This window comes from Esox lucius, chromosome 15, assembly GCF_011004845.1.
Source record: "Esox lucius isolate fEsoLuc1 chromosome 15, fEsoLuc1.pri, whole genome shotgun sequence".
Lineage (NCBI taxonomy): Eukaryota > Metazoa > Chordata > Actinopteri > Esociformes > Esocidae > Esox > Esox lucius.
Window position 1 is genome coordinate 8,249,591 of NC_047583.1, and position 124,978 is coordinate 8,374,568.

General features: G+C 42.4%; 4 protein-coding genes across 10 annotated transcripts; 2 read left to right on the forward strand and 2 right to left on the reverse strand.

Moving 5' to 3' along the window:
- Positions 1-65,755: 65,755 nt before the first annotated feature.
- Positions 65,756-69,966, reverse strand: ap5s1 (adaptor related protein complex 5 subunit sigma 1). Its single transcript, XM_010879309.4, has 3 exons — positions 69,659-69,966; positions 68,987-69,278; positions 65,756-68,533 (listed from the first exon to the last, which is right to left on the reverse strand). The coding sequence occupies exons 1-3, from the start codon at positions 69,838-69,840 to the stop codon at positions 68,405-68,407; spliced, it is 603 nt and encodes a 200-aa protein (XP_010877611.1). The 5' UTR covers positions 69,841-69,966; the 3' UTR covers positions 65,756-68,404.
- A 6,363-nt stretch (positions 69,967-76,329) lies between these two features.
- On the reverse strand, positions 76,330-83,075 carry cdc25b (cell division cycle 25B). The gene is made up of 10 exons (XM_010879308.5): positions 82,559-83,075; positions 82,103-82,188; positions 81,686-81,737; positions 80,356-80,397; positions 79,910-80,216; positions 79,534-79,749; positions 79,043-79,228; positions 78,732-78,914; positions 77,865-78,209; positions 76,330-77,754 (listed from the first exon to the last, which is right to left on the reverse strand). Exons 1-10 carry the CDS (start codon positions 82,765-82,767, stop codon positions 77,614-77,616), a joined length of 1,767 nt encoding a protein of 588 aa, XP_010877610.2. The 5' UTR covers positions 82,768-83,075; the 3' UTR covers positions 76,330-77,613.
- Positions 83,076-104,816: 21,741 nt separating this feature from the next.
- On the forward strand, positions 104,817-105,829 carry noto (notochord homeobox). Its single transcript, XM_010879401.1, has 3 exons — positions 104,817-105,201; positions 105,311-105,489; positions 105,629-105,829. Exons 1-3 carry the CDS (start codon positions 104,817-104,819, stop codon positions 105,827-105,829), a joined length of 765 nt encoding a protein of 254 aa, XP_010877703.1.
- Positions 105,830-111,495: 5,666 nt separating this feature from the next.
- Positions 111,496-120,259, forward strand: emx1 (empty spiracles homeobox 1). Of its 7 annotated transcripts, none has more exons than XM_010879303.5 (5): positions 111,496-111,570; positions 114,671-114,711; positions 114,837-115,047; positions 116,968-117,152; positions 119,129-120,259. In XM_010879303.5, the coding sequence occupies exons 1-5, from the start codon at positions 111,510-111,512 to the stop codon at positions 119,294-119,296; spliced, it is 666 nt and encodes a 221-aa protein (XP_010877605.1). In that variant the 5' UTR covers positions 111,496-111,509; the 3' UTR covers positions 119,297-120,259. The 7 variants fall into 7 exon arrangements, with proteins under 7 accessions (XP_010877605.1, XP_010877608.1, XP_010877609.1 ...); XM_010879306.5 differs by having other exon boundaries at positions 111,519-111,586; positions 114,671-114,707; XM_010879307.5 differs by having other exon boundaries at positions 111,522-111,570; positions 114,671-114,707.
- The last annotated feature ends 4,719 nt before the right edge of the window (positions 120,260-124,978 follow it).

Consider the following 124,978-nt stretch of genomic DNA (forward strand, 5'->3'; position numbering starts at 1 on the left):
TGTTGGTTATCAGCTTTATCTCACATCTAAAAACATGAGAAAAATAAATAAAAACTTTGATTGGGGTAAAAAAAACATGCATTCTTCATGTTTCACACATTTTGGCAACCATTGTTTTTTTTTTTATGAACAACCAAGTCACTGGGGAACTTTTAACTGGTCTTTGTTTTTCACTGGTGTATAAATATAAGATGACACACACGCCAAGCTCCCTAATTCTGTCACCATCCGAGGAGGTTGCAGGTGATGGAACAAACGGGTATTTGGCTCCAAAAATGGCTTACACGCAACATGACAACCGTAACATGCAACAATGACTGACAAAACACACTAGGGCAATACAAATTTAAATAGGGACAGAATGGGTCATATTCAAGAAAAAAAGCAACATCCAAACCGAACAAAACGGAACCTCACAAATTAATCTGGGAAGTATGGGAAGGTGATCACTGGGTCCTATGGTCACATGAGAACGTTTTGGTTAAAAACACAGAGGTTGTTTTGTTGTAAAAGGGGAGATGGTCATGCATAAATTAAACTCATTACCTTTGTGAAGTTCAGTGGTGGATATTTAACGTCAAGGGTGGTTTTCTTCCAAAGGCTTGGGGAACCTGGTTAGGTTACTGGCATCATGGGCTGTCATGTACCATAAGATTTTAAAGTAGAATCTGTCTGCTTTTTTTCCCGGGTTAAAACTGTGTTGTCGTTCAAACTCCCAGCATGGCAATGATCAAATATACTCTTCCAGGGCACCTTTTTTCAGTTTCAGCTCATCACAGTATTTATTTTCTGTAATGGCCATCCCAGTCCCCTGACATCAACCACATTGTGTACTTGTCAGGTGAGCTGAAGAGGAGAGTCCACAAGCGAGAACCAAAGAATGAAGGCTTGGATGAATGGTCTCAAGTCCCTTATTATGCGTTCTCCCAACTCATCCAACATTACAGGACAAGACTCAGTGCAGTTATCTTTGCACAGGGAGGCTGCATAAAGTATTAAATATAAGGGTTTTGGAAAAATGCAATTAAATTCAATTAAAATATGTATGTGTATTTCTTTCCTATTTTGAGTGTAGAATCAAAGCTTCTTGAATGTTGGCGGATATTGCTCCTAGGTCATCCTGCAGCCAGGTGCCATTACCAACCCAGGTTGACCATCTCTGTTTTACTGAAACACCATGTCAGAAAGAAGAAACAAAACCATCACTCTTTGTTACTGAAACAGCAGACCAGTAAGAAGAAACAACACCATCCCTCTGTGCTACTGTAACACCACCCCAGGAAGAAGAAACAGGACCATATCTACTCACTTCTTACTGGTGACGAAGGGTTTCAACAGAGCTTTCCTCCGTTGCATCAGAAAAGTTAGGGAACCAACTTCTCCTCCGCTTGAAAAGACCACCTGGGTCAACACTTTTAAGCCCTTAAATCACCTCTTCTTCTGACAGTGATGAAGCCGAGAGGAGGGAGACCATCAGTGCTCCTGACTGTCAGCAGAAGGACTGCATGGCAGTTATGTCTGTCCATGTTCCCAGACACATCCATAAAACACATCTCCGTGTGCCACTGTGCTTCAGACCAGCAGGCAATGTTTTCATCAGTGGGGAACAAAACCTGCTTGCTTAGAGAACTTAGAGACAAATTAAGACCCTGTCATCAGATCCCAAACACTGATGAACAGTTACTCAATCTGGTCAAAGTTTACTAGTAGTTTTCTCATATTTACCCATGCCGTGTCAGAGGCCTGGATTCGCCCTTAGTGAAATATGGATGACAACCCTTCACATGGAAGATAACGTTTCTGAGATATGGAGCATTGGTTAATAATGGATCTCTAACCACAGAGATAACTTTGCCAGAAATGTTTTTTCCATGTTCTAATACGAGCTTTAACTATACAACAAAGCTTACCAGAATATTAAAATGTGTGTCCTTATGGAAATGTTGTTATGCTGCATTAATCTTTGTTTAATTTCAACAGATACAGTATGAAAAAAAAAATTGTTGACCTGTAAACTATACCATAACTTATGTCTGTCCTCAGCAGAGTGACAGACATTCAAGTCGGAACAGTATTTGTTCTAGCAGAACAGACTGGGTCCTAGCAGCACCGGTTTTTATGTTCTAGCAGGACAGTTTTCTATCCTCTCAGAGGACGAAGTTTTCATTTCAAAACACATTTTCCTGCAATTCTACACACGTTGACATACTGCACCCACGCTGGTCTTTTGACCACAGAAAAGTCCAATAAACCCTGTGGACATTCCCCCAGACAACACAGATCACTGCAATGTGTATTACAGGGAACAGGTTTAGAGGGCTGTAGTGTCTCTATGGTATCCCCTTCACCACTCCCCTCGGCATCTACCATACCCGTCCCTCACATCTCTCACAGTCCCACTGCCTCTGGCTCAGACTCTGGCTGCTGAATTAATCAGTCAGACAAACAGAGTCGACATTTCCTCAGTGGTTCAAACGTGTATTTATTAATGCTCCTGCGGTACAGAACATTAACTGATGTGACCTATAACTTTTTATAATAAGGACAATTTACATAATAAAACTGAAAATATGTGTCTATTTTTTTTGCCTCCCTTGGTCTCCACCCTCCAGGTCACATATCCCTAGTTAGTCTCCACCCAACAGATCGCGTGTCCCTCCTCAGTCTCCACCCTCCAGGTCACATGACACTCCTCAGTCTCCACCCTCCAGGTAACATGACCCTACTCAGTCGCCACCCGCTGGGTCATATGTCCATCCTCAGTCTCCACCCTCCAGGTCACATGACACTCCTCAGTCTCCACCCTCCAGGTAACATGACCCTACTCAGTCGCCACCCGCTGGGTCATATGTCCATCCTCAGTTTCCACCCTCCATGTCATATGTCACTCCTCAGTCTCCACCCTCCATGTCACATGTCCCACCTCAGTCTCCACCCTCCAGGTCACATGTCTCTCCTCAGTCTCTAAAATAGGCTCTGTGCAACAGCATAGTGACAAACTTCCGCTTTTGTCTATACTTCCACGTAACGCAGGTTTAAGCACAATTAATACCATATAGGACCAGATGTTTACTTCCTATGCCAGTTGTTATTTTTCAGTTTCGTTGTGAAATGAGGTTAGAGTAGTAAAATAAAAGAGGAGACCGGTTTTGGTGCTTTTTTGAGGTATTGGAATTTTAAGCTTCATTCAGGTTAGAAGAGGCTGAACGAAGGTTTGTTTCAATTCACTTGCTATGAGGTCGCGCTAGCGTTCCAGCTCAGCCAGCATTCTTTTGCCGCTTTTGAGGCTAGGGTGAATTTTTATGCGTTCTATTGTCCTGCCTAATACTACACTAAAAAGGAACACGTCGCTAACTAGCTTAGCCGATAGCCGGCCGGCACACCACAGTAAACTACTTACCCTCGTAGATGTGCAGATAACTCGATACGTAGAGTTTGAATCCCTTGTTCCGCTTGCTTGTTGGAACAGGGGACCAGGCATCAACAATTCGATGGACATCACTAATGCTTATTTTAGGCAGGTCTTGGAGACATCTACTGAAAACAGAAATTTTGGGCAACGCAGGTGATCGCCTTAAGTAAACCGGAAACTGATATGCCGACTTCTGGCTAAAGTGGAAGTTCGTCACTACGCTTGTGCACAGAGCCTATTGAAAAAGAAAAGAAAAAAGAAAACCCAGACAAAAAACTAGCCCTTCTTTCATTCAGAGGACACATTCCTTTGCCGAAATGAGACTATAAAACCATATTTGTGCTTGGGTAATCGGTTTAGGGCTTTTTCTTTTTGCCAGCAACTGATTATCACAATAAAATCATTAATCCTCATTCATCATGATTGATAATACAATTGATAAATTATTGATTTATCATTTATTTCATTTATCATTGTAAAACCTGCTCGATGGTGCTCCACCCACCCCGTCACTCCGCCTCACTGTTGTACTAACCGCCGGCCGGTGTCCGATGGCAGCAACGCACCTTTCCACACATCTGATCCCAACTGCCTGTTTTTGTTTTGTGTTTTCTGTATGGATTGTGGTGTTTACATTTTGTTTTCCGTGGCCTGTGTGGTGCCTGAATGCACGAAACTAAAGCTGTAATCTCGTCATTTTGTTTAGTTTCTTTTCCGCTCACAACCCTCGCACCTCACAATCATTGATATTCAAAAATATTTGATTTACTTAATTTATACTGTAAATATATATATGTATATTTGAAGGCATCTTTGTATTAACAGAATTGTGTTACAGGTGCCTAAGACTTTTGCAATAAATATATATTTACATACCAAAGTTTGGACACATTTACTCATTTAAATGTTAATCATAAGTGGTGGTATCCCAAAAAACTGTAAGCAACCTCAGCGTTACCCTTGACCCTGACCTCTCCTTTGATGAACACATGAAATATACACTCACCTAAAGGATTATTAGGAACACCTGTTCAATTTCTCATTAATGCAATTATCTAATCAACCAATCACATGGCAGTTGCTTCAATACATTTAGGGGTGTGGTCCTGGTTAAGACAATCTCCTGAACTCCAAACTGAATGTCAGAATGGGAAAGAAAGGTGATTTAAGCAATTTTGAGCGTGGCATGGTTGTTGGTGCCAGACGGGCCGGTCTGAGTATTTCACAATCTGCTCAGTTACTGGGATTTTCACGCACAACCATTTCTAGGGTTTACAAAGAATGGTGTGAAAAGGGAAAAACATCCAGTATGCGGCAGTCCTGTGGGCGAAAATGCCTTGTTGATGCTAGAGGTCAGAGGAGAATGGGCCGACTGATTCAATTGGACAGTTGAAGACTGGAAGAATGTTGTCTGGTCCGATGAGTCTCGATTTCTGTTGAGACATTCAGATGGTAGAGTCAGAATTTGGCGTAAACAGAATGAGAACATGGATCCATCATGCCTTGTTACCACTGTGCAGGCTGGTGGTGTAATGGTGTGGGGGATGTTTTCTTGGCACACTTTAGGCCCCTTAGTGCCAATTGGGCATCGTTTAAATGCCACGGCCTACCTGAGCATTGTTTCTGACCATGTTCATCCCTTTATGACCACCATGTACCCATCCTCTGATGGCTACTTCCAGCAGGAAAATGCACCATGTCACAAAGCTCGAATCATTACTAAAATTGGTTTCTTGAACATGACAATGAGTTCACTGTACTGAAATGGCCCCCACACTCACCAAATCTCAACCCAATAGAGCATCTTTGGGATGTGGTGGAACGGGAGCTTCGTGACCTGGATGTGCATCCCACAAATCTCCATCAACTGCAAGATGCTATCCTATCAATATGGGCCAACATTTCTAAAGAATGCTATCAGCACCTTATTGAATCAATGCCACGTAGAATTAAGGCAGTTCTGAAGGCGAAAGGGGGTCAAACACAGTATTAGTATGGTGTTCCTAATAATCCTTTAGGTGAGTGTATCTCAAGAGTTGCTTATTTTCATCTTTGAAACATTGCAAAAATCTGAAACTTTTTAGCAAATATTTTTGCAGAAAACCTAATCAATGCTTTTGTTACTTCCAATGAGATTACTGCAATGCTCTTCTCACGGGTTACCCTGATAAATAAATAAATAAACTTCAATTAGTGCTGAACACGAATTCTAGAATACTAACTAGAACAACATTTTTTTTACACATTACTCCAGTACTAGCTTCTTTACACTGGCTGCCTGTTAGGTTTAGGGCTGATTTTAAGGTTATATTGTTAACTTATAAAGAAATACATGGACTTGCTCCTACTTACCTCGATGAAATGATCCAGCCATACATACCTACAGTGGGGAGAAGAATTTGATACACAGCCGATTTTGCAGGTTTTCCTACTTACAAAGCATGTAGAGGTTTGTAATTTTTAACAAAAATCCATGACATCCATGACAAGTATTTGATCACCTACCAAACAATAAGAATTCCGGCTCTCACAGACCTGTTTTTCTTTAAGAAGCTATCCTGTTCTCCACTCATTACCTGTATTAACTGCACCTGTTTGAACTCGTTACCTGTATAAAAGACACCTGTCCACATACTCAATCAAACAGACTCCAACCTGTCCACAATGGCCAAGACCAGAGAGCTGTGTAAGGACATCAGGGAAAAAATTGTAGACCTGCACAAGGCTTGGGTGGACTACAGGAAAATAGGCAAACAGCTTGGTGAGAAGGCAACAACTGTTGGCACAATTATTAGAAATTATTAGTTCAAGATGACGGTCAATCTCCCTCGGTCTGGGGCTCCATGCAAGATCTCACCTCGTGGGGCATCAATGATCATGAGGAAGGTGAGGGATCAGCCCAGAACTACACGGCAGGACCTGCTCAATGACCTGAAGAGAGCTGGGACCACAGTTTCAAAGAAAACCATTAGTAACACATTACGCCATCATGGATTTAAATCCTGCAGCGCACGCAAGGTCCCCCTGCTCAAGCCAGCGCAAGTCCAGGCCGGTCTGAAGTTTGCCAATGACCATCTGGATGATCCAGAGGAGGAATGGGAGAAGGTCAGGTGGTCTGATGAGACAAAAATAGAGCTTTTTGGTCTAAACTCCACTCGCCGTGTTTGGAGGAAGAAGAAGGATGAGTACAACCCCAATTACACCATCCCAACCGTGAAGCATGGAGGTGGAAACATCATTCTTTGGCAATGCTTTTCTGCAAAGGGGACAGGACGACTGCACCGTATTGAGGGGAGGATGAATGGAGCCATGTATCACGAGATCTTGGCCAACAACCTCCTTCCCTCAGTAAGAGCATTGAAGATGGGTCGTGGCTGGGTCTTCCAGTGTGTGCAAACCTGGTCAAGAACAACAGGAAAAGTATGATCTCTGTAATTGCAAACAAAGGTTTCTGTACCAAATATTCCGTTCTGCTTTTCTGATACTGATAAGTGGTAGTATCCACTTATCTGATACTTATGTCAAGCAATAAAATGCTAATTAATTACTTAAATGTGATTTTCAGGATTTTTGTTTTAGATTCCATCACTCACAGTTGAAGAGTACCTATGATAAAATTAGACTTCTACATGCTTTATAAGTGGGAAAACCTGCTTAATCGACGGTGTATCAAATACTTGTTCTCAGCAATGTACATGTAACCTTAGATCGCAAGATGCAGGCCTTCTAATTGTACCTAGAATTTCTAAACAAACAGCCGGAGGCAGGGCCTTCTCTCATAGAGCTCCACTACTGTGAAATGTTCTGCCAACTAAGGTTCGATGTTCAGACTCGATGCAAACTTTCAAGTGTCTACTAAATACTCATCTTTTCAGCATGGTCTATGATTAACTGCAGTCTGGTCCAGTGGTGGGAAGGTGACCGGAAAGGCTTGATACTATCCCTTTGGTTGATGCTTGGCAATGTGGGGGGATTGATTTCCTGCCTCTTGGGCCCTGCCCAGATAGGGCTATAGTGTCACTGCACCCCCCTTTCTCAGCCCCAAGGTCTTACACTGCTATTATATTGTGCCAGGGGAGTAGGGTCAGTTCTCCTTCTTCACTGTAAATCCTTTTAAATCTAAGGAATGCACTCTCTAAATGTTCCTTGTCTTCTGCCTTGTTTAAACTTAGGGGGACAGGAGGTCTTGGCCCACATCTGAGGAGTACCAGGCTTGAAAGATTTGTTGCTGTCCCTGTCCAAAGTACTTCTGGTTGTGTTGTAGATCAAGATGTTAACTGATGAGTTCAGCTGCCACTCTGCTGAACCCCCACCCCCCCAGGTTGTCCCTGTCCTTGTCCATCTGGTCATGCTTCCGACCTGGACTAGGTTTAAATAGACTCTGGACTCAGCCCACATGCATTTATTAATCATTTCAACTTGTACTCTTAAAATGTTCACCCGGCACAGCCAGAAGAGGACTGGTCACCCCTCTGAGCCTGGTTCCTCTCTAGGTTTCTTCCTAAATTTCTGCCTTCTTAGGGAGTTTTCCCTAGCCACTGAAATTCAACACTGTTGTTGTTTGCTCCTTGAGGTTTCAGGCTGGGTGTTTTGTAAAAGCCCTTTGTGACAACTGCTGTTGTAAAAAGGGCTTTATAAATACATTCGATTGATTGATTGAAGTGAATGGTTGTGTCAAAGTGTGTCCAAAGTGTGTCCAAACCTTTGACTGGTACTAAACAAACAGTATATGCAGTACTTGTTGAAAAAGTGTAAGTATTAACTCTGAATTGTATTTATCTTGTCATATCAGTTTTGTTTTACTGATGCTGTGTAAAGAACATTTGGTAGAAAACTGATACTCTGTGCTGCCGCAGTCAGGTGTTTTCTCATCAGCTTTCATCACCTGATTTCAAAGGAAGCAGCAAAACATCTCCCTTGTTTTGTGACAGGTACAAGGAACATCAGAACTCTCAAACCAATCAGTGCAGCTTTGAATGTTGCTAGGTGCAGCTCAGATAGAAATGGCACACATAGGGTTAGGGTGTAGGGGATATGTTGTAGGGTGTAGGTGATAGGGTGTAGAGGAAATGTTGTGGTGAATACGGTGTAGGGGAAATGGTGTAGGGTGTAGGGGATAGGGTGTAGAGGAAATGTTGTGGGGAATACGGTGTAGGGGAAATGGTGTAGGGGATAGGGTGTATGGACAAGGTGTAGGGTGTAGGGGATAGGGTGTAGAGCAGTGGCTCCCAACCATTTTCAGTTACTGTACCCCCAAAAAGAATTTGCACTGCTTGGAGTACCCCTGAAGTACCCCCTCATGTTCATTTCACTAGTAAGTCTATGGTGTCATGAGTGTTTTCAAGTACCCCCTGTGGAAAGGCCAAGTACCCCCAGGGGTCCTAGTACCCCTGGTTGGGAACCACTGGTGTAGAGGATAGGGTGTAGGGACATGGTGTAGGGTTTAGGGGATAGGGTGTAGGGGATAGGGTGTAGGGACATGGTGTAGGGTGTGGAGGATATGGTGTAGGGTGTAAGGGATATGGTATAGGGTGTAGGGGATAGGGTGTAGGGACATGGTGTAGGGTTAGGGTGTAAGGGATAGGGTGTAGGGACATGGTGTAGGGTTTAGGGGATAGGGTGTATGGGATAGGGTGTAGGGTTTAGGGGATAGGGTGTAGGGGATAGGGTGTAGGGAAATGGTGTAGGGTTTAGGGGATAGGGTGTATGGGATAGGGTGTGGGGTTTAGGGGATAGGGTGTAGAGGATATGGTGTAGGGTTTAGGGGATAGGGTGTAGGGACATGGTGTAGGGTTTAGGGGATAGGGTGTAGGTACATGGTGTAGGGGATAGGGTGTAGAGGATATGGTGTAGGGTTTAGGGGATAGGGTGTAGGGACATGGTGTAGGGGATAGGGTGTAGGATAGGGTGTAGAGGATATTGTGTTCATTTGGGTGTAGAGCATAGAGGTTAGGGAATAGAGTTTTGGGGCTGTTATATAGAGCTTAGGATGTAGGGGATAAGGTGACAGGCTTAGAGGATAGGGTGCAGGGGACAAGGTTTTGGGGTTAGGGTGCAGCTGATTAGGTGTAGGAGACAGGATAAAGGGGTTATGAGATAGGGTGTAGGGATTAGGGGATAGGGTATAGATGTTAGGGGGTAGTATGTATGAGATGGGTATAGGGGTTAGGGGATACGTTGTAGGGTGGCATTTACCACATCTATGTTATCATCATTAAAATTATAAAAAATCTATTACCACTAGGAGTCATGGGATATTTGCTATTTTGCAGCTGTCATTCAAACCCATTTCTTTGAAGAGGATTTAGGTGAAAATGTGAGTTTTTATCAGTCCTTTCCTGAAACTTTGAATGCGTCCCTATCGTCTTTATAGAGCACTATTATTTTTTGCAAAGGCTAATGGTTCTGCATGCACTATGTGGGGAATAGGGAGCCATTTGGACCTCAATGCCAGTCAGCTAGGGACCAAACTGCTCATTACAGCCTGAATGTATTATCTAGATTCTGGAGCGGCTGTCTGTCTCCACACCCTGAGATATCATCACTCTGAAGAATAGAGTGAGGTACCAGCTTGGCACTTTAAAGATAATATCTAAGGTACAGACTCCCCTGGTTAGGACAATGTCTGCATGCAGGCATGTTTTATGTATGTCTCTAACCACTTTCTCTAGAATTAGGATGACAACTTTTACACTAAAGAAATTGTATTTGAACTCCATAGATTTGCCTATGCTGTAAATATTCACTAAAATGGCTGAGTATACAGTAAACCCAAACAGCCTTAGTATTCTTAAGTAATAACACCCAAGAGGGAGTGCTATGTGATTAAGGACTGATCTTAATGATACAAAGTTCTTGGGCCGTGAACTAATGGTGAAAGGCCAAACCCCGGACGTGCCTTTTGTCCAACTACAAACTGCCGAGCGATGCGATTTCAACATTGTAGTACTTTTGCATTCATATTCTTTGCATGTTTTCTGAAATACACACGGCTGAAACTAAGTTTTGGTAATTTCGCATCCTGGAACGAAACTACCCATTTCATGAAGTATATCACTCTGTGGAATCTTTGCCACCACAAGCACATACTCTGAGTTTGTGTGTGTGCGCATGTGTGTGTGTGTGTTTATGTGTGTGCGGTGTGTTTGGTTAAGAGTGTGTTTTTGTCGCTGCATGTGTAGCAGCGCAGCAGTGCATGTGTGTTTGCGTTTTTTTTGTGTCTGTTTGTGTGTCTTAACGTGTGACTCTGTGTGTGCGTGTTTTTTTGTGCTTGTGTGTGTGGTAGGCACAGCGCAGCGTGTGATCCCACTGTACTAACGAGAGTTCAGAGGACGTTGTGAATTATGATTTGGAAACATATGTTAATTTCTCTTGGGTTGGTCTACTTAGACAGCAGGGTTTCAAGCGGGGGAGAGAGGGCAAAGTAGGCTGTGGAGAACGGAGGAAAAAAGAGAGGAGCATAGAGAGACTGGGAGAGGAGGAGGGGGAGCACAAAAAGAGGTAGTGTTGAATGACGGGAGAGAGGGAGAGAGAGCGGGAGAGAGGGAGAAGCCATCATACTGCTGGTGAAACATTTCTTTTTATTATTTCACCTTCATCAGGGAGTCACACTGAGATCTATTTTGCATAATTTCAGTTTGGAGACTTTATTCCTGGTGCTGTGTAGTTGTGACAAAGCACATGTGAGCACAACTTTGTACTCCAATTTCAACTTTTTTGGTTAAAATGGGGAATTGTTGAAATCAAGAGCAGGGGTGTGAATATTTCTGGCCGGAACTGTAATCAATAAATGCAAGCAGAAAGAAAACATCCATAAAGAAGTTGTAAAAACATTGTTGCCTAAATGTTGCCTTTATTCATAAACGTTACTAATAACAAGTAAATCAATCAAACAAATTTAGTTTATAAAGCCCCTTTTAAATCAGCAGTTTTACAGATATCCAGCCTGAAATCCCAAAAGAGCAAGCAACCACAGAGATGTCAAGTGATGAAATGTTCAACTGGATTCAAACTTGACTAGTGAAATACATTTCAAATATACTGTCACCACACTGTACCACAAGTACAGGTGCTGGTCATGAAATTAGAATATCATAAAAAAGTTGATTTATTTCAGTAATTCCAGTAAGAAAGTGAAACTTGTATATTAAATTCATTCACTACACACAGACTGATATACACTCACCTAAAGGAATATTAGGAACACCATACTAATATTGTGTTTGACCCCCTTTCGCCTTCAGAACTGCCTTAATTCTACGTGGCATTGATTCAACAAGGTGCTGAAAGCATTCTTTAGAAATGTTGGCCCATATTGATAGGATAGCATCTTGCAGTTGATGGATATTTGTGGGATGCACATCCAGGGCACGATGCTCCCGTTCCACCACATCCCAAAGATGCTCTATTGGGTTGAGATATGGTGACTGTGGGGCCCATGTCAGTACAATGAACTCATTGTCATGTTCAAAAAACCAATTTGAAATGATTCAAGCTTTGTGACATGGTGCATTATCCTGCTGGAAGTAGCCATCAGAGGATGGGTACATGGTGGTCATAAAGAGATGGACATGGTCAGAAACAATGCTCAGGTAGGCCGTGGCATTTAAACGATGCCTAATTGGCACTAAGGGGCCTAAAGTGTGCCAAGAAAACATCCCCCACACCATTACACCATTACACCACCAGCCTGCACAGTGGTAACAAGGCATGATGGATCCATGTTCTTATTCTGTTTACGCCAAATTCTGACTCTACCATCTGAATGTCTCAACAGAAATCGAGACTCATCAGACCAGGCAACATTCTTCCAGTCTTCAACTGTCCAATTTTGGTGAGCTTGTGCAAATTGTAGCCTCTTTTTCCTATTTGTAGTGGAGATGAGTGGTACCCGGTGGGGTCTTCTGCTGTTGTAGCCCATCCGCCTCAAGGATGTGCGTGTTGTGGCTACACAAATGCTTTGCTGCATACCTCGGTTGTAACGAGTGGTTATTTCGGTCAAAGTTGCTCTTCTATCAGCTTGAATCAGTCGGCCCATTCTCCTCTGACCTCTAGCATCAACAAGGCATTTTCGCCCACAGGACTGCCGCATATTGGATGTTTTTCCCTTTTCACACCATTCTTTGTAAACCCTAGAAATTGTTATGCGTGAAAATCCCAGTAACTGGGCAGATTGTGAAATACTCAGACCGGCCCGTCTGGCAACAACAACCATGCCACGCTCAAAATTGCTTAAATCACCTTTTTCTTTCCCATTCTGACATTCAGTTTGGAGTTCAGGAGATTGTCTTGACCAGGACCACACCCCTAAATGCATTGAAGCAACTGCCATGTGATTGGTTGATTAGATATTTGCATTAATGAGAAATTGAACAGGTGTTTCTAATAATCCTTTAGGTGAGTGTATTTCAAATGTTTATTTATTTTAATTGTGATGATTATAACTGACAACTAATGAAAATCCCAAATTCAGTACCTCCGAAAATTTGAATATTACTTAAGACCAATACAAAATATTTTTAGAAATGTTGGCCAACTGAAAAGTATGAACATGAAAAGTATGAGCATGTACAGCATTCAATACTTAGTTGGGGCTCCTTTTAATATCTTCACAATACCCCATAGATTTTCTATAGGGTTAAGGTCAGGCGAGTTTGCTGGCCAATTAAGAACAGGGATACCATGGTCCTTAAACCAGGTACTGGTAGCTTTGGCACTGTGTGCAGGTGCCAAGTCCTGTTGGAAAATGAAATCTGCATCTCCATAAAGTTGGTCAGCAGCAGGAAGCATGAAGTGCTCTAAAACTTCCTGGTAGACGGCTGCGTTGACCTTGGACCTCAGAAAACACAGTGGACCAACACCAGCAGATGACATGGCACCCCAAACCATCATTGACTGTGGAAACGTTACACTGGACTTCAAGCAACGTGGATTTTGTGCCTCTCCTCTCTTCCTCCAGACTCTGGGACCTTGATTTCCAAAGGAAATGCTAAATTTACTTTAATCAAAGAACATGACTCAGCAGCAGTCCAGTAGCTTTTGTCTTTAGCCCAGGCGAGACACTTCTGATGCTGTGTCATGTTCAAGAGTGGCTTGACACAAGCAATGCGACAGCTGAAACCCATATCTTGCATGTGTCTGTGCGTGGTGGTTCTTGAAGCACTGAGTCCAGCTGCAGTCCACTCTTTGTGAATCTCCCCCACATTTTTGAATGGGTTTTGTTTCACAATCCTCTCCAGGGTGCGGTTATCCCTATTGCTTGTACACTTTTTTCTACCCCATCTTTTCCTTCCCTTCGCCTCTCTATTAATGTGCTTGGACACAGAGCTCTGTGAACAGCCAGCCTCTTTAGCTATGACCTTTTGTGTCTTGCCCTCCTTGTGCAAGGTGTCAATGGGCGTCTTTTGGACCATTGTCAAGTCAGCAGTCTTCCCCATGATTGTGTTGCCTACAGAACTAGACTGAGAGACCATTTAAAGGCCTTTGCAGGTGTTTTGGGTTAATTAGCTGATTAGAGTGTGGCACCAGGTGTCTTCAATATTGAACCTTTTCACAATATTCTAATTTTCTGAGATACTGAATTTGGGATTTTCATTAGAGGTCAGTTATAATCATCCAAGTTAAAAGAAATAAACACTTGAAATATATCAGTCTGTGTGTAATGAATGTATACATTATACAAGTTTCACTTTTTGAATGGAATTACTGAAATAAATCAACTTTTTGATGATATTCAAATTTTATGACCAGCACCTGTACTGGCTTCCTGTTGAAGCTCACGTCCACTGTCCGACTTTTGTGCTTGTTTACGGAGCAGCAAGAACAACTGCTTTTGTAGGCAATGCACAAGGCCCAGGCTCTTGGTTCTGCCACGGTTCTGCCACCTAGTTTTCAGGTATCCCAACACTCAGAAGGAACATTTCAAGTCAGCCAAGTCAAAGTTCTTCTCCGTCTTAGCACCCCAATGGGGTGGGCTTTGTGCATTGTTCCATGCCAAAACTTTGGACGTTCAGCGAATAAGAGATCCAGCATGACCTCTGTGTGTTATAGAAGTCTGCTATTAGGGACTGTGGGCTCTTTTTAAACCTTTGTCTTTTGCATTATTATTAGGTGGCCCTAGATCAGGGGTTCCCAAACTTTTTTGTCCGACGACCCCATTTCGATATCAAAAAATTTGTGCGATCCCAACCATGTGAAGAAAAAAATTATATATATATATATTTTTTTTTGAGGCTATGAGAGTCAATTTTAAAACATTCTCCCCCAACCACATTTTCAAATCAGGTGACCACACATGGGGTCACAACCCCTAGTTTGGGAACCTCTGCCCTAGATAGTTGTTTAAAGTTGTTCAGCTTAGGGATGGTGAATGGATCCATCTTAAAGGAGATCATTGGGTTGTTCCAGTGGCTGGACACAATGTTGCAGCTGGGTTGCTCCTGTTTTAAGTCCTTTGTGTTCTTACAGAAGACCTCCTGCTTATTGCTTTGCTATTGTGAGACTCTTTTTAATTGAAGAAGGAAATGTGCAGCAGCATAATGTTTTCCCACCCGCATGTTTAATGGGAAACAGTTGCACCATAAAATAATAGTTCTGTGAATTGAAAGTAAAATAAAACTGGTAAATGAGAAATTAAGCCAAGCAGTCTGAGAAAGTTCCAGAAAGACACACCCTCAGCAAATGGACTAAGAAGACTCTCAAGACCAAAACCATTTCTAGCAATGACTTACCAATTGCATTACCTATTGCATTACCTACTTACCTAGCAATGACTTACCAACTGTTTTCGAATTTACTCTATTTAAACTAATTCAAATTCTACTTTAAGAGTTTACCAACGCCAGATTTTTCATCTGTTGACCTCTTACCCAACTTTACTACACCGGGACTCTTTTTGGACATAATTAACAGAAATACCCCTGAACACCCAAAGCTAAGTATCATTAAAATGCCGTATCACTGTAATTGTTGTACCTACAACATGGAGGAGAAGTATCGTCTCCAGGTAAAGGTAGCAGAGTTGGAGGCTCGGCTTCTGACGCAAATGTCAGGCAAGGATTATGTTAGTGTAGAAATAGAAAAAACTGTGTCTGTGCCACCAGGAAGAAACGATAGTCTTGTTAGCTCCCCGGCACAGGCATGTTCTACTGGTGGCCTTGAAAAACGAAAAAGATTCCATTACCCGCAGTATTAGACTAAAGAATCAGCCGGCGATTGTACATTGTTTACCGGGGGGCTGGGGCAAATCTGGGGCTGGTGCTTGCGAAGTCTAAAACTGGCAAGCATAGAGAGTAGAGATATTGTTATTCACGTTGGCACCAACGACGTTAGGTTTAAACAGTCAGAGGTTGCTTGGAGTCAATGTTTGTCGGACCTGCTCACATAGTAATGGCTGCAATGATGTGTGATTGGACAATGGCCGTTTTGGGGGAGGGGCTGGCGAAAGGTCAATTTGCTGGCTGAAGTAAATCAATCTGTAAATGATCAAATCGAGGATCTAAACTCAACACTGCAAAATACATTAGATATGGTTGCACCACTAAAAACAAAAGAAATACGCAACAAGAAACTTCCTCCCTGGTACACAGACAATACTAGAGCACTTAAGCAAACCTCCAGAAAATTGGAGCGAAAGTGGCGCTCAACCAAAATGGAAATATTCAGACTAGCCTGGATAGACAGTACACTACAATATCGAAAATCACTCACGTCTGCTCGATCAGCTTATTTCTCCAACCTGATTGAGGTGAACAAAAACAATCAAAAATGTATCTTCGATACAGTTGCATAGTTAAAAAAAAAGCAAAGCTCAACAAGTGAAGTTGGTCTTCACTTTAGCTGTAATGAATACATGAACTACTTTGATGAAAAGATCATCATCATTAGAAAACAGATAACTGACTCTTCCTTAAATAGTTATGGTCCTCAAAATCTCAGTTGTCCTGAGAATGTCCTGAACCTCCCTGACCAGGTGTCAATGGGGACACTTGAAATTCTTTATACCGTATCGCTTGACACATTCACTAAATTTGTAATGAGTTCTAAACCCACAAACTTTCAGCTAGACCCGATTCCAACAAAATTACTTAAGGAGCTATTTCCTGTGCTAGGTCAGCCAATGTTGAACATAATAAATTGCTCCCTTTCTTCTGGATGTGTACCAAACTCACAAAAAAGTCAAAGGTATGCTTTGGTGTTCCTCAAGGCTCGGTTTTGGGCCCATTATTGTTCTCACTATATATACTGCCTCTGGGCGATATAATCCAAAATCACAATGTAAATCTTCACTGTTATGCTGATGACACAGAGTTATATATTTCAATGAAGCATGGAGAAGCCCCAAAATTAGCTACTTTGGAAGCATGCGTTTCAGATATTAGGAAGTGGATGACAGAGAACTTCTTGCTCTTAAACTCAAGAAAATCTGAAATGCTCGTTTTAGGACCCAAGAAACAAAGAGTTTTGTTAGCATATCTCACTGTGAACCTTGACGGCTGCATGGTCGTATCCCAAAAAACTGTAAGAAACCTCTGCGTTACCCTTGACCCTGACCTCTCCTTTGATGAACATATAAAATATGTCTCAAAAGTTGCTTATTTTCATCTTCGAAACATTGCAAAATCTGAAACTTTCTATCAAAAATTTATGCAGAAAAACTAACCCATGCTTTTGTTACTTCTAGACTAGATTACTGCAATGCTCTTCTTTCCGGTTACCCTGACAAATCAATAAATAAACTACAATAAGTGCTGCACACGGCTGCTAGAATCCTAACTAGAATAATATTTTTTGAACCCATTACCGGTAACCTACGATCGCACGATGCAGGCCTTTTAATTGTACCTAGAATTCCTAAACAAACAGCCGGAGGCAGGGCCTTTTCTCATAGAGCTCCACTACTGTGGAATGATCTGCCAATTAAGGTTAGAAATGCAAACTCAGTGCAAACTTTCAAGTGTCTACTAAAAACTCATTTCTACAGCACGGTTTATGATTAGGTGTAGCCTGGCCCAGGGGCGTGAAGGTGACCAGAAGGCTTGATAATGTCCAGCCTTGCTGTCTTGCCAGGTGGGCTCTCGTCGCCACTGTGATGCCCTCCCTCCAATGCCTTTCGGGGGAAGAGTCACTGGCTTGTTGTTGTCTCTCTGTTGCGCACTTGAGCAATTGGGCTGTACTCTGCTGGCAATACTCGGCCCTCATTCAGGGTGGTTGCGGTTGGTGGGTGTCCCTTTGGTTGATGCCTGGCAATGTGGGTGGATTGATTTCCTGCCTGTTGAGCCTCGCCCGGGTAGGGCCACAGTGTCGCCGGACCCCCCCCCCGTTTCAGTCCCAAGGTCTTACGCTGCTATGCTATTGTGCTAGGGGATTGGTTTAGTTCTCCTTCTCCACTGTAAATTGTTATTGATATGAGGAATGCATTTTCTGAATTTTCCCAGTCTCCTCCCGTTTTAAACTTTAAGAGGACATGAGGTCCTGGTCCACACCTACGGAGTACCTGGTTTGGGGGGCCCGTTGCTGTCCCTGTCCTTGTCCATCTGGTCATACTTCTGACCTAGTCTAAATTTAAATAGACTCTGGATTTAGCCCACATGCATTTATTAATTATTCCAATTGGCCTCTTAATATTTCACCCGGCACAGCCAGAAGAGGACTGGTCACCCCTCTGAGCCTGGTTCCTCTCTAGGTTTCTTCCTAAATTTCGGCCTTCTTAGAGAGTTTTTCCTAGCCACTGAAATTCAACACTACTGTTGTTTGCTCTTTGGGGTTTAAGGCCAGGTGTTCTGTAAAAGCAGTTTGTGACAACTGCTGTTGTAAAAATGGCTTTATAAATACATTTGATTGATTGATTGACAGCAGCCCGTCTCTCCACGAAAATGTTACAATATAAAATCGCTCTGCTGAGCTCTGCCAGCTCTGTTTCGTAGACCTTATGGTTGGTGATACTTTCAGAGTATACTGCAGCAGGATATATGTTTTGCAGTTGTCATGCTCACATTTTTAATTGATTGGCTGGAGGTAAAAGGCTGAAATTAGCCCTCTGGTTTGACCTTTACGCTAGCTTTTTATCTGCAGGAGGCTTTTCAAACTAACCCTGCTTTCTCCATATCATCCAGCTCTAAGGAAAACATCTCCCTGATAGCACATAATCCACTTTGTCATCCATATGGCAGTCAGATCTTTGCAGTAAGATCATGTTGACATCTTGTTGGGCTTTACAGGCCCTCTTCTGGCTGAAACTATTAAAACACTGGCCTATTTCTTTCCCACCTTGTCAGATAAGCCCTAAAATGACAAAGCTAAAGAAATGTATGTATGCAAAATTACTGAAAATAAATGTTTAATATATAATGTGCATTAGTGTTTAAACCCTTTATTCAGTACTTTGTAAAATATCCTTAAGTAGTGATAAGATCTTTGAGTTATCATGGGTACTATGTGCCTCCATAAGCTTTGCAGAACTGGATTTGGGCAGTTTCTAACATTCTTCCTTGTAGATCCTCTCAAGTTCTGTCAGATTAGATGGGGAGCGTCTGTGAACTGCGATTTTTAGGTCTCCCCACAGATTTACCATGGGGTTGAACACCAAGCTTTGGCTGGGCCACTCGAGGACATCCACGCACTTGTCCCAAAGCCACTCCAGCATTGTCTAGGCTGTGTGCTTTAAGTCCTGTCTCATGCCTTTTCCTCATGAGTGGCTTCCGTCTAGCCACCCAACCACAAATGCCTGATTGATGGCGTGCTGCAGTCCTTCTGACAGGTCCTCCCATTTCCTAAGATAATCTTTAAAGCTCAAATTGAGTGGCCACAAGCTTCTTGGTCATCTACATGACCAAGGCCTTCCTTGGTTACCAAGCTCCCAGCTCTAGGAAGAGTTTGTGGTTCCAAACTATTTATAATCTTTTGATATATATGGCTATATCTCTTAGGTCTTCAGAGAGTTCCTTGCGTTTCATAGCTTGGTTTTTAGTCTGACATGCACTGTGAAAGGTGTGCCTTTCTACATCATGTCCAATCAATTGAATTTGCCACAGAAGGATTCCATCTAAGTTCTAGAGACATCTCGAGGATGATCAAAGAGCGCAGGATACATCAAAGCTGAATTTTGAATGCCATGGTGAAAGGTCTGAAAACTTATGTACGTGAGATATTTCAGTTTTCAATGAATTATCACAGATTCCTAAAAAACTTTGTCATTACAGGGTTTTGTTGAAATGTTGAAATAAAACGGTACCTTTTACCATTGTTCTGCATATTTTCCATGCCACTTTTTTGTATTTCACAGAGCCACACATTGTTATTTATTTAAGATAACAGCCAAAATGTTAAATTAATTTTAACTGAACTACTGTTGACATGAGTCATTGCTTTATTGTTTTATGGTGTTTCTGTTTTTGACGTTTTGAAAGGGTCAGCTATGCTATGACAAGGGCCTGGATGTGGACAGCTTCTTCAACAAGCGTCCTGACTGAATTCAGCCATCTGTTGTGTCTGTATTACTGGCCTATTCTGTCTCTTCCTCCTACACCGTTTTAGAATCATTAGTTCTAAATGTTGTTGTTTTGATGTTTAAGTTGACAGACCTGTTCTAGTCAAGGTATTTTTTTACTGAGATTAACAAGAGCTGATGTCAGATTTGTTTCCTGTACTATTTTTAAAAACGCAAACAGGAGAAATTGTTGTCCATCACTTTCCGAGGAAAGCTGGGGCTGTTGCTACAAACGCGTCCCACAGATCACTGCAATTTAAACTCATTTCGTTGTTTGGTATGTAAAGCAGACACATTGGCGGTGAAAGCGGTGAAAGGACGCATCCTGTTTAATCCTGTCATGGACATTAGTAGTTAGCAGGCTAACTCTAGCTCAGACACAAACGACTTGCTTAACTTCTTCAATATGTATGTAAACATATTGAAATACAGCATGGTTGGCAAAAAGCTCCTTTTGATTAACGGTGCCTACCTCGGCAATGGTAGCTACTAGTACACTAGTATCATCGCTCGGTTCGTAGAATTCCTACCTGCAACATTCAAGAATGTCTTTGAATTTTAATCCATGACAGTGTAGTGTGTTACTAATGGTTTTCTTTGAGACTGTGGTCCCAGCTCTCTTCAGGTAATTGACCAGAACCTTCCTCATGATCATTGATGCCCCACGAGGTGATATCTTGCATGGAGCCCCAGACCGAGGGAGATTGACCGTCATCTTGAACTTCTTTTATTTTCTAAAAATTGCGCCAACAGTTGTTGCATCTCACCAAGCTGCTTGCCTATTGTCCTGCTGCCCATCCCAGCCTTGTGCAGGTCTACAATTTTATGCCTGATGTCCTTACATAGCTCTCTGGTCTTGGCCATTGTGGAGAGGTTGGAGTCTGTTTGATTGAGTGTGTGGACAGGTGTCTGTTATATGGGTAATGAGTTCAAACAGGTGCAGTTAATATAGGTAATGAGTGGAGAACAGGAGGGGTTCTTAAAGAAAAACAAACATGTCTGTGAGAGCTGGAATTCTTACTGGTTGGTCGGTGATCAAATACTTATGTCATGCAATAAAGTGCAACTTAATAATACAAAAATCATACAATGCGATGTTCTGGATTTTTGTTTTAGATTCCGTCTCTCACAGTTGTAGTATACATATGATAAAAATTACAGACCTCTACATGCTTTGTAAGTAGGAAAACCTGCAAAATCGGCAGTGTATCAAATACTTGTTCTCCTCACTGTATATGTTTTCTATATTTTGTTGTTGCAAAATTGATTGTGCTCTGGAAAGATTGTAGTTGTTTTGTCAAAAGGATATTTTTATTGGTGGGGGGGGGGGGGGGTTCTGAGTAAAATCTACAGCAGAACTGGCAAATATTGTTTAAAAGTGTATTGTCTACAAAAAAAAGGGGGGTAATTTGGTTCCATATTTCTCTGATGTATTTACAGAAAGATGTGGCTCAAACCACTTTTCCAGCCTAATTTTAAACGTATATTTGGCTGATCTGATTTTCATTTTTTCTTGTTCTCCTTATGGTGGGATCTATGCCTGCTCTTGGATTTTATCTCTTTGGCAGGGAGGCTACAAGCTTAGATGCCTGTGATTCTTGAGACCTACATTTTCAACCAACTACTAACATGGTGTCAAAAACAAGCCAAGCTAGCTAACTAAATGACAACCTTATTTAGTACCCACTCAGTTGCTTCATTCAGAAAGTAGGTTACACCTCTGAGTTTGCACATCTGTATGCTACACAGTAGTTAAGGTGCCCTAACACCTGCTATGCTAGCCAATGACTATTGACTAATGCAATATATGATCCAGAATGCCACATCCCACGTAAGTACAGAATTTGCCATCTAGACTTGCTGTAAAATGCAGCCAGATAGCAAACTGGCCAACATGACCATCCACATTGCCAATCCATGTTGGCATTTGCTAGCTTACTCTGATCTTTTGTCTTGGCCATCTAGGTTCTAAAATGAAGCTGTAGTTGGACCATGTACATATTTTTAAAAAACATGGCAGGCAAATGCAATCAAGTAGCATGGTACTGCATCGATTAACCAATGGTGTGTTAGGCACCACATTTGTTGATACTCCCACAATATCATATTGAGGGAAAACATAAACAAGGAAATACAGATACTAAAAAGGAAAATAATGTAAGAGACTGGTAAGTGACAGGTTGGTGTCCAGCCCAAGTACTGTTTGTAGTTATGACAAGCACTTGTCTGAATTAGAGAAGGTATCTAAAGATAAAACCCACGTATATCAATCAGAGAATGTTTGAAAGAGACAAGATGGAATCATGCACTTGTTAGATTAATTATTGGAGCAAAACATGTACTTATCTAAATAAGACAGACATTTCACAGAACCCCTGGAGGTGGACACTGACATTTAGAAGTACTTCTTTGGCGTGATTTGAAAACAGAAAGAATATTGCCATGGGGTACGTTATTTGCAGCTCACAGAGGAAAGTATCACACGGACAAGCTGTAAAGAAGGAACATTTTTACAAGTGTCAACTGATACCGACTGCTTAACCCTGATTAACTCTAATCGCTTCAAGGTCACCCTGTAATGGCTGATCCCTGAGTAGGAATATTTCAAAACTACATTTTCCTTCACACCAAGACGTATTTATAGGATTGTATGTCAGACTTTTTGATTTGACAATGCTCTATCTATGGCCACACGCAAACATTGAAAGAATTTAAACCAGCTCCCATACTATATTACTGTCCAAACCTATTAATTAATTAGGGAGGGGTCAACAAGTAGGTTAATACAAATCTTGTCTTAGGTTTACTGTTCACAGCAGGCTAAAACTGCCGGCAAAGCCATGACCTCAATCCAATTGAGAATATGTGGAAAGATTTGAAAATTGCTCTTCGCCAAAAGTCCCCGTTCAACTTGACAGAGCTTGAGCAATTTTGCAAAGAAGAATGGGCAGAAATTGCTGTGTCCAGATGTTCAAAGCTGGTTGAGTCTCATCCAAATAGACTCATGGCTGTAATTTACTACCGAAGGTGCCTTTACCAAATATCTCTTTTCATTTTTTGTGGAAAGGTCCAAGGGGATGAGTACGTTTGAGACCCATTGTAATTTATCATATTTTACCAATGAAATCCTCCACAATCTCCACAAGTGTATGGCTTTCAATGGTCATTTAAGGACTGGGCCACAGTACACTTTTGATGGCCCTTCTGTTGTGCCAGAGAAGCAGTGAGCATTGTGAAAGCCTGTGTGGCCCTCGAAAACCTCTGTACCACAGTAAGCAGTGAGCTGCACACTTTAAATAATTTACAATCTGTTATTTCATCCTTGTGTGGATTTGATCCCTTATCATAGGTTGAACAAGCCGTAGTGCTTGTGGGCTGCAGTGTCGAAGGTCACAGCCTGACGAGCTCTTTAATTTTCCACTTTTGGATGAAAAAAACAGATGAGTTTTAAACTTGAAGATGGCTACTTAACTTTGCAAAGAAATGAACAAAGTAAAAGAACAAGAAAAGTGAAAGCCTGTCCCACTAAGCTAGCTGGTAATGTGGCCTTGGAGATCTACCAGCTTTAAAAAGAAAAAAGAAAGACTGAAAAATTAAAATGTGTGCTGGTAAGCCTCATTCATGTTTTAAATACATACATACATTATGTATATTTACGTGTTGGATCAAAGTATTTTAAAAGCTAGCATCAGCTAACATTGACAGTTGAATTGACAGTTGAAAATCAATCGTTGCCATGGCAACTACATTAAAACCAGGTAAAGAGGTACCCAGCCAATAGCAACAGAAAATTTTAATAAATTACGGAAAATACAATTTTAAGAAACTCTTTTTGTAGGTTACACCACATGTAATGGCAAAACCGTAAAGGATATTCCTTGCCTGATATTCCATACTACCATTAATACATGAAAGGATGCTACAGATGGACACTACAAAGCGTTACCCGAGAGCATTGGTCGTGGAGGCCGCTTAAAAGTTGGCAAAGATGGAAACCTTGATGTGGACAACCTTGTGACCAAAGTAAGCTGCTACACCCAAGGGACGAGATTAATATCAGGAAATGAGGACAGGACCTTGAAAGAGATTTTTCTCTCACCAAAACATCAGGTGAAAAGAGACATACCCTACATCAAGAAACTTTAAAGACAACTACAGCAGAGACAGGAGCTACACCAGACAACTAAAGCAGAGACAGGAGTTACAACAGACATTTACAGCAGAGACAAGAGTTACAACAGGTATCTACAGCAGAGACAGGAGTTACAACAGACATCTACAGTAGAGACAGGAGTTACAACAGACAACTACAGCAGAGACGAGGTACAACAGACATTTACAGCAGAGACAGGAGTTACAACAGACAACTACAGCAGAGACAATAGTTACAACAGACATCAACAGCAGAGACAAGAGTTACAACAGACATCTACAGCAGAGACAGGAGTTACAACAGACAACTACAGCAGAGACAGGAGTTACAACAGACATCTACAGCAGAGACAGGAGTTACAACAGACATCTACAGCAGAGACAGGAGTTATAACAGACATCTACAGCAGAGACAAGAGTTACAACAGACATCTACAGCAGAGACTGGAGTTACAACAGACAACTACAGCAGAGACAGGAGTTACAACAGACATCTACAGCAGAGACAAGAGTTACAACAGACATCTACAGCAGAGACAGGAGTTACAACAGACATCTACAGCAGAGACAGGAGTTACAACAGACAACTACAGCAGAGACAGGAGTTACAACAGACATCTACAGCAGAGACAAGGGTTACAACAGACATCTACAGCAGAGACAAGAGTTACAACAGACATCTACAGCAGAGACAGGAGTTACAACAGACAACTACAGCAGAGACAAGGGTTACAACAGACATCTACAGCAGAGACAAGAGTTACAACAGACATCTACAGCAGAGACAGGAGTTACAACAGACATCTACAGCAGAGACAGGAGTTATAACAGACATCTACAGCAGAGACAAGAGTTACAACAGACATCTACAGCAGAGACTGGAGTTACAACAGACAACTACAGCAGAGACAGGAGTTACAACAGACATCTACAGCAGAGACAAGAGTTACAACAGACAACTACAGCAGAGACAGGAGTTACAACAGACATCTACAGTAGAGACAAGAGTTACAACAGACATCTACAGCAGGTGAAAGAGCACTTCCAGTAGAGTAGCAGGCTGAGTACATCCATCCCCTGCCAACTACACACTCCTTCACCTGCACCCGCTCTTACCTGAGCAGGAACAGTATAAGAGTATTTGCAGAATCACTAAAAGAGGTTGTGGTTGCATGCAACTCTAGCACCCCACACCCACAATCCCGCCAAGACTAGAAACCATAGACCTCCAAGACACAAGCATCAGACTCGAGACAACTCTACTCTTCACCCCTACCCTGCTCATAACCCTTCTGCTGTCTTCCACTCCACTTGTCCCCCTCCTGCTACCCCCCCATCCCATACACCCTGGGGAGTCCCCCCAGCAGTCGTCCTGCCCACCACCACCATCACCACCAGCAGCTAGACTACGCTGCGACTCTGACTAATCCTCCTTCCGCCCTCATCAACATCAGAACTGGGAGAGATTAAGCAGCCTGATGCTTCTTAGCATCTGCAACAGCCTTGTCTAAAACCTCCACTAAGCAAGACAGGATTAGGTAAAAGACTATCTATCTTGCTTGTATTATAACTTGTATTATAACTTAATTTTCTTTATTTTTGGTATTTGTGTATCAAGTGCGTGTTTTTTTGTGTATGTGTATATGAAGGTGTTTATTAACAGCAATAGAAATGGAATAATGAAGATGAATAGGCTCCAGGCTGCTGGTATACTGTAAGTATGAAGCTGCCTTCAGGGCCTCATGTCAGGGGGATTGGAAGGATCAGTCTTCGCCATCTATGGAAACAGAGAGACAAAAGTAGAAAGCAATAAGAGCACAAACAAACAACACGCCTTAGTCTTTAGTATTCTGTCTCCCTCCTGGCATCTAAGCCCCCCCCCTCGTATAGGCGTCCGACTGATCCTCACCTGGGGCAGGTGTGGCCGGGCTGAGCCGACCTCCCAAGAGCATTCCAGATTCTCCCTGCGCACTCTCATTGCGGGTTCTCCATCTGGCCTGGAATATATCTCTCTCTCCCTCTCTCACTGGGAGCAGCGCTCCATCACCTGACGAGGTGGGGGGCTGATAAAGGCAGCACGCCACATTAGGCATACTGCATACACACGTGTGTGTATATACTGGGCCATGAATGCACCCTGTGCTGTATCAATGCCCCAGGGGGGGCGGGGCCACCACCCGGCCAGGGGGCCACAAATTGGGGCCCTTGAAAGCAACCCAGCTGCCGGCCTTTAACGTGGCTAGACTAGGCAAACCCGCTCCCAATGGGATGCCACAGGGAAGCTTGATTAAAGAGAATGTATGTAGCGATGGAGGAGGTGAGTGAATATTCAACATCAGAAAACCAACCACTTTGCTGGGGAGGCGACGGCATAGTCAGTTTCTCTGGGGCAGCTTCCCAGTGGCGTAGAGTGGCCTGGGTTTGGCATAGATGGGCCTGGTGTTGGCGTAAAGGGGCCTGGGGTTGGGGTAGAGGGGCCTGGGGTTGGGGTAGAGGGGCCTGGGGTTGGGGTAGAGGGGCCTGGGCATTGGGAAGAAAGGCCTGGGCGTTTGCGAGAAAGGCTAAAGAACATCTACAGATGGAAATCTCAAAACAGTCTAAATCACAAAATAAGACCAAAACTTCATCGGTGCCCATTGAAGATCTATTGAGCAGAGTTGATCACTCACACCTGTGTCTGTTTTCATATGTTTGAACTAGCCATGCTAACTGCCATGATAAAAATACCAAAATGATTTCACCATACAGAAAATAGTAGATTTCACATGACTAGGTCTCCAAACCTACTGTATCTGGCATATTGGTGTCTTTGATGATGTGTCACTGGTCATAGAGGCAATCCTGCTATGATACAATATCAGTGGGTCACGTTCTCCATGCTTTATCTTATTTGAATCAGTGTTCATATTTTGCCACTATTTCGCTAAGTCTGCAAATCCCTCGAATGCCAGTCTGAATACAATTGCACTGTGGGAGGAGTTACCAGGAGATGGGCCATTACACAAGGAGAGCTGGACAGGGCCGTAGAAGGGCATCAACCCAGCAGCAGGACCGGTATCTTCTCCTTTGTGCTAGGAGGAAGAGGAGGAGCACTGCCAGGGCCCTACAAACTGACCTCCAGTGGGCTACTGGTGTGCATATTTCTGACCAAACTGTCAGAAACAGACTCCATGAGTGAGGCATGAGGGCCCGAAGGATCTGTGCTCACAGCTCAGCACCCTGCAGCTCAATTGGCATTCACCAGAGAACACCAGAATTGGCAGGTTCACCATTGGCGCCCCGTTCTCTTCACAGATGAGAGCAGGTTCATACTGAGCACTGTGACAGACATGAAAGAGTCTGGAGACGCCATGGTGAATGTTATGCTGCCTGCATCCAGCATGACCGGTTTGGCGGTGGGTCAATGTTGGTCTGGGGAGGCATATCCTTGATGGGTCGCACAGTTCCCTGATTGCTGATTGGTACCAGGATGAAATCCTCAGACCCATCATCAGACCATACGCTGGTGCAGTGGGCCCTGGGTTCCTCCTGCTGCAGGACAATGCCCAGCCTCATGTGGCCAGAGTGTGTAGGCAGTTCCTGGATGACGGAGGCATTGATGCCATTGACTGGCCCTCATGTTCCCCAGACCTGAATCCAATTGAGAACCTCTGGGATGTTATGTATCGTGCATCCAATGCCGCCAAGTAGCTCCACAGACTGTCCAGGAGCTCACTGATGCCCTGATCCAGGTCTGGGAAGAGATCCCCCAGGACACCATCCGCCATCTCACCAGGAGCATGCCCAGACATAGTCAGGAGTGCATATAGGCACGTGGGGCCATACACACTACTGAGTCACATTATGAGTTGCCGTGATAAAATTCATACAGTTTGGAACACCCTGTGATTTCAATTGTTTACTTAGATGTTCGGTGTGACTTTGAATCCAACCCTTGGTGATTTTGGTTTCCATTGACCGTTGTCATGTAATTTTGTACTTGACCAACTACACAATGTTGTCACAATACGGTGATGTTTACCATCCCTCCACAAACTCATTCATTGTCTTGTCTCCCATCATCACGCACACCAAGTCCAAATTATGTCACCAGTATTTGTTTAAATGTTTCTCCTCTGCTCCCCTCACCTGTCGGTTATTGTTTCCACATGTCGCACGTCAGTGGTGAGTTTCGTTTCGTTGTGTAACTTCAGCCCCTTTTCTTTCATTCAGTTGGTTTTTGTATTCTGTTTGTTTCGAAAACAAATCCGCCTGTGCCTGGTTCCTCCTCTCCACCACTACAATGTGACAAATGTACAATAAAGATTCTCATCTTTAATATATTTTTTTCATCGAGACCCGATATGTGATTTAAGTGTTCCCATCATTTTTTGGAGCAGTGTATGTGACATGGAATGTTTGTTATGTCTACTAAATTGGCAAATTACCTGCCAGGTGACATAATAATGAAATTGACAAGATTCAAAATGTACTGTATACATACAAATGTGTTTATCCTTTGTGCATTCAGCTAGACAAAACTGACATTCTTTGTAGTCCTGTAAGCAATCAGTGTCAACAAAAAAAGTAGAACAAAAGTGAAATGTGTATGTACTGTATCGATCATTTCCAGGGTAGACTGACATGGTGAAAAACATCTAAACATTTTGACCAGTAGGCCTACAGCTCACACGATGACAAAACGTTTCATTTTGGTGGCATTGACTGAGTTACTGACTCTGTAACAAGGTTTGAAGCATCAATTAAATGTTTTGGATGAGTTACAACATTTTACAGACATGCAATAGAGTGGTGTCCCATAAAACAGTTTTACAGTTTAGAGAATATTAAGACTGTTTCAAAAAATTGGCCAAAACAATTGCGAAAAACGACTCATCAATTCCTCATTACTGGTTTCTTAATTTGTTTAGCAACAGAAAGGTCTTTGTCCTCGTGACAGACACATTGAGAAAGAGAAAAACGCATTCTTCCGTAATCTCCCTCTGTTAGACTAATAACAGGGGCTGTGGTGAGACAGTGCAGTCCACCTATTGCTTCCACTCCATGTACATAGAAGGATCTTCCACTCAGCTCCTCAGTGGCCTTTCAGCAAACAATGTCCTCCATCCTCACTCCTCCATCCTCTGTCCTCACTCCTCTCTGGGCGCCTCAATCAAAGAGAGGCAGTGAGGAGAGTGAACATACATGGACATTCGACGGTTGACCTTCCCCACTTGTAAATCAAGTAAATTAACTTGACATGGGCGGATCACATAATAATGGGTTAAAAATGACATTAGCCGCACTAGCCAATCAGAGACTGGGTCACAGAGGAGAGAGGACGGATGAGTCATCTGGCTTATCAGGTTACCCTTTTTAATAGACTGATTTTACCATGCATTAATCCATTAACTTATCCCTTTATTCATCCAGCAAAATGAATCCATTCATCCATTCTTTCATCCATTCATCCATCCAGTTATTCATCTAGTCATTTGTCCATTCATTCATTTGGGTTCCGCCTGTGCAGAAGACGGTCTCTAGTTGACCCGGACATGCTACTAGAACATTCCTTTAACTATCATCCTGCTGCCTGAGAACGAACAGGGCTCAGGAAATCCCTGATTATTCCCATTAGGTAGCTGTGGCTCAGCCTGAGGAAGGAGCTCCTTACAGGGAGGAACACCCGCACCCCTGCAGGACAAACACATTACAACTGTGTCCACATCCCAAACGGCCCTCTGTTCCACACTGCTTTTGATCATAGCCTAGCGCGCTATGTAGGAAATAGGGTGTAATTTGGCATGCTTTCTGAATGGACAACGGTGCCTTTTCTGCTGCTCCTAACTGTACGGCATGCCTTGTAGGTGCCATAATGAATACAGTACACACACAACCTACAAAGAACACAGCAGGAACCCCTGAAGTTATCTGGCATGGTGAGACCAGGGTTTGAATCATGCTTGCAGATTAGGCTAGTGGGTGTGCTCACTGTGAACAAACGAAACAATAGGAAAGTCTCGATACACAACATACTAAGAAGAGGCAGCACAGTGATTGTTAAGAATTCACTTAAATGTCCGTTTGGTGTCTTGCAGGCAATTGGATAATCAGATTGACGGACAGACAGATAGAGAGATAGACATATTGACTGACACTCGGACTGGTAAACAGAGAGGCAGACAGCCAGCCAGACAGATTGATAGACAGTGAGGCAGACAGTCAGACAGAATGACAGACAGATTGATAGACAGTGAGGCAGACAGTCAGAAAGAATGACAGACAGATTGATAGACAGTGAGGCAGACAGACAGACAGAATGACAGACAGATTGATAGACAGTGAGGCAGACAGTCAGAAAGAATGACAGACAGATTGATAGACAGTGAGGCAGACAGACAGACAGAATGACAGACAGATTGATAGACAGTGAGGCAGACAGTCAGACAGAATGACAGACAGATTGATAGACAGTGAGGCAGACAGTCAGACAGAATGACAGACAGATTGATAGACAGTGAGGCAGACAGTCAGACAGAATGACAGACAGATTGATAGACAGTGAGGCAGACAGACAGACAGATTGATAGACAGTGAGGCAGACAGTCAGTCAGACAGACAGACAGATTGATAAATAGTGAGACAGACAGTCAGACGGACAGACAGGTTGATAGACAGTGAGGCAGACAGTCAGACAGACAGATTGATAGACAGTGAGGCAGAAAGTCAGACAGCCAGACAGACTGGTAGACTGACAGCTCAGCATCACCAGCACTCCCTCTCCAGAGGATAGCAGGGAGACCGAGAAAGGAAACTCTCAGGAGGACGACCCAGAAAAACAGTGCAGCATTCTGAGGCAATCTGCCTCCCAGTGGGGCTCCTGGAACCCCGTCAGGGGAAAGTGATGATGTATTTACTTCCTATTTATATATCCAAAATGTTCTGTGTTCCGTGTTTTTAGCTTGTCCTATTTATAGATCTGATATGTATCTTTATTTCCCATCCTCAGCCAGTCCTATTTATATATCCAGTTTGAGGTTTTATCTATCTGTCTTCAGGGTTAGGGCACCAAACCCTGGCTGCATCTCAGAAAAACAAATTTCTTTAAGGCCCTGGTGAAAAGTAATGCACTACATAGCACATATATATATACACACACACACCAACACACACACATACAAAGACAGGCACATGTAAAGAACTCCATGCTGCTTGCATAGTAAATTCCATATCCTATTGATTTGACATAGTATGCTCCATTTAAAGCTAGAGGACTTCTGGTGTATGAAGGAAAAATGACCACATTCCTCCCTTAATCTACTGTTGTCTGGTACTGTGTCCTGCTAGTTAGACCCAATTACTTTTAAGTACTGTCTTCCCAATAGCCTACTTTAGCTGTGAACTGCTGACTTAACGGTGAACTGATGACAGCATAACTTGCTGCAAGCTGACTGTTGACAGAAAACTAGGTTTAAATAAGAGGTAGGGCAATTTGTCAATGTTTTGGAAATTAGTGCCAGGATTGAATAGGAGTGGTGTCTGTCATCTTGGCCGCCATCGATTAGTGAGAGTACTAAAGCCTCCCCAGTCCTTTGGTGGCAGCTGGAAGCGGCAGTCTTGTGAAGTGGCTGTGCCGTCACCCAAAGCACAGTTGCCACCTAAAGACATATGTGCAGAGTTAATGGGGAAGGGAAGAAGGCCCTCCACTGTGACGATATGTCGGCGTCCAGCACCCGAAACCTGGGCTGACAACCACAAACATCGCTGACTTTTCTTCCTCTGTGAAAAACATGATTGAGTATTATTTCCTGCACACCAACAATGCTGTCTGAATGGCTTTTGACACACGCCATTTTTGCACTGGAGTAACTTACTCATTCTACACGTTCGTCGCCTTGTGAACTTTCTGTGTTTTTTTGTTTTGTCGTCCCTTTTTTCCTCCATTGACACTAACTTAAACTGACCACCCTGTGTCTGAAACTGACCACCCTGTGTCTGAAACTGACCACCCTGTGTCTGAAACTGACCACCCTGTGTCTGAAACTGACCACCCTGTGTCTGGCACGGCCCATTCTGCGACTTACACGACCACCAAGAAAACATTTGCGGAGTATTACACAGTGCAAGCACTATCTCTGTCAAATCCAGGTTCTAATCCCGGCACTTGTCAATCTGACGTGTGGACTACCGTAACTCCCTGTTGGTGAAGCTCCCTGCTTGTCCATCAACCCAGACAACTTACCCGCGGCCCGTCTGATATTTAACCTTCCAAATTCTACCCGTGTCACCCGGCTCCTCCATTCATCCAATTGGCCTTCATTTGAAACGGGCATCCACTACAAGATGGAGCTGACCTCTCAACCCGTCACTACCTTTAGACAATGCTCAAACCCTGCATCCCTACCTGAGACATGTGTTCTGCCACCTTTGGTCTCCTGGCCATCCCACCCCTACGGGAGGGCACCCATCGGTTCTCTTGGACCCCGGGGGTGGAACCAGCTTTCCCTTGAAGCTAGGACAGCAAGAGTCCTTAAAACAAACCCAGCAGCCGTCCTCTCACTCTGTCTTGTGGACGCGAACACTGCGGCTGGGAGGGCAAACGCTGGCACGGACTCAGGCGTTATTAAACTCCTCCGACCGGCCAACGGCATTGTCTGAGCGGAGCCTCATTGTCTGAGCGGAGGCTCATTGTCTGAGCGGAGCCTCATTGTCCCGTTCTTATCCAGGGCTACTTACACCAGTGGGTTTAATCAAAGCCACAGCATGGCGTTTGACGTGACATGCTTTGCCAACGGAGCTGCACAGGATGTGGATGGTAATACTGCAAAGCGTTTTTCCCAGGTTGTATGTGATCAGGCCTGTTTTGTTTGCATTATCCCCAGGTTGTATGTGAACAGGCTTGTTTTCTTTGCATTATCCCCAGGCTGTATGTGATCAGGCCTGTTTTCTTTGCATTATCCCCCGGGTTGTATGTGATCAGGCCTGTTTTGCGGTTAGTGGGGAAGGTGACAGAGCTAAGGTTAACAATCTCATTTTGTACACCATCACCACCATGTGCTTTTTTGTTGTTGTTTTTTTTTCTGTTTTTTGTTCAGTGCAATAGAATAATCCAGTGTGTTCAGGAAGTCTATAATATCTGATCTGGTAAATTATTATGTCGTTTTTTTTTTCTTGGTCTTTTGTTATAGGGCCAAAAGGGTTGAGTAGGTGGTTTATCAGCACATCTCCATTTTGGCTACCCTCTCCTGCTGTCCTGTTCTTCTCCCTCTCTCTATTTCTCTCTCATTCCTCTCACTCTCCCTCATTCTCTCTTCCATTCTTTGCCCTACTCTCTTTTCACATTCTCTCCTCCTTTTTCTTAGCAGCCTTATGATTGTAATAATAAAACCGAGCGGCTTGTCAGGCCACAAACAGCTACATGATGAATGTCCTGCAGGACTGGTGTTTGTTTGTTTTAGGAGCTCAGCGGAATTGAATTTCATGCTCACTTGTTAAGATGGTATTTTCTTGGCCATGTTCTCCTCTTCATCCTCTTCCTGCAACATCTTCTCGTCCTCCTCTTCCAACTCCCTCTCTCCTCATCATTCTATGTATTCCTGTCCCCGTCACCCTGCTTCCTCGTTCTCCCCCTCCCCCTCCTGTTGTTACTCTTCATCCTCCACCAACAAGCCAAGCAGGCCACATTGCTTGAATAAAATGGTTCTGTTATCTGAATGAGAAACACAGAGGAGCGTGGTAGATGATAGTAGCTAAGGGAAAATAATGACTTGTTTCATGTGTGCGGTGAGAGTGTCTGTCTTTACCAAAACTACTCTGCTAGAGCCACACAGCTTAAGGAAATGTTTAATTAGAGAATGTCAACCTGCCCGTGTTTCAGGCTGTTTAGAATAATAATGCGATTTGACGTGTGGGCGTATATGCCGCTATTTCTCTCTTCATTCGGAGCAACTTATAGACAAATAAAAGACATGTAATCAATTGATTCTGAAGAAGTGGGAGAAAATAATTATCTTTAGCTGCTGGAGACATGCTTGTGTTAGGGATGGTGATGCTGTGAGGTGTCTTTTCTCTTAGAGATTAGTTGTCTTCTTTGGAGCAGTGCTATGGGGTGTTGTTTCGTTAGCGGTTCTATGAGGTGTCATTCTGTTAGCAATGCTATCAGTTGTCTTTTCCTTTTCAGTGCTATGATGTGTCATTCTGCTAGTGATGCTTTGAAGTGTATTTCTGTTAGCGACACAATGATGTGTCTTTCTGTTGGCGACACTAAGAGGTGTCTTTGTGTTGGCGACACTATGAGGTGTCTTTCTGTTAGGAAAAAAATTAGGTGTATTTCTGTTAGGAACACAATGAGATGTCTTTCTGTTAGTGATGCTTTGAAATGTCTTTCTATTAGCGATGTTATGAATTTTCCTCCTTTTAATGGTGCTACATGGATTGTAAAGGGATCTTGTATAATGTCTCACTACAGGAGTCCCTCAGGGCTTGGTATTTGGCCCTCTTTAATGTCTCACTACTCGTGTCCCTCAGGACTCGATACTAGGTCCTTTTTAATGTCTTACTACAGGTGTCCCTGAGGGCTTTGTATTAGGTCCTTTTTAATATTTTACTACAGGTGTCCCTGAGGGCTTTGTATTAGGTCCTTTTTAATCTCTTACTACAGGTGTCCCTGAGGGCTTTGTATTAGGTCCTTTTTAATGTCTTACTACAGGTGTCCCTGGGGGCTTTGTATTAGGTCCTTTTTAATCTTTTACTACAGGTGTCCCTGAGGGCTTTGTATTAGGTCCTTTTTAATGTCTTACTACAGGTGTCCCTGAGGGCTTGGTTCTCTATTCTCTTTAATGTTTCATTACTGGTGTTCCCTATAACTTTGTACGGGGTACTATTACGTCTTACCACTGTTCCAAATAATTGAGTTTAACTCCTTTATCTACAGCATGTTTTTTCTCTGCATGGCTACGGGTAATTTCAACTTCCTAGTGGCTGTATTGGGAGGGGTTGCTGTTTGTCTGTCAGATCCATGTGGACTCTGGAGCTGCCTCTGCTTTAGCTAATCCCCGTTAATATAGACTTTGACTAACATTTAATGGAACACACCCCCACTATCTCCTTCCACTCTTATCCTCCTAGCCTTTCTTGCCTTCTCAAACTCCTCTCCTCTCTCCCCTGATCTCCTTTGTCACCCTCCTCTCCTCTCTCCCCTGATCTCCTTTGTCATCTTCCCCTTCTCACTCCCTTGCTTTAACTCTCTCACCCTACTCTCCGCTCTTGCCCACTATCCTCAGATCTCCGTTACCTTTGACCCTCTCAGTGTCTGTTGGTCGATAAAGCCCGGTCCTTCTCAGATGACCAGTTCTGGTTTGCTTTAGTCCCAGTCAGTTTATTTAGAGTGGTCAAACAGAACATGGCCATTAATTCACTGAGGACACACAGAGATGCTCGGCTCTTATTTTGTCTGCAACCCAAATGGAACACTTTTCCTTTTACAGGACAATGGGGCTCTAGTGAAAAGTGTTGCACTGTGCAGAGGATAGGGTACATGTGGGCTGCAAGCACAGGAGAAAAAATTGGTAAATACTGCCAAAGTGTTGATGTATTGAATACTATGTAACAGTTATAACAAGAAGTAGTGCACTATTCAGGGAATATGGTGCCATTTGGGAGTCATTCATTTACTATGTCCATAAAATCGGTTTGAAGAGGGACTGGAGAGCAGAAGGGCTACATCTATCATCCATCAGCCAGCAGCGACAGCGTACAGGAGGCTCTCGAACTCTCTAAAAGCTGCAGTCAGTTATCGTAGGACAGGATCCAACATCCCAGCGTCCCACAAATCAACAGGCGAGGAACGCACACACACACACACGCACACACAAATACGCTCACTCTCATCACTGTCACACACTCACAGACATACTGTAGTGAACAGGCCTGCTCACTGTTAGATAGGGGAGAATCAACCGTTCCTGACAACAGCCTTCAGAGGAGAATGGAGTTCAACTGAGGTGAGGCCCAAAATAGAGACAGGTGTTATAAACGTGGTGTAGAATCTAGAGAGATCATTATAAATATTTAGTTAAGGACCTATTGAGATAGTTATCAACTCTTAGTGTAGAATCTAGAGAGATTGTTATCAATTCTTAGGGTATAATCTAGAGAGATTGTTATGAACTCAGTGTAGAATCTACTGAGATAGTTATCAACTCTTAATGTATAATTTGTTGAGATACTAATCAATTCAATGTATAATCTTTTGAGATACTAATCAACTGTTAGTGTAGAATATTGAGAGATAGTTATCAATTCTTTGGGTAGAATCTATAGGGATAGTTATGTTTGTAATTAACTCAATGCCCAATACAAATACAGTGTTTTATGAACAGGTAGTGTTACTGCAGTAGGTTACTATCTATAGAGATGATTAGTATCAACACCTGTTTTAGAATCTATACAGGCAATAACTCTTATTGTTCATTTAACATATATATTATGACATCTTGATGTAGAATCTTTAAATAAAGTAAGTTGTTCTATAAGCTGTAATAAAATACAATACATACTATAAATACTATAAATACATTAGATAAAGCACAACTTCCTCATGATTACATGGTTTTATTGAAGATAAAAATAAAATTGGCTGCAACTTGACTCTCGATGCTGAGTGCTCCCTCCACTCTTTCAAAACATTAATTTTATCCGTGGAGTGTTGGTGCGCAGATTGAATCTGTTATGATATACATAAATCGCTTTGAAATAGAACCAGAAAAATATTTTGTTTCCTTTAATGAATACTTCTACTGGGGGATAAATATCTCCTTTCAGACTAATTTACTGTGCACAACATTTGATTTTCCGTTATCCTCAATGTCAGACTTGCAAGCTTTCAACCGTAATTTCCATTGCCAACATTGTGCTATGCATGCTGAAAGCAGTTTAGGGGCCCACAGCACTGGATCCCTGTGCATGCACAGAACCTTTTGCATCAGCTCGGCGCAATACACCTCGGGGCGCAGAAAACAGCACACCGCCAGGCTGGCCGAGACCACTGGCATGGAGTGGCACTGCAATCTAAAGGGCACGGACTGAACATGGCCCTGACTCACGAATCTCCACGCATTGGCAGGTTGTGCGCCGACAGCCTTGGTGGTTCAGGTGTAACATAGTAGGTTCAGGTGCAACATAGCAGGTGTAACATAGGGTATATACCCAATGCAGCTTGTCAGCCAAGACCTTCGCCCCCCCCCCCCCCCCCCCCCCCCCCATTGTATTCAGTGAGGAACATGTCTTTAACCACACACACACACACACATACACACAACCAAACATACATGCACACAGCCTCTGATCTCCAAACACAAATGATTTGTCATGCATTCACTTAGCTGCAGCCTTCCTGTTTAGCAGTACCCTCTCCTTCCGAGTGTCATATTGCCCACCAACACACACAAACACATTCACACCGTGCATAATAAAGGATAGGCACAACAGGGCATTATTTATTAAGTAGATGTGGATCTATGATATTAGTATTCACAGTGAATCACGACACATCTCTGTGAAACACAACCAGCTCAATGAGGCTGTGTGTTGGCCTCATTCTCCATGTGGAAGCTGAGCGAACTGCAGCGACAACAGTTTGCATACAAACCCACTTGAGGTATATAAAGAAAGCAATGAGGGAAACCGGAAAAAACATGTCAAATTTTACTTTTGTTTTTAAATGACGAGACTGTGAAAACAGGTTGATGGCTTACTAAACTTAAATAGGGTTTGTGATGAGGGAAAACAGGTGCGGACAACAATCAATGAAAACAGGTGTCTGTGATGAAGTGAGGGAGAGTTGGATTCACATGACAAATATGATCGTGGGAGAGAAGGAGCGGTTGGGGGTTTAGGATAAATTCTTACCTCATAATAATGTTTAAGAGTTTGTTTGTTTTTCTATTAATACCTACGATGTGCCAGCTTAGGTATTTAAAGAAAGCAGTAGTCACAGGTGCTTTCTGTTTTAGCCTCAGAAGGTAATGTTGTCCCATTCCTCTTTGTTTGACAAAGGAACATTCATTGTAGCTGCAGCAAATATCTGCTCAGTCAGAAATGAACAATTATGGGTGATTGGATTGAATTCCTTTCTATAGTACACTTGTATAGTAACTTGTGAATTCCTTATAATTTGATTTGATTTCTTAGGCTCCCATGCTACACAGACTCCATACATTAACACTAGAACTGTCATAGGTGAGTGCCCACTGCAATTTGATTTTGCGATTAAATAAATCTGTCATTTTGAAAGTGGTACTTTTCCTTTCCTGACTTTAACTAAATATTTTATAATGTTCAATTAACACACAGAAAAATCACAAATAGACAAGTATTCAATTTTCACACCTATCACTACCTTAAGGGGCTAAGAGCAATGTCCAGCTTTGAGTTGGTAGCTTTGAGTGGGCGACTCTACATACGCATATTAAGTGTTCTTGTTCTGTTTGTATATTTTGATAAGGTAAAAACAGGCTAACTAGCAATGGCTACCTAGCAATGGCTAACTAGCTACGCAGTCTGGTGGTAGTATACTGTATGTAGCTAACGGGAGTAAGTGTGATGGTAGTATACTGTATGTAGTTAATGCTAGCTAGTGTGATGGAAATATACTGTATGTAGCTAACGCTAGCTAGTATGATGGTAGTATACTGTATGTAGCTAAAGGTAGCTAGTTAGCTAGCAGCTGGTGTTGGTTAGCCAAGAGTTTCATTTAAAGAAATAAGTAGATGGACATAAAATCCTTCAGGTCTAAAAAATGTAAATGTGATTTTATATTCTTTATGTTTTCATACTCTGACTGCATGTGTGGTATAGAGCCAGGGAGAAGCATCCCTTTAAGAGCCATAGCGGCACAATATTTATAACAACCTCTGGTTGTCATGTCATTTGATCCTAGCACTGTCAGGATATCTCCACAAGAGATACGAAACTCACCTACCTGCTCTGTCCCTTCAACATAATGACATTTTAAGTATTTTATTGGGAGGCCTTGCAAACTCCTTATGGGGTTCACAAAAATGAAAACAACAATAGACATCTACACAAACACAGAACTACCACTAGAGGTTTTCTCTAAGTTACATTGGAGCATTGCACAAGCACAGCCAAGAGGCCTATGCAAACTGCTTTATACCAGGAAAACTATTCAATGCGAAGTGGAAGATGATCACTCAAAGTAAGCTGTGTAGAATACCCATGTAGGGTAATACAGGGGTGAGGTCTAGGAACACATTCAAAGCTGCCCACTCTATTGACTCCATGCAATGCCCTATACACCAAGCAGCCCAAGAGTAATTTTCGAATGCCATCTTCCACTTCGCATGGAATCGTTCTTCCGTCAATTTGACGTATAATGTAATGCAGTGGGGTCAATGGAGTGGGCTGCTGGAATCTGTCTGGCTAGACGTGTCGTCGGTAGTGCCCCAAGGAACGACTCAACTCAAGGATTCTAAAGACCCTGTTGAGGATCTCTCAAATGCCGTGTTCCACCTCACTACAGGTTATTCTGTAGCGCATATTCCTCTGGTGGCGCTCAAAAGTATTCACCCCCTCGGGTTCTTCCACATTATTTTGTGTTACAGCATGAAGTCAAAATTGATTTAATTATGGGGGTTTTGCTACTGACCACACAAAAAAGTCCATTAATGTCATAGTGAAAAATGAAATCTGCAAACTAAATTAATTATGAATATGAACTTATAACTATGAACGGGACTTTGCTACCTGTCGATATGAAAACCTTTTAACCCACTTTTTCCCTTCCCAAATCCTATCCAAATCTTTGGCACTGTCACATTGCAGCAACTCTTAAAAGATTCAGGACAAACTGCAATAGATTCAGAGAAGATTTGATCCGCGCCAAGCCATTTAGCTTTGTTGCCACCCTGCTCGTCCAAACAGGAAGTCACTGGTGTGTCTGGTGGTCTGTCTGCCTACATGCCTGTCTGTCTGTCTGCCTGTCTATCTTCCTTTAGCCCTTCATTTGCTGGTAGTCTGATTTCCTTAATGTTAAATGGCAATTTTCAGTCAGCTATTCTCAGCTTTAGTTTACAGTAAATAAAAAATATTTCCTACCATGAACACCTATTACTTCTCAACTAATAACGTTACCCCACACGTTTTTTAAATGGTTAAATCCAGGAGGATTTAGGTAAATGGGATATTTTGCGGATAGTGAGAGGTTTAACAAAGCCTGTTTATTTTACAATCCTCCAACACTACAAGACCTTTTGCTCCTCTTCTCCTCACAACACTACCAGTCCTCCTGCTCCTCCTCTTCACCTCACAACACTATCAGTCCTCGTCTTCATCTCACAACACTACCAGTTCTCCTCTTCACCTCACAACACTACCAGTTCTCCTCTTCACCTCAGAACACTATCAGTTCTCATCTTCACCTCAACACTACCAGTTTTCCTCTTCACCTCACAATACTATCAGTATTGCTGTGCTTTAGACTATTATACTTTAGTCTGTACTCTACTTTAGTCTGTACTGGAATTTAGTCTGTACTGTACTTTGGTCTGTATTGTACTTTAGTCTGTACAGTACCTTTTTTCTGTGTTTGAGCCTGTAACATACTTTAAATTAGACGTCTCATTCTGACTTACTTCTATTTGAACACAATGCTTTGATGTTCTAAATTAACGATAAATTAGTATACTAGAAGAAATAGCAGAAGAACTGGAGAGAGTAGACATGGAAAGAATAGGATATCTGAGAGAGAGAGAAGAGAGTAAAAGATAAAAAGAGGGATAGTGAGGGATAGAGTCTGTAATGTACTGTACTTTAGTCTGTATAGTGGACTGTAGTTTGGTATGTACTCTACTGTACTTTAGTCTGTATAGTATACTGTAGTTTGGTATGTACTCCACTGTACTTTAGTCTGTATAGTATACTGTAGTTTGGTATGTACTCTACTGTACTTTAGTCTGTATAGTATACTGTAGTTTGGTATGTACTCTACTGTACTTTAGTCTGTATAGTGTACTGTAGTTTGGTATGTACTCTATTTTACTTTAGTCTTTACTCCATAATTTACTTTAGCCTTTGCTGTACTTTAGTCTGTACTGTACATTGGTCTGTACTGTACTTTAGTCTATACTATACTTTTGTCTGTACTGTACTATATACTCTCTACTACACTTTAGTCTGTACTGTACTTTAGTCTGTACTAAACGTTAGTCTGTGCTGTACCATTTCTGCATTTTCGGCTTGTTTTCCAGTTGTTGTTTTATAAATGGAAAATACATGAATGGTACATGAATGAATAATTTAAAAAGTTGTGGAACATACTTGAAATAAGAGAGCTCAGTTTGACTTCCTTCTGCTTGAACGGAATGCTTTGATGTTCTAAATTAACGCTGAATTAGTAACACTAGGAGTAAGAGGTGGAGAAAGAAGAAGAATCAGAGAAGAGTAAAAGAAAGGAAGAAAAAGGAAATATCTGAGAGAGAAATAGAGGGGGAAAACAGAAAGTAGAGGAGGAAGTCTCTGTTATACCAGAATAGGTTCAGTGTCTGTGACCCCATAGAGAACGACGAGGAGAGGCGGAGGGAAAAATAACGACAGAGCTCCTGGAGGAGATCTGAACAGGGGATTTGATGTTAATACCGCAGTCTCCCTTCCTGCTGTGCGGAACAGTTCAGTTAGCCTTGTGAAACTAGATCCAAAACCACATCTACTGCTGAAGAGAACAGAATCATAACTGTACAGTATCCTACTATTGACCACAATAGTACAATAGATTCTCTCTGTACAGAATAGTTACTGTATGTTATGGTACTAGGTGGCATAATTACTGTGTGGTTACTGTATGTTATGTACAGAGTTGGGGAGTAACGGATTACAAGTAATAATTAAATACAATCACATACAATAACCATACAGTAATACTACCACCTACGAGTTGTTAGTATTACTATATGGTTACGGTATGTGACGGTAGTAGGTGGTAGGATTACTGTGTGGTTATGGTATGTGACAGTAGAAGGTGGTAGGCTTACTGTGTGGTTACTGTATTTGATGGTAGAAGGTGGTAGGATTACTGTGTGGTTACTGAATTTGATGGTAGAAGGTGGAAGGATTACTGTGTGGTTACTGTATTTGATGGTGAAAGGTAGTAGGATTACTGTGTGGTTACTGTATTTGTTGGTAGAAGGTGGTAGGATTACTGTATGGTTACTGTATTTGATTGTACAGTAAATTGTGGGGTAGTAGACAGCCTGAGAGTAGTGGAGCAGACCTTCATCTCGACAGAAGACAGGTTATGTGTAAACTAACACAAAGGGAATTGGAAACGGAGCTACACCTGTGAACTTTCCTGCCAAATATATGATCACATTAGAGAAATATATTTCATTCAGACCATAAATCCACATAGAATTCAGAATAAAATCAAACATTGATCAAATCCTATATCTGTTGAAATACCACAATGTGCAAGCAGGATTTGACCCGTTACCATGAAAACAGACAACACAAACGACCAAATAAACATAACCAATCATGTTTCCCCCTTGTCATTCATACTCACAACATATTTTCCAATTGCTTTGGAAATAAAAATAAATAATTTCCATGTTAATAAAGCGCTGAAATTGAAATGCACTTAAGAATTTAGAGGAGATGCGTACAGAGAGAGGTGATAGAGGGAGGAGTCAGGTGTGGAAGAAGAGAGACAGAGAGACAGGCTCCATTATGACCCGCCCCCCCAGGCCCCGCCCTCCATTGATGACACAGGACTGGGACCACAGGGACAGGCCTTATTCATCATGACAGTCCCTTCACACACACACACACGCACGCACACACACGGGCAAACGTGCACACACACACAGAAGAGAAGAAGAGAGGGGTGAGTAGAGGGGGAGTGAGGTGAGAGATAGAGATGGAGCAGAGAGGACAAGAGAGGAGGGCAGTATGGAGACACGGGAGAAGAGAGAGGAGGCCTGCATGGAGAAAGGAGAGAGGAGGACTGTAAAGTTAGAAGAGAGGAGAGAGGACAGTATGGCGGTAGGAAAGAGGAGAGAGGAGGAACGTATGGAGACCGGGGAGGAGGACACAATTGAAATAGGAGAGAGGAGAGAGGACAGTAAGGAGGTAGGAAATAAGAGAGAGGAGGAAGGTAAGGAGACCGGGGGAGGAGGTCTTACATGTTCCCTGACAAGAGAACTTTCTTATTCATGCCAATACTGTAGAACTGACAATACAAGGCTTCGTCAAGGATGAAGTTGCACATTTATATTGTAATAAAGAAAATGTATAATGAGATGATCGTTCTGAGGACATTTTATCTAAGAACTCTAATTTAAATGTCGTGTCACTGATGTGTGTGCTTAAATGCATTAGAACGATGTAGTCCAATGATTCCACCTGAGACTATAAAATAATGTACAATGATCTTTTAATAATGACAATAGTTCATAATTGACGAAGATGTCTTGTTAATGGGAAGTATAATGTATTAAATATGAATCTTGAGTGATAATAGCAAACCACTCTCTATTACACACACTCTCAAGCACACACACACACACACATAGAATTGTGGGTAATGAATTACATTGTAAAGCCTTTTTAAATATATTTGATGCTTTATTAATTTATGTCGTCGGCCGAGGCGAGTGGCGTGTCGGGACTCCGGGTCCTGACAAATAATATGTGTAATTGCACTTTTTACTAAACTGCTCCAGTTTTACTTGTGTTTTTCTCCAGTTTCCTGCTAAAGTCGTAACATTATATGACATCCAGTTCTGTCCTCAGGGGGTGGAGTTTAAGTTGGTGCCCCAAACAACCCTCATTGGTCTTTAGACCTAGCCTGGGGATCCCCCTTACAGACCCTGGTTAACACCATCAGGGGGAGATGGTTTCATTTGGGATGTAGGATGAATTCTTAATGATTGTTATTGTTTGATCCATAACAAACAAGTCCAAAGCCCAAGGGTGATACTATCCATGGCCTATTAAGGGCTTTATATGGCAGTGAAGTCAAGGTACCTTCGAAAGCCCTACACCCTCTTTTATCTCAGTAGAGCTGTGGGTGATAAGGTAGTTGTTATTATATTGTATATGATAATCTGTGATTCAATGCTTTGTGTAAGGTATTCTGCTTTGTGTTGACAGAGCAAATGAGACCAGTATATACTACAGTCAACTCCAGATATATTGGCACCCCCTCAAGAAAGTGAGCAACAACATTAACATGGATAATACATATCATTTTCCTCAAATCTTTGGAGAAATTGCTGACTGTTCTTTTAATTTTATCTTCTGAAAAGTTTATTCTGTCAAAAACATATGTGGCAAAATGATTGGCACGCTTGAAGAATACTATAAATAAAACCAAAGGAATTTGTGTCTTTCTTGATATTGCTTTTAATGTCTAGGAGCCGTCTATGAAAATTTCCTTTTTCATTGGGGTATAAATATGAGGTAATACATAGGTAAAATCCTTTAGTCATCCTGTCAACATGGGTAAAAATGAAGAGCTCTCCACTCAAATGAGAGAAAAAAGCTGTTGAGCTGCATGAATTGGGGAATGGCATTCAGTTGAAATGACCAGTAAGCACAATCAGGGCCATAGTAAAGACATTTCAAAAGCATGAACTGTTGAAAATTTGCCAGGAAGGGGACACATCTGCATATTGCCCCCACAACTGCAAAGTTCAGCTGAATCTTTGGGTTTCACCGTTTCAAAGTCACCGGTGAGACACCACCACCGCGATCAGAAGCTTTTTGGCCGATTTCCTCGAAAGAAGACCTTTAACTTTGTTAAGCAACACTGGAGTTACAAATGTGTGTTGCGGTCAGATGAGGCAGAAATTTAGTTTTTTGGCCACGCACACCATCGTCATGTTTGGCGGTAAAAAGGAACAGCATACAAAGAACGGCACCTCACACACACGGTCAAATATGGTAGAGGCTCTTTAAAAGCTTCGGGGCTGTTTTGCTGCCAGAGGTCCAGGGGCTGTTGTTAAGGTCAGTGCATAATGAATTCCATTTCAATACCAGAACATTTTAGCACAAAATCTGGTTGCCTCTGCCAGAAGGCTGAAACTGGGCCGCGGGTGGGTCTTCCAACAGGGCAATGACCTGAAGCACACATCAAAATCGACAAAGAAGTGGTTGCGGCAACACAAAATCAAGGTTTTGCAATGGCCCTCTCAGTCTCCAGACTTGAACCCAATTGAATATCTGTGGTCTCAATTGAAGAAGGCAGTTCACAAAAGATAACCGAAGAATTGGAAATGTTCTGCATGGTGGTCCAACCTTGTTAAAAACTACAGAAAGAGGCTTAGTGCTGTCATTCTCACCAGGGGAAGCTCCAATAAATACTGACAATTAGGGCGGCAATATTTATGGAATCTGCATTTTCATCAACAACCTAAAAACCTAAAATAAAAGCAAGAGGCTAACCCATTTGTTTAAGGTCTAAATATCACTCATTGCAGGTGTGGTTCTTTTTATATATTTATTTTATCTCATTTTCATGAAGAGTGCCAATAATTCTGGAGTTGACTGTAAATGCCTGCTCAGGGAAGGCTAGGGGAAATTTTCTCAGCCTCTGTGCTGGGGGGCATCTCTCAGTGATTCACAATTAAACCAGTTGAATCAAATGTCAGACTGCTTTTCGCATCCTTCAGCTTATACTCTCACTTAAAATGTACAACACATACAAAATGTGAGTGAGACAGAGAGGGGGGGGTGTAAAGAGAGTAAACTATGATCTTCGGTGTAAAAAGAGAGGTAAAGAGACAGAGGTAAAGAGAAACAAACAGCGCCTTCTGAAAATATTCACAACAACAAACTGAAAATATTCAGACGCTTTCACTTTCTCCACATTTTGTTGTGTAATGGACAAAATTGACAATTAATGTATACATATATATATTTTTTTTAAATGTACAACTCCGGAATGAAAAAGTTGAAAAGGAAAGTTTTGAGTGAGAAACAGAAGTGTTAAATATGCAGTGGTCTTTTAATTTTAACCCTTCTGTTCCTCACTCTAAACCTTCCTTTTTGACTATTTGGAAAGGAAAGAAGAAGTTGCAGTGGCCTATTAATTTTTTTCGGAGCTGTATCTATTGAAAATGAAAACGCATGTAAGTAATTATTCAGCTCCTTTGCCATTACACTCCAAATTGAGTTCAGATCAAAATTTCCAATTAACATTCTGTGTCCTTTGATCATCCTTGAATGGAGACCACCAGTGGAAAATTCAGTTGATTGGACATGATTTAGAAAAGCCCACATTGGTCTAATTAAGGTCCCACACTTCACAGTGAATCATGTCAGAGCAAAAAACAAACAAGCAATGAAGTCCAAAGAGCTCTTGAGAGACTTCTGAGATAGAATTGTGTTGAGGCATCTGGGGAATATTATCAAAAAAAGGCTAAGGCATTGAAAGTTCCCTGTACAATGAATGACCAAGAATGCAATAGCCATTCTGACAGAGCTTCAGTTCTACCCTGCAGAGAAGGGAGAACCTGCTAGAAGGACAACGATCCCTGCAGGACTCCATCAATCAGGCCATCTTGGTAGATTGGCTGGACTGAAGAAACTCCTGAGTAAACAACATATGGCATAACGCCTGAAGGACCACAAGGAAAAACATTATCTGGGAATGTTTCATAGCAGCAGGGACCAGGGGAATGATAAAGGTTTAGGAAAGGATGAAAGATGAAAAATATAAAGGTGCTTCATGAAAACCTGATCCCGAGCACACAGAACCTCAGTCTGGGACGATTCATCCTTTAGTACGACAACAAAACGAACCACACTGCCAAGACAATAATGGAAGGGCTTTGGGAAAAGTCTGTGAATGTCCCAACCGTACCCTGGACTTGAACTCTGTTGACCAACTATGGGGAGACACGAAGATCATAGTTTACTGATTCTCCCTGTTCACTGATTCTCTACAAAGATGAATGGGAGAAACTGCTTATGTGGAAAGCTGGTAGAGACATAACCAACAAGACCCTGATTGCTGTGATTTCTGCCAAAGGCAGAATATAGGGTCTGATATTTATAGGTTTTCCTTTTTCTGTAAATTGGCACAAATTTTTCAAATGTGTTTTTGTCTTTGTCATTACTGGGGTATAATGTGTACATTCATGAGAAAATATATTTTATCAATCACACTGTGACCAGCGCAATTTTCTCAGAGGAATGTAGACACATCACTGCGAAATATTTTATTTTAGTTTAAGATCTCAAAACAGGATAGAACATACAGTGTACATCATAAATGCATGTACATGTACACTGTATACACACATTATAAAGCACACAAAAAAAAAGGGAATCAAAATGTTTGTGAAAAAACTTTTGCAAGCACTTGAGGACATGAGAATTTTTGCTAATTTCATCAGCCTCTCAAACGTGTGAACCTTTCATAAAATGTGGATTTGTAACCTTCACACGACAGCTGGTTAAACCAGACAGAGTTTTTTATTAGTGGATTCCTTTTTCTTTATTACAGTATTATTGATTATGGTAGAAATGTAAGAAATGTAAGGAAGAAAGGTGTAGCCTTGTGGTGCTTCCAGTACTTTTTCAACACATGTTGCTAATGCAGAGCTACTGTAGTTCCTGTCTTTGGGTTTTTATCAGTGATTATGTGGAAGCACCAGGATTGGACAAAGTGGCGTTTACACACAGAATACTTTGCATGTGTGTGAGAATTAGCAGCAGGAAAGGGCGGGGTTGGCAGAAAGGTTCCTTTTAGGAGGGTGGAGCCTCACTCCACTGCAGTAGTTCTCATGGCAGTAGTTCATAACAATCATGTTTATTACAATCAGAATAGTGTTATACCACACTATTACACTATTGGGACTATTTTGTAATGCCGTCGTGTTCAGTAATACATTTCTAAGACTTCCTCTGTATTGTGGGCTTGTTTTTCCGTCAACATGTTCTGTTCCCAAAATGTTCCTCTGGGCCACAGGGCAGTACAGGTCAATCACAACCGAAAAAACCCCCGCCCCCTGAACCCTTTCTTTCCCTGGGCTGTTGCCTTCAGCAACCGGCCATCTGTTCCACAGAGACAAAAAAGACTATCCTCATCACATCAAGGCACCACCAAACAGTTAACTAAAGAGATGCACTTTCCTGAACCCAAAACTTTTTTTTAATGTTGACACCTTAAGGAGGACCCAACCATGCTGTAATGTCTGCTAAATTACATGTCCATCTTTTTCGGTTCATGGGTTGAGTTTCAGGGCTTACCAACCGACAGAATGGCAATTTTTATTCATTGAAAACATCTGCAGCAAGTTGCTTTCTGATTACTAAACGGCTGTTGGCTGTAGCCTGCATTTGGCAATAAAGCCTGAGTGAAACAGGGAAATAAGTGGTGGGAACCACATCTCCACACTTATTTACCAGCAAGTGATCACAATTCATTGTTTTTTTGGGGGCTGAGATTTACCTTCTTTCATTTTCAGTAGATACGTCTGTGACCATTAAATGAATTGTGAAACTGTGTGAAATGATTTTGGAACCGAGCTCAACAGTTGCCACAACATGAATGGTTTTGACCACCAATGTAACTGGCAAGCTGGGTTGGCGTGGCCCGGTGCCCCGGGCTGGTTGGTGTGGTCCATTTAACACCACTGTGGTGTTCTTCAAGACATCGCCGGGTCTGGAGCACTGCGGCACATGGAACAAACTGGCCACATGGGTCACGACAGGCAACCCATAATACCAAGGAATATACATTGTGCTTCTAAGGCAGATTGAGCACTTCTGAGAATGCATTGCTTTAGCTAGCAAGTGTGCTGACACGACACCAGACAGGCGTTTTACTGGAATTATCAAACAACAGGAATAATAACCTCTCAACAGGTAACCTTTGTTGTTGCAATTTATCAATTTGGCTGCCAAAATGTTTCCACCTTGGATGTTTTAGCGCCCTGCGTCAGTCTTTGGAGTTAGTACATAAACACATATTTCATGCCTCAAACGCGTGAACAGACAGCGAAACAGATTGACCAAAATCCTGAATATAGTTGTTTAATGGTATATTTGTTTCATTTTATTAAAGAATCACAGCAGGCCCGGTTAAAATGGAACCAAGGAGAACACAGTCCTTATCTGTGTTCATTTCGACCCAGCTGTTATTTGTCCATATGGTGTATTTCATTCCAAAATCAGTTAGATTTTTTTCTCGGTTCCATGAAAATCCAACTGATAAACGCTTTGACACCTAACTTAACTTTCTGCGGCTAATTCTCCTCAAATGTGGATGACGGCACTAGATAGCAAGAATACACTTTGTAATGGAGGACAAGGGATGACGGGCGGATGAAAGGGGATGGAGGATAAGAGGAGAGAAATTGAAGTTCCAACCCAATTATATGAAGATCACTTTGTGTGTGTGTGTGCCTATGTGTGCTTGTGTGTGTGTGTGTGTGTGTGTGTGTGTAGCCAGAGAGGTCATTATCCTAGAGAAGACTGGGCTGTGTCCCAAATGCCACCCCATTCCCTGACGAGTGCATTACGTTTAACAAGAGACGTACCACTACACACACACACACACACTCTCGTTAGTGCTGCCTGGATCCAGAGCAGTCCTCCTCTCCTCCCACTCTGCTCCTCCTCTCCTCTTGGCTTATTCCTTAAATGAGAAGAAATAGAAGACCATTTGTTAAGGGGAAATGCTTATTCCTGTTGACATTTCAGCATACAGGTGAGAATTGGAATGCACACACACAAATACAGGCACACACACACACATACACACACCCACAGTCTAGTGGAGCCAGAAGACGGTGAGACTAACATGATGAAATCCTGACTCACACCTTGACCCACAGAGAACATACATATCTCTGACTGAGCGTTTTGCGTGTTTCATTCAGAAATACCACAACTTCCAAACACTCACCTGAACACCTTATCTACTGCTACATAGATGTTCCAAAATGCTTATATTGCAGCACTGCAAAATTGACGTTTTATTCATTTAGCTGACACACTTACGCAGAACAATGTTTTTATTGCATACATTTAGCAGCGGCGAACAGTGGCTATTGGACCTGGGTTTTCTGCGCAGGACAATATTTGTTAATAAACTGTATTCTATTGAATAGTCAAGAACAATCACAGAATCACAGCATCACTCATTTGCTTTATGCACCCGACATATAATCTAGCTCTAATTCAAGAGAATCAATGCTTTCTGATGACATCCTGAATTAATCAAACAGGCTTGAGACAGAGTATGAGCGCTGTGCAGCTGGAGAGGGGCGTGCATAATTTGGATAGAGCGCATAGCGCTCTAAACACTTTTCTTCCCCACCCTTCTACATTTCAGCTTATATACCTGGTGGTTTGAATCCTGAATGCAAATCAGCTGATAGCCATGATAAATTAGACCATATACCACAGGTATGACATCACATCACTTTTTACTGCTCTAATTGCATGGTAACTGGTTTATAAGAGCAATAAGGCATTTTGGGAGTTTGTGATATGCATACATATATATACACAGGTGCTGGTCATGAAATTGGAATATCATCAAAAAGTTGATTTATTTCAGTAATTCCATTCAAAAAATGAAACTAGTATATTATATTCATTCATTACACACAGACTGATATATTTCAAATGTTTATTTCTTTTAATTGTGATGATTATAACTGACATCTAATGAAAATCCCAAATTCAGTATCTCTGAAAATTTGAATATTACTTAAGACCAATACAAAAAAAAGATTTTTCGAAATCTTGGCCAATTGAAAAGTATGAACATGAAAAGTATGAGCATGTACAACACTCAATACTTAGTTGGGGCTCCTTTTGCCTGAATTACTGCAGCAATGCAGCATGGCATGGAGTCAATCAGTCTGTGGCACTGCGCAGGTGTTATGAGAGCCCAGGTTGCTCTGATAGTGGCCTTCAGCTCTTCTGCATTGTTGGGACTGGCGTATCGCATCTTCCTCTTTACAATACCCCATAGATTTTCTATAGGGTTAAGGTCAGGCGAGTTTGCTGGCCAATTAAGAACAGGGATACCATGGTCCTTAAACCAGGTACTGGTAGCTTTGGCACTGTGTGCAGGTGCCAAGTCCTGTTGGAAAATGAAATCTGCATCTCCATAAAGTTTGTCAACAGCAGGAAGCATGAAATGCTCTAAAACTTCTTGGTAGATGGCTGCGTTGACCTTGGACCTCAGAAAACACAGTGGACCAACACCAGCAGATGACATGGCACCCCAAACATTCACTGACTGTGGAAACGTTACACTGGACTTCAAGCAACGTGGATTCTGTGCCTCTCCACTCTTCCTTCAGACTCTGGGACCTTGATTTCCAAAGGAATTGCAAAATTTACTTTAATCAGAGAACATGACTCAGCAGCAGTCCAGTCCTTTTTTTCTTTAGCCCAGGCGAGACGCTTCTGACGCTGTGTCTTGTTCAGAGTGCTTGACACAGGAATGCGACAGCTGAAACCCATATCTTGCATATGTCCTGTGTATGGTGGTTCTTGAGTCCAGCTGGCAGTCCACTCTTTGTGAATCTCCCCCACATTTTTGAATGGGTTTTGTTTCACAATCCTCTCCAGGGTGCAGTTTATCCCTATTGCTTGTACACTTTTTTCTACCCCATCTTTTCCTTCCCTTCGCCTCTCTATTAATGTGCTTGGACACAGAGCTCTGTGAACAGCCAGCCTCTTTAGCTATGACCTTTTGTGTCTTGCCCTCCTTGTGCAAGGTGTCAATGGTCATCTTTTGGACCATTGTCAAGTCAGCAGTCTAGAATGAGAGACCATTTAAAGGCCTTTGCAGGTATTTTGGGTTAATTAGCTGATTAGAGTGTGGCACCAGGTGTCTTCAATATTGAACCTTTTCACAATATTCAAATTTTCTGAGATACTGAATTTGGGGTTTTCATTAGTTGTCAGTTATAATCATCATTATTAAAATAAATAAACGTTTGAAATATATCAGTCTGGGTGTAATGAATGTATACATTATACAAGTTTCACTTTTTGAATGGAATTACTGAAATAAATCTTTTTGATGATATTCTAATTTTATGACCAGCACCTGTATATCATAAGTTTGCTCATAGGTGCCCTGTCCAAAACTGTGAAATTTTGGCATTGATTTTGAAAATATGACTGATCATGCAAAGAAACTGTCTTTTATTTAAGGATATTATATGAAGCAATTTATTATCATATAGTTGTTTGGCTCCTTTTTAAATCATAATGATAACAGTGGCCGTGGTGTATTGGCCATATAACACACCATAACAACCCATTGCACAGTCGCTACACCGGGACTCACATAACCACGACACTCAAGGACATGAGAAACGAGTCAATCAATCAATCAAATTTATTTATAAAGCCCTTTTTACAACAGCAGTTGTCACAAAGTGCTTTTACAGAACACCCGGCCTTAAACCCTGAGGAGCAAACAACAGTAGTGTTGAATTTCAGTGGCTAGGAAAAACTCCCTAAGAAGGCCGTATTTTAGGAAGAAACCTAGAGAGGACCCAGGCTCAGAGGGGTGACCAGTCCTCTTCTGGCTGTGCCGGGTGAGATATTAAGAGTCCAATTGGAATAATAAATAAATTTCACAGAGTCACAGTGACCATATCCGCCCCATGTAGACTAGGCACATTTTATAAAACAGATCCCCCAGGCCGAAGAAAATGACTACATAAACAACTAAATAAAAAGAAAACATTCCATTTACTGGACGTAATGAGCCAGTAAACCTCAATCATGATGCGTGAACACAAAACAAATTGAAAAGTACAACTATTACTTCCCATTGCAAACCTCGTCTGTCAAGGACAACAAACTAAATATTTGAATGCAACACTCTCTGTATTGTATGGTCACACAGTGGCCTACTATTTATACAGATTGCTAACAGCAAGCAGGAGGCAAAAGAAAAAAGCTGTGGTACCAGATGACAATAATTTGAAACTAACAACTTGTTGAAAGTTATTGAAAAGGCAGAAGTTAAGAAATTGTTGACAACATCTGCTGTAGCCATGGATAATGTCAGTCAGCCCAAGAAGCGTCCTCAAACAAGGAAAATTATAGCTATTTTCTCTCATTTAGTGACATGTCTGGGATCATAAATCAAAACGTGTCATTTGCCCCCTACAAAACAGTCCCGCCCGTTGCAAGTCAAATTGTGATTGGTTGATTATACTGTCATTCGACTTCTCTAATTCAGTTGAGTGGCAGATGGTTTCTCTCGAGATCCTGAATGCTGAGCCCTGGCCGTATTTTTGTATATAACCCTTCTCTTTTCAATACAAAAGAAAGATTTTTTTATCAGAAGACCAATAAAACAATTGGCAAGATTAAATCAATACAAAAGGACTAAATAATACAAAACAATGATATAAAAGATCAATATCTGAATCAATCTTTATGCCCTCTCTGAAGGTTCCCCCTGACATTTAGTACCTACAATACTTTACAAATATTTTATTCATTTATTTTTGTTCCAGGGTAGAGATGGGGGATAAATGAGTCGATTTGAAGCTATGGGTGATTATGTAGTCATGATGATGATATGAGTGCTAGATTGGACATTTGGCTGCCGTGATTAACACCTCTACTCCAACAATAAGTACCATGAGATCTTTAGTGAACACAGAGAGTGAAGACACTGGTTTTATGTCCCTTATTAAAGACGACAATGTCCAACTGACTGCCCTGAGGCAGTGGGAAATTATCTTTAGATCAACCAGAACCGACCCTGCTTAGCTTCAGAGGCCAGCCAGCAGTGGGACACGAGTTGTTATGCAGTGGGATACAAGGTGTTAAGCAGTGGGACACAAGGTGTTATGAAGTGGGATACAAGGTGTTATGAAGTGGGATACAAGGTGCTATGCAGTGGGATACAAGGTGTTATGCAGTGGGATACAAGGTGTTATGCAGTGGTATAAAAGGTGTTATTCTGTGGGATACAAGGTGTTATGCAGTGGGATACAAGGTGTTATGCAATGGGATACAGGGTGTTATGCAGTGGGATACAAGTTGTTATGCAATGGTATACAAGGTGTTATTCTGTGGGATACAAGGTGTTATGTAGTGGTATACAAGGAGTTATTCTGTGGGATACAAGGTGTTATGCAGTGGTATACAAGGTGTTATTCTGTGGGATACAAGGTGTTATTCTGTGGGATACAAGGTGTTATTCTGTGGGATACAAGGTGTTATTCTGTGGGATACAAGGTGTTATGCAATGGGAGACAGGGTGTTATGTAGTGGGAAACAAGGTGTTATGTATTGGTTTACAAGGTGTAAAAAGTGTCAGTCTGAGAATTTAACTTTGAGGAACTCTCATTGAAAAAGAGGTGCAGGCATTTAACCTTGGTGGTTGAGACAGCAGACCATCAGATTTTCCACTGCGCTCTTTCCCAGAAATCGTTGTCATATCAAGCTTGACAGTAGAACAATCTCAGACAGATGGATGGTAGATATCCAGCAGAATGTCTCCGCAGGATGGAGAGTTAATATCAGAAAGATTGTCTAGGATAGATAGATGGTGGAAGGACAGGGTTTTAATCAACCTTTGGTAAAGACGTTAGTGAGAGACGAGAGGTGAGATACTCGAACCTTAACCTGTATCCACTCTAACCCTACCCTGTATGTATTCTAACCCTACCCTGTATGTACTCTAACCGTAGCCTGTATCCACTCTGACCCTACACTGTATTCACTTTAAACCTACACTGTATGGCAGGTGAAAAGGGACTTTATTAAGCTATTGAAACGACCTAATGTGCATACCACCGCGTATGCGACCGTGTATACGTCCCTTTTCACCTGCCATAGTATTCACTCTAAACCTACACTGTATCCACTCTGACCCTACACTGTATTCACTCTAAACCTACACTGTATCCACTCTGACCCTACACTGTATTCACTCTAAACCTACACTGTATCCACTCTGACCCTACACTGTATTCACTCTAAACCTACACTGTATCCACTCTGATCCTACATAGTATTCACTCTCACCCTACCCAGTATCCACTCTAAACCTACAATATCCACACTAAATTTACCCTGTATCTACTTTAACCCAAACCCTATCTTGTATCCACTCTAACCTTAACCCACCCCAAGTGGAGTGGGTTAAACAGTCATCCAAGCCAAAAAAGCATGGCCACACAGCACAGCAGCCAATCAGGATCTGACATAACATTCAGACTTTACATTTGCGTTTCACATTGTCATGACTACACAGACGCTCTTACCCAGATCACCTAACAGTAAGTGCATACATTTCAAAAGAGCTAGGTGAAACCACCACACAATTCAGTGTGTGGTTCATATGAGCATCTGTGTGGAGTACAGTCATGCGCTACCAATTGCCATTGTACATATCATAGCAGAATGGGGGATATTGTGAAAGATATAAAGGTGTTTGGTGAGGGGAGAGAGATAGAGGGATGCCAGTTAAATATCTACTGTGTTTGTAGTTATAGCTGTTAGTCTTTGTCTTGCTGAACTATGTGTCTCTATTTGAGGTCAGTCAAACATGACATCCTTTAGGATTATTTACCAGGCTGTAACTGAGCATATTTCATCATTTAAAGAAAATCCATGAATGTATTTTTAACAGAGGAAAATATATTGCTTAATCCATCCATCAATGAGTGAGATGATGTAGAGAGATGAGTGAGACATGGAGACAGAAAAAGGGATGAGAGAGACAGATAGGAACAGAGAGGGCCTAAGAGAGAGACAGGTAGGTAGAGAGACAGGGTCAAACAGAGAGACAGGTAGGAACAGAGAGAGGGTCAAAGACAGAGACAGGTAGGAACAGAGGGAGGGACTCCCAGAGAGCAGACTGTAGAGACTCCCAGAGAGCAGACTGTAGAGACTCCCAGAGAGCAGACTGTAGAGACTCCTACAGAGCAGACTGTAGAGACTCCCAAAGAGCAGACTGTAGAGACTCCTACAGAGCAGACTGTAGAGACTCCTTTAGAGCACACTGTAGAGACACCCAGAGAGCAGACTGTAGAGCCTCCTACAGAGCAGACTATAGAGACTCCCAGAGAGTAGAATGTAGAGACTACTAGACAGCAGACTGTAGAGACTCCCAGAGAGCAGACTGTAGAGACTCCTTTAGAACAGACTGTAGAGATTCCTTTAGAGCAGACTGTAGAGACTCCCAGAGAGCAGACTGTAGAGACTCCCAGAGAGCAGACTGTAGAGACTCTTTGAGAGCAGAGTGCAGATACTCGCAGAGAGCAGACTGTAGAAGACCACCTAGAGACCCAGAGAAACGTAGCATATTACTGTCAACATGAGCATCATCAAAATAGGCAAGAAAATAACTGAATCATTTAAACAAGGATGGACCTTCGCCAAGGTTACTATCTCAGCCCTGTGCTCTTCAACATTTACATCAATGAGTTGGCCGATATTATAGCAAAATCCTCAGCCCTATCATCAGTCCCCATAATTTAGAGGTTAAAGACCTGAATTTCACAGATGACCTATGCCTTCTGTGATCCACATCACATGGCTTATACAGCACTACTAGACCTGGACCTGTTTGAGCAGTACTACTACACCTTGGCCCTTGCAGTAAAACCCCAATATTTTTCAGAGAAGATACACATCTAAGGGATACCCATTAAGCCATGTCATGTACTAGAGGAAATGTGAGCTTTCTATTCAGCTTGATTGTTGTTTTACACAAGAACAAAGCAAAATGCAGCGCTATCACCATGGCAAACTACCTGACCACGGTTACTTATCAAAATCTTTGTAAAACCTTTTCGATGAAGTACAGGCTCAATAAACACAGCTTTGCTATTGAAAAAGGAAGCTACTAGAATACCTCACTTTCTGCAGAGGACCAAAGCAGAATCCGAATCAGAGCTGCATTTCCTGACAAAATGTAAATCATTTAAAACAATTAGAAAAGAGTAATTTCCCCCAAATTTGAAACCATTATTCATTGTTTCAAAAGCCTCTGTAATGAGAAAAAGATACCTACTCTCTTTATCAGGGAGGACACATACTCTGTACTGGCAGCACACTAAGTCATAGCACAAGGGACAGAGTCTAAAAGTCCACCAACCTGTCTTCTAATTTTGTGTAAAAAATATTATTATGTTTGTCTTTTTTCTCTCTGCTGTTCTACTGATTATTGTTGTTGCATTAATGGTGTTCTCTTTTGAATTAATGTTTGTCATGCTTTAACAAAATGTACATTGTCACTTCATGCCAATAAAGTAACGTGAATTTAATTGAATTGAGAGAGACAGACACAAAGAAAGAGACTGCGGGAGTTGTAGGAGGATGTCATCTGAGGTTTGACAGACACTGGAGAACAAAACAAACCCTTTAAGAGATGCAGCGCAAAATTAATGCCCAGCCTAGAGTGGACCCAGTGGTCTAGAGGGGTATATTGGGGCTATAGACTAGGTCCAGTGATCTAGAATGGTTCACTGGTCTGGATTTGTCTAATGGTCTAGGATGTTCCAGTGATCTGGATTGGTCTAGTGGTCTAGGATGTTCCATTGGTCTGGATTGGTCTAGTGGTCTAGGATGGTTCACTGGTCTGGATTGGTCTAATGGTCTAGGATGTTCCAGTGGTCTAGATTGGTCTTCTGGTCTAGGACGTTCCAGTGGTCTGGATTGGTCGAGTGGTCTACGATGTTCCAGTGGTCTGAATTGGTCTAATGGTCTAGGATGTTCTAGTGGTCTGGATTGGTCTAGTGGTCTAGGATGTTCCAGTGGTCTGGATTGGTCTAGTGGTCTAGGATGTTCCAGTGGTCTGGATTGGTCTAATGGTCTAGGATGTTCCAGTGGTCTGGATTGGTCTAGGATGGTTAATTGGTCTTTGCTAATCATGCATTTTGCAGCATGCATTCAAATACAGCCCACTGCTCTTTCAGCTAAAACTGTCTCCTCTAACATTTAGGACTTTCCTGTCCAAATAAGCATATGTTGAAAAAAAGATAATACATTACCTACCAGCCAACTGGAAAATATATCTGATGTTATTTACAGGGCAATAACTCTAGAGACACTACTCACTGTAAGAGCAGGAGAAGTGGATTAGTGAAAAGAGGGAGGAGTGAATAGGTGGAGAGAAGACAGGTGAGTAGAGGCCCTCTCTCTCCCTCAGGATTCTGGGTAAGCACGTCTCACTCCTAAGCACGTAATCACTCCTCTCTCCTGTCACGTATCTCCCCTGAGCCCCGATCACTTACCCCTATCTCTTTTCACAGCATGCCACATCATTCATGATAATTAAGCGGCAGGCAGAGATCAATACTTCAATACTCAGTGATCATTAACCCTGTGTGTTCTCTTTGTGTGTGTATGTGTGTATGGCTGAGTGACTGCATGTAATAACATTTAAAAATTCAAAAGTACACGCTAAACACACAGTAAAAAATATATTATTAAGACATTATCAATAATTAGCTTTGTAACTTCTTTTAGTTCAAACTGTATGGGTTATATGGACAATTCTGTTATTTTTGTCTTCTCCTGAGCCTCCTGTGTTAAAGTAAAATGCTGCCTTTCAACATCGGCCCCACAAGCAGTGTGGGTAAATGCTGTTAGAATTTCACATTGCCTTTTTAATACTCGGTTTCCAAAAATGTTGGGACATGCAAATGCAAATAAAAACAGAATTCAATGATAAAAATAGTCCTGAAAATAATATTTGGACTGAAAATAGTACAAAGAAAACAAATCAAATGTTGAAACTGAGAAATCTTATTGTTTTTGGAAAAATAACATGCCCATTTTGAATCTGATGCCAGCAAGAAAGTTTAAAAAAGTTGGAACAGGGGCATGTTTACCACCGTGTTGCATCACCTCTTTAACAATACTCTGTAAGCGTTTGGGAACTGAGGAGACCAACTGCTGTTGTTTTGAAAGTGAAATGTATTACCATTGTTGCTGGATATAGGATTTCAGCTGCTCAACAGTTCAGGGTCTCCTTTGTCATATTATTTGTTTCATAATGCAACACATTTTTTCAATGGGTAACAAGTCTGGACTGCAGGCACATTCTTTTACTAAGAAGCCATGCGGTTGTAAAACGTACAGAATGTTGTTTGGCATTGTCTTCCTGAAAGAAACGTCTTCTGGATGGCACCATACGTTGCTCAAAAACCTGTATATATTGTTCACCATTAATGGTGCCTTCACAGATGTGCAAGTCACCCATGCCACATGCACCCCCATACCATCACAGATGCTGGCTTTTGAACTGTGCGCTGATAACAAGCCGGATGGTCCCTTTCCTCTTTAGTCCGGAAGATGCAAAATTTTTATTTAAGATTTTGATTTGTCTGACCACAGCACAGTTTTCTGCTTCGCTTCAGTCCATCTTAAATGAGCTTGGGCCCAGAGAAGGCAGCAGCGGTTCTGGATCTTGTTTATACATGGTTTCCTCTGCATGGTAGAGGTTTAACTTGAATTTGTGGATGCAGTGACGTATTGTGTTCACAGACAGTGGTTTTCGGAAGTGTTCTTGAGTCCATCCAGTGATTTCCACTTCAGAATCTTGTCTGTTTTTAATGCAGTGCCGCCTGAGGGCCCGAACATGATAGCCATCCAATATTGGTTTTATTTGAGGGTATTCACATCCAAATTGGACAAAAGGTATAGGAATTATAGCTCTTTAATGTGTTTTCAAGGGACCAAAGGCAATTGGACAATAGACTCAAACGCTGTTTGGATGGACAGGTGTGGGCTATTCCTTCGTTTTTTTGTCAACAATTAAGCAGGTGAAAGGTCTGTAGTGTCCAGAAGTGGGATTCGCATTTGAAAGCTGTTGCTGTGAACCCACAACATGTGGTCAAAGGAGCTCTCAATGCAAGTGAAACAGGCCATCCTTAGGCTGCAAAATAAATCTCCATCAGAGAGAGTGGCCACATCAAAAGTTTGGTATATTCTGAGAAAAAACAAACGCACTGGTGAGCTCTGCAACACAAAAAGGCTTGGACATCCACGGAAATCAACAGTGGTGGACAATCGTTGGATCCTTTCCACGGTAAAGAAAAACCCCTTCACAACATCCAGCCAATTGAAGAACACTCTCCAGAAGGTAGGCATATCATTATCCAAGTCTACCATAAAGACTTCATGAGAGCAAATACAGAGGGTTCACCACAAGGTGCAAACCATTCATAAGCCTCAAGAATAGAAAGGCCAGATTAGACTTGCCAAAAATATCTTAAAAAGCCAGCCTAGTTCTGGAACAGCATTTTTGGACAGATGAAACCAAGATTAACCTGTACCAAAATGATGGGGCAAAAAAGCATGGAGAAGGCTTGGAACGGCTCATGATCCGAAGCATACCACATCTGTAAAACACGGTGGAGGCAGTGTGATGGCATGGGCATGAATGGCTTCCAATGTCTTTATTGTTGATGTAACAGAAGACAGAAGCAGCCGGATGAATTCTAAAGTTTATAGGGATATATTGTCTGCTCAGATTCAGCCAAATTCAGCTAAGTTGATGGGACGGTGCATCACTTTACAGATGGACAATGACCCAAAACATACTGCGAAAGCAACTCAGGGGTTTTTTAAAGTGAAGAAGTGGAATATTCACTTGACCTCAACCCCGATTGAGCATGCATTTCACTTGTTGAAGACCCACAAACAACAACTGAAGACCGCTGCAGTAAAGGCCTGGAAAAGGACCACAAAGGAGGAAACCCAGCGTTTGGTGATGTCCATGTGTTCCAGATTTCAAGCAGTCATTATGAAAATTATGAAAATTGAACATTGTCCAAATATTTACGGACCTAACTGCAATTACATGTGATATGATGTCTTTGTGCTATTTTCTATTAAATATAGGGTTTAAATTATTTGCGCATTCTGTTTTCTTCACATTTTACACAGCGTCCCAACTTTTTTGGAAACACGTTTGAATGTTCAATCTGAATACATCAACATAAGGTTGTTATAATCAGTAGATAATAGTCTACAGCAGAAAGTAATCATCACACACACCAACACGCTATGTACACAAACACACACCTATGCACAGTATATACATGTGCGCACACACACACACACACACAGCATGAAGGCATGCAGAGGAGGACATGACAGCTTTAATCATTCTGTACACCCTCACTGTGACAGGAAATGAGAGAGAATTCAGACCATATTTTAAAATGTTCTTTTCACCATAGTTACAGCCTGTCAGGTGGCTACCTCCCCAGTTTTAGTACCAAATCCTAGTGTTAGTACTTCACCCAAATTCTAGTACTCTCCTCCTGCTTAACCCTAGTGTTAGTACTCCGTCTTCACTAACTGTAGTGTTTGTACCGCACACTACACTGATCAACTTCTGCCAATTGCAAATCTCTTGAAGAATGTTTTGTATAGAGGGCAAGTGCTTCAAATGGGTAATTTGTGACTGGTGCACACTTTCTCCATCTCTGATGACCAAAAGAGTGGTGGGTGTCATTTTGTTGTTTGTTCGAATTGCATACTGCACCTTTGTCCTAAGGCCTGTGCCAAGTCAGAGAGACTCAACAGAGGCCTCACGGGGCCCCAGGGGGCCCTTGGGGATCTGGCAAATTAATTATTTCTCCCGTCTATTTCCTGTTGAATGAATTCAGCGTGTGAATGAGACCCACGTCGACAGATGAGGCTGTCCATTTCCTCACTGTCTCTCTGACAGGGTATTTAGTGGCTGTTGCCCCATCATGTCTGAGCAACCACTCGGAGCCCTAACCTTTCCCATCTGGGAGGCAGTGGTTCTAATGTATGGGCATGGAGTTCAGTCAGGAAGGAAGGCCGTTATTACAGGAGAAGAATGAGAAGGGAACAGATTACATTATAGAACACCCCCCCGGACATCCTGTCCTCTCATTTACAGCATCACTCTCTTTTATTTCTCTCTCCTCTTTCCTCCCTCCTTCCCTCTCACGGGTCTCACGTGCCTCCTCCTGCACTCCCTCCTGCACTTGGTACCATAAACACACACACACACACACTACACACACAACAGACACAATACACCCATCCTCCTCACTCCACTCAACATCTCCGATACAACTCCTGTTTCCCTGCTAGCGGTTCCCTGACTGGGGATCCCCTCTACATGAATAAAACATTAAATCCATTTAATTTAGAGACGCTTTAAGAGGCCCTAATGAGGCAGTTTGGGCAGTGTATTTTGCTCCTATACCATGTAATCACAACCAGCATCACTGTGATCCACTAGTGTCCTGTCCTGGGGGTGTGGGAGGTGGGTGGGCGGGGGCTGAGGTCATCTACGTCAAGCTGACCACTGGATCGAATCCTGGCTCGACAATGTGGGATATCTGGTATTTGGGCCCTTCAGCAAGGCAGTTAATCCTAATTGCTCATGGAAGACGCTCTAGATGAGAACTTCTGTGGAATTATTAAAATGTGAAGGCGCTATGGGCCAGTCTGTCTGGGAGAGGGCTGCTACTCCACACTGTAATAACAGCATACATCAGTGTGAATGAGTCTTTAACTGGATGTTAGGTCGTTTTCATGTAAAGCGTCGGCAGCCCATCACTTTCAAAATGTCTCCCCTATCTATGAGAAATTCAATTGATCGGACATGATTAAGAAAGGCACTAACCCGTCAATATAAGGTCCCACATTTAGAGCAAGTCAGTGCAAAAACCAAGCCATGAAGTCCAAGGAACTTTTCCATAGACCTTTGAAATTTTGTCCTGGCCTTGATCTGGGAAGGGTTACAAAAATGTGGATCAAATCGTTGAACGTTCCCAGGAGCACAGAGGGCAAGTCTCTTCCCAGAGCTGGCAGTCTCTAAGAGACCGGGCACGAAGGGCTTTGGTCAGGGAGGTGGGCAAGAACTCAGTGACCACTCTAACAGAGCTTCAGACTTTCTCTGCGGAAATGGGAGAACCTGCCAGAGTGACAACCATTTCCGCTGCAAGCCATCAGTCAGTCCTTTAATGTGTAGTGGTTGGACTGTAGCCACTCCCGGGAAAAGACACGTGACGTGCCACCTAAAGGACTCTGGGAACACAAGGAAAAACATCTCTGGTTTGAAGGGCTAAGTTGGGCAACCTGGCTCATCACCTGGCTAATACCATCCCTATAGTGAACACATGGTGTGGGGTGCATCATGCTACGGGGATGTTTCTCAGTGGCAGGGACTAGTAGACTAGGCAGAGTTAAGGAAGAGATAAACAGAACAAAATACAGAGATATTTCAAACCGAAAACCTGATCAAGAGAGCACATGATATCAGACTGGGGAGAAGATGAATCTTTCTTTATTGGTCCTAGTTATAGGAGCGCTTTTAGATTAGCAAGAAGCAGAATATTTTTCTCTACAAGCTCCTGGACTTGGATATCATAGCCTTTCGAGCATTGTGTAGCCTAAGGCATAGAGAGTTTGTTTTGAAATGGGTTTTTCTTTTGTTATTTGAACCCTATAAGAGACCATAATATAAATTTTAAAAAGTTACACAAAAGCTATACAAAAAAAACTGTCCAAAAAAGTACAGCACTCTCCATGTCAATCAATCAGATGTATTTAAAAAGCCCTTTTTACATCAGCAGTTGTCACAAAGAGCTTTTACAAAACACCCGGCCTTAAACCCCAAGGAGCAAACAAGAAACCTAGGCTGAAATTTAGGAAGAAACCTAGGGAGGACCCAGGCTCAGAGGGGTGAACAGTCCTCTTCTGGCTGTGCCAGTTGAACATATTAAGAGATTTTTTAAAAATAATTAATAAATGCAAGTGGGCTCAGTCCAGAGTCTATTTAAACTTAGTCCAGGTCGGAAGCATGACCAGATGGACAAGGACAACACGGGGGAGGGTTTGCATTCTGAAAAATTATATAAATGAAATAGGTAGACAATATCTGCCTTTTGTGGGACTCGTTTGTTTTTACCACCCATCCAGTTTGTTTGGTTGTCCCCCAAACAGTTCACACTAAGCGTTACCCCAACAGAGTCCCTCACTTTCAGCATGTTGTTATGACAGTACGTAACTTTACAGCCTGATCAGGGCTAGTTATTACTCAGTCAATATCTTCATTCATTTAACTGAAAGAAAAATATATAGCAGTGGCTAATGATGGCCAATTAAAAGAGTAGAAAATGCATGAAATACCTAGTAGCTTTTGTGGCTGGTTAGTTTCAGCGATAAATATAATTAAATTCCTTGTGACTGTTTCCAACAAGCTGCTGCGCTCCCATTGATAATGAGAGAAACAGCTTTGTGTCCCAAATGGCACCTTATTCCCTACATAGTATACCACAGGCCTTCTACTATAGCAGTGCACTGGAAAGGGCACCAGTTGGGAGTCAAGCAAAGAAAGCCCTCCCCGGCAACACCAAACTCATTAAACTATAATGGACTTCTTCTTCGTCGTCTAAATTAATGAGTTTGTTTGAAGTGGTGACAGACCGGCAGGAAGACACACGTTTCTGCTCTGTCACCAGGCTGGTTGTTCTGTTGTGCGATGGGGAAACAAACGGCAATACTTTTGGATTCCTCACTGCGTGAGACTGGTCAACTGATGTGATGAGGATGCTTCAAAGGACATCCCAGTTCCTTTAGGATCTATAGTCACTGCATAGGGATTCAGGGTGTGATTTGGAACAGACAGTTTATATTAAATTAGCACTAAACATTAATTTGACAGATAAGCCGGGCCTATAACACCCTACTCACAATATAGTACACATACATAGTACACTAGCGAGAAAGAGCCCTGGATGATTTTGACTTGTGTTTCCAGGAGATTGGATGTGTTATCTGTGCAATGTTTATCTTAAAAGGAGATTAGATGTGTTATGGACTCTAAACCAGTGTACTATATAAGGAATAGGGTAATAAGGGCCCTGGTCTAAACCAGCATACTAAAATGGGATAGGATGACATGGCCTCTGGTCTAAAGTAGTGTACTATATAAGTAATAGAATCCTATGGATTCTTATCTAAAGTAGTTTATAATATAAAGACTACAACTGACTGTGTGTATTTACAAGCAATAAAGAGATTTTCATTGTCATTATCATCAGCTATGACAGCAGGTGTGTGTCTGTGGTTTCTACAACATTATCATCAGCTATGACGGTGTGTATGTTCTGTGGTTTGTACAACATCAATATCAGTTATGACAGCAGGTGTGTATGTTCTGTAGTTCATACAATATTATGCGTTGTGAGAGCAGGTGTGTATGTTCTGTGGTTTGTACATCATCAGTTGTGACAGCAGGTGGGCATGTTCTGTGGTTTACACAACATTATCATCAGCTGTGATCGTAGGGGTTTCTGACTGTAGTTCATAGAAAACGATCAGTCTGGTTAGCAAGAACATTCAGAGACCCACACGCTGTACCTATATAGTCAAGCAAGAAGGTGTAGGGGTATGGGAGAGGGAATCAGGGATAGGGACTAAAAGATAGGGACAAGGAAATAGGAACAAGGAGATAGGGACTTATGGATAGGGACTAGGCGATGGAGGATGGGGAATAAGGGCTAAAGTTCCATTTGAGATTCTGGCCATCTTCCAGCAGCCATGTTTGTTATTCACAACAGAAAGGATGAAAGGGAATAGAAATGATCTGTGTTTATCTGAACATTATTTCTCACACACACACACACGCACACACAGTAATTTTAATTCCTACTGAGCCTCCATAAACTGGATCTGTGTATTTCCCTGTTTTTCTCTGTCACATCGTCTGAACACACACACACACGCACACACACTGCACAGTAAACCAAACAATAGTCTGGGTGGCATTTAATGGGCTTGTAGAAAAGAGAAATGAAATCCTGAAAGTGAGGCTCTCTGGTATACAATAGCCAAGTTATTTTATAAACTGGTTCTGTGAAGAGGGTGATAGGGTGGAATGTGTAGAGGGACAGAGAGAGCATAGAGGAGAGAGAGGAAAGAGTCTGAAGGTGATGGAGTGTGACGAATCATCATCCCAGACACACAGACACAGCACCACTTCCTGTCTGGTCGGTGACTGGATGTGACTCAGCGTTCATAACCCATCCTTCCATGACAGATCACACACAAACACAATTATTTAGATTCACAATTCATACACACGCATCCTATCACATTAAAACCCACAGAAACACACTCAACACAGAAAAACTCTCAACACAGAAACACACTCAACACAGAAACACTCTCAACGAAGAACCACACTCAACACAAAAAACACTCTCAATGAAGAATCACGCTCAACACAGAAACAGTCGACAAGGGCACTACTACTCTCTAAGAACACCTAAACATTGTTGACCTCATCCATATTCTGATCTAAGTAGCAATACAGATACTGTACATCCGATCTGTTAAAACACTTCCACTTGCATACACTAAACACATTTATATACATTTACATACTGCTTATAATATAAATATGATTCACTGAACATTCCAGTGCCGGAACGTGGCCAAGACAGAATTACAAATGAACAGAATGGCTTGGAACCGCTAACCTTGGGCATAGATACGATAGAGGTTAATAGAACTCCAACCAAACAATGGAAATGTCATGGAAACACAAGAGGAAGATGACTTGTGGGACTGGTTGTTCATCTTCTCTGTTCCATGGCCTGCCTTTCATTGAACTGCCTCATCACCAAATCTACGGCAAGCATTTGTGACGCAATAAATCATTCCCGTGGTAGATGGATCATTCTAATGACATTATCTGAGGTAATACACATCATGAAATGTATTTGTCGTGAGTATAATTGATTCAACAAATCACAGCCCGGATCAATAGGTACACTTCTTGTCATTGCTGAAGAGTGATTCCAACCCTAAGAAGGCGAAATGACAAGTGTGTAATTGTTGCTGGACGTTTGGTCGTGTACGTGGGAGGTCTGGAAAATGAGGTTCACATCACAGCATACTTTTTCAGGTATTTTGCTAGCAGCATTCATGACGAACTGTCAAAGAATATTGTTTCGTTTTGTCGCTCGTCATCATTCATCATGGCAGAGCACAAAACACAGCAGAAAGTGTAGACTAAAGATGCATTATTTTACTGTTGACATTGCATACAGTGGCTCTCAAAGGTATTCAACCCCTGCCCTTGGTTTCTATGAAAATAACTATACTCAGAAATGATTAACTCTATCCATGATGACAGACCTGTAGGTCTGAAATTGGAATTCCGTTAGAAGAATTAGTAGATTGTTTTTCACACTATGTCGTTGTGGGCCTTTTCTGCAGTGTTCAGTGAAAGAAAATAATGATTTCATGTTGTAACAATAATATGCGGTTAAGTCCAAGGAGCGTGAATACTTCTGAGAGCCATTGTACATTGTTATTTACTTTACCAACAATTTACCACAAGACAAACGTGTGCCTGAAGCTAACCATGAAGATACGGTGGCCTGTAGGTAAGTACATTTCAAATTGAACGTATGTTAAGCTATCTCAGGTGCTTCTGGAAGTTCAAGAGAATGGCGAGGGAATCAATAAACTAATCAACTTTGGGACGCACTCATGACTTGGAAGGTGCAATCCATGTTCCACTTTTTCAAATAATGAAACGAGCACCACATTTAAATGAACAAATCGTTTTGTTCGTTTTACAAGAAACGTATAAATCTCAGATACAGCCGAAACATTTAATTTTGCGGGCATTTCATCTTTTTTTACATGTGTTAAGGCTTGAATTCAGACAAACAAAACATGTCACATAATTATGCAGCCCTATGCGTTATTTTCAGTGGAAAAACAAACATGGTGCCTTATGGGATTGCCGTTCGCTTGTGGAGGCTGCATCGTTGAAGTCTCCCTTGAAGGGGCCTCTTTAGAGACTAATTAGCCCAACTACCCTCTTTCATTCTCACTCTCTCAATTTGGGACACTCATGCATATGGTGGAGGCGCACGTGAATACGTAAACGGAGGGCCGAGGGGAAAGAGAAGATCAGGGTTTTACCCAATGTCTTGAATGGGAAGACCCATACCATTTTCTACATTGGGGTAGCTAGGCATTCTAATGCCTGGTCAAACACTGCCCTCTAGTGGACATATGTAGGAACAGTATTGTCCACCGGTAAAGTACATTACAGGATGTGATTTGTAAATGAACCTCTTGTTAGAAAGCAAAACAATGAGGCTGCTATTGTGTATAGTAGGATCTGGATGTGTGAACACCACCCACTGTTGCTCAATGCTGTAGGTCCTGACCCTGAGAATGTGTGTGTCCCCGAAAATTCCCAGATGTTCTTCCACGGGTCAAAACAGAACAGGAAGCTGCCTTCAGAACTCCAAGGAAACTCTGTTTTTCTGTCCGGTGCTAAATGTTTTGAAACACCTCCTCCTAAGAAAATCACCCAGGCGTCGGCCTCACTTGGCCATGTAATTGGCCAGATCCTTCTCCAGACTTTGGGTGAAGCGGTGATTGGCAAACAGCAGCTGACCATGGGGGACGAGACGGTGCAGCAGAACATCAATGCGGTCACTCTTCAGCAGAACCTGAAGGAGAACACAAAGGTTACAATCTGGAACCCATTCTGGTCCCAGTGGCTGGTAACTCGCCTAGGCATCTACGACAACGACCTACAGATTAAGAGGGGAGTAGCCCTTCACCTCACTTCCAGTATTCATACGTGGGGCAAAAAAAGGATTTCATTTCACCTTTATTTACAGTACCAGTCAAACATTTTCACTTGAATGGGCGTGTCCAAACATTTGACTGGTACTGTAAAATATCTGTCAGTGTCTTTTTTAGACTGATATTTTTTTAAACTTACGTGCTATCTGTGACCGTATCTAAATGTTATGTCTTGTTTTGTCTGTCTGTACATTGTGTTTTTTTTTTTTTATATGTTTTTAATCATTGAAAGAAACCTGTATATGTAAACTCTCAGTCTGTGTTCCTTGTTGAAATAAAGGTTTAGGGGTTTTGTAAGTTTAATATCTCCTCACCTCACTCCCAGGCCCCAGCATGCGGAGGTGTTCCAGACAGTGTCTGGTGATGTTCTTCAGGGTTCCCTCAGCCAACAGGAGGTTCTCATGGGGTTCTGTCACCAGCGTGAAGGCCAGTCCCTGAACTGCCAGCCACAGGGCACTTCTCTCCCCAGCCCAGGGCTCACCTCTCCCTAGCCGCTGCACCCCACAGTCAGCATCCTGAAGGGCCACCAGCTCGTCGCCCAGTACGGCCTCTACCAACACCCGCCCTGAAGCCTCCCGGGATAGGGTCACGGCACTACACACCTGCCTGCAGAGTAATGTGCATAGGGAGCAAGGGTGAGAAAGAAAGAATCTATCAGCCGCTAATGGCAAAACAGTTTGGTTGAGTACAAAACAGCTCCCTTGTCCCTACTGACCAACGCCCTTAGCATCCTATTCCCCATGTGGTACCCCTAGATTAGCCCAGGGCCCATGGCACCCTATTGCCCTGTAGATCAAGACCCATGACGCTCAGTACAGACTGCAGTATAGAGAGGGTACCGTTTGACACGAGGCTAGGATAGATCTTATAACTTCATGCAGAAGTCTTCTCCCCTTCCAATAAGCATTTACACAATACATTTCACAACTGATGACAGATATTGTTTGGTGGTTTATCTGCTAACTATCGCCAGGTCAGTGTTTTACCGGGCCACGACAGACACCTTCTCCTTCTGCAGAAGCCGCCTCTGTTCTGGTTCCAGTTTACCGTCCTCTACGGTCGATGCGCTTTCCTCCGGTCCAAACACTCGGGAGTATAGTACGCGACACTCTCCGGGCGCCAGAGTGCTTACTGGACCGGTTGTGTGAATTAGGAAACACTGCACCATGTTGTGTGAAATTTTAAATTAAGATGTCGGTCCGGCACACAGGTTGCTTTCTTTATCGATAACGTAGAAAAACAGAAATGTCATATGGCTGGGCTTATTATGCTCTGCTTCCGGGTTCTGTCAGGTGACCATACAGATGCAGTAGTTTACGTTTCTCTGTGGAGGGCGCCAGTGTGACGCACGACAGGACAGTCGCACCTCATGAGAGCTGAGATGGAGCGAAACGCTAAATGCAAAATCAAACAAAACAATGTAATGGTTTTCTCGGGGGAAATATATGTACGTTTTTCAGTTACATTTGTATACAGAGTAGAATGACAATTACGGTCCTAAATGCTTATGCAAATTGATGCAAACTACTGTTAATACAAACATTAAGGGCCAGTTTCACGGACACAGCAAAACATTTTTGGTGTAGGACTCATCTGTGTCTGCGAAACCTGGCCAAAGTTTTACTCATGACAATAGTTTCCCGGGCCTGAATTGCCTGTCTGTCTGGGGAACATCTCTGTTGGCATACATATCCTAGGATTTAGGGCCCTTGTAGTTAAAATAGCACAGTGGACAGCTGGTAAAATACAGCTGGCTTTTAAACTGAGGCTTTTCAGAGTTTGTAGATGATTTCATTCAAGCTTTTTCTCTGGAACGAAAAAACCCAACCCCCCTTTCTCTCTTTCTCTTCTCTCTACCCCTCCCTCTTTTACTATTTCTCTACTCTTTTTCTCTGTCTCTTTCTCCCTTCCTGTAATGTCTCTAGGCCTGCTACATTTCTGTAGATCTGCACCAAGGAGCCTGTTACTGGCAGGCTGTCCTTAGGACACCACACACCATAAGACAGAAAGTGTGTGTGTGTGTGTGTGTTATGTTCACCTAGGATTCCGGTTGTTTGCTTTTCACATCTGTTATTTATTATACCTTTCTTATTTTCCAGTTTGCTTTCCCAATGCAAACATGTTTTCCGTCTCAATTAAGAACTAGGTAGAATTGATTTTAAATTAGATTGACATTGAGGGAGGTGTGTGGGGGAGCGAGAGTGAGATAGAGAGGAAGGACGCAGAATGGGGAATAGACGTATCATTTATTCAGTGCACTACAAAGTTGGAAAGTTGACCAGGGCTTAACAGATTTGAATGGTCTCAGCTTTAGAGACACAGACAGCTGTTACCCAACAGCTGCTGGCCACGCATTTTCAGCACAGTGGCCCCAAACTCCCACAACACACAGGACTCACACAACAGAGGAGTCTTCTGAATGACCTCACCCAGTCAAAAGGCCAAAGCCTGAAATCCCTTCAGAAGAAGAGAAACCTGTCCTCCTTTGGACTCAGAAACGGATTATGTTGAACCATTTCCTTTTTCTACAACAATGACTTTCCTGGGAAAATGTATTGACTGATATGTTTAGTGACATTAACCATTTGTTGACATGCAAACAATCCACAGACCAAGTAGTCAGACACAAATTATGCTTCCACTACAGTTGACTGAGCTCGCCTGACGCAGTGGGACAAATAGAACAAATATTTAAGGTGCAAACTCTGTTAGACTGGTATTAGCGGCAGACTAGGATATACATCTGCATGTCTGTGTACTTCATGCATTCCGCACTGGCAACTTGTGAGTTGACCTAGATAAGTCATGGTTCCTCTCAGGAAGCAAGTCAGTCGACTAGTCAGCCAGCTAGTATGCAGCCTGCCAGTGAGCGAGCTAGCATAAGACCAGCCAGTCAGTTTCTGTGAGTAAGTCCTTTCATTATGTCAGTCAGTCCTGTCATGAAGTTAGTCAGCCAGCCCCTCTCTCATGAAGGCAGTCAGTCAGACCCTCTCTCATGAAGTCAGTCAGCCAGCCCCTCTCTCGTGAAGGCAGTCAGTAAGCCCCTCTCTCATGAAGTCAGTCAGCCCCTCTCTTGTGAAGGCAGTCAGTCAGCCCCTGTCTCATGAAGTCAGTCAGCCCCTCTCTCATGAAGTCGGTCAGCCCCTCTCTCATTAAATCAGTCAGCCCCTCTCTCATGAAGTCAGTCAGCCCCTCTCTCATGAAGTCCGTCAGTCCTTCTCTCATGAAGTCAGTCAGTCCTTTTCTCATGAAGTCAGTCAGTCCTTCTCTCATGAAGTCAGTCAGCCCCTCTCTCATGAAGTCAGTCAGTCCTTCTCTCATGAAGTCAGTCAGCCCCTCTCTCATGAAGTCAGTCAGTCCTTCTCTCATGAAGTCAGTCAGTCCTTCTCCCATGAAGTCAGACAGCTCCTCTCTCATGAAGTCAGTCAACCCCTCTCTCATGAAGCCATCCAGTTAGTTAGCCTTCCTCTCAGTAGCTGATTCATAATAATAGGATGTGGTTTTTGGAGAAAAACATGGCAGCATGCCAACAAACAGGGCCAATAGCTGACACTGCTGTTTGAAGACAAAGGAAACTAACGCCCTGTGACAACTTTACTCTGCTACTGCCATACAGTGGGTAGTGAGACACTGGTGGTTTCCTTCACAACACACTACATGAGAAAGACTGAAGAAGCCACATAAACCTTCAAATGACTCATTATGATCCTTTGGTGTTGTTTTAATGGCTCATTGATGCTCTTCAAATCACCTTTTTCTATATTTCAGAGACCTCACTCTTCAGAAACCTCACTCTTTAGAGAGCTCACTTTAGAGAAACGTCACTATTCAGACATTTCACTCATCAGAGACCTCACTCCACATTTCAATAGGTTCTTTAATGTCATGAACATGGATGGATAGTTACCATTGTTGCAAAACCATTAATGTTCGGGCAGGAACGTTGATTCAGTACAACAAAACAAAAAATTATAAAACAACTAACATGTTTTAGTACATAACAACTAAAAACATTCCAACTTATAGACATCACTCTTAAAAAACTTAATTGATCTCACTCTTCAGAGAGCTCATTATTTGGAGACCTCAATCTTCAGAGACTTCACTCTTTAGAGAGTTTACTCTTCGGAGAGCTCACTCTTCAGAGACTTCAATCTTCAGCAACTTCACTGTTTAGAGAGCTCATTCTCACTCAGAGACTGGTTCATGTTGCCTGGAGTGGCACCAGAGTGGCAGGACAGACTGTTTTTCAGAACTCTCCTAGCAGAATCTGGGTTCTATTTTCAGTTCACCATCGGTGTCAGCAGGTTACAGCTAGCCAAGCAGAGAGGTGGGGCAGACCAAATTCAGCAGATCTGCAAGATGGGTACCTCAACCTTTTACCCACATGCCTGTCTGGGTGTGTAAGGTATCAAACATCAGTAGCGGAAGAGGTATGGTTGCATTGTTACTGAAGAACACCCAACCAAACAACCACACTGACACCCGCCCTAACAATTCCCACCACGAAAAAGCCTTTTTGGGGCCCTTTGGTTTTGCCCCCCCCCCCCCCCCCACCTCTTGCGCAAAATATTTTAGTGCAAATCCAAAAGGTGTCATGTTGATTTATCTTTTTGCAAACAAAAGAAAAAACTTGGAATTCTATGACATTGTCTGAGAGAAAATTGCAGTTTTTGTCAGCAGAGCTCTGTTTTCTTAAAATACAATGTATTATGTTGCAAAACTTTCGAGATTTAATGTTAATAAGACAGAAAGACCCAACAGATCGAATCCGTAAATGAAGAATAATTTTTGTCTCTGTAAAATGTATTTCATAATTTTAAAAAACTGCATCTGTATAGTGTATTTTAACTCTACAGCACATTTAGATACCAAGTTTTGCAATCCTACATGTCTTCAGATCTCATGATACCTGTGAGAGGGACAATCAAAATCCCTTCGGGCCTCCTGGAGGTCAGGGACCAGAGCTGCATGCCTGGACGGTAACCTTGGTGATTGTAGATTACTTGGCTAACTGCAGCTCTGCCAACGCATAGAACTTGCTTTTGTTATTTCGTAAAGTTGGAAACTTACTTTCCCAAAATAAGAGGAACTGCTTTTGAATCCCAGTCTGTCTGTCAGCATGTTTTCTCTGCAGTTGCTCCATTTGATCAGCAGGACAGGAGAAGCAGCAGGAGGCAGCTGCTTTGTAAAATAAGTTTGTTAACTTGTTCCCAACTCTGCAACAGTAACTAGCTACACTGCTTAACAGTCTCCATAACCCTATTCTCTTGTTTTTCTTATTAAGTTTGACTGGTTGGCAGCTTAGCTTATGTTTCGGGTAAATACTATTATTCATAATACTGCTAATTTCTGCAGAAAACACCTCAACTTTATGTTGCACTGGTTGCACTGGTAACAGTAGGCCTATCTCAATTCCCTATGAAATTTGACTGGCTGGCTCAGCTGCATATGTTTGCTTGCCATTTCTACTACATGCAATGTCATTAGCATTGTGTCAATGTGGCATTTTACCAGCTCCACCATGAACCTAGTGCAGCTAACTTGGTCTCCTTATTTTCATTCACAAGACAATATAAACACACATTGAGTTGTCCATTGAGAATTGGTGATTGTTGAAACTTGGGCACTGCTATTGGACATGACAGAACATAAGCAGTGTAGAGGCTGTCATTTGCTTCAAATAAGGCATTCATTTGTCAAAATGTCCAAATACTTTCGGTACCATAATATTGGGGGCCAATGCACAAAATGTGCTATTATTTCTAAATGGTTCATCAGAAACCCCGTAAATAAAAGCTGAAAACCTGCGCTTTAATCATATTTCATATACAAAGTGCTGGAAAACTATATTTTATTTAAATGATAGTTGTCCCTCTAACTAATCCCTAGATTGGAGTCAGTAGAGTTTCATTCTAAAACAGACGGTCAGAATGAAAAGGAACCCCCGCAGTCCTTCAAAGTCACTGGAAGTGTTACATGGCTTTAGCACATCAGACGGGAGAGAGCTAGTGCCACAGACGTCAGACTCAGGCCAGCATCGCTCAGGCCCTCACACAAAGACTGCTGCTTCACATGGAAAACACTGCCTTCATTCACAGCAACATGTAACACCAGGTACAAAGGAGTAAGGAAATCTTCACAGAATGACTGAGACAAATGGTTTAACTGGACGTGGTCGGGGCTCTTCAAACTGGCAAGTATAATGTCACATTATACTGGCAAATAGTGTTAGAAAATGAAATGATAAAAAAGGAAAGGAGAGAGGACCGAACAAGACAGTTTACGTATTGAGGAGCAAACAGCTAGGTAGGGAAGACCAATGTAATAGCATTAAAATTGTACCCCACCCCATGTCTATAGTGATCTTGATAGTATTTGTGTAACTGAGTGATGTTTTTTTTGCAATCGTTAGGCCTTTGGCCAAGTCTTCATAGCAAATGGTTCTCAGGACAGCTTATCTGGTTAAACAAAGGTACAAAAAAAAAACCCACTGCATTCCAAACGTTTTTGAAATAATTTCCAATGGTATCTGAACCCAGGTCTGTGTAGCCACAGGGTGACTGGGAACTTGTGATTTGAAAGTTTGGCAGCGGGACAGGTAGGGAAAGGAAGCACCATCGCCGGTCTCCTCCCCCTCACGTTCCCAACGTTACCCGACAACACGTGGCTCCCTCCATTTCCCTCACGGATCACACTCTGCCCCTCCCACACACACACCCTCTTGCTGACCTGGTGCCAGAGTCTGTCAGGGAAACAGCAGGCTGCCTTGTGAAGTCACTCCCTCAGCGCAGAGGAATGCCTGAGTATTACCAGTGTGTGTTTGTGTGTGCAGAGGCACGTGTTGGAACCAGTGAAACGGGGAGGGGCCACAACGCCGAGGTCAACTTCAACAGAGCGGGACGATTTGAAAAACAGGAACAGCATTGAGAGCAAACACACCCAGACTGTTTTTAAAAGGAAATATCAAGCAAAGGCTGCCAGGATAGTAGGCTATTTGGAGATAGAGGTCTGTAGTAGCATTTTATACCTGTATGCTACAGTATAAATTATGCTCCTCTAATAAATCTGTTAATAGAAGTAATGTCACAGTGAAGGTCCAAGTAAATATTTTGAGAAATAACGTCGGTTCACTTTGTCAACAAGGAAAACCGGTCAGAAAACCCCCAGAATGTAGCATCATAAAGACCTGTGCAGCCACCCCACACACAGGCATAGCGACCGCAATAAGGCTAATACAAAATACAGCTTAAAGAAACGCTTGTCATTCCAGTACATATCACCTCTCAGGTAGGTGCCACGCGTAGAATGCATCCCCCTTATGGAAGCTAGGTTAATCAGCAACAACCGTTTACATTCTCCCCACTTCAGACATCCTAGTGTTTTATTCATACTCACAGCATTTACAAACAAAACAAAAGGAGAAAAATCACACAATGCTAGTAATATTCATCAGGTTACCAATTAAAATGCGTTTTATTTCATTGATCAATTATGGTCACTAGTCCGCTCTTCAGCCGGTCATTTAGGGTCCACATCTTGTCAGCACAGCAAAGTATAATCCATGTGTACATGAAACTTATTGCAGATATTGAAATTCTGATATTGGGCAAAAACTAAACTCACAGAATATTGGATAAAAGAAAAAAACTGCATCCAGCATTACATTGAGATTTTTATTTCAGCAACTCCCCCTTCAGTACAAAGACACCGCTCACACCAAAACAGCACCTCCATAACACACCAAGTAAACAACAGTTAAACAGTAGGACAGAGGTGAACTTCATCCCAAATTATCGCCACCCCCATTCACTTTCCCCGCGCACTACTTCAGACCAGGGCGCATGAGACACTCGTCAAAAGTAGGGCACAAAGTAGCAAACAGGGTTCTATTGGGAACATCCCACAGACAACTAGCTGACCAGCAGCACTGGGACGTGTCACAATGAACACAGGGATGGAAGACCGCCGGATCAAATGCAGGCGATCAAAAACAATATTTGATTATCAATATGACAACCTCTACAAACTGTATACATATTAATCATCCTGACTCACAAAAGCATCAAACTGTACAACTAGGCATGTGCCGTGGTTCTCACAGGCATTTGTGTCCTAGGGAGAGGCTTGCAACAAAACTCAACTTCTAAAACAAAAACACAGAATTAAAAACCAAAAGCAAACTATATAGGAAAAGAAAAGCAACACTGCCATCTACAGAAAAACAAAAAGGTATTAAGTTAAGTGCATAACATGGTGCTGACACACAGGACTCCAATAGGACATGGACACGATACAGCCCTGGCAGTGTTCTACTGAACCCAGTGGTCAAGCACAGCTTGGTCCACATCAAGTGGTTTTAAATGACCCTTCACGAGCAGGACATCACTGGAAATGGAATCGTTCCAGTGAAGCAGTGAGCTCTCCACATCTCCAGTCGCCCTCTGATCCTAAACAGGCTGGGATGCCCCCCCCCACCGAAAAAAACTGTCTAGACCGCAACAGAAGTACGGTCTAGACACTAAAAAGGTATTTACCTAGAATTCACCCCTCTGATAGGATGTAATACATAGACAGGCTGAACAAAACAGAAAAATCAGAGAGCGAAAATCCAGATCGAAACCCTTTTAAGTGGCCCCTGGAGAGTGGATGCCTGTGGGGTTGTAATGGGTGGAGGGGGTCCACATCAACAGAGCATCTACATCAGGGTGCTGATGGAGGACAAAGCAGATCCAGATCAGCACCCCAGTTCCCAGATGGTGTGTAGACATGGGGGGGGGGGGGGGGTCTAGTGGTAATAGGCGGAATACCTTTTGTCTAACAGAACAAAACCGGGAGGGATCCTCCAGAATGAGACCAATTAAAATGTTTTGATTGCTTGTTAACCCAGGTCTGTGATGGGGAGGGGGGTGCAGGAGAGGCAGTGTACAGGGGCAGGGGGTTAAAGCTTCTTCAGGCGGCTGTACAGGTCTCTCTTGCTCCGCTCCCCGGCCCACGTCCGGCTCTTCAGCCGGAACCTCCTCAGGTCATCCTTGAAGTCCTCGTGATGCATGGGTCGGTACGCTTGGGGTTCACACTGCATCTGTACACAGGGACGGACACGTGGTCATTACTCACAAAACGCCCTGGCACGCGGCCATACTGTGGGGAACCTGTTCAAGACATCATGGCCTACAGCTGAGGGTGTTTTACCTGGAAGTGGGGGAAGAACTCCTTGTAACCGCCCCTGAGGATGTAGAGTTCTGGGTAATGTAGTTTAGGATACTCGTTCATTGTCCGGTCCTTCTCCCGTACAAAGCGACACATCCGGGGACCCCGCTCAGAGGAGAACTCGCAGTGGAAGACCAGGAGGATCCTGCGGTCAGGGGAGAGGGGGGTGATGGGAGTGCGGAGGAGGTACTCCTCCAACTGTTCCTCCTGATGGAGGTTGAGGGCTCCTTTGATGTGACCCCCCTCAAACTCGTACGGGTACCGGCAGTCGATGACAATGACCCTCTCCACCAGGTGGTCAAACTGACCGCTGAGAGCCGAGACCATCTGAAGGACAGACAAACATTAGACATTCAATCTGGGATTTTGATTGCATCAGTTGGGCCATTGGAGGCCAGGGTTCTCATGGTCGATGGAGAATCGAGGTCATGACAGAACAACCATTCAATAAACCCATTTTTAAAAAAACACTTAGTGGACTTAAGATCAATTAACTTGTTTGAAAACACATCAAGACAGCAATCATAGAGTGAGTCACTAAAACTGTGGCGTTGTTACAGAGAACAGCATTTTGTTTAGAGCATAATACAAATATTTCTGTTAAATTGTATTAACGGCCATCATTCCACTAATAAAGCAGGGACTTCATATGATGAACAAATAAGTCTGCTCATTGGTTATTTTGTGAAGACTGGCTGAAGGGAAAACTCCATGAGCTTCTGAGTGTACTCGGCCAAGGAGACAGTGTGCCCTCAGGGAAGATGAGCCGGCCAGCCGCAAGCCTGGTTAGCAGAGATGACTCCCATATACGGGCCCCAGACATTCAGCCGGGTCGGGTCATGTCCTCACCATCTCAGGAGTGATGTATTTGAGGTCCTGGTGTTTGCCCTCTACGGTGGGTAGGACGAAGCATTTGGTGAAGTCCCCTATCAGGTCCTGTTCTTGGCCCACGTGGCTGGTGTCAAGCAGCTTCTCAATCTCAGACGGGTTGCAGAAGGACTTGGAGCGCTGCAGGTGGCGCTCTGAACTGGCCTGGGGGAGGGCAGGAGAGACGGTCATTTCGGGAGGGGGCTGGGACTGAAGCTATGCGGGTAGGAGATGGACTACCCTGGGGTCAGAATCAGACGGGTCAGAGGGTGAATAAACAGTCAGGTACGTACCATCTTGCTGGGAGAACAGTCCTCCTGGTCCGTGGTGACCTGAGTGCCGGCAAGGCTTCGGCGCCTCTTCACCCGAACTGGCGTGTTCTCGTCCCGGGGGCACTCTGGGCGCTTCAAAGGAGCACGGCCCGTATGGATGGGCATGGAGGGGGAGCGGAACAAACCCCGCGGCCGACAGCGACCCTCCTGCAGCAGACAAAAGATGCTAGTTTGAGCAAACAGCGGTGAACGGTTTTGTGTGGATTCGAAACGGAACATTTGGAAAAGGCTTGAAATTAAGACTTTTCTCCTCAAACCAGCACAATTATCTTGTTTTCAACTCAGGAAAAGTTAATGTGTGACAAATGTAAAGTAACTGATTATCCACAACAAAAAAAGCTACAATAAAAACTGTTAAAGCTCCCAGAGGAACATTAGCGCAGTTGGAGCACTTGGAACCAGCAGGATAAGCCGCGCCCCAGTCACCTCCGCGTCAGCCTAACAAGCCTTACCGAGCTGTCCGGCCCAGCTGCCTTGTCCCCAACCAGTGGAGCGGTCAGCAGGCTGGCCATCCCCATGGGCACGTCACACTCAATCGCACAGTCGTCCAGGACGTCCAGGAAGCCGTCGTCATCGTCGTCGTTAAGGGAACTGGTGAGGGAGGAGCGACGCAGGAGCTCGGGGCTGTCGTCCAATGAGCTGAGGAACTGGGATGGAGGTGGGGACAGCTGATTGATGGGAGAGAAGAGCAGACAGGGTTAGGGTTGAGTGGGCGGGTGTGTGTGTCTCTCTCTGTGTGTGTGTGTGTGTGTGTGTGTGTGTGTGTGGTGAATTGACATGCCTAAACACCCTTTAACTAGTTAGCTGTTACTGTGTGGGAACACCCACCATGAGTGCAGGGGCAGAGTTTGGCCGGCGGGCAAAGTCCTTAATGTCCCACCCGCGTCCCTTGGTATGAAAGGAGCGCATGCGGCAACGAGACACTGGCTTGGTGGGCTTCTTGAACTCAAAGTTCTCCTGGTTCTCCTTGTTACCGAGCCCCAGAGAGGCGACCGTGTCCTCGGCTGAGCTGCGGCATTCAAAGGCCCCGTAATGGGGCTGCGTCCCATAGCCGTCTGGGCCCAGGCTCATCAGAACAGGGCTGAAGCCAAGCAGTTGCAGCGGTAGAGAGTTGATTCTTCTGAGTGGCATTTTACTGTGAAGAGGAGACAAATCAAACAGCACAAACAGACTGTTACCAAACCAACAGCTGGGCTGTTTTCAGCAGACGGACAGCAGTTTTAATATCTACTGACAGGTCAATGAGAACATGGATGAGCTACCAAACTACTCACTCATTCACAGGTCTTCCAGAGAGAAGAATGGCCTTCTCAAACCTACAACAGAACAAGACCACGTTAGAGCAATGTATGAACTGAACCTAACCGGTATCAGCCTGCATGAAGAGATTTTAGCGGGCAGTGCCACAAGACCCGCGGCATGGCAGGCTGAGAAACGGCATGGTTCAAATCCCCAAACACACAAGATGAGAAATAGTGTTGTGCCCTTGAGCAAGGCACCAAACCCTAATGCTATTGTCTCTGTAAAACAATGAGTGAACATAGGTGCGTAGTCAGAAACCCACAGGCCGGGATGCAGCTAATACTGCTGATTGCGGAAGGGCCAGGGGAGTCCTCGCTCTGCATCACAATTCAGAAACGCAGCATAGACGTGCCCATCTGTATGCTAAACAAGCAGCGAAGCAGGGAGAGGGCCTGCTAATCCACCATATGCCCACTGCAAGGCGCAGGGCTACCCCAGCCCTTATGCAAAAGGTCTTTGTTTGCCGAATAGAGAGGTGGGGGTGGGGGGGGGGGGTGCAGGAGGAGTGTGGCTGGCACAAAGGGACTAGGGGGGTGTTCTGGTAAAAGCTATAGGAGCTTGGAGGAACCTTATTCAACAACTCCGATGCTGAAACAACACCGACCCCCCCCCCCCCCAAAACTTTATGGCAAACAAGGACACGAGTGTGCCAAAAGACGGAGGAAAGGGTGGTGGTGGGGGGGGGGTCTATCGATGAATCCATTACCGCCAACCCTGCTCCACTACCCCAATTCAAAAGAAAACAGCTGTAGAGTGAATGAATGGAGCAGCAGAATGGACGTTCAGCAGCCGGCAGAGGTCTGCTGGGTGATCAGCCCTGTGTCAAGGCTTGGCACGAGGCCTGAGACCAAGTACACAGCACAGACTACCTGTGGGTTGAGGGCCTTGATACGACAGAGTTAAGACTCTTAAAGTATCCAAATGTAGTTTCACTTCCAAACTAAAGGACAAATACTGTCAAGAAAACCCAAACAAAAAACCCAAACAAAACCAGGTGGGTCAGGGAAGAAAACTTAATAGCATAAAACATGCGCTTTAAGCCTACAGAGAAAGAGGGTCATCTTCAATGAGCCCGCCCTTGACGCCTGTGATCAAAGTGACTGATCACAGACATCTGCGCCCCCCAAAACCAGAAGGAAAGTTCAGTATAAGCTTGACCATCTCATCTGCTAATCTGCTCAATGAAAAATGAATGAAGCATCAAGTTTAAGACCAACGGACTAGTCTAATCCCACAGCGAAGCTGATTAGGCTAGCCATGTTCAGTTGGGATGCAGGGGTAAAGCATAGGGGGGGGACTTACGTTTCATCAACATTCATAGTGTCCATGGGGGAGGGAGAATCCATACCAAGACCTAGAGAATGACACTCATCAGTTAATTCACTCATTGGTGATGAAAAGACAGTGGTAACAGCTAACTAGTTAAAGGGTGTTTAGGCATGTCAATTCACAACACAGACACTCACAAGGCAAACTCAATCACATACTGTTAACTACAGTCTCTCTACTCTGAAGCATTTGCCCTACACTAACACTAGTGTTAAGAGCAGTTGAAGTAATACAAAACGAGTAATTAAAACAGGTGACAAGATATATGGATGTATATATGTGGGATGTACAATATACAAAAATGTTGTAGCATAGTAGAAGTACCGGATAAAGTTCTTATATGGACTACATTTTATCCACATGGGCGGAAAATCTTGCATTTTGTCTTACCAGCATCAGAAGAGCAGTCGGATGCGAAGGAGGGAATCTTCAGAAGGGGAATATTTGGTTTCCTTTTGGGAGTATCACATTGTTGGCTGTAAAGACCAAGACAATGGGTATACATTCAGAAAACTATCTAACTAACATCCAACACGTTCACCAGTTTTAGTGGAAATAACCTGTAAGATCGAGCTGCAAGTTCTATAGTTATGTTATTCAACAAGCTGATACTAGCCTAACGTTAGCTAACTCATGGCGAACCAAGCATGCCTACATCAGATCATCGTGCTAAAAAAGCTAAAAAATAACTCTACGACTCAGTTAAAGTTACTGTGTTTAACGTAATTAGTTAATGTTACATACTGTAGCTAGCATTATCATAACGTCGAATTACCTATATACAGACAGTACCATGGAAACAAATCGTTAGATACTGTATTTGTTACCAAACATTATGATATTCACCTTCCAAGTCCAACGAGATTGTCCATGTTTAGGGCCAAATTAGTAACGGGAGACAATACACCTGGTGGTGCAGAAGAGAAGAGATTCTTCTTGATACACGGCGAGGTCTTGTCCGGCATCGACAACGAGGAAAGTCCAGGGATTCTGTCGGGCCTTCTGGTACAGCGAGTGATAGGGCTGTCATTGCTATCAGCGATTTCGAAATCCATCCTTACAAACTAAATCCAAATGAATTAATCGAATTATAATGATTAGATTTAGAACCAAAATATCCTTGAACTAGGTTAGACAAGCAGGAAAACCAATTAGCAAGCTAGCAGTGACAAAATTAGTAAATTTGCTGAATGAGTGTGAAGCGTAATGAACGCACAAAACGCATATAGCAAGCTTTAAGGAGGCTCCGTTTTGCAAAAATAAAATAAAAACTAAAAGAATATTTGTTAAAAGGCCATATTGTCTATCCTGTCAGAGAGCTGCACTTTAGTGTACTCTCCCTGACAGCCACACTCAAATTATGTGAAGGAAACGCAGCTGCCTGTATTTATGTTCAAAATAAAAGCTCTCTAGCGGCAATAATTTAGGCCAATCAGAAACGTCTATATTTACTGCATGTCCAATCAGAAGCGGTTACATCTTTGTCCTTTGTCTCTTAGGCAAAATGGGGAGTGATTAATTTCAGTGACATACGCGTCTGTGAACCAATCAAATTATAACGGCCGCATAGTCATGACAGGTAGCCAATGAGATACATATTCTTTCATTTGAGGGCAGAATGCAGAACAATAAAGCGATTTGTTTCCCGCGGAAGATTTGAAGCGCCAGCTGGTGAATAACCACATGACTGACACAGCCAATCACATAGCAGGCCATTCATACAGACTATCCAAAGCGAAGAAAGAACTACAATGAGCATTTATAAACGATAGCCTTTTCCAAAAAGGGAGAGAAAAATAAATGGGAGTTGATTCAGTTACAATATTATGTCCTATATAATTTGAAAAGCTGTTAAGCTTCTCTCATAGCTCTACAGTTACACTCAGGCCCTGTGCAGGAAGTAAATTGACCTTTTAATACATTCTAAAGTGTTGTAATAGCCTATATCTACACCATAAAGCAATCTAGTGTTGCACTTTAATCCTTGAATTTGGTCCAGGTGTGTGAAACTACTGCCCTTAAAGAAGAAATCCCAGTTTCAATCTGTTGTCTAGCTTTTAAATGCCTCACACAAAATGCCTCACACTGAGTAGCCCTCCCCCATCGCCTAGTGCACAAAGCAAAGTGAGCGTGGTCTATGTATTGTATGCGTCCATAAGGTTGAAATACTCACACTTGCTCACACGACTACTCACTTGACTACTTCACAGTAACTGTCCAGACTAGACTACCACAAAGCTAGTGTCCAGACCTAACTACTACACAGCTACAGTCCAGACTTGACTACTACATAGACTATAGTCCAGACCAGATCACTACACAGCCAACGGTCCAGACCTGCCTACTACACAGCCAACAGTCCAGACCTGCCTACTACACAGCCAACAGTCCAGACCTGACAACTCCACAGCTAAAGGCCAGATCTGACTACTACACCGGCTACAGTCCAGACCTGCCTACTACACAGCTACAGTCCAGACCTAACTACTACACAGCTACAGTCCAGACCTGCCTACTACACAGCTACAGTCCAGACCTAACTACTACACAGCTACAGTCCAGACCTGCCTACTACACAGCCAACAGTCCAGACCAATGTACTAAATAGATTATAGTCCAGACCTGACTACTACAGTCAAGAGCTGAGTACTAGAGGTATTCCCTAAAATTTCTGAGTAACTCCCAAAACCAAAATACCATCCTATCCCATCACCTTTGTTGTAAAGTAAACCAGTCCTATACTGCATCTTTGTCGTGTATGTCGCCTATGTCATGGCAACCTAGCAACATAGTCTTGTTGCTACCCCCGGCCCATTCCAAACAAAATGGCTGAATAACCAAAGTTCAGCCTTCTACCACAAAGGGATTAAAAGACTGTAATGTAGAATAGAATGAGGGTATTCTCTTACTGTCTGTCTGCCAGCCTGCCTGCCTGTCTTTCTTTCTTCCTGCTTGCTAAAATGCCAAGTGGATGGCCATATGTCGTTAGGGCCTACATCAAAGCTAGTAAAACAAGACAACTTGTTTCTTCTGGGGGTAGTGTATGTTTTTTAAAAAGAGACAGGACAACTTGTTTCTACTGGGGGTCGTGCCTGTATTTTGAGAGACAACCCCACTGTTTTGCTGGTATTTTGCTGAGCTGTGGAATTGAAGTCAGTAGGTGTGAGGGAATTCAAGCCCAGGTAGTTAGTCCTGAGGCTATAATGTTCACATCCTCCCTTCAATCGAAGCCATCTGTTGCAGGAGCCACAAGGTATAAACCTTTAAATTACATAGAAGTAAAATGTTAAACCTTTAAATTACACAGAAGGAAACTGCTAGATTTTTTAATTTCATAGGAGCAAAATGTTTAACCTAGATATACGTAAAAGTTGAATACTTTAATAAATACCTATCTGTTGGATATAAGTCTAATATTTCACCAATTACAGAGTAATATTTCAGACAAATAAAAAGTCTGACATTGGTTATTTTAGGAAAATGTAGATAGCTTTATTGATCAATTGCACAGATGGTCCGTCCAAAATGTGACTTCCGCTTTATTCCAACCCTATTTAACACAAGGCATGATGGGTAGGTGGGAGCTACAAGCTGACACACTCGACTCCCCAGGAACAATGTTTGGGCTGGGGTGTCCATAACGAATTAGTGAACGGGACAGACGCTACTGACAGGGACATTTCTATACTAGCAGACTCCCCTGGATCACAGGGAGTCTTTGCCTTTGGATTGGATAATAAGTCTTTGTTCAGGAGCCCTTCTGATCTACTTTGACCAGCCTTTAAATGTACTCATACTCTTTGTTTACATATCACTTTCATATATAATGGTCATGTAATATATAAGGCATTTAATCTAATATGTAATGTATGTAAACATTTCTCTATGTATGGTCCATTTTTGAAGCACCAGTAAAGTTCTTGGTGTGTGTTAAACTCCTTGGCGAATAGAGTTGATTCTGATCTGCGGGTCCCTAGACTACTAATGAATCAGAATGTGAATGATTTCACATTACAAATGCGGACAAGGGTTAATGAACTTCCCCCTGGGACACGAGGGAAGTAGCCCCCCATCGCTGAATAGAAGTATAACAAAGACCTCGGGACGAAAGTTAGTGAAGTGTCTACATTTGGAGGGAAGATTCCTCACCTTATGTCCTGCCTCCACAACTCCACAGTTGTCCATACTCCACCTAACACATTTGCATTTTTGTCATCTAGCAGGTGCCCTTATTATCCTGAGAAACTTATAGTTAGTCCCCGCCACCCACAAACACACACACACACACACACACACACACACACACACACACATTCATCCAACTGACAACTGCTGAGGTAAATTCTTTGGTAACTCTGGGTCAGACTTAGTTCAGAGCAGCATTGCAGCAGTAGACAGCTGTTCACCATGTTCCCTTCAGGGTTCAGAGGAAATCCTGTCACTGAGCCTCAATCTGGTGGCAGACACTGCAGGGTCCACTAACCTGTGGGAGCAGACGGGAAGCTTTGCCCTCAGAGAGCTCATCAACCCCTCATTCCTACCCGGTTGCAGATGGCGCTATCCAGCGCGGCACACATGACGTTCAACATGGTCGTACAAAGGCTAGCTAGCCCATTGCTGTGGTTGAATTAGCAAATAGGCTAGTTGACTTGAGTTTTCACAAGTGAGCAGCTGCCTTCCCCTGTGACTCCTGTCACTGAATAGGCACACCGATCACAAGGAGCTGTTGCAGGGAAAGCATTTGGATGGACAGATTGTGGTTGGATCACTTTGGGGCTTTTTTTATTTTTTATTCAATGACCTAAGCTAATCAAGCCTTTCATGTCAGAGGCCCAATTCTGCGCATGTGACTGAAATGTACAAGGGGTGACGCAATGTAACTGCAATTACCTGCAGAGAGTGTCTGCGGGGGAAAGTGTCTTGCACCGCCACGGAAGGTCTTTGGTAATATTTACATTGTAAAATAATGCATAGCCAATGCAAATGCTGCGATGCCTTGTTAATCTCAGTGGAAAATGTCATAGTATGAATGGGCCCTTCATTTGTAAGTGGCTTTCGACAAGCGTTAGAAAGGACATTGACCCTCTGCACATGAGAAGGCCCAAGACAAATGAGATTGACTTCTGGGTGAATGGATGGAGGAATGGATGAGTGAAAGGGTTGGAAATCCACAGTGTAATTTACACTGGTCTTCCATTCCATGGTTATTGCTGTCCATGTCATTACCATTGACACCAGTTCTAAACTTTGTTAACAGCCCAACCTGAAGGGGAGTAAGGCCGGTGTCCACAGAGCTGTGGTCATTAGGACAGTTCCAGGACCTTGACAAACATCAGGTGGGTTTTACATAATTTATACTCATTATGATAGGAGACGGCTACACCAGAATCGTAAACCCGGACTGGCTGCGGCCTTCACCGTCACTTCAAAGAGGCAATCTGGGATTTGATAGGGCGCATACATTTTTGAAATCATAAATGAGAGCTATGGAAATCTTGTAAAAGATAACTTTTGAATACCTATTCGGCTCGGATCCACTTCCTTGCTTCATAAGAACTCACGTATAGAATTGTTTTACTCCGTTGCTCCAAAAAGCTGGAATTCTTATGCGGAATATCTTCTAAAAACGTTCAGTCCTTCCGTACACTGCTCTGTTTATGTATTTGAAAAAGGTTGTTTACCGGGAGTGGTTCATTCATTGTCACAATTATACAGACACATGTATCCTAAGCACCTGGTCAGACTGGAGAACAGGGTCAGCGGACACCAGACCGAGATCAGAAGGCCTTCACATACTTGACACCCATTATGATCAAACGCCACACCTAAAAATGCACCAGAACTTGATTCCCCAGATGGATCGTTGAGTTACGTGGCTTCTGGCTTCTTGCTGTGGTGTTACGTGACTCATAAACGGGGGGGGGGGGGGTGATCGTAAGAAGTTCACTGGCTTTGTCTTTCCAATGGAACACTTTGAGTGAAAGAGTGTCAATTGAGACTGTGATTGGTGTGAATTCAAGCAGTCAGACATGCTGACTTGGAGCTCAGCCCACTTCAGAATTCACATTTTCTCTAAAACTCTAATTAAACCAAACTGTTCTAGAGATTTTACACAGGTGACTGATGCCTGTCAGATAATATTCAAACAGTTTTTACGAAATATACTGGTTACAGTTGACATTTTAGTCAGTTAAAGATGCTCTTATCCAGAGATACTTTCTGTTAGTGCATTCACCTGAAAATGCCTAGGTGGGTTTTCATTTTAGAGAGAGAATTTGGAGCCGTAATTTCTCTATGGTGGATTCAAATACCTAAACTCCTGAGGGTCAGCAGTTTAACCCCATAGTCATTTTAGCGTTAAAAAAAATCAGAAGTGCTGGAATACGGACCCAAAGCAGCCAACAATGTGTCTCTGTCCATATACTTTTCACTTTACATGCGATAAACATACAGTACATGAACATATATGCCTTCTACATTTTACAAAATATTCTTTAAGTTATTCACCCTGTTGGTCCAGATCTGTGTTCATCAGGTATAATGTACCCTATACTTATCAAGTACAGGGGATTGTTGTTTGCGATGATGTAATGAGATTATCAATAGGAATATACAGAATTATTGTGGTTAAATCTATACTGTATTTTGCTCTCCAGAAATTCTCTATTGTTTGATCCACCACCCCTCACTCATCAACCCCCACCAACGCACCCTAATCCCCACTCAGACCCCCACTGCCCACGGACAGCCACCACGCCACATCAGCTGGTCCATTGTTCATCCGTCCGGTCTTTCGTCCAGTGACACCACGGCCCTCCAAGGAAGAGGCCAAGGAGGGCCGAAAGAACAGGTCAAACCCCCGACTACCCACACGTAGCCTGAGATGGGCCTCTGAGGGGCCCCTAGCTCCATGGACTCAACACAAGGAGGGAGTCAGCATCTGCTTGACCGAGCCAGTCTGGCAGATGGACGACACAGAGAATGGTGCTACAACCTCTGGTCTGGAATCTGGAGGGAAACCGACAAAAGTCCAGGAGGACCCAGGGGGCTTTAAAAGGAGACGAGAGCCGAACAGCCTACAAGTACGGACAATTACAAAGCTGAAAGGGGAGAGAGAGAGGGAGAGGGAGAGAAGAAGGGAAATGCCCCCACAAAGAAAAATACTGCAGGTGTATTAATGAACCGGTATTGCTGTTCTTTGACATACTGACACAGCAAGATAAACGTCAGTCACCTGTAAAACACATTATGCAAATATGTATTACTATCTCTTAACCTGGTTTTGATTGAGGAAAGGAGGGAGAGACACAGGGGAGTGTGAGCTTGAACAGCCATTGGCTGGAATGAAACCCAGACTGCAGTGGTGCAGTGTGACATCATCAGACCAACCAAGCCACTTAACACGCTTTTGCAGTTAGAGATTTCTTTCTTCCTTTAAAATAACCCCGAAACACTCATCCCAATCAATATGACAGCATGTCAACTGTTTGTTGTTTGATTTGTATGTTTATATTCTCGTACTGTCAAGATCACTGGAGCAGTGAAGTGATTAAACAAATGAATATGAATACAATGTTTTGCTGTTCGGCCTAGCAGGGACCTGAACTAAGTGAACCACTATATTTGCCTCCAGGCCAGGCGGATATCACAATACTCTTGATTAATTTAAATCCCATTAATTGATTAGAAGGTCTTGTGCACTGCAGTATGTTAGACATCCGTGGAGTGCCCTGTGACCTTACAACACAAGCCTGTATAGATGCCTGCTGATCTCCAATGAATCAGGCAGGGTGATGACCATCTGAGGCTCAATGGAAATACACTGAGCCATTGGCAGCTGATAGTGATCTCGCTTATCTTCTTCAGGCTGCAGGCAGATGGGAGTGAAAGGCAGCCATCACAGAGGTGAAAACGACCCCAGTGCTTCAGAATACAGGAAGTTTGACCCCGCTGTATCGTGCGTAAACCCTGACTGACCCAACCTTGTTTTGCATCACACAACGTGCTCATTTTCAGAGTATTTCGGAAATCATTCTCATTCTGATTTCGGCCCCCCCCCGGGTGGGGCCACAGTGTTGCCACAGTGTCACCGGACCCCCCCGTCCCCCCACCCGTCTCAGTTCATAGGTCTTACGCTGCTATACTATTGTGCTGGGGGATTGGGTCAGTTCTCCTTCCCCACTATGTTCTCCTTCTCCACTATAAATCGTTGTTGATATGAGGAATGCATTTTCTGAATTTTCCCAGTCTCCTCCCGTTTTAAACTTTAGGAGGACATGAGGTCCTAGTCCACACCTGCGGAGTACCTGGTTTGGGGGGCCCGTTGCTGTCCCTGTCCTTGTCCATCTGGTCATACTTCTGACCTAGTCTAAATTTAAATAGACTCTGGATTTAGCCCACATGCATTTATTAATTATTCCAATTGGTCTCCTAATATCTCACCCGGCACAGCCAGAAGAGGACTGGTCACCCCTCTGAGCCTGGGTCCTCTCTAGGTTTCTTCCTAATATTCGGCCTTCTTAGTGAGTTTTTCCTAGCCACTGAAATTCAACACTACTGTTGTTTGCTCCTTGGGGATTAAGGCCGGGTGTTTCTGTAAAAGCACTTTGTGACAACTGCTGTTGTAAAAAGGACTTTATAAATACATTTGATTGATTGATTGATTGTCTAATCGTTCAACACACACCATTACAATTCTGATCATTAGCTCAGGGGGGAAAAAGCAATCTCAGATCAGAACCTCCCTGATAAAAGGCTAGAGGCCTGTTTTATTTTATTTCTCTATTTCCCAATCAACTCTGAGGCCGGTAGATTATCTTTACGATACACTGTTGTTGTTCGGCTGGGTATTTTGTAAAAGCACTTTTACGACTGCTGATGTAAAAAGGGCTTTATAGATACATTTGATTGATAGATGTGATTGAATATACCACTGAAGGCCAGCCAACTACACAGTACAATAACTATAACAAGGCTAATAATCAACACTAATTCATAAATCTCTGATTGTCTCTAATTATTAAATTGCATTTATATTTAATGTGTATACATGGATGACTTAAATGGGTTCTACCAAAATTTTCTGTGCTACACCAGATACTCCTCTACTCTTATAACACATGAACTTTGACTTTACACATGAACATTAACTTTTGATACATACTCCCCGCCTTACACCCACCTAACTCTCTCTCTCATACACACACACAAACACACACACAAACACACGCGCACTCACACACGAACAAAATTAACACACACATTCTCTATCATACACTCAATCATATGGGAGTGTATTTTAAATGCATGTGCAATTTGCCCTGTAATCTATATTACAGCTCCAGAAAAAATGTAGAGACCTCAGCGCCTTTTTCTTTCCTTTCCAAAAAAGTCGAAAAGGAAGGTTTTGAGTGAGGAACAGAAGGGTTAAAATTAAGAGACCACTGCAAATTGAACACTTCTGTTCCTCACTCAAAACTTTCCTATTCAACTTTTTTGGAAAGGGAAGAAAAAGGTGCAGTGGTCTCTTCATTTTTTCCGGAGCTGTATTTTAAGGCCCCAGTACACCTCGGGGGGGGGGTGAACAAAGGGAGGTGTGCGAACTGACCAATTACAGTATGCAAACATATGCAAAACAAAGCTGAATAATGTGTGCAAATTGACAAAATCATCTCAGTCGAAAAAACACAACCCCCGATATATATGTTTTTTTTACACAATCTGAAAAAGAAACACTATTAAAATGCATAGAAATGTTTAACAACACTGTGTTCATGTTTTTTCCATCTGTGGTTGCTGATCTTAGCTCAGTGTCTGACTGGCGTTTGTGATTACATTTTTTAATGCTAAAAGTACTTAATTATATAGGTACATAATTATATGTACCTATATTTTTTGTATGTGACATAAATTAACATGATGCTTTTGAAAGGGAGGAGACAGAAAGAGTAGTTTATCTGTATATACTAGCCTTTAAACTAACAGATGACTAGTGACATGTTGTGACAGGATGAGAACAGATGAGAACAGCAGGCCATTGAAGCACAGGATGAGAACTGATGAGAACAGTGCGCCAGGGGCAACTGGTACTAAGAGGTTGATTCAGGTGACAAAGGCCCAGAGAAACCCATGGATAATGTAATTGGGCACTGGCAGTATCTGCCGTGGCAGGTAGAAAGTGTCGGCTAGCTAGATGCCTTGTACTGTATTTATTTTGTGTTTTTATCTTATCTTATAAATACTCAGGATATCTGAGCAAAATGTTGTGACATTAATGGAGCCATTCTCAGTTCCACCATACAAATGCTGAAACATTTAAATTGTAATATAAAGAGTATTAGGTATTAGGAGAAGATGTTATTTGAAATATAGGGCTTCATAACAAGCACTATGCATTGCCAGTCTCAAAGTAATTGTCATAATGCTCCTAGAAATCCTTATGGCATTGCCACCTTTGTGTGTAAATAGTGTGTGCACGTATATCAGGGTGGGGGTTCAGCAGGCAAGGTGATGTGGACTGGTTTGGCTAAAGAGCTAGGGCTGAGCGTGTCCCAGCTCACCCCTGTCCCAGTGACTATTACCCCAGGAATAATTTGTACGGAACATTCCAGTCAATATGTCCCTGGACCAATTCTTATTGAAACTTACAGTAACTATTTACTCTTAAAACCTCCTACTGAAAACTGAAGTTACTATGACCCCCTAGCAGGCAATATAGGGTGGGATTGGGTTAGCCCATAATGTCTGCTTGTTTACATGAGCTGGCTGGCGAGACTGATAACAGACAACGAAATGTTAGTGTGTGCGTGCGCGTGTGGGTGTGTGTGTGTTTATTCTATAAGGGCTCAAGTGTGAGCATGTGTGCACCTTAAAATATGATATGAAGAAAGACAGCTGGCATTTAGATCGCCCATCTGTTTGAAAGAGTCAGAGAATACAGATATATATATTGACAAGGGCAGTGGAGCACACAGATCCAGCTTCCACGTGGATATTTAAGAGGAGCTCCCAGGCGTTCTCTGACTAAACTTCTTAATCCGTTTTGACAGCAGACGATTTGTCTTTTGCTGGAACATAATAGAATTGCTTCGTAGATAATTTGAACTTGACAGCAAAACAATGTGTTGATGTTTATTTAATGAAGCGAGTGGGTGAGTATTATTGTTGTTTTCTTTGTGCGGGAGGTCTGTGCCTATTGCCTTAAAATTGCTGTTGGTAGAGGGAGGCACAACATTGGTCTACTGCAGAGAACGGTGGATCAATGGGCCACAAAAGAGAACAAATATCATTTGAAATGTGGCGATGCTGTGATGTGTATTTGGGTTTCTAATCGATTCACTGAAACAATAAAACTGTCAATGCTACAGTGCTTCAAGTTAACCACGAAATCTGAAAATATGTCGAATTTTACGTCCACTTGCTATAGTCCATACATTTCCTCAGGAAACACACAAGGCAATGGTAATTTGTAGGACGTTTGTGACCTGATTGAGGACATAATCAAGCAGAACAGAATCAATGTTCTGTTCGTGTGGCGCCATCTACTGGTCGTTATTTGAATAATGTTGATTAATTTTGTACAAAATTAATCAACATTATTCAAATAACGACCAGTAGGGACTGTAGCACTGAAATAAAACATGCCATCAAATAAAGAGGTGGAAGTAAAATGCTTTGACCATTTTCAAAAGGTGTTGAGAAGACAGAGGAGAAACGATGGGAGCTTTGGCTGAACTGATATAAGGCCAGTGCTTACTTTTTCAACCAGGTTAAAATTTACAAAACAAATATATAAAAAAATTACTAAATAAAGTTGATTTTAGCAGTAGGCGCTAAGTAATACACCCCCTGGAAAGCTGAACGTTTTGTACGTATTTGGATTTGATGGATATGTAATCTTGACTTCAACCCTATTGGCAGAAAAATGGAACGTAACTTATCAAATAACACTGACGGAGTATGCTTTATTTAGTCATCACAAATCAACAGCAAGAGATTTTCTTAGTGTGGAGAAAAACGAAGTACACCGCGACCCTCAACAGCTGGTTTTGCCCCTCTTTGGTTTGAATAACTTCATGTAGCCGTTTCTTGTAACTGTCTATCAGTCTCTTACATTGCCAGCTGATTAAATTTGATTAAACTTTATTGTCATTGAACAGTACGAGTAGCCGTCAGTACAATGAAATGCAGTTAGCATCCAACCACAAGTGCAACTCTTCTTAAAAGTACTTCACAACTGTGTCGTGTTTGAGGGCGTCCTTATATGCATGGCCCGCTTCAAGTCCCCCAACAACTTGACATGGTGGCTTTGACTCAGCCATTCCATAACCCTCCATCTTTTGTTTGTTTTTTGAGACATTTTGTTATATCTGCGCTTGTATGTTTTGGATATTGTCCTGCGCAATATTCATGGTCAGTTCAGATTTGGGTTCATGGGTTTGCTGTGTTCCCTATCCCTTACCGTGGCCAGACGCCGGAGCCGGGTTGAACGGGTTGAGTTTGAACTGGTTTTCACTTGACCATTCACTTCAACGTGCGTTGACTGACCGGGATCACCCACACCAATACACGGTTCTCTACTTGGCCACTAGATGTCACCACTGTACTGATTAATGTGTGTGGCCTGAAGACTTTGTGTTATAAAGGTCTGAGGTCTCTTGGCCAAAAGGCAATTTCTTTAAAAAAAAATCTTTGAACAAATCTGCCATTAATGTAGTTATAGGGGTCGGAGTCAAGTTAAACCAGGTTGGATAGCCCATATCCATGACTATGTTGTAATGGCAGAAGCATAAATTGTTAACATCCATTCCCTTACAGACTCTCAGTAGGAGGAATACATTACAGATGTGTCTTTTAAAACAAACCTTAATAGTTTCGTAAATTCAGTAAGCATTTCACTGTTACTTATATTAGTCACATACGCACGGCAGCAGATATTTTCAAAAGGGTTACAGTTGTGTCTTGGCTCCTAAACATGTCAGTCGGGTATAAAGAGTTACTTCACATAAAATACAACTACTTATTTTACAAAATATATTAAATATTAACTGACAGAAACAAACATTTCCATTCAAAGGGACTAATGTTCACACCTATGTTTACAGCTCTGGTGCCAACATGGCCACTAGATGTCACCAGAGGTGTAATTGGGCTTCAATTTAGGTCTAGCTAGGGTCTTTAAGACCGTCAATCTGTGTGGTCCTGTTTGATGTGACCGGCATTTTCTTCCTAAATACTAATCAACCATTGTCTCTGTCTAATGGTATGGTTATAAGGCCGGCCCTAAGGACTACTGGTTTGTCTGTATTGAAGAAAGACAGACCAGCGGTCCCCTCTCATTCTCTCCAGGGTCATGGTATAAAATGTCTGAAGGTCTGTCTTTGTTTTGTGCTTCACCATGGAGACAGGGCCTTTGATCTTCCTAGTGTTCTCAGTTGGTCAAAGGGATGCCTGGTTAGTCCACAGGATGCAGTATGTAACCTGCCATGGACACTGACAGATACCTGCATACAGTTATTCTTTTCTAGGTATCCAGTTATAAACATGGTATCCAGGTATCTAGGTATCTGGTTATGTACATGGTATTCAGGTATCTTGTTATGAACAGGGTATTCAGTAATAAACATGGTATCTAGGTAACTGGTTATTTACAGGGTATCCAGGTATCTTGTTATGAACAGGGTATCCAGTTATAAACATGGTATCCAGGTATCTCTGTATCTGGTTATGAACAGGGTATCCAGGTATCTAGGTATCTGGTTTTGAACTGGGTATCCAGTTATACACATGGTATACAGGTATCTGGGTATCTGATACTGAACAGGGTATCCAGGTATTCAGTTATATATAGGGTGTCCAGTTATACAGCTATAAACAGGGCATCCAGGTTTCCAGGTACAAACAAGGTATCCAGGTGTCTGGTTATAAACAGGGTATTCCGGTATCTGAATATAAACAGGGTATGCAAGAATCTGGTACTGTACTGGTACTGTAAGGGGACTGTGTGACTGCTGTAAGGAAGGAGGGAGGGTCGTCGTTTAGGAAGTGAAGTGTGGCTATAATAGTAAGCAAACAGAGAATGCGAAGAAGGAAGGAAATGGCCTGTCAGTATAATCCCTGTTAGAGAAGGGCCCAGCATTCAGGTCCCATCGCCAGGGTGCTGCCCCGCTCCTTTCACCGCAGACCTCCACAACACCACAGGGAGCACGCCGGCTTTACGGACAGGCCAGTTCATGTCCCAAACGGCACACTATTCCCTACAGAGTGAACACTTATTGACCAGAGTCCTATGGGTCTGGGTACGGATGCAGTGCACTGTAAAAGCAGTAGGGTGCCGTGACTCATCCAGGAAGTGTCAACACGGGGTTTGGTGCTAAAGTCCAACCCTCCAATTCTCACCTCGGTTAAAGGCGGTTTCTATAGAGGCCCGGACCACCTGGGAGGAGGCCATTATGACTGGTTACCACAGCATCTCATTCACTGGCAGATTATACACTACCTCGCACTTGCACATTCTGTCATTCTATCGAAGAGTTCCTCTAATTAGGGTCAAGATAATGATGAACCAAATGATTGAGAGTGTGAATTTAGACCAACAATTCCACTAGAAGAATGGGAGTGGTGTGAAAGTTAAATGAAATGAATGACGACCTAACTCATCCGAATTCAGAAATGTTTTTTCTTGAAGACTGATAGATTGTTTGGTGGTTAGCTCTGAGATTTCAGTCGCCTGCATCTGACAGACAGGCAGACAGATGAAGAGACAGATAGGCAGATGAAGAGACAGACAGACAGGCGGGGAGGCAGATGGAGACACAGACAGACAACCAGGCAGATGAAGAGACAGACAGACAAGTAGAGACAGGCAAGCAGGCAGTCAGGCTGGCAGATAGAGAGACAGACAGACAGACAGGCAGGCAGGAAGATGGAGAGACAGACAGACAGACAGGCAGACAAGCAGTCAGGCAGGCAGGCCGGCAGTCAGATTGAGAGACAAACAAACAGTCAGGCAGTCAGGCAGATGGAGAGGCAAACAGACCGACAGGCAGGCAGGCAGATGGAGAGACAGACAGGCAGTCAGATGGAGAGACAAACAGACAGACAGGCAGTCAGGCAGATGGAGAGACAGAGCACTTCCCAAACCACACAAATTTCTTGAAGGACTTCAAAGCATCAATTAATAAATATTAGTAATGAGTTAATGTACAGTAAAGGGGGAGCTAGGTGTGTGTGAGCCCTCTTAACCATACGCTTGTTAAGCATTAGTCAGTAACACATTACTTATAATGTTTAAATTATATATAGCTAATAACATAAAATAAAGGCCTTATTGGCCACTCACATAAACATATAAATCACTAATTAGTGACTTAAACGTGTAACCTAAAACCGTAACATAAAATTGTTACCCGAAAATAATTATAAACCACTAATTAGTGACTAATGTGTACCTTAAAACAATAACTTGATAGTGTTACCAGAAAAAAAGTTTTTTTGAGAGTTGTTTGAGAACCCTAATCCGCTCAGAAGCAGGTTCCATACCAAGATCTAGATCATAGATGCGTGAACCTTGTCTCATGGACCACAGTGAGATTTGGAAATCTGGGCCCATGATAATTTCTACAAACTTCGTAGCAGTAGTTGTAGACATTCTAGAACAGCCTGGATGTTTGTTACCTATAAAAGACAGTAAAATGCAAGCATAGTTTGCCCACTCCTGATCCCTATTAAGCATACAGCAGGCATTGTCACATCCCTGTGAACAGGCCTGCGTTGAGATAAGGCATCTACAGAATAGCAGCGCGAATAGCACGGTGATTGTGGGGTAGAGAATGGTTTTCTGTTGTAAATCGGGCACATTAATGACCCAGTAGTACTTTTCCCACAATGCTTAGCAGGCAGGGCGAGGTCCTTGGAGTGCCAGACGGAGGGAATACACAACTCTCTGTCGTCCAGTACGCAACCATCACCAGGACCAGAACGCAACTGAGACCAGAGCGAGGCCGTCAGAAGTGTTTAGTGTAGGGAAAGTGTAGGTCTAATCCCTCATTAACTTGGTAATGACCCAGCCCGCAGTGGGAGTGAATGGGGTTCCCTGTAGGCCCATCCACCTAAATGCCAATTATGCCTCATCTCCAACAGTAGCTGTTCACAGCACCATAAGATGCTTATGCATCCAGGGACTGACCTCATGCTGATCTGAATCTCGGGACATTGCTGGACCTTAAATATATGTCCTATAAATCTCTCCCAGCAGCACTAAAGGAGTGGCCAGTTGTCTAATATCTACCTCAGATAGCTCAGATAGATAGTGGTGAAACCTCTCTTTGCTTTGAAAGCATTTTTCCACCCAAAAAATGTTTCCTCACCATGTGAATAGATCGCTTATTACATGTAGCGCCAGATAACCAACCTAGAATAATTAGAACAGGCTAATTAAAATCTGATTAATTTCCCCAGGATAGCAACAACAGGATAAGTAGAAAAGGACGACTAGCCCAGGATAACTACAACAGGATAGCTAGAACATACAATTATCCCCGGGTAGAAATATAGGCCATGGAAATTTGAACAGGCTAACTAGTACATGATAATTAGCCCAGGAGGGGTACAACCGGCTAACTAGAAACAGGAGAATTAGCCCAGGATAAGTACAAAACTGGGTACTTAAAGCAACAATAATAAGAAAAGGATAATTTGCCCAGGATGGCTAAAATGGGATAAATGAAATAATCTATCACTGTCTAAAATTATAATAATAAGAAGAAGAAGAATGTTAACTGAAAAATGTAGATCAAAAAGTTTTTAAAAAGTGTAGCTTGAATAGCTTGTTTTGAGTTATTGGTAGTTTTGTCATCTGTTTAGTTGTAGGACTGACAGCAGTAGGCTAGTAACGACAGTTTGGTTTCCAGTAGCTGGCCATGGACTGGAGTACAGCAGATGTTTTCAGTTTTTAAATAAATACAAATTAATAAATACATTTTTCCTAAAGATTTGGGAGTATCAATGTTTTTTGTCACAGTGAATATTAAAAATAAATATTTTTAATTATAAATAAATAACAGTAGGCCTTTGATTTGCCAGCAGCACAACACCCTGAAATCCCACTGCTGGTAGTCCCACCCTTCTGGTCAATGGGTCAAAAGGTCTATAGCTCCGTTGGGTGATTTCTTATATATTTTAAACAGATTTCCTTACTCTGTGTGATAACTTATGATTCAGTTTTGCTGATCGTAAGATGACCCCGGTATCTTGGCTAAATACCCAAACTGGATCCGTTCCCATCATGGCCACCTGAACATCCCCGTCAATCCTAATTGGCATTTATCACTACTCACCGTTCCACCTCAAAACTTATGTGTTGAGAATTCAGGTACCAACAGTTTGCCGTTCATCCCAGGTGGGTAGCTACAAATTAATTGGTGGATGGGGGAGTTTCCTCTTACTATTCAAACTCCTTGGTGTGTCTGCAAAAGCACTACATAGTCCAAGTCCAATCAATTGTTATTATCGTAATCATCATGCAACTACATATTACCACACACAAATATATTTGTATTTAAACTATTCTGCAACCCTGCTAAAGGCGTTCCTCAAGAGTTTTTGACCTGGATTTGGGCCACCAGAATGGACCAGTTTAAAACTGTCGGGGAACATAATTTCCAGCTTCTCGACACAGAGCAGGTAAACTTGCCACTGTCATGAGTTGTCAGTTGGTCACATTGAGCACAAAGACACACAACAACCACGTGGAGTTACGTTGACCCCCAAAGAGGGGTGGCATCAAGACTGACGGGATGCCCATGTACTCATTGCTAACGGCAAATGCAATTTAAAACTGAAAGTTGCTGAGAAAGGCTCAGTGGTTTCAAACCCGTCCCACAGAGGAAGCCCGAGTTGGGTTCTACTACCAGCACTGGGCCTAGGGTTGTGTATTGGATCCAGACGGACTATACCTGGCCATTCAAAGGTGCCCCATTCATAGTCAAGGTGAGTCCTGAGGGCCAACGATCCCTCTTTGTCCCCCCCCCCCCCAGAGGTCCCTCTGTCCTGGCAGCAGCAGGGGAAGGTGGGCCATCTAGGCAGATACTTGCTATAATGGCTTCATAAACTCATTAGGAAAACATAGTGGAAGGGCCAGGTTACAGTGGTTGCTAAATGTGTCGATCAGGCGCCAAAAGCAGCCCCTTTCAGCCCGGTGATAATAATTAGGACAGAGCTTCTCTGGTCTTTGATTCATTCAGCCATGTGTCAGTTGGCTGTCATGGTTCTGGCGTACGGCGGCGTTTAACCTGAGCTGTTGAAGATGAATGAGAAAAACATGACAAAACATGCCATAAAAGGGGATGATTTTAACTGTTGTAGACAGTTGTAGGTAAGAGCTGTTGTTTTATGTTGCGTCTGCAAAATGTTGTGCTGCTTACACCTCCTCCTCCACACTTCACAGGGGGAACCAATAAATACAGAGAAGATCTGTTCATCAACTCTGCATCTCACCAAGACAAAGCGGTTGGAACCAAAAATCGGTAATTTGGACTCGTCTGACCAAAGGACACATTTGTACTGTCCATTTCTCATATTTCTTGGCCCAAGCAAATCTCTTCTTATTGTTGTGCATCAATTGCAATTTGACCATGAAGGCCTGATTCAAGCAGTCTCCTCTGAACAGTAATGTTGAGGTGTGTCTGTTACTTGAATGCTATTTATTTCAGGCACAATCTGAGGTGCAGTAAACTAGGCTGGTAACTCTTTTAGTCTGGGAACTCTGAAGAACTTGTCTTCTGCAGCACAGGTAACTCTTGGGCACCATAGCACTTGATCATTTTTGCGACCGCATTTGAAGAAACTTTGAAAGTTTATGACATTTTCCAGATTGACCCACGATCATGTCTCAAAGTAATGGACTGTCATTTCTCTTATTTGAACTGTTCTTGCTATGATATGGAGAACCACAGCACAGACATGATGAGGATGGTCTTCAGTATATCGACCCTACCCTGTCACCAGCGGCAACCCACCACTTTAAGAAGGAAATAAATTCACAAATCAACTTAATAACAATATCTGTTAATTGAACTGGTTATTTAAAGCTATTTTTGGTTGCTACATGGTTTTAATGTCTTCACTATATTTCTACATCATAGAAAATAAAAAACTAAATAAATACCCTTGAATGGGTAGGTGTTTCCAAAATTTGACTGGAACCGGTAAATAAACATATATATCTATGTTTCAAAAAAGTTGGGACAGGGGCATGTTCACTGCTGTGTTGCATCACCTCTTCTTTGAGCAATACACAGTAAGAATTTGGGAACTGAGGAGACCAATTGCTGTGGTTTTAAAAGTGAAATTTATTTTTAGCTTGATATAGGTTTGCTGCTGCTCATCAGTTTGTGGTCTGCTTTGTCATATTTTTAATTTCATAATGCGCCAAATGAGTTCAATGGGTGACAGGTGTGGACTGCAGGCTGGCCAGTTTAGCACCCAGACTCTTTTACTACAGAGCCATGCTGTTGCAGTACGTGCAGAATATTGTCTTGCTGGTTTGGCATTGTCTGGCTGAAATAAGCAAGGCCTTCCCTGAAAAAGACGTAGTCTGGATATGTTGCTCCAAAATCTGTAGAGTTCAGCATTAATGGTATACACATGTGCAAGTCACCCATGCCACATGCACTAATGCACCCCCATACCATCATGGATGCTAGCTTTTGACCTGTGCGATGGTAAAAAGCCGGATGGTCCATCTCCTTAGTCCAAAGGATGCAGGGTCCATTATTTTCCAAAAGGAATTTAAAATGTTTATTTGTCAGATCACAGAACAGTTTTCTACTTCGCCTCAGTCCATTTAAAATGAGCTTGAGCCCAGAGAAGGCGGCAGCCTTTCTGGATCTTGTTTGTATGTGTTTTTTCTTTGCATGGTTTGCATGGTTTTAACTTGAATTTGTGGATGCAGCGACATTCTATGTTAACAGACAATGGTCTTGAGGAGTGCTCCTGAGCCCATGCAGTGAGATCCATTACAAAATCGTACCTGCAGTGCCACCTGAGGGTCCAAAGATCACAGCCATCCAATATTGGTTTTCAGCCTTGATTTCTAAGAACTCTCTGGATGATTTAATCATATTATGTACTGTTGGGGATGAGATCCCCAAACTCATTGCAATTTTACATTGAGAAACATTATTCTTCAACTGTTACACTATTTGCCTGCGCAGTCTTTCACAAAGTGGTGAACCCCTCCAATCTTTACTTCTGAAAGACTCATCCTCTCTGGGATGCTCTTGTTACACCCAATCACCCAGTCATGTTACTGATCATTTGCCAATTAACCTAATTAGTTGTGAAATGTTCCACCAGGTATGTTTTTTTTTGCATTACACAACTTTTCCAGTTTTTTGTTGCCCCATCCTATTTTTTTTTTAAAAACACGTTTCAAATCCAATTTGGGCATATATTTTTCAAGAAATAATAACATTTCTCAGATTCAACATTTGATATGTTGTCAATGTGTACTATTTTTTTTAATGAATATAGAGTTTAATTTTTTTGCACATCATTGTATTCTGTTTTTCTTCACATGTTACACAGTGTCCCAACTTCTTTGGAAACAGGGTAGTAGTTGTAGGTTTGTATACAGTACCCAAGACCACTCTAACAGTAGTTGCATGTTTTTAGAAGGTACCAAAGAACACTTTGGTCGTCGTTGCAGTAAAGTATAGCATTGGAGAAAGAGTTGCTGTTTTACTATTGCAGATGCAACGTTGATTAAATGAACTCCCTATTTATTGCAACTTCCATTGTGAAAAACCTGCTGTCCTGCTTGTGCTGAATTTCAAGTACAGACATATTCTGCTCTCCTTTATTGTCACTCGGGATGCAACTTCTGGGAAGAGGCGACGGTCCAGTCAGGTCCTTGAAGGAGAGGATGGGTTTGTAACCCCCTCCTATCTCTCTATCTCTCCTCTGACAATGACTGCCATGAAAAGAGGCCACTTGGATGATGTGCCAGAGTGTATTCTCTGTCTGGCTCCAATACACAATGATAGGACAAGAGGGTCACTCTTGACTGAGTAACATTACAGTAGAGCCTTTGTGGTGACAGTAACCTAAGGGGAACAGCAAACAATGTGAGATTGGTTATCATTTTCATAAAACCATTTAGTTCTCCTCTAATCGCTTTCAACAAACAAAATCCCTGACGGTGGCTTTTTCATTGGACCATCCTAATCCCACACTGTAATAGTCACTGTTCTAGTGGCCCTTCATTTGACTGGACTACCATGTTCAATGAAGTGACATTTAGTTAATTGCGAATTGTTCTAAACCTCTGTGCGATGACTTGATGCTACTTCCACTTGCCCGTTAAGGTCCAGCAAACAGGCAGCCAGATGTTCCGGGCTTTCACATGGGGAGGGGCGGGTTGGGCAGTACTATGAATGGCTCAAACACCGACTAACGGCACCGTACCCTCTACTGTTGTGAAACCCACGACAACAAACACGCGCGGCTGGGGTGGGTGGTCCGGCTGGTGACCTTGCCATTGTTTAGGCCGGATCGAGAAACCTCTGTTTGCCGTGTTCATTAGGCATCACAGTGTCAGCTACAGAGAATAAATACTAGGGCTCTGAAGTCAAAGGGACTTTCGGTTCTCTTCAGTGTTCAAATGTGTTTTAACAGTTACTTAAAGCTCGGGAAGACGCTTTCTGTTACTTTCAAATGATGGAAATTAGCTGGTGAAGTTTGCAGAGCTGGCCATAATCCCAGGTTGAAAAGGAGGCTTTGTCCTAAAGTAGTGTAAGAAAACAAATCACTTCCTTTAAAGAAGCCGACGCTTTTCATCGGGGGCTTTTAAGTCTCTAATGAAGAACCAGTAATAGGAAGCTGCTCTCTTTACGCACGAGATATCATGTCAACCCAAATATCTGACGTTTGTAAACTATTCATAAAAATGTATTACAAAAAAATGTAATACAAATAAATTATTGAATTATGAAGGTGCATGGTAAATTTAATTGGGTGATTTTATATAGCAGGCATTTTACAGCTGTTTTACGCAGCCCCCAGAAAAAGACTCCACGTCACCAATCTGTGTTTTAATGAAGAGATCAAATGGCGGATTAACGCACTGACTGGGATTACTGACGTGGCAGTTAGTAAAACCAGCAGCAGCTCTCCGTCAACGCACCCTGTCTGATGAATATGACGCCTTGGGCAATGACCCGACAGTCATTCAATTTTCGGGTGACACCAGAGCTGTAAAAAGACACACTTTGGACAATCATATAATTATACGAAGTTTCAGGAGAAAGAGATACAATTTGTTTACTTGGATAAGTAACACCTAGGATCAGGAAAATATATATAGAAATTATATTATTCGTTAATTATTCAGTCCACTGCTTATCGGTGAAGACACAGATCATAGACACACATGCCCAAAACATGTGATTGGAACTCGCATGAATCACAATTGTCATGCAACTAATTTTCTCCAAACTCTAAGCCCTGGATGTAGCCCAGACCATCTAATTCCAGGTGATCAGAATATTAGTGTACAATGTAACTTCAGTGTTACTTCAGTTGTCTAACATGTTTTGTAAGTAGCTCTCCAATGGTAGCCTAAAGATATTTGTTCCGCAGTTGCAGCATCTGTCGGCAAGCTTTGATTTAAAAGGGGCGAAATAAGATGATTTGGTGACATCAAGGCCTTCTCAGCGGTAATGATTACATTTGGCGATCAGATCCACAGAAGAATTTGTATCCCGCTAAACCTTCTAAGATCCCCTACCAACCCCCACAGCGTATCAGCCTCCTCAGAGTCTTGTCCTACAAAGGGCTATTAGGGTTTCTGACAGACACGGCTTATACTACTCCATCAATTAATTGGATAGGTTGTCGGGATGCTCGTTCCTCTCATCTGCTACTTAGAAAGACAAAGGCCCACTGAGGGGTTGTTGACACCTCGAGGTCGGGGAGGGTATAAAGAGGAACCTCTTGCGATGGGGAGCAGTACTCGTGTCCCCACTGCACCAGAAGACACAAACTGACTTGGAGACACAGCTTGATTTGGACATACGATACATTATATTCAGGAAAGAAAATTGACATGATGCAGGTACCGAACAGACTGACCGGAGTTGGAACATACGGTTACCCAGCCATGAGTCATTACGATTCGCTCTATCTACACCAGAGCGGCTGCCCGCGCACAGCGGCGACCAAGCCTGCCAGCGGGAAATCTTTCACCATCGACGCTCTACTCGCCAAGCCGGAGGAAACACTGAGGGACCGGAAGAATCCCTCTCACTTCGGATTAAAATCACTGCCCGCACCCTTCCAGAGTCAGATGAGCACAGCGCTGCAACAGTACCTCTACACGCCGAATATGCTTCACACTCCTTTGCAGAGTCACTCACAAGCCGGGTATTCTCTCTATTGCTGCCCGACGTTTCCCTACCATGCGTCTTGCCGGGGGACATTTTACACACAAGGTACATTTCTGACTTATTCCAAGTGACAATGTAAATATATGATAACCGCCTGGATACAAAAATACCCTGCTTTGTTTTAATTATTTGTCCATCTCTGGTCCTTCTCCAGACACAGGTCTATCAAAGTCTCACTCATTCAAACACAAAGGGGGGAAATTCAAACGGATGCGCACCAGTTTCACCAACGAGCAACTGGATCGGCTGGAGAAAGAGTTTGCCCGGCAGCAGTACATGGTCGGGTCAGAGAGGTTTCTTCTGGCTTCGGCTCTACAGCTTACGGAGGTTCAGGTATGCAGAAGACCAGATTCCAACTCAAACTATATAGTTAAGACACAAACAATTAGTATGACAACAAGACTATAGGCCATAGGCCTATAACTTTTTTAAAGAAAAATAATTAAACAAAAATGTATTATCTTCTTTTCAGGTTAAAGTGTGGTTCCAGAATCGACGCATCAAATGGCGGAAGCAGAGCCTGGAGCAACAGCAGGCCAAGCTGGTTAAACTGGGCCTGGCCGCTCCGGTCAAAAGTCCCGGTTCTCAGGGTCTAGTCGATGGAGAAGACGAGGAGATAGACTTCTCAGAGGGGTCTGATGTGGATATAGACGGGCTCACTGACCAATGCTGACCGGCCGGAGACTACAGACTCATGAACTAAATGCACATTTGTAAATACCGCTAAAGATACGAGTTGAGGACTGTACTACAGCTCTTCCTGTATACATATTTAAATAATAGATGTATAGCTTCCTATTTAAATGTTTCTTACGTAATTGGTCTTACGAGAGTCTCTCTTTATGGAATCAATGTTTGTATATTTTAATGACCTGGTATAAAATAATATTTTCTGAATATAAGCAAATTGTGTCAATTTCTTTCCAGGTAAAATAATATATCTCTGTGGCTTTCACGAAAAGTTGAGAGGCTAACTTGTTCTAAAAGGATGTAGCCCAACAAAGTTTTTTTTAATGTGACTCCGTTTACACATAGGTATTCAAGATAAATGATGCAACCCATAAAACTACATTTGCACAATGATTAAGATAACTGTTTCTCATTTGAGTGAAATTAATAAAACAACTACAAAGGGACAGACAAATCATAAATTACCTAACATTTTTCCAAATCATATTCTGGGTACTGTTTACAAAGTAAAATAATAAAATAAAAGAAGCCAAGGAGATCCACTCCCAAGCATATTTTCTGACTTGAGAGCAGGGGTACACTACAACCCACTCACTTATAGATACACAGTTACATAAAGGCCTTTTTAAGGTTTCTGATGCCTGCCCAAATCCTGAATTGGCAGAGTAATCAAGTATATGCATATCGTTTTTGTAGTTTTGGTGTCATTTTGAAAAAATTTATCAAGTCTGATTGGATAAAGAAGCCACATTCTAACAAAGAGAAATCTGACTACATGGGGAAAATTTAGAGAAACTTGTTAACTTTCAGTATCACGATCACCATCATTTACCAAGATTATTAGAACTTTTCATGGATTTATAGTGGATGTCCACATTTACAGTATCAGTAGAGAGATGTTGGCATACTGTTTGACCATATGGTTTGGGCACAGTAGATCACATCTATTTGGTTTGACATACTCCAACTAGCTGCCAATATACATTTCTATCATGATTGACCTTTGCTGTTCCTCTGCCCCTTACCTGTGCCTAGCCTGTCTGAGGATCCTTTTTGGAAGTTGGTGAGGGGTACTGGAAGAGTTAGCAATAAACTGTTCTGCACGCTTTCCGGCTCTGGAGTCATGGAGTGCCAACATGGAGCCCAGGTGGCAGCCAACCACCATTTCTGCAGACTGTACAATGCATTGAAGTTTACCTCAACAGCCGGGCCGTGGGCAAGCACAGACCCAAACCCGATGGAGGAGGTGTGACAGTTACGAGATAGGAACATTATTGTAGCTACTGTAGGCTGCTTTCTCCACCCTCTATCGCCAGAGTTTCCCTCTCTCTGTCTCTCTGTCTTTCTCCCCTATATCTCTCTCTGTCTCTCCCTCCCTGTTTCTCCCTGTCTGCCTCAGGTAACACCTCCGTCTTCTCCATCGCGGCCCTCCCAGCACAGAGTCCAGAGCCCTTGTGGTTAAGTGGCTCCCGGGTCAGTGCTTGTGGTGTCAGCTTGTCTACAGGGCCCCAGTGGTTAATCTATTTAAATGATCATCCCCGGCCTGGTCTCCATGGCCACTGATGGCAGCTGTCCCATATCCTGTCTCCTCTCAATTACAATTCAGGACTAGAACCAGAATGAGACACCTGTTGTCCAGCACACACAGACAGACGGGATGAGTGGGGTCAGACACCCATCAGGCAGCTAATTGGGGCGGTCAAACTGAAATCACGGGAGACAGAGCCTATTACACAGAGACAGTCTCCTAAACTAACCTTTCATCGAGCCGCCCGCCTCCAGGCCCACACCCCCCCCACCGACCACCCTCGCAGAGCGTAGTACTTATTCACTAAGAAACACGCGTCTCATCTCCCCAACAAATGCCGCGATCCAGTCAGACTTTATGATGTTGGGGGCAACGATTGATAAGGCAGAACCAAACAGGAACAGGAGCAGAGACACCCTCAATGAACAGTAGCAGTCAGAACCTCTCCCTCCCATCGTTCTCCCCTCGTCTCTCTGTCTCACCCTCTCTCTCCTCACTGTTTCCCTCCCCTCTCACCCTCTCTCTCCTCCCTGTTTCTGTCCTCTCTCACCCTTTCTGTCCTCCCTGTTTCTGTCCTCTTTCACCCTCTCTCCTCCCTGTTTCTGTCCTCTTTCACCCTCTCTCCTCACTGTTTCCCATCTCTCTCCCCACTCTGTCTAGTATTAGGCAGTAAGGCCCCCCCCCCCACACACACACACACAGTCTCCTCGGTTCTGATGATTACAGGTCAGCCCACTGTGGAGAGGAGTTTGGGAAAAACCCCCATGGAGCCCAGGAAGCGTCTCAGATGTGATCACTGATCCTCGTTCCTCTCCCTGGCCTGGTGTAATCCCGTTGAGGACTGAGGCGACCAGAGCCCTGGGAAAACCTGTGGGGGGAGGCTGGAGGGAGGTCCAGGCTTCGTGTCCCAATTAGCGTCGGACACGCCTTTACACCCTCACCTACAAAAATATCTCAGTATGCCCCGAAACTCGTCCCCAGGCTAATCTGTACTGATAGACCACTTGTTGGTCGAAAACATTTCACCCAAACTCTCCCTTTTGACCGCCAGGAATCCACCATGTTGATGGCAATTATGATTAAGAGCCTTGCTCAAGGGCTCGATGTGTCAGCTCAGGATTTAACCCAGCATCCTTTGAGTTATTGGCCAAACCATAATGGCTAGGGTAGCTCCCTTGGGTGGGACTGGGATTAATGACAACTAAAATAACTGTTTAAAACTGTTCTTTTTATAAAGTTATATGAAGTTATTTTCCTGATTGAGTTGCAGACTCATATCAGACAAAGAATGTAAAATAAGAAGAGTCCTCTTTACTTCTGAAATTGGACAACGCAACTCGTTTAGCAGTACCAGAGAACTATCTTCAGGATAACCTAATTACAACATCCCCCTGCTCCGCATTAAGATTTTTTTTTTAATCATTGCTGACCGAATGTAGGCTCCGAGAAGGTGTGACATTTCTCATGGATAGCAATAACCGCTGTTTCGTTTTGAGGTCCAATAGGAAAGTGCAGTTCATTTGAGCAAAGACACGTTTTAGGGTGGGCAATTGTAGAACGTTCCTCCTTTGCATTTTATTTGCGGAGCGAAGGGGTTTCCAGTCCATCTAATAGTCATTAACTTCCATTACAATCGTTTGAAGTGGACGCAGGCTTTTGTCTCATTGTCAGCGGTTTCACTTGGGGACGCACAATGACATCTAACACGGGGCCAAGAAGCACTGTAGACCACAAGGAAGAGTCGCTTTTAACGGCCAACCGATGTTTGGAGAACGACCCAAAACATAATTTAAATGCGTCTCTTTTTTGGTTGCATTAACAGGAAATAGCTTCGTTCCTGTTCTCAATGCTATTCAGAGAGAGAACACCCGACCGTGAATTAGAAAGCCAAGTGGCGAAAACAAACAACATAATTAAGTAATGGATGAGGTCAGCTGTGCAGTAGCAGAGCGTTAGTATCCAGTGACTGTCTTAAAGTTCCTAGGGCTACATAAGAGTGCATACGCTTAAACCTTCCTAAAACTTCCACAATTAATATCAACCGTGGGAAGCGCCTGTCTTAACTGCTCAAGATTTGACTGCATAACAAACATTAAGCATATCAATTACCCTGCTTCATTCAGGGCCCACCTGGCCGGGCGAGATGTTTGTTTGACTGGGGCGAAGGAGGTGGTGTCCGTGACGAGGTCGGGGGACCAAGCTGAGCGGTTACAGGTGGCGGTACAAACGTCTAGTTTCTCATGCAAGTGGCACAAACACAGGAGCGTGCTAGTTCTCCCATGTCGTTATAACGGGGTGAAAATGTCCAGGTATTTAAGTGGAATGGATTAGCTGAACACACATAGCTAATGCGAAACAAACCGGACCATTAGTTTAGTAATGAGTGAAGGTGTGAGCGGGTCACACACTGTCAGGCCGGTCGCGTCCTCTCGCAAAGGCTACCGAATAATGGGTTTGTCTTTCAAAAGAGCTTTGTATGTTTGCTGCGATTCACAACTTCCATTAAAAGTAATCAGTGCAATCGCGCTAACTGAAGATGTCAAGTGACAAAATCTCGATTATCTAGTTCTATTTACGGTGGTGTTTGCATGGGTTACAGCGCTAGTCAACGGTGCGTCCTAACTAGGCCTTAAAGATGGGAGGTGGTTAGAGGGTAAGTTGTAATTAACCTTTTGTGATGAAGTTAATTGTTCAGACAGTAGGAGTATTATTTTGCCAAAATAATTTGAGCCGCCTGTAGTATAAAATGAAAATAAGACCACTACCTATAATTTGACATCATTATAAAATAACAGCCTAGTAAAGCCATATCTGCTTCTTTACAAATTACCGTGAGTATGAAAAAAATTAGAGACTGTAAAAATGCTTTTTCCTCAACACTTTTCAGAATAATTCCATTGTCTTAACCCCTAACAGGACATCATTCTAAACTGCTCATTAGCTCTACATCACTATAAAAAAGAAAGCAATGTTAAACAAAAAATGTATTACTTTTAAAATCCAGTTAAATAATTAAATACTTGTTTGTAGTCATACATGTATACTCTATGTCATATGCTGTAATAAGACACTGATTAACCTTTATTAATTTTTCATAACCGTTACAATATTTACTTCAAAAGGTTACCATTTCTCTTACCATTATGCTTACCGTAACTTGTGTCATTGCACGTGATACCCGGAATTATAATTTCTCACATCCATGTTGACAGTCACTTCCTTACATAAGCACACATACACATCGATTTTGGTTGTTATTGTAAGTATGTAAAGATAACAAAACGCTTCAAAGCCATATGTAGCTATATATATATAATTGTCTCAATTTCACAATACTCATGTACAATATGTTTACTTTGCCTATAGTCTATAATAAGGTTACACAAACTAAAGTGCATTGGTCAAAATACTGTTATTAGTCTGACAGTTCATAGGCAAAACTGAAGCAATTCGCATTGGTCGACTGTCTGGTCAAGTATTTCCATGAAGTAGTGTTAAATTCTCTCAAGCACCTCTCAATATTAGTCATAATCCGTCTTTCGACTGGCTGTTTTTTTTTCTTTTCTCTGCCTAAGTGATCCCACACAGCTTAAATGATGGTACTGTCAGGGCTCTCAGGTGAGAGCTGTTATAAGAGTGTTTCATCAATAGACCAGTCCAAGTAAGTTGTCTTTGCAGTGTGTTGAGGTCATTATTGTGACAGAAAACAGATTCTCAGGGTCGAAGTGTGTACTTTTGTGGATTTCCTTCTCTCCTTCTAAAAAGTTATCAAAAGTACCGTTTAGGTACTGAAGGAATTTTGGCCTGCATTGAGGTAGACCAAATGCAGTTCCGAGCCTCTCAGCCAATAACGGCTACGTTTCCAGTTTTTTGCTCTCCTTTATGCGTACCTCCGGAAGAGCAGTGGCTGCATCCGCAGAAACTAAAGAATATCCGAAAAGGAGATTTTCACCGAGCTCCACGGGGTGGCAGTATAGCCTTCGTCATGAAATACCTTTACGGGCGAGGGCGTGTTCTCCCATTGCATGAAGACGATTAGGCCGCAATACGAGGCGTCTAAAAACCACAAGAGGGCAGATGACACAACAGCAAGAGAGTAATTCAACCTGGTAACCTGTCAACAAGAAACTCATAAATGGAGGAATTAAGGACTCAGGGATACAACTGGTGTCTGCATCCAAAGAAAGCCTTGGAAGGTTTGGTTCCATTATCGTGCGTTCACATCACACCAACATGATGTTACATGCTGTTATGTCTACATTGGCTACTTGGCAAGGAGAAGCTATTTCTGTACTGTATTAACTATTTTAAGTATACGAATACCAACAAAAGCTAAAATGTTAGCTCAACATGATGTTACATGCTGTTAAGTTTACATTGGCTACTTGGCTAGGAGAAGCTATTTCTGTACTGTAGTAACTATTTTAAGTATAAGAATACCAACAAAAGCTAAAATGTTAGCCCCTGGCTGCAGCGGACTGTACTGATTCTCAATATTCAGGTGTGTGGCTTGTTTATCTAACGCGAGCCAGCCAATCTATTAACTAGCATGCTCCAGGTCAGTGGGCAGGTCACAATGCCTTAATCATTAGCTGTACTATCCATGTATATTTTATAAGTATAAAAATCTCCGTAATATGTTGCAACATGTCTTCCGTTGGCTGAGCCAGTTGGCCGTATTGAGGTCTACTGGAATAAGTACGGGCTGAGGCCTGCATATCAATTGAGTGTTGTGTGTGTTTGTCAGTCTGCGTGTCTTCTCTCTCTCTCTCTCTCTCTCTCTCTCTGTCTCTCTCTCTCTCTCTCTCTCTCTCTCTCTCTCTGTGTGTGTGACATTCGGTTCTAGTCACAACCACTTGCTAATGTAACAATATGAAATAATGTTGACAGTGTACATTTTATTTAAAATTCATGATCAATAGGTTAAACGGGTAGTGTGAGGTTGTGAATAAAATATAACCTAATCACTTAAGAAAAACTAAATTGAAGTGTGTATAGATTACGCCTACTAATACAAACGTGGACGCCAATATATTCAGTCAGCAAAAAAGCTCCTATTTCATAAATGAGCTTCTGATCTATTTATTTATCGATTAGATGCATACATTATTTACATTTATGGTATTTAACAGAAGATGATTCAGAGCTACAGAGGTGAAACTTTGAATCAAACCGTGGCGTTAGAAGTGTCATGCTTTACGAACTCAGACTGAATATAGGCTGAGCATTAAATTCAATGCCTTAACTTTATCAATTTAAGAAAGGTATCTGTATGCATGCTTTTCAAATAAATTACCAAAACCCGATACGTGTAATCCCAATCACTGAGTTCAAACCCAATGGCCGTGTTTAAACCCAATGTCTGTGTTCAAACTCAATGACCCTGTTTAAACCCAACGGCTGCATGTGTTTAAGAGCCTTTAGCCTCTAAACAGCCAATAAACATGTTGTTGTACCGCATCGTTTCAACGGTAATGATTTTCTAATGCTCCACTCTGAGCATTAGAGTATATTAGGGTGGAGCAATTATTAACTTTGCAAAATCAATAGACCGCAACATCATGAAAACTACAAGCCATGGGCTACATTGGTCCTTGGAGGAAAAGCATAAACTATAAAATGTCTGCAAACATCATCTTTATTTGCTGTATTAGTATCTTGGCGATTTACTTAATCCATGTTCATCAGGATTCCCCTCTAAAAGGTCCGACCGTGTGAAACAGCTCAACAGCTGTAGCTATATAGACTGAACTCCAAGACTCTACAGAGGAGATGCTTATCGCAGGTCGCCTCCAACCTCACGGAGGAAAATGTATTCACTGGAACAACCGTTGATAGTTAATATATTATCAACCCTGACGCGAAATAGTTTCTTATTAAACACTCGAGTTCCCCTTTATGTGAGTAGCTGAAAACTTTAATGGATTTTCTGCGAGTTCACCGAGGCCGTGAATTTCGTTTCATAAATTCAAAGTTAATTTAATGCGTATTTTCTTCTTGCGCTGGCATTCACAACAAACTCCCCATTTGATATAAAATGACACCATATAAAAACTAAATATTTAATTGGCCTACTCTATATGCTAAGTTATACTGTAGGCTAATTCTTTAAAAATAGCCCTATGTTTTTCATATCACCAAGAATATAATAGCCTACACAAGATTCACATTCCATGTAACAATGAATGGATAAGACAATTGGTGACATTAAATATCTTCTTTTTTGTTTGTTAAATTATTTGTTTAGCATGCCCGTTTTTTATCTTAAGTTCGATGTTTCACAATAACACGTGAGTATCCGTAATTAAGATAATTGTAAACTTTTACTCAATATTAAGAATGAGAACGATATAAGTGCATTCCATAGATTGTACAACAGGTTTCATGCTTTCAGGAGATTTCCCTTTTTGGATAATGATTTGTTAATAAATCATTAAGCTTCATTATCACGTTGTTGTGATTCTCAAATTAGTTCTTATTTATCAAAAGGACTGGCATTCAACGTTATCAAATATTAACAACATTACATAATTATACAGCCATCATTTAAATAAAAAGCTCATAACAAGATAGAAATGTCATGGTGACAGAGCTCTTAGACACCACAGGCGTTCGCTGTCAGCGCTCTTGGTGCGGAACGCGGGGCACATTACCAAGCATTTCCGTCTGTGGAGACTTGAAAAGACATCGGAATGGAGCAACATAGGCACTATGACAGGTAGGCTTTGATGTACGCCTAGTTTTAATGTGGATATGCTGTATTTTAAGCCTATTGATGATATAGGCTTAAGTGTGTAAGAACTGCCATTGTCAAACGGGTAGGCTATACACTGATTTAAATTTGTGCATTCATGATTTTGTCTGTTACGCAGAATTAGGCATATCAACCGAATACAATCATTAGTTCACACAGTTCCTTTCACATTAACCTATTGTTGTTATAATAAGATGTTTTTATGCATGTCTTTAACTCCAAATCTTTTTCTGCCATCTTCACGACTTGTGAAACTCATTGGCAGTGCTCGTCCAATCAGCGCAGTCTGATTTTAGCACTAGCCTCGTGCACATATCAGTCCTCTCCTGGTTCCAGAATGTTGACGCACATTTCTCCTCACATTATCCTAACGTGCACGCCGCTCCGTGGATAAATCGTCACCTCACTAACTCTAAGGTGCTCGAGGTTCCCCCTCAGAACATCGGTCCAATCCTTTACCGTATCCTTTTGTTGTGGCCATTATGACTTTTTGAGGGTACAATTTTTGCTGGAGCGAAAAGAAAATTTTTTTTTTTTTTCAGGATTTCTATACCTGAAGTGTGGAAGATGTTTTCGTCGGTGGGTAAGCGGTGCTTCACGATAGAATCTTTGGTGGCAAAAGAAAACCCACATACGAGTGAAGAACCCATCCGACCGACTGCCCTGAGTTATTCTAACCATACTGACGCTTTCATGAACGGTTACCAGGGTCCCACCGGTAGGTCTCTGTATCAGAATTCCGAGCTTGTGTTCCCTGAGACGGTCAACCACCCGGGGCTGACCATAAACCCCCACCAGCTAGGAGGGAGCCACTTACAACACTCTCACCCCACACACTTCTTTGGGACGCAACACCGGGATCACCTGAACTTCTACCCTTGGGTTTTACGGAACAGGTTCTTCGGACACAGATTTCAAGGTAAATGGCTGATTCACGGTGTGTTTGTGTTCACAATGAAATGTAATTGAATAACGTCTCAAATCCAAAAGGAATATATTCAATTTCAAGCAGTTGAGGTTACAGGTTAATGGAGAAAAGAATGCCTTGGGGTTGACTGAACAAGAACTTAACTGTATGACCTACACCGCACGGATGTCAATTTAACGTACAAATGATTAACAACAACATTCTTCACTATTGATGAGGCCAATCGTTTAATTATATATGCAAATTATTATCAGTTATCTTTGCTTCTAGTACACTATTATTGTGATAATGTGGGAAAATAGCCTAATATTTTGGTAGAAGAAACAAAGCATGACATTTAGGCCTATAGCTAAATCATGTTTCTCGACAACAGGTAAAGGTAAATATGACTGTGTAGCCTACTTATAAAACCATACCGCTTTCCCAATTCTCCTTTGGCTTAACTTTTCTGTAAAATGAAAGCATGAATCAGATTACAGGTGTTTTAATTCCTGCAGAACGCACTCCCCACGGCCATTTCTGTCAGTATTGTCATAACAACGTTATGGTTATATATCAATAAATATATTGCTACAAATTTAAGGGATAGGTATTCTGTCAAACTGAAAATATAGAACATTACAAATTGACTTGTAGATTATATATAATCTTACAAAGTCAATTTAAATATTGGGTCTTATATGTGATTGGGTGAGTATTTTGAAAATGGGACAATTAGAAAAACGGGACATTTAGCCTACGATTTTAAACGTAAATCTTTGCACGTGTCAACTTTTCAGAATATTCAAAAGTTGACCTATTTACACACTACTCACCATATATTTTTCCTTTACTCTATGTATATTGGTTCAGTCTGCAGCACACAATGACGTGTTTCACGAGTAATAATGTTGAGGTTGACATGACTTTCTGAATGTAGATTGTATTTATGACTCATACAAATATGGTAACATGTTTATAATAAAAAAAAAATATTATATATATTTTTTTTTTTAGATTGTTCATGTCAGTGATTTCTTTTTAATAAAAGTAGGCTATAAACATTTTGTTTCAGTTTATGGACAATTCTTTTACAAATTACATCTCTCAACGAAATCTTCATAGAAAACAAATAATACAAAAAATATATAAACCAAACAATTCAACATCTTTAAATGGGACATAAAAATCCAGGCAAAACAAAACGTGATATATATTTTTTTAAATCCAGGCAAGATACGTTTTACTTCATGACAAGAGATTGATTAATATGATTAAAATGGTTACACAGGCCCATTAACGGTTGGGATTTAGGCGTATCTCTGACAAGGACACAACACATGCAGAATAGTGTTATAAAGGCTTGATATAGTAGGTTGTGAAATGTGTAACTACATTTGGGGCGGTGTGGTAGTCTAGTATAGTCAAAGAGCGTGGGACCAGTAAACGAAAGATCCCTGGTTTACATTCCAAGTTTAAAACTCTATCCTTTTTTGTAAAGCATGACGTGACAACTTATTGTAGTTCTGAGCAAACATCAATGACATGACTAGTTTCTGCAGGTTCATGCTTTACAGAATTCTTAGGGCACGACCTACCTCCTAAAGGAAGTGGCATAGGTACTAATCTATAGGCACTTGACACTCAACTGTTGGGGCACCCGGCGAGTGCCACGGAATCCTGCTGCGGCACACCTGAAGTTCAACCTCTTCAAGTTCTCTTTGCTATAAATAAAATATTTTCTTATCCTACTTGATAAGAAAGGTGAAAAAATCTATTTGAATAAACATGGTACCCCATCTCTCTCCACTCTCTGTGCGAGGTTATTTTCCACCTGACTAGAACGCGCATAGTGTTGCTTGGTTGGTCTCATTCGATTTAAACCCTGCTGTAATTCCTCTCTCCCTCCGCACGTCCCATCCTTTCCCGAAGGAAACGATGTTTCCCAAGACAGCCTGCTCCTCCACGGCCCCTTCGCCCGTAAACCCAAGCGGATCCGTACCGCATTCTCGCCGTCGCAGCTCCTTCGGCTAGAGCGGGCGTTCGAGAAGAATCATTACGTGGTGGGAGCCGAAAGAAAACAGCTGTCCAGCAGTCTCAGCCTGTCGGAGACACAGGTAAAATACAGTCTAATAACATTCACTGATGAGTCTACGGATGACATACGTTCAGAAAAAGAGAATATATTCAATAACATTTAAATAAATATATTTCTTATATCATTTATTAAGCCGTAATAGAAAACCGTTAAATCAGTATGCTAAAGGGTTTTGAATTTGTTATAATAATTAAAAAAACGTATACGTTATTACTTCGATGGATGGTATTCTTGCTTATTCCATTGCCTTAGCAAGTATATATACTTCGGTATATCTATATATATACTTTGAACATATTTAATATTATTACGATTCAAATACAATTGTTATTATATAATACATTTGAATTCTTATTGAAGGTTGATAATCTATTATTACGACTATTATTATTGTTAGTCTATTATTAAGCCATTATCAACATTTGAGTGTTTGTTATTAGATCTTCCCTGCGGATATAGTTTCCGTATAGGACTAAAATAGTCTAGGCCTATATGATTGCAATATTGCTGTAATTAAATTTGGTTTACGAACGAGCGATAGAAACTGTCTAATGTATTACAGAAATGTATTGTCGAACTCTGTGAAATATTTTACTAAATCATAATAAATTAAAAAGTTAGTTAAAAATAACAAGGATGTGATTTTCGCATCCCATGCGTTGTCGTTGGAAGACAGTTTGGCTAGTATTGCTACAGCCTGCGGAACCAAAACAGTAAAATATTTTAGTTAATTAAGCTTAAATGTATTGTGTACTTGCGAAACATAGGACTACTTAAGGGAAATCCTCCAAAATATGTATCTGCATATAGTCTACTGTGGCAAGGTCGATCGTTTCTCAAGATAGTATTTCTAATCATTATTATTTATATATAAGATACTATAATTATAGGGTTAAATGGTAATCGTTTTTTTCTATAAATCTTTGTTGAAATTGCATGGCTATCAATTGTTGACTGCAAACATTCGGGCAATAAACACCGTTTTATGACAATATGATTGTTGAATGCAAATATTCACGGGTTACAAATATTAATAAATGGCTAATCAGTCATGTTAAGCTACGATATAACTGTTAGCAATTTAAATTCTTAAAACTTTACTAATAGGAAACGCCTAGCAAAATTACAGTAGGACTTCTGAAGTCGGAGTAAAGGTGTCAGCAGAGCCGTAGCTAACGTGGGAATGAGTGGGTGTGATTCACGGGGCCCATCTAAAGGTAGGACCCACTGATCTCAATCATTTCAATATCGTCCATAAGTGAGGGGGCCGAGCATATATCTTTTCAGGGGGCCCCGGATTCCTGGGTTTCAAGGTTCACTGGTCTAATATTTCAGAATTGTGCAACTGTGGAAGAATTATCTAACATAATTAATTCAATCCCAGGGTTACCTTTGATTTATTATGCAAATTAGATCTGTAGCATGTTAGCATTCATTCAGCTTTGTGAGAGTCTTGTCTTCACATGCAATGCGTTTGCGTATAATTGTGTTTTTTAAGAAAGCCTTTATATTCAATGTTAATACAATTGTTGTTTCTTTCGATTAAGGCATCGGATGCAGACATTATATTCAGTACATTTTTAGAGAGCTGAACAACCAAAGTCATACATTTCCATTCAGAGCTCTGTACTAAAATATTATTACATTTAATTCCTTAATATCACTGTGTGGCTAGCACAGTTAGATGACGTTAACAGAACTTTTGGTCTGGGTCGGCAGGTGAAGGTTAGATGACGTTAACAGAACCTTGTGTCTGGGTCGGCAGGTGAAGGTTAGATGACGTTAACAGAACCTTGTGTCTGGGTCGGCAGGTGAAGGTTAGATGACGTTAACAGAACTTTGGGTCTGGGTCGGCAGGTGAAGGTTAGATGACGTTAACAGAACTTTGGGTCTGGGTCGGCAGGTGAAGGTTAGATGACGCTAACAGAACCTTGTGTCTGGGTCGGCAGGTGAAGGTTAGATGACGCTAACAGAACCTTGTGTCTGGGTCGGCAGGTGAAGGTGTGGTTCCAGAACAGGAGGACCAAGTACAAGAGGCAGAAGCTGGAGGAGGAGGGGCCTGACGGTCAACAGAGGAAGAAGGGGAACCACCACATAAATCGGTGGAGATTGGCCACTAAGCAGGCCAGCTCCGAGGACATCGATGTGACCTCTGAGGACTGACCCTGCCCCCGCCCCCTTCACCTTCAGGCTCCACACCTCAACTGAACTGAGACCTCAATCTTGGCCTTCCCCCGTATTGTCTCTTCCTGCCCCCTAAATCCTGGCCTCTTTTCCCTTTTGGAACACAAAACGACCAACGTCACCTCCTATTTATTATGTACATTTATGAAGTATTATTACGTACATGTCAGAAGAACATAACTTGTCTAAAGGACTATTAGTGAAAATGTGGTTGATGGTGGGTGATGTAGAGACATGAACATAATGAACTCTAAGCCACTTGACTTACATCGATCTTTCACCCTCTTGCTTCTTAAAGTCTCTCATATCAAACCTATACCATCCTGCATCATATAACCTCTTATATCTGACCTACACCATCCTGCTTCATACAGCTTCTCATGTTTGATCTACACCATCATCCTGCTTCATACTGTCTCTTATATCTGACCTACATCACCCTGCTTCATACAGCTTCTCATGTTTGATCTACACCATCATCCTGCTTCCTACAGCCTCTTATATCTGACCTACATCATCCAACTTCATACAGTTTTGCATGTTTGATCTACACCATCATCCTGCTTCATATAACCTCTTATATCTGACCTACATCATCCTACTTCATACAGCTTTGCATGTTTGATCTACACCTTCATCCTGCTTCAAATAACCTCTTATATCTTACCTATATCATCCTACTACATACAGCTTTGCATGTTTGATCGACACCATCATCCTGCTTCATATAGCCTCTTATATCTGACCTATATCATTGTCCTGCTTCATGTTGCTTCTCATGTTTAGCCTACACCATCATCCTTCAAACAGCCTCTACAAAGAAAAACCTCCTGGCGTATCCTTTGCAGTAAAACTGTGCCGGAACCTGGTTAAATTCTTCAAGGAAACCTTTTAGAACTAATTTGTATTGTTCCTTAAAAAAACATTTGAAGAACACCCCCCCCCCCCCCCCAAATAAATCTAAAGTTTATACGAAAGGTACTTTTGGGGAACCATTATAAGATTTTTTTTGAATAATTCCTTTGAATGGATATTCAAATAACTTTTAGGGTTCCCCATAAATGTTCACTATGAGGAACCACCAAACCACCCTTCAAGAAATGCTTGTTTTTAGAGTGCCCAGTCTCTCAGAGCCAACCCTGTGGACTACAGCATCGACTGGTTGGAATTTTGCCCGACTACTTTATAGGCTCATGATGGGTCACCCAGTGACTGGATAGGAGTTCAACATGTCTGCTAACCACATGATGTGAAATAGAAGTTGAATGTCTAAGCAGTTCATGACAAGACCACTGGTGGATGTAAGGTAATGACCTTAGCTAGCTGGGCTTGAGCTCCACTATGATCTTTTATGTTATTATTATTTAAAACAGCTGGATGGAGCCAAGGTTTTAGTCTTTGACACACTGCTATTTATTATTATATAACACTATGGCTTTTTACCTTTGCATTTGAGGAAATTAATACAATTCATGTCAAATAATTTTGTTCAGATGCCAAACACTTTTGAACATTGCAGATAGAAATGCCATGACTAGAGGCAACATGAGCCATTTTTCTGTTTTAGAAACCTGCTTAATCTACATTACATATTTCTAGCTTGTGATGTCATCAAGGATCACTGCTGGCAGGGGTAAATCAAAAGCAGTCTAATAGACAAACTCTTTATCAGTAGTGTAATATCTGCAGACCAACACAATGTCATCCATTTAATATCAATAACTTAAACGTGAATATTCTAAAACAACAACTGTAATTATAAATAAAGGTGTTTTAGAAACCAGAAATGTGTGTACAGAGCTACAGTATGTTTAACGACTGAAAGAGAGAGAAAGCTGGTAAGCCAGATTGTTTAACATAATCTTCTGGACCTGATTTTTTAATTAAACTTTCCAGATTATGTTAATTGTGCTGATCATTTTCTGGACCAGTCCTCTGAAGTTATCTATCTTGGGGTAAATGAACATTGTCTTACAAACCATGCCATCAGAATCTGTTATCAGACAGCTGAGATGTAACTACATACACTTCAAAAGCTAATTGAGAGCATTTATCTTAAAAAAAACCTCATTGTACTCATTATAATAAAAACGTGCTGTTGTCTATTTACATTGGTTTGGGTGACAGAGTACATGACAGGATTAAGGACAATAAATTTTTTTACCAACCAGGGCTAAGACATTCCAATAACCTAATGCTTAATGTGGTAATACTAATAGAGAACCTGGTGAGTTTTGTCTTCACACTGCACAAGAAAAACCTCCCAAACCAGGGACCTCAAGCAAACCAAACGCGAGCCACCTCTCCAGATGGTCCCCATCCAGTTTCTTTCAGGGGCTCTTCTGAGGGGACTGAGTTCCTCTGGAGTATTCGCACTGCACAGAAAATGTCAGCCAACCCTGGCTGAAAGTAGCCACGTGTGAAACCTTTCGTTTTTGCCAGGTGTCAGGTGTTATCCTAACCACCTCGGACTGCAGGATATTACATCATCTTTGACCCAATGTAGATGCCATTTCTAGCTCCGTCCTGTGCCTTCGAACCCTCCAGTGAACACGCGTATGAAGGAAAGTGAACAACACACAATGACCATCCAGTTAGTGGTCATCATGTCGGGCCCTGGGAGTGTTTGGCAAGCAGAGAAGGGTAGAATTGGAAAGAGGGAGAGAAAATGGGGGAGGGAGAAAAAAGAGAGGAAGGGGGGAGAGAGAGAGAGAGAGAGAGAAAAGGGAAGCGGGGGAAATGTTGGGGAGAGACAGAGAATGAGACAAAGGGAAAAGAGAGGGAGGAAGGACCAGGAACTGACCCCTGTATCTCTAGTCCCTGTCCCAAATGACACCTTCATGACGCAGTACATTTGACCACAGCCCTAGTGGACTAACAAGCAAATAGGGTGCCATTTAGACTACACTCAGCTTTAGTGTAAAGAAAAGCACATCAGGCGCACAATACAAGGAGCATCGGCACCTCGGGAGCAGGTCAGTGTTTGTTTTGAGTTTTCCAGATATCCAATCCTTAGTGCAGGTGCAGGTATGTGGTTCCAGCAGCCAGACAGACACATTCTGACATTCCTACGGTGGCCTTCAAACAAACAACTCTTTCCTTCCACACATGTTGGCTAACCACGTGTTAGTCTCCACTGTACCAGGTAAGAGTTCATTATTCTCCACTGTACCAGGTAAGAGTTCATTATTCTCCACTGTACCAGGTAAGAGTTCATTATTCTCCACTGTACCAGGTAAGAGTTCATTATTCTCCACTGTACCAGGTAAGAGTTCATTATTCTCCACTGTACCAGGTAAGAGTTCATTATTCTCCACTGTACCAGGTAAGAGTTCATTATTCTCCACTGTACCAGGTAAGAGTTCATTATTCTCCACTGTACCAGGTAAGAGCTGGCTAATCTCCTTTGTACCAGGTAACAGCTAGTTAGTCTCCACTGAACCAGGTAAGAGCTAGTCAACCCCCCCCCCCCCCCCCCCACAGGCACTTTCAAACACCTTCTTTAGAAGTACTAAGAGAGCTGGGTTGTCAGCTTGGCAACAAGCCTAACGAGAGCCGCACCTCTCAGAGCAGCTCAGTTAAAAACAATTACCCACAATCACACTCTGCTCCCTGCATGCTGGGTCCCCCAACGCCTGAGTCTGCACCGAAGAGAGGGGGAGATGGGAATACAGACCAGGGACACACGGATGAACACAGAGACCAGGGACACTTCAGGGAGGCGGAATGCACGAAGAGAGATGGTTCCTCATAGAAGAAGAAATAAAGGTTTTCAAATCGGATCTCTCAAGTGTGTGTATGACGTCCGACACCGGTGAGGTCTCACAGACTGTCCTTGGTCCTGGTCAAAAGTAGGGCTCCAAACAGGGAAGGGAGAGCCATTCGGGAGAAGCCCTGTTGTCCTAACAATCCGTCTGGCATGTGGCATCTTGCCATGTTGCCCGACACAACTCACCAAAGTTGCCGCGTTGCCACGACCACTAGGTAAACAAGCTAATCACGCGGCACCAGTCTCAGGACGATAATGAAGATTTCAAGTGAATCGAAGTATAAGAAGCAGTCATCGTTAAACCAAAAGACAAAAGCGGTAGTTTAACTACGTAATAAGGATAGGATGATTGCTTCATATTCCACTGTAACTGCAATGTAGTGCAAATCCATGACTTTTTTATTTACAGTGAGGTCTAGGCTTCTCACCAATTCCCCCATTGTGGCAAAATAACCCGTCCAAAGATAAGTACATTTTAAAAGCAATGCTTCCGTTAGACTGTTGCAAGTTGTTGAGACAATTTGTTTTGTCCTACAGAAAGATCAGTCTTCTTTTTGGCTGTAGGTATTTAAAACTGAAGCCGATTTCCTCTCAGCAATTTAATTTAGAAATCTGTGCATACCTCAGCTTGATCAGTCAACCATTCTAGAGGCAAACTCTTCTATGGATTATTTCTGCACAGAAATGCAAGTGTGCTGTTCAATAATAGTCCTGCATGCTTCCCACATTGTACATTTCCAAAGTGTAATTTGCAGTGAAAATACATGTATAAATTATACATACATAATGAAAAAAAAACAGGTAAACCCATTTATTTGTAAACCCATTAGTGAGAGTCATTGTGAAGACATTTTAATGTGAATTAGACTGAAATTACGTAGAGATAACACTTCCGTAATACATTTTGTGACTGAAAAGTGTGGCAGCGGCAGAGCATGGCGACATGGGCAACACATGCAGCCCCTAGGCCTTGCCAATGTATCTCAAGATGGATGTCCGAGTCTACGTCTCCACACTCTCTTTTGCCTTGAACATCATCGTTAAGTGGATCCCTCAGTTTGATGAGGTATTGATCCTTAGGTGGATTCACTTGGATCATTGCAGATCCCTCAGATGCCCTCATTGTCAATTACTCTCTAACCTGATGTCACTATGGTGTTCTCTGGCTCCTGTGAATTCTGCTCAATAAGCATAAACATATGTTTTTCTTAAATCCTTTATATTTGCTAAAATGCTAAATTGATTCCCAAAAATGTGAATTTGTATTTATACATTTGTAACCCTACTTACCTAAACACTTCAGTTTGTCAGTATCTCTCCAAGCCTTTAGCTAAGCAACAGGCAACAATCAACTTACATTACCGCATTTGTTGTAATTTGTTCAAAACTAGCTAACAGTTTGGTTATGAGGTGCAACTCATGATTAACAGATGGCTGCAGAACGGAGAAGGAGAATTTTAATCAGACGTCCTGGTAGGTGTGAAATGAGGGAGTGGGATGAGTGGGGTAGGTGTGTCGGGTAAAGGAAGGAGGGGCTGGGGGGTTGATATGTTGCATTTTCGGAAATCTTTGTCTGGTACACTAGCTTGTGGCATTATTAGAGGGACCAGGGAATGAAAGGAGATTCCAAACAAGCCATGCTTTGGGGAGGGGAGGACAGAGAGAGGATAAGAGAGGAAAGAAAAAGATTAGAAGGCAGGAGGAAGGGAAAGATGGAAAGAAGACGGGAGGAAAGGGAAGATGGAAAGGGGTGAAGAGAGGGAGGGTGTGTTCACATGCCGGTTGGCAGGTAGCAGCACATATGTCAGCAGGTTTGAGCCATATGGTTTTCTCTGCTATTTACCACGGTAATTAAATACTAAACATCGTTACAGCCGGTGTTGGCTGACTTC

Bases quoted from the DNA above. Each gene is read 5' to 3' on its own strand.
- noto (XM_010879401.1), top strand. From the start codon at position 104,817: ATGATGCAGGTACCGAACAGACTGACCGGAGTTGGAACATACGGTTAC. The intron at 105,202-105,310 runs GTACATTTCTGA...GTCCTTCTCCAG, and splicing joins GGGGACATTTTACACACAAG to ACACAGGTCTATCAAAGTCT. The intron at 105,490-105,628 runs GTATGCAGAAGA...TCTTCTTTTCAG, and splicing joins TACAGCTTACGGAGGTTCAG to GTTAAAGTGTGGTTCCAGAA.
- cdc25b (XM_010879308.5), bottom strand. From the start codon at position 82,767: ATGGATTTCGAAATCGCTGATAGCAATGACAGCCCTATCACTCGCTGT. The intron at 78,915-79,042 runs GTACGTACCTGA...GCCCTCCCCCAG, and splicing joins ACTGTTCTCCCAGCAAGATG to GCCAGTTCAGAGCGCCACCT. The intron at 78,210-78,731 runs GTGAGGACATGA...TCTGTCCTTCAG, and splicing joins AATACATCACTCCTGAGATG to ATGGTCTCGGCTCTCAGCGG.
- ap5s1 (XM_010879309.4), bottom strand. From the start codon at position 69,840: ATGGTGCAGTGTTTCCTAATTCACACAACCGGTCCAGTAAGCACTCTG. The intron at 69,279-69,658 runs GTAAAACACTGA...ATTACTCTGCAG, and splicing joins AAGGTGTCTGTCGTGGCCCG to GCAGGTGTGTAGTGCCGTGA. The intron at 68,534-68,986 runs GTGAGGAGATAT...GTTCTCCTTCAG, and splicing joins TGCTGGGGCCTGGGAGTGAG to GTTCTGCTGAAGAGTGACCG.
- emx1 (XM_010879302.5), top strand. From the start codon at position 114,696: ATGTTTTCGTCGGTGGGTAAGCGGTGCTTCACGATAGAATCTTTGGTG. The intron at 115,048-116,967 runs GTAAATGGCTGA...CCTTTCCCGAAG, and splicing joins CTTCGGACACAGATTTCAAG to GAAACGATGTTTCCCAAGAC. The intron at 117,153-119,128 runs GTAAAATACAGT...CTGGGTCGGCAG, and splicing joins TCAGCCTGTCGGAGACACAG to GTGAAGGTGTGGTTCCAGAA.